This window comes from Haliotis asinina, chromosome 14 (genome assembly GCF_037392515.1).
Source record: "Haliotis asinina isolate JCU_RB_2024 chromosome 14, JCU_Hal_asi_v2, whole genome shotgun sequence".
In the NCBI taxonomy this organism is placed as follows: domain Eukaryota; kingdom Metazoa; phylum Mollusca; class Gastropoda; order Lepetellida; family Haliotidae; genus Haliotis; species Haliotis asinina.
The window spans coordinates 4,753,599-4,897,777 of record NC_090293.1 but is presented as its reverse complement, the minus strand read 5'-3'; the positions used below and the strand labels follow the sequence as shown (position 1 = coordinate 4,897,777).

The window sequence follows — 144,179 nt, the reverse complement described above, 5'->3', positions numbered from 1 at the left end:
AGCAATCGAATTGGTGTTTCCTGTCGAATGAAAGGAATTAAAAATTGTTTACAATATTTCCTCCGTTTCTTCTGTAATGTTCAAATGATTTTACAATATCAGTTCCTCCCCAGGCGCCGATACTTCTCGTATATTTATTCAATTCTTATATTCATTATTGTAAGTACAGTGTCTAGACGCGCTGCTACTAAAGCCAGTGTTGTGTTGACAACGCCACGTTTATGACTGTAGTATTGATTGTATTGATGAGGGAACCTTTAAGTTCCAGTCCGATGAATAAAAACAAGGTATATGGAATTATTCTAATATACAACTCACAAGCTACAGTTTTATGTATGCCAGTCTATGTCAGAGGCGTGACGAACAGCCTAATCTCAACATCAGTCATGCTTATCTGGTTAGTCTCGTATGACGCAATTCAATGCGAACTAAATGACCTGCAATAACTGCTGTACGGGGTTTTCAAATATTAAATAAAAGTTCGATAAACCTCAATAAAAGCTTGAAATTGTTGTCATACCTTTTCCTAAATCGTCATTTTAGAATCATTTTTCTTGTTTCATTGAAAAGCCGAACCCCATGCGGCCACGGGCGCGCGTGTCATATTAATACACCCTTCATCCTTCTGTGCCGTGCACTTGATTCGTGCAGTAAAACTTCTTGTAGGTTTCAAAGACACTTTTTACGAGGCAGCCAGCAAGACGCCTTGATAAATTATAGACTTATTAATAAATCGCTGTTCACACTGGCCACAATACAAGAGCGACTCGCAATGCAATTGTCAAAATTTGATGGCCTCAACTTGTATTGAGCATTTTGGCGAGGGCGGTAACCCAGCACTCTGTGGTATTGTCCCCATCGTACAATTGCTCGGGTTTTGGTTTTCAGCTATAGAATCCCAATCGAGTCTTTTCACTTCCGCTCTCCGTTGCTCTTCTATAATAGTTACTATTAAATCTTCATTAGTCTTGAAGATAAAGCGATTTGGCCTGTCTATATGTGGTTTGTGTTTGGCTATCATGAGTTAGCTACAAACACCTCGAGCCGGTACCATTAGCCACCTCTCCCTAGTGCATCAACACGGCAGGAGGTTGATAGTCAGGCTGTTCTTTTTAGGATCTCCATTGATGGGGCGACAGTGTTTCTGTGATGTCAAGTGGAACCTTTCGTGCGGTCAATGAATGGACACAGAGGATTCTTGACCACAGATATGACAATGAAAGGCCCACTTCGTCAGTCATCTATTAAAACCAGCGCGGACATATCATATCGCCATTATAATAAGAGGAAAACATACATTAATTATGTATCAATTAGAAGTCCCGTTTGAGCAAATCTTCAGACATCCAAGCATATTTTCTCAATTTCCTATTCCCCTACGCAGTTTTCTTCTCAATAAATCATGGAGACTGATTTATAACTAGATATTCTTGATGAATTCCAATTGTGAAAACCATTAAAAGACTAAAAGCAACGGCGCGTAATAATACGAAGTTTTATTCGCTTTCCCCTATTAGGATTCGAGGAAGTTTTTAAAGCGAGTGACTCACTGATTGTTCCAAGCCTCTGTCTGAAGAGGACTGGTAATCTTTAACCCCCCCACGTGTCATCTAAATCTTTCCATGTCTCTCTTGTCGCAGCCTATTCTATTGTTGGTTTATCTAAAACTGTTTCCAATGAACATTAAACCGACTTCCCTTGTAGACAATGTTACGTTACTTCCTGTGTAAAATACTTTAAATTACAGACATGACCGTTTCGGGCTTGCCATAAATCGCTATCCCAAATATTATGTTATTGTGGACTTACAAGGCATTGAAGATCTTAAAACGATTCAATTGCAACTCAATCTTCACAAATTAATCTACATATATTTATGCAAAGAGGGTTTCAATTCATTTACGAGCATTTGTGATAGCTTTAATGGTTTTGTACTGATAAAGTGAAAGGTTAATATTTCGATACTTGTCAGTGTTTCGAACGAATGAGGTAGAAATCCTTATGTAATTCCACTGTAGGTCACATGGTTTGATGAACTACATACGTGTAAATAAGTGTCTCCATCTTTTCAATTCACCTCTAAGTTACTCTATATGCTGTACCAAGTACAACCCATATACGGTGGGCATTAGTCGCATTGTCCTCTTGGCTCCAGACACTATACGTGGGGCACATCGGAACAGAGTCAGTCAGACCACATTTCTGTCGGTGTACGTCACAGATATTGACAATTCTAATAATCCTTCATACTTTCCACAATTGAATTCTCTTAAAAGTGTCAAAGCGTCTGGTATGTCAAGAACCACTGATTTGTCCTTCACGTAACAATGGCCGTCGATATCGGTTTCTTTCTGGATTCGTCACAAAGATGGCATCCGGCTGATATAACACCTCAGTGGCGTGACAGAATGTCTGTATGTAGAGAACTGACACGGAGATTGCTTCATCAAAACATCGTCATCATTGGACGGCCGTTCTAATCGGAGCTTATAACACCTCTGCTGCATCGTCTACGAATGCTATTGATCTGTCATCTGCTTCGTATCAAGGTCCAGACCAGCGTGATAATCGATGTCTGTGACATCTGTCGTGATCCGTTATACATAGACTTATTATGTACATACAAATATATCTATGTAAGTTGTCTCTCTCTCTCTTTCGCTAAGACGTGTTGTCATTTATCTGTGTCCCAAGGCAGTATTACTCGAACCGGAAGTACGTCATGTCTCAACACCTGCAAATGAAGTGCAATGACATGGGTGCCGGAAGTGAATTACACATGCACGTGTTCCTTAAAATTTATGTTTGAAATTATATCATAATTTGACATGGAAAGGTGCGAAAGGTGAAATACCTGGCTCTGAATTTGCATTTGCAAATAGAAATTTGACATTCATATATGGCTTCTTTCTCGTGTTTGTTGTGTCTAAACTTGTCGTACAAATCCTCGCTGGTAATAATATTCATATCAGCATTTGTGCTTCACGAAGATTATTCTTCTACTGACTTCAAATGTAGAGGTAGGGTTATTCAACTGTACTGCCTTCATTTGGGTAAATATTTTTTTGTTGTATTTGGTATGTCTGAAACGTCGCTTATATAATCATGCAGTAACGTTTTTGTTTTATTTTAGGTTTGTTTTATAATCGTTGTTCTTATTATAATTTTCACACAATTTTCTATTCAGTTTCGGGACCTAGCGATTTATAATATTTGGTTCGAATCTCAGATTTGCCGTGATGATATTGCGTTGTTAGCTATAAAGACATAGAGGTACATCACTCCAAGGTCACAGGGGCCGATCCAATAGGGGGTTGTCCCCACTCCTTTCTCGTCCGAAACAAATTCCTCGCGGAGCATTTTCCCATAACCTTTAGACTACATGATTTATGTAGACCTCTACTAACCCAATGGTACCAGCCTTTTCTCCAAATTCCTGAACCTGCCTATGGTTACTCCTACTTTATTCAGACAGGCCTGAAATACTGTTGAAAGCGGCGGTAAATGCATCTCACTAGATAGAGTCTAGTGTCATTGTTATTCGCAAAACTGCATTCTCTCTCCCTCTCTCTCTCTCTCTCTCTCTCTCTCTCTCAGTGGAGATATTCATTCTGTGTAATTTCTATTTTTGGTACAAAGCAATTGTCACCGTGGGTCATTTCCATTCTTTCCTATGTAAAGGAAATTTTATTTGCATAAATGTTCATGTAACAATATGGGTGCATCATATGACATATGTACCTCCACTTTAATGTGGGGAAACTTGTTGTATAACGCAGTCTTTTTCTTTGAATCTTATGTTAAGTAACAGTCCATTGTCAGTTATATGGCTATCATTGTTATGTAAAAGAAAGGTTCAGTAGTTTGATAATTACATATTTCATTTGATTTTTATTTTGTTTAAAGGTACAAAGACATATTTCTATTTCGTGTACTAATGTCTCAAACACCTTAAAGATCTAGTTGTATCGTTAAATGTCGATCAGTAAATAGAATCGCCGTGTTCACATTTACATGTTTTCAAACATTATTGTTTCGCCAGTTGTATCAACTATTTGTTATGAGCATCAAGTATTTTATGAGGACTCAAACATGGCTTCCAACATCTGTCCACGTACTTCTTTATTGTTACTTCCTCTAAATCCTCGAGAGTCGATAACAGTTTTAAGTGTGAGGAAGTGTTTAATCAAAATGGTTTAAATAAAGTTTTTGTGTTCTAAATGGTACTTGACCCTCCTTTCTGAGGTGCCGTTGAAGAATCACCGGACCATCAACTAGCCAATGGCCAGTCCTATTGTCGTCATAGATTGTTAACTATAGGGAGGGACAGGTACACCGCCAGGGGCACTCAAAACCAAAACATCAATTACTACGTAGTAGGGTTATGCATTTGGGGTACCTCAAGGGGGTTGTATTTGTCCAGTTGTTTTAGGTCTTTCTCCATTGTAAGAAGCCAACACAATGGTGACGGAATGCTCAGAACAATCAGGTATGGTCGACTTTTGGCAGCGTTCCTTCTGGACATTGACGTCGGCGCCAGTCTGGCGGGTAGAGGGCTTTTCCTGAGCTGTCGAGCCCATACAGGGAAAAGAGGATAAATAGATCACTTTTATTTCGATCAAAAACACTGAATAGCAGTACTAATCACACAATAGGCCCTTTCTACGCATAGTCCTTCTAAGATACATCGTAGAGTAACATTGGGACAACTAAACTATACTCAACATTAAGCCTATAGCGGTTTTGCGCCCAAGACAATGGAAGGATCTACGAAGAATGGATTTGGATTTACGTTCGATTAAGACGCTACTTGGCGCCCCCTCTGGCTTGCCACGCAATCCAGGCCCGGTAAAAACTTTCACACGAATCGTGTGAGGAGATCAGTACGACTGACCAGAACCTACAAACCACCGCTGTGGGTAATTACTCGTAATGATCATCAATTGATTGAGCAATTGTCTTGAGTCTTTATTTAGCGATGGGCTAATGAACTAACCGTTAGTCGGTGTTAGCAAACGGCCGTACATCACTATTGTCAGATCACATCAGTCTATCTCAAACATCGTGATGTGGTACTTCTTAATGAGACAACTTTCGCCTTCTGTGGATTCGATAGGATCTTGCTTGGCAATTTTTTATGCGTCATAATACAAGGCAATGATGCGTAGATGGACATTGTCAAATATCTGTCATTTTTCCTACGCCTTATTTGCAGGACGTAAACAAAGCCACCGCGATAAAAGGCTGTAATATTGGAAATGTAGAGTCGGGTAATGAGATAGAATAGGGAATAGATCATACCTTTTAACGTGTTTATTTCTTTAGTGACGGACACTGATCAAACGGTAGTCCAGCAATCACTCAAATTTCAGAGCACTGAAACACCTTCAGATTTTTATTTGTCATATAAAATGTGACATTATTCCACCACTGCGTTAACGATAAAAGACTAGACTTTCCTGGCGATTTTTTATTCAGTTTATGATGTGTCCAAATACGTTTCAAAGTAGATAAATGAACCAGAAACGTAAGTTTAATACTTTAATAGTCTCGGATAATCGAGACTGGTTATCCTTTGACGATGACGGGTGATATTCATTTGAACTCTCACATAAAAGCCTTTTTATCAAATAAGTACCACCAATGAATTATGCATTTGTATATTATTGAAAGAAATAAAAATGCAAAGCTTTCAGGCATTTAAAAATATGTTTTAAATTGCAGCTTGGGTGTTGATAAACTGAAAACGGTTTGGATAAAAAGTGTCAGTATTGAAACATTGAGTCAATACTACCATGGGTTTGAATACATTTCTAAGCTGTATAAGGTAACTTTACAATCTGTTTTATTTTGTTTTGTTATTTATCATGAAAGGTTCTCAATGGAAATTTCTATGATTATGGCATAGTTTTTGTTGAATTTATTACCATTTTATTCTATGTTAAAATTAAAATGTAATTGCAAAAGCCAACTATTTTATATATAAATATATAGAGAGGCCAGAGTTAGCGGTGCCAATACAAAACTGCTGCTTTCAGACCAAACGTTTCTAAATATTACGTTTGGCACTTCTCTTACATTCTCAAATAATTAACATTATTTAAATTAAATTCTAACCCTTTGTTTCTTTGTACTACGACTGTGACTTCTCCTTTGTGGTTTTGGTTCGGGATTTTATCCAATACTCTTTGCAAAAATAATCTGTATACTGTGAATCTTAAGTGACAATAGTATGATCAGATGAAATTATTTTCATTTAGTTCTGAGAACTGAAAGAAAATTAACGTTTCCTAAAACGTCTTTGGTTCTGTCCAAATGATCAGTTATTACCCTCATGATGTACATAGGAATTAAATGTAATTAGGATCTGACTGTACCCGATAATGGTAGGGTAGTCTCTATTGCGCCTTATTGACTAATGAGTTTCTGTCACCCATGTCACTCAAGCCAATCGCATGCATTTAGAGATCACATATTGAGAAGATCAATGCTCTACCTATCTGACATTGTAGAAAGGTCGTGTAATTATCTTCACTTCTTACAAAAGTGAAACGGTGTCTCTTTCCTTTCCCCTGACACGACGGGTCCGATCATCATCAATCATTCAGATTTTTCTTGTCATGTTCTTTGTTATCTAGCGTTTTTAAGAAAATATTGAAAAGCATGGCAGTGACAAAATTGTTTATTCGACCACAAGTCGTTTTATGCCATTAAAATATTCAAATCGATGCCTTCTACTAAAGACTGAATGTTAATCTCAACTCATCATAAAGCACTCAGCACCACAATGGCATTCACATGGCGGCGAGAGGAGTGTGAATGTATGTAAACTGCCATAGGAAGACTCTGTGATGTTCTGACAAATGCTGACACCGATATTGTCAAGAAGAACATGAAACAGGTGAATTAATGAGATTTCTTCTTTCCAGGTGTGTAGAGCATAACCTACGTTTGTTAGAACAGGGTGTCATATGGGGGATAAAAAAATCGCTTGAATGATTCCCCCCCTTCTCTCTTCCCAGTTGGGTATAGTTGAATGTGAGGGAATTGTGTGATAAAACTACGATATGGGTAAAAGGCTCGGTACAAATTAATGGTCCCAAACAAATGATTTGGTATTTTGAGAAAGAAGTGTCAGCGATCTCTCGCCTGTAACAAAGGCACACGGTGGGATCAAGAGATGACGGCTAGGAGGGTCTCTGTCCGTCCCCACGGGGTGCCGCTCTGGACCCGTACTCCTTACCGAGATGCTTCAAAGCGAATTTTACGACACGGTGACCCAGTACAATCCCAACCTTTCTAATGAATACGTTTTATGAAAAACACTTCAATTTTCCAACCCTGCGCCCGAAGATTTTCGGCAAAAATTGCCAATGGAAATCTGCTTTGGACAATAGAAATTGTCTAACAGAGCAGCGCAAGTTGTGAGAAGTTGCCGCGAACACTATGTTCGGTAGATAATCCATAAGGGCCAAACTATCATTAAGAAACTTCACAAGAACAGAAAGAAAGCTAGGATGGAGAAATTGGGGCTATTAATAAGGTGTAAATGGAGATAGGCAAATTAATTCCGAATTTGGATATCCTAACGTGTAATTTATAGATTAGATTAGATCGAAGGCCCACGATGCGCGGATGCCCGTGAATATTGAAGGAGTCATGTACATCGCTGCATAGCAACTCGCCGACAGTCGCTTAACAACCCAGCGGCAAAATTAGAAAGATTTCTGTGTTTTGTCGGTAAGTGGAATAACTCTTGAATGAATTAGTATTTAATCTTCCCAAACACACTTAAAATCAAGTTATTTGATTTGTTTATTCATTTAGATGTTCTTGTTTCAGGAAATAACATTTTGACATTTGTAACACAATGGTCAATTAAAACTGAAATATGAGTTTATGCATTACTGTTCGGTTCAAGCTGTAATGTGGTACAATTTCACATCGTGTTTGAATGCTTTACGATTTTCCCTTAATTGCCATTCGTGAATTGAATGCCAGATCGTACAGGAACCAATTGATTGCCATTTTACTGCAAGTAGGAGAAACATAAATAATTAAATATGTTTGCAAAGATCCATATTTGTGTTTTGAAACAGACAGCCCGTGAAGCTTTCTCTCAATGTATCAATGTTTTAGAGCTTCCTGTGAATATATAATCATATATTTTGTAATAATCACGACAATGTTTACCTTAGGTACATACTGTTTTACAAAACTACTACTTTCTTCTGAATTATAAACAGAAACAGTTTACATTTCCTTATTGTCTTAAGCACAAAAGTACCCCCAAATACCTTGTGTACAGTTAACAGACAGCATATCGTATAGTTCAAAAACACTTTAAGTTACTGAACAAACATGCTACATTTGCTGATAAAGAAAATCCGCAAGCAATTATCCCGATCCGGTTTGATGTTTTTCCCTTTTCTAAACAGAAATGTTATTTTCCTATCCTGTAATGCTTGTCTCAAGCACCACCAAGATCCTATTTTCTTAGCTCAGGTTACAAATTCAGTATTACACAACATTTACGATGTGTAGTCACTTGAGCGATTTCGTATTTTCTCCTTCAGTTGTTTCTTATTAGAGCCAGAAGGTAGTATTTTAGGTGCTTCCTTAACGCTTCTTCAAGGCTTGCCAACCTTTCAAGACAGATTAAGAAAACTTGCAAAGAGAGCAGCGGGGAGGACATGTCGTGGAGAGACTCAGCAAGATTCTGCTCTCGCCAAGCTCGGATTAAGCTAGAATTTCCACCGACTCTAAGAATGACCGAATCTTAATGAATACCTCCGTGTTTCACTTATGGACTGATACTAGAGTGATTAACCCCAATTAACTGCTCATTAAGAACTTGTTTGAAGTGTCCCACCAACCCGGGTCAGTTGGTTTTCTCCCGGCACGTGCCATTATAACACTACCGGTGAAGATTTCTTCTCCCAGTGTAGCAAGTTCTTGTCTACTTGCCCGTTCTAAGAAGTATCTCCTTGGCTCAGTCTCTTTTAATCCTGATATCAAAGTATTTTGATGAAAGAAAGCACGAAGTACTTGAGTGAGTTATACAAGATTATTGTGCGGATTTGTAAAGACTCCAAATTGTATGCCTTCCTTACATTATGAGATGTTACAGGTTACTCGTATTTTCAATATCATATGGTAATACATAACTGAAAGTTCAAACATCAGAGAGTTATTATATGTTAATTGATATGCATTATCCGACGCTTACATTCCGTTATATTCATACAAAACGTCAATTTTCCATCGAAACGTATTTATTTTTCATCTGTTTACATTATTTCATCAAATTATACATTATACAGTAATCGTAATAGAATATTATTGAACATTTATTACAAACAATAATGATTGCAAATTCAAATCACTGTAAATATCCAGAGAAGCCATTTGTGAACGTTAACGAATATGTATTTCTTATCAAATGTCTACTTAATGTCAAGCAACAGCTTATAATTTGTTTACAGTATTTATATTTTTTGTTAAATAGCATTTCTGACTTCCAGTATCTTTACAACGTTTATTGCATATTGAAACTAAATACTGAGCATCTTTACAATACACTCTAATGTTGAAAGAGAAACAATGTTTCGTAGTGCTAGGAGAAAAGACCAAGGTAACGTTTGTCCCTAAAATATGAATACAATATTCCCGTTAGTTGAACAAAGTTCAAAACTTTATTTATTTACACCGCTCTTTGAGTTTATACCTTGATAACCTAATGGTTACCATGGTGATAGTAGATATGTTTCAACAAAACGCATGGTCAGTACATCAAAACTGCTTCATATTTTTTCCACATTAGAGTAAAATGTACAGCACCCCAAGTGCCAGACTTCAGTATAGAGGGCTAGTCCTTTTCAAAATAAAAAAAAATGTTCTGGAAATCACCGAATGATTTGATCTTACTGACATCCAGTATCTTTAAATAATTTGAAGTTGGGCACTTAAAAAACAACATCAGGTACATCTGCATACGTTTAAAGTGAGAGATACGCTACAACGTTGCAACTATTTGAAAATGTCATCGTAGATTAAACACTTGCTTCAGGTTGGTTTTCCAGGATTTTGTCCATACATACATGCCATAATACAGTAGTTTATTTGTACATAACTTTTCTAAGGCATTTGTAAATCAAAGTGTTTGGAGAAATACATTAATTACCATGCATTTTCACAATGTTCCGTCATAATATCCATATTACGTTTGTTTCGCCGATTCGCAAAAAGTAGATGCACTTGACAGTTGCAAACATCTAAGTTTATTTCTGTGATAACAGTGAATATTTCAAATTATTATGTAAAGGGTCCTGTAGCTCCTATCATTATTATATCCCGTGCCCAAATGATCATATTAATATTTGTACCAACCAAAGTCGTTATATAAAAGCAGATATAATATCCCTAACCCGCTACATTGTCAAATGCCAGTACAATATCACCTGTATTGTTACACTAGGAACCAATTTTACCCAATGTAATTTGAACAAGTCGATAGCTTAGTATTGGTTATCTCACCCGTTTCTCACAAATACGAAACCAGCTATAGTCTTAAAGTGCTGAATGCCTTGGCATGTCCATTGATGGTCAAACGCTTAACATGTTCAGTGATATATACTAACACCGTCGGTTTGTAATACAAAATGTGTCCAATTCCAAGGTATAAGATTATTCTGATTCAAAGCACGTGCAATCATTCGAGTAAACTTGGTCTTTATGAAAACTCCAAATAGCCTTTATGGTGCCTTTTGGATATCTTTAAAACACTAGATGGATTTCTCAGGACGATAAATCAAGTTGGAATCGATGGGTAGGAACAGTTATTATGTTGTTCCTCCTTTTATCGGCAGAAATCTCAATTGTCACACAAATGTGTATGGATCCCTGGTCGCTAATACATGCAGCTCTTTGATTCCCCACACGAGCATCAGTGATCAGCCTCTAGCTTCTGACGGAATCCTAGGAAACATGGAGATATTCCTGTTGGCTGCATTCATGTAGCCACGTGTGCGAACACAGAGCAAATTGCTGCCCCGAACCGTCTGTGAGGACCGACCTTCAATCGTGACTTTATTTATGGTCGTTTCATCTAGGACTTCTATATAAGGTCGATTACTGCAAAAAATGACAAGCGTTACGGATTTTAAAAAACAAATTTTGTCGTTTTTCATTCTCATGCACGTAGATTGGAATTTTCATTTGAAAGTAGCATAATATGAAAGTGAGCCTTTTTATAACGCTTAGCGTGGTTATGAGGAAACGCTTTCTGGAGTGATAATACAGCACCGCGTTCAGATCTGAATGTTGAGATTACTTTTGTTTCTTCCCTGCATGATGTTTGATCATTGTAAATGTAGTCCAATTCAGGAACATGTAAAATTGAAGCAATAACAGCAAGACGGAATATTACGATTCCTGTCTTAAATTTGTTTCCATCCATATGATATCAATCTTGGAAGAAACGATTAAATGAAAAATCTATGCATTCACCTAGGGGTGATTACACAAACAATGCTTCACTTACAGTTACTCTGAATTTGTCGAAGTACGAATTCATTTGTCACACAACTGTTTGAAACCTTGTCAAGTTTCATTTACTTTTTTCGATAAAAGTAGAAATTAGAATTACCTGGCAAAACTCTACAAAAAATCTAAACACATAATCAAATTTACCTGTTGATATTAATTTGGTTGATAACTATTGTTAAGCAGAAAAAAGATGATCACGCTATAGTTCTATTGTTAGAGCACCAGACATAATTCAACTTGCGTATCCCTATTTTAGCCATTGGCTTTCTTTCCGAACTTAATTTGCGAACGTCCAATTAAACCTCCTCAGATATGTTTGACCACGTGCAGGTGTTTTTCACTCAATATTTGATTCAGGTGATGTTTTATCTTTCACAACCATTATGCAAATAAGCTTAAGAGTGGCAACTGCTGTCGAAATGGGAGTGGATTAACATATGTTTACGGTGCGTGAACAACCACTTGTGAAGGCATTGTCTTCCCATATAGGTACAGGGCTATCTATTTTAGAGAGCCACCAAGCACGATGAGATGTTCTGGGGTCATTAACTGATGGATAACGGGTCTTTGCACGTGAATAGAGTTCATAAACTGCCCATGGAAATCGGCCGTTCAGTCAAAACATCGAATCATACCCACAAATTGCGCCAAATGATATTATGACCTTAGCCGTCAAATAAAAGCAAGCCGGATGATGATGGCTTGAGACAACGGACTCTAAATTATTTGTTCTTAGAGGTGACCGAGCATGACTTAATATCTTCTCGGGTCGTGAAATGTCATTGACGGTTTTTCTGTTATATGTTTCTGATAGCGTGAATCCCATGCATTGAACGAAGTATGGTCGTAAAAACATTCCTGGGATGGTAGTTTTCCTGTAATAAAATACCTAACTGAGTGCTCTACGAAGGCCAAATACGTTAAGGGTCGGGGTCTAAATTGGTCTCCTTGCCGTACTCCAATGTCCAAAATTAAATTTTCGGCCGTCGTTTCTCCCCCCTCAGATAGGAGATCAAACACACTTAGAATGCGTTTTCATGTCGAAGAGAGTGATTAAACTGAAAATTGAATTTTGTCAAATTGCGGAAACTGGTCCGGTCGGGGGGAGCGTAGGGCCAAAATTTTCCGCACGGTAGAGACAATTTAATTCCAAGCCCGTCTCTAATAAGACGGAAAATTCTGCTCGTAATGAAAGAGATTGATATCCGCTGCCCCATGGTCTGCACGTACAGTGTACGCATGGGTGAGTTTGGCGAAGTTGCCCAAGCTTTGGCCGTCTTCAGTAATTATTCTCGGAACACTCTTGCACGTTATATGCCCGGAGTAAGCCATTCCTATTCTGCGTCTTTTTTCGGCACTGGCAATCTATCTTCGTTTTGAGCTTTTTTAATGTGACACAAGCGATAATAAAATAATCACCTCGGGCGCATAGCTCTCATTTCTTTTCGGCGAAATTTTTCATCGGGCCAGTCGTATGGAGGAAGTGTAATTGATAGCGGGTTTATGTGCTCGTTCCTCACCAGAGATGAGCAGTTGCTAGCCCCAGCTCCAACATCGCCAACCCCTGCGTCGTTTCTGTGAATGATTGCCCCTTCTGATCACCGAAAGAAATAAATTATTGGCCAATACGCGAAGCTTCCAGATCATCTTTAAGAGATTCCCCGCGTTAGGCTTCCCTTGATGGAAACCCGCGAAGGCCATCAGGACATAATGATGAATATACGCCCAGAATATGTATTCAATAATTGAAAACTGTTTTCTTTCAAAAATATTCATTAAATACCTCCAATTAATCAATCTGTTCCTGGATCTGATGTATTCAGTTGCGCCTTTGTTTAGTTTTGCAGTGTCCAAACCTTTGGCCAATAGGGCCATTTTTCTCTCCATGACCCTTGTTCATTGTTTGGGTCTGAGAAAACATCTTAGGAAACTATGGAGACTGATTTCTCTTCTAACATTGCTATAAAAAGAGTAATAACCTAAATGAACTGATGATACAGATACATGCCCTTTCACTAGAATATCAGTCGCTTTTCCTATGTACTCACTTATGTCAGTATAAGTTAAAAACGTTGGTATTTCCTGGATACGGTATTTGATGCTTTCATCAAACCTATTTATTACCTTTACGACTGATGCCAGTATTATGCAAAAGCTTTTACAAATCGAGAATCTAACAACATTAACCGAACTATTAATTCGCTAGTAAATATTAGTTATATTCTTGACAAAAGTTAAAACTAATGTGTGAGAAAACTAAATTAACTGAGTTTTCAAGTTAACATTATTAGTGAATAGATGCAGTTCATCAGTCCTGGATGTAGGCAATGTGTTCGGATGACACCTGTTTCATGTATATAACATTAAACTGGCTTTAAATGTTGTTTTAAACGGTCAGTTTCAGAGTACTTTCAGTACTTTTTATCCTGTTTCACGAATGGACATGTGACCCCAAGCCCTATATTTCCAGTTGTATAGCCCTATAAATCTTGATAATTTATACTATCCAATATGCTCACGCATCTATTGATATTCCGCTATCCCAAATTGTTGACTTATTGTTGAATATTTCTCCAGTTTGGCCACTTCAGAAATCATACCAGTCATATTAAAAATGATTGTTTAAAATTATGAAAGAGCAACAACAACGGTTCTTTGGCTCTAATAAATATTGAATAATGCCATAAATCCCGGCAATAAAACTAGCCGCAACAATATCATGCATTAAATATGCTGGACTGACATCAAGAGCCTGACATTTGGTAGTATTTCTGTGTTTGAGTGTCAAACAATGTATCATTTGGACCTTGCTTAATTAATGTCACGCACAGCTGTACAACGTAATGAACCCATATTGGATGCTATATGAAAGCATAACATGCTGGATGTTCCGTTATTTACTGGGATGAAGTACACTGCGAGGTAAGGTATTGATTATGATAATACGTTGTTGTTTAACATTTTGTTAACTATCATTGTCTGTGGTCGTACTCCAGCAAAGGAGGACCAATCTGCCCGCCTTGAAACAAAGGTAATGTGTTCATATCACCGGGATTTGTTCTTCAATGAGGGCATTTTGGTGTAAAATGTCCATCGATCCATTTCCTCTTGTGTATCAAGAAATACGAAACATACTTCAGTACACTAGTAACTTACTTATAAAATGGATGTATTTTCGATTGCACTTACAACTTGTTCGGTCCATATCGTACCTGCCCTACCTGTTTTCGAAAAAGTGGATACGAATTATATCTGCTGTCCATGGTATACCAATACTTTTGTCAAATTTATTTTCTTTCTTTCTGAATAAATGAAAGTATGAAAACCCGTTCCATATTTATATAGAATAAATGCTAAAAGTAGACTCCATTTTACTGTTCCGATATTATCGTGAAGAATTCTTGAAAGGCATTTAGAAGTTGGACGAACATGAATACATGACACGTCATCAGGTGACAAGAAGTAACGCTGAAACGTCATATAAAGAATACAAAAATGTTGTCCACAAGAATGGTTTTGACCCAACAGTGATGATATACAAGGCGTTCTTCACACACACACACACACACACACACACACACACACACACACACACACACACACACACACACACACACACACACACACACACACACACACACACACACACACACACACACACACACACACACACACACACACATCACATACACACACCACCCTCCCAGCGGTGCTTCCCGTCACAAATGAAAGCAAAAGCAAGCAAACTGTTAATTTGAATAAATATGGAACAATCTTGGTACAGAGGGATTTACATCGGACATATCTTTTGTAAATTTTGTAAAAGTAACGTCAAATTTGAATCCTCCACTTATATACTTTATATCTTTTGAAAGTAATACTGAGTTTTGAAATGTGTATATGACATCCTTAGGAATGGGTTTGCCCATGGCATATAAATAACATGAACAATCTGAACAAGAGGAAATGCATGGTGGTTACAAATGTTTAGCGTGCAAACTGCGTTACCGATCCAGCCTCACTATAGGTAGTGAAGAAGAAGCTGTGCAGAGTGTAAATGTTACCCTTACACCATTAATGATACTTCCACAGTATATAGCTTTGCAATTTGCTGTGTATAGCTTCCGACAAATTGTATTTCGATCACATGACTTTGAAAGTGGTAATTCCGACGTGATATCGCTGATTCAATCAGTGCTTAACTTTGTCTCAATTTTTAATAACCCGCTTCGTAAATCAATTCTCAACCCATAAAAAAAGCTTGAAATGAGCAAAGTTAATAGAAAGAAGTCTAAGAAGGGCCTAGGGCCTTTGAGAAAAAAGTAGGAAAGTTAACGGGGCAGAATCGGAGGATATGCAATCACTAGGGGAAATTCGATTTTCAGCGGCCCAAATATGATTAATGAGAGAAAAATCAAATCAAATAGATAAAAGTATTGAATAAATATTTTGTTATAATCTCATTAAATGACGGCCTAATGATCCTGCGCTGTTTTGATTACAAATTCAAATCTAATATAAATTAGCTCACCCAATCTTTGATATGAAACGACTAAAGAGGAATTTTTTCTGTAGAAAATATAGCTTTGAGATAATGAGTGGAAGCGGAGTCAATGCTTTACTTCATTTTGTTTCCATTCTTCCATAAAAGTGTATTAAATGTGTTCCCACTCGTTATTCAAGTTGTTTTCTAAGGCCAATATTAAACGATGTAGGTATTAGTCACGCTTCATTCATGATTACAATTCTTCAATTTTTAAGTTTATTTTTTGCACGCTGATTTTTCATATAGACTAGGATGAAAATCCCCATCAAAAGGATATAAATCTGCCGTTTTGATACACTGAAATAGAAGTTATCTGATTTCGTTCACCGTAGCTAAATGGCATGTCTTCAGTTTCAATTTAGAATTATTATACTCGTTGGTATCATGCACTCTGGTACGTCAGCTAAGCTACAAACGTCATTAAAGCACGTTTCATCTCAAATAAAACTTTCACTATCGCTAAACAAATCTTAATGATACCGAGATTATTAACCGAAAATGTATGCAACGATCGGAAGACATTTTACTTTCAGTACCATCATACCTGTAGATATTTAACTGAAAACTAAAGAGCAAAAGTATTTGTGTTTTGAAAACGATTAGGAATTGAGAACAACCTGAACTTACATAGTTCTTCCTGGATGCCTCAAATATGAGAGTTCATGGTAGACAAAAGATCGCATCTGTACTATCACCCTACGAGAACATCAAACATCTTGGCATTGTCATGGGGTACTCAACACAGCTCGGGGTTCCTATAAACCGCATCATAAACGTTGTAATACTTGTCACATCCTTTTTTCCTTTTAATCATGTCGGATCGCAGAGTTCGCGACTGAGGCTTCAGTTCATCCTTCTCTTGGTGTTTATTTAATGGGCCTGAAGAAAGGGGGTGTCCATAACAATGCCGTGGTATGATCTATTCTACTGTATCTTACTACACCGCCTCTTATGAGATCAACCCATTAACGTTACTATGGAGATATAAGATCATAAATATTTCCCAAGAGTACCTCAGATAAAATTAGATGTCTCAAGTGCTTTTGGAAGTTTTGTGTTATTTTGTAATACCTTTGAAAGGTGTTAAAGCATGCTTAGTCTACGTCCGATAAGCTGGCAAATGAAGAGAAACATTAAAGGCGGCATTTTGCGCACAGCAGGATTTTAAAATTGTTCACGTCATCTTTAGTCGTGAACTAAGTGCTGTAAACTTCGTCAAATACAAACTACACGCGAGAATCAGATTCCATTGTTCACGTGACAGTTCGAGTACTGAGGCGGTAGGGTAGAATGCATCTCTTGTTATACAGCAATGAAGCATTTTACCATCCTAGCACCAAGAACTTTAATTCGTTTTTATATTTCGCAAGTCTATTTGTATACAAATATATTTAATTATGTTTATGTTATCAAACACAGAACACAGCATCTTTGTTTGCGTCAAACACGAGAGACATTTAGTCTTGGTTTTGTTACCTGATCTGCAGTTTGGAAATATCAATTCTTAATCAAAGGGACAGAGGACTACTGTATGATACCAACTGTATCATAAGAATATGGTGAAGAATAATTATTAAATGATAATGGCACCAGGTGGGTGTTTCCTATCCCACCCCTACGCCTTGAAGTACTGGAACAAATACTGATGACACCAGGTATCCACAATTGTATACCCGAACCAGCATCATTTGTCAAAGACATACACGACTGAGGTGTGTCCTGCTACATTCCAGGTGTAGTTGTTCGGCGTATGTATTGATCACTGGATGTGTCATTCTACCCCTGATGAGACTGTAATACCTGTGTTTAGTGGACGATGATTCATGAAAACAGAATGAATACAGTGAATAGAACGGCGATGCACGTGACGTGTAAAAACCATTAGTTTCAATTAATTTTGATACGGTGTTAGTTTATTCAGTAAGGAACTGATGACATTTGAGTTTTTTTCCGATTTTTAATGATATGTCATATGTTATGCACTGTAATCAGATACGAATTTTAACTCCGTATGGATATGGTTCATAATTAACATGTAAGGTTTGTTCGAGACGACCAGTGGGTTATCAACTCGCTGACTTGGTTGATGACGTTGTCGTACAGCAACGGCGTAGACCGATGTCCACAATTACAGGATTCTCTGATTCAGATTCACTTTTAGCCATACCATATTGTTGGAGCATTGTTAGGCGTTAAAACCCATCAAACGCATAATTTCTAAATCTATAAATCTTCGTTCTCATAATGTCGACACCAACGCATATTGATTGGAATATTGTGGCTGGCACAAAGGTGTTTCTTTGATCTGATGTCAATACATATGACAAGAGCACGGCGTTAGTAGGTAAATATTTAATCACGGAATTGACCTAATATCGCATAGTCATTGATACCCTGGACAACACAGAGATGTCGAAATTAAATAATTGATATGATTTTGTATTATAGCTAGCTTTGTGAATTGTTGTTTTCGTATGCTATAGTTATACTGACATATGACTTTATCATAATCATGACTTAATCATGTTTAGTTTATTTATTTGCCTCACTTTAGAAACCATTCGTGTCTACGTTCGAAGTTCTTGCTGAGGTCGTAAGTACTTGTAGTGACCCCAAAATGACCAGTGCCACCGAGCCACGAATGTCACATATGGCTATGTTACGATGCTAGGATTCATTTAGCCATTCGCTTTTAAGACATCGTTTCGACTGTAAACAACCTCTACCAACCTTCTCACCAGTTTATCATTGGTTCTTGCAACAACCCCCACCCAACCTTCTCACCAGTTTATCATTGGTTTTTGCAACAACTCCTACCAACCTTCTCACCAGTTTATCATTGGTTCTTGCTCATAAGAATATTTTGATTTGGTAGCTATTTATCAGCGACGCACCGAGTTGGACTGGAAAAGTAATAGCCAATATTAGCCAACCAGGATATGTATGAACATGGAATGGGGATAAAATACTTTCTATATCTGAGTATATGTTACGATAATAGTTCTGATGCACTACGTATCGAGTCATGTATTATGTGATTTTGATATTATTTCTTATTTCTTTGACCGAAGTATGTCCGATCTTTGATTAACAAACACATTTATGGGGAAAATATTTTTACCTATTGTTTCAAACCATTATTTTATGTTTTTTGAAAGCTCGATATCATATAAAGTATAAAGTCATCGACTCCCGTTAATGTGAGAATTTATGTGTATGCCGACGTAATATTAGTGTATTATCACAAGTTGTCCTGTAGTTTGGTGTAAACGCCGATAGCCGTAATGGCGTTAGATTATATTAACATGGAGTCAGTTCACACCATATCCATGGAGGATCCCAGAGTGTGTGTGCGTGTGCGTGCGTGTGCGCGTGTGCGTGCGCGTGTGTGGGTGTGAACGCCGTGGGAATGGGGAATCGGTCAGGACATGCGACTCGATACTCATTCAGTCTGCGACTGGTTTACCATGTCCAGAGTCATATATTTACATTACTGGTTGCGGCTGTTGTATCATGTTACATCATGATATTGATAAAGGCGGAGTAAAATATCATTCATTCACACTTGAAAATCAGTGTATCCTGTCGCAGCGTTGCTACCAGTCACAAACACACGCACAGGCTAGTCAGCCGTTTGCCCAAAAAGTCACGCATATATATGGTAAATTCAAATTAGGTAATTGCTTCGGACAACTTGTCAACTTGTCACTGATGCGCCAAACGTTGAAATATCCTCCATGTGTCTACAAGGTTATTTTTTGTGAGAATTTGAATATGTTCCTGTTTAACTGCCTTGTGTTCGAGTCTACGTTCTCACCACGGTCAGACTGTGCCTGTCGGTTTTACCAAGGTCACACTGTTACTAGTCCTCATGCTGAACGTAACAGATTTCACTGGCCAGTAGTTAATTTGTGTGAAAGAAGTGTCTGGTGTCCTTCGCTCTACTGTCAGCAATGATGCTGAGATGCCACAAAGCGTCACAAACCCACCCATTCAATAACTCCGATGTTCCAATGTTTACACTGGCAGGTCTGGCAAAGTCGTTATTATTCGGTAGTGTGTGATAGAAACAAGGAGTATGATGTTTAATTTACAAAATTACCTCCGAAATTAACTGGTTTTTTTCAGTTCCTCCTTCATACACAACTTCAACGTTTTGTGTAGACTGCCCTGCTGTATATATCGACTTACATACTTACTCCACAGTACTGTGTATGTAACAGTATTGAAGTGTGGCCAGTTACTTCATTAATCTGTGTACGATTCTGTCGAAGGATAAGCGGCTATGGTTTCTGTTAAGTACCTGTTGTCGGTTCCATTTGAAGGTAAGCCGCTTATCTCTCTTATGAGGAGATTTACAACACACTTAACGATTAAACACTAAATTGACCTTCAGTAATGCTGTAGTACTTGTCTGAAATGTAACAGACAATTAAGGTGCCTTTCCAGTCACTAGTGGCTTCCCACCTCCATCGCCACTCGACGGTGACAATGAAAGGGGAGATAACTCAGCAGTTATTGTTTAAGACTATCGGGGTGCACTTGATACTGACAATACCTACAAATGGAAGGTTCAACTACCTCAACTTGAGATAGTTATTGATCTTGAAGAGATTAACACGCCGCTCACACACCTGGACATTAGACCTGATTTAAGCGTACATCCTACTTAACGCCGCTGAATTAGGTTAGCACAACGTTATTGCAGATGATTATGTTTTGTGGTCAAACAACGACAGAGCCTCTCTTTCATCCTATAACAGAATCTGCCAAAGGAATGTGATATGATCCAACATTATCACTGCAATCATCTGTTTTCATATATAGAACTGAATGTTTATATTTTAGTACTAGTTTGTGAATAAAAACGACAAAACCCTGCCATAATCCTTTGTAGGAATTCGGCAATATCACGAAAGTGTGTTGTGCTTATGAATTAGTATAAAGCAGTGAGGGCACCAGGTGTTGGCAAGTTTTGTAATTTGTATATTTATCACAACACGAGCGTGGACTTATACAATACATACAAATAATATAAATGAAAAGTTGTGGCGATCACATACATACGTGACGAAAATACTGTTAAGAAAAGACGATTTATATCTTTACTTTTGGTGTAACAGTTTACACTAGCTGGAACTATTTTATTCCAGATTTGAAGCCATCGGCCTGATATCTTAGGCAAAGCATCGGGTGGACTGTTGGGGGTAAGCGTGATTGTAAACAAATGGTGTCATTTCTAATTTTAAGTGTTCCGTTCATATTATTATGATCGATTCACTTTTCAACCCGTATGGAATCTATTCGGGAGGATGATTGAGATTGGATTTATATTTACACTCGTGACATTCATTCCCCGTCTATCCGTTTGCTGAATGCTATGTAACACGTCCACTTGTACTCCTTTGTATTTTCATCTTGCAGTGGCACCATAACCAAATCTGCCAATTGCCAATGCCCTTTGAGTGTAGATATGGTATTGTACACATACCAAAGTAATGACATATTTATATGGAGGTGTTCCACGGTACATTCCTTGGCCGTGACTATACTATGTATGGGAGACTGGGATATTCACATATGGTTTCTTGGTGCCATCATTGTGCCATCATCGTAGACGGTGTTCCAACCCATAATTCTACCCGTGTCAAATGCCATCAATAAAACTCCCCTTGACTATCTGTGTACTTGACATGGTGTTAATATCAGAACTTGTTCAGAAATAAATACAATGGGACATAAAGATTTATTACCTAAACCCGTGCCTGATTCGAATTCGTATCATCTGGGTTTGGTCACAGAATTCTGTATTGCTATACTTTGATCCCCGAAGAGGCCAAATTCCGGATCTTGTTTTTCAGCTCCAAACAACCAAATTGCCCACGACTCTTTTTCAAAGTTTGAAAGCATCTGTCGTCTGTCGCTGACGTTCAATGAGCAGACGACAGGGTCCAGACTCGAGTCAGACGTTCTATTGTGCTGCCATAGAGCCTTCCCACTACCAACACCATTGGTATTGAAGATGAAACGGTCGCCTGACGCCAGTCTAGATGTTTTCAAGTCCCGTTTTAAAAGGAAGGTACTCATAGCGCAGACGAAGTATAGAAATCTCAATGTTAGCGTATAGAACCGAGAGTGCTCCCTTCACACTACGAGTCAAGTTAGGGCAAATCTCTGCCTTTCTTCTGTGGTCGTGAACCAGCCAGAGGTTGCTCGGGAGCACCACAATCAGATCGTCCACATCCCTAAGGGACCTCAACACCTCTCCTTCTCGCGGAAAGAAAAACTTTCTTTCTCCTGCACAAAGCCACAACGGACCCCAGTGTGAAGAGGGACTGACTAATGCAAACCCTCTCAGGACAAATGTTAGGAAAAGTGCCACATTTCAAAGCTCAGCTGTGAAAAAAACCAAACCGACTCATAAAATAACAATTAAGCGGATTTGTTGCTTATCAAAAGCTGGGGGAAGAGATAGCGACGCCAGGTCTCTCTTTCTGTGAGGTAGGATACTCCTAACGAGAGGGAGAGATAGGGCTCAGTAAGGGGTAGGAAGGAGCAGAAGCTGAGAATAGGGGAAGATGGTTTCCTCTACCTTCGGGCGAACACTCTGGAGGTCCTGCTGGGGTGAGCGGCGACATTAAAGGAACCATCCTGAATTCATTATTTGCGTATTAAGACCACTAATTAGAAGTTTAGATTAGGATACGAAACATGAGCCTATAACGCTGCCTTTGCCTCCAAAGCTGTGATTCTAGGTTAGAGTCTTCTTCTCTTTTCCCATGAACCACCAGTTATTTGTCCTTTGCATTCCTCGGGAGGCTACTTGCCCATTAGTGCGCCCCCCTCTCAATCGTATCCTCCCTCTCCCCCTCCCTGCAGGGATGAGGCAATGATTAGACATGGAGGGGTGTCAGTATTCACTAATGGTGCATCGCTGGGCGGGCGACTACCGCGGAGTATGGTAGTCACACTTCTATTACTTGCTTGTGAAAAAACGGTTCAGGAAATCGGATACATTGTTAGAAGTCTGATCGAGTTCGGCAAATGTACGATATCGTTCTCGACAAAGGTCAAGGGTTAAACTCCAAATTTCCCAGTCGCAATTGGCAATAGGACAAACTCATTATCAAATCGGATATCTTCAAGAGAGCTTTGACCAAAATCACTGATTGTAGCTGGATATTATAAGCGTTGTTTTCTGCCTTTATATTGTCAATTTCAACAGCTTTTGTTAGGAGCTGAGTGTATAATGTTATCGGTTAATGTTTTTATTTATGCCCCCGCAGCCTATGGTTAACATGCCGATCCATGGGCAGACAATTCCAGTTCCCTCTCGTATCTGTATACTTGTGTAACAGATATGTTGCGAGATGGAGGCTTCCGGATAATCCTCTTCAAAGCGAATGACAGTAGATATTAACGGTGCATTGTTCTCTCGAACCTTTCTCAACACTTGCCCTTCTGTTCAAATACATTCCACACATATATGACAAATAATAAGTATTAACCAAAAATTTTCGGGGGCAATTTTGAATTTTGATGAAGTGGAATATTTAGTGAGTGAATAATGACGTAAAGATTTACATTTGAAAACAATTCCCGAGACAACGTAATGGAACAAAAAATGGTTTATTGATTAACGGGTAAATAATGGTTGTGAATAGTCGCGTAGGTATATGTGTTCATGTGTTCGTGTAAATATTCATTGTAAGTAAAAATGTGTTTAAGACCGGATACTATTCATAAACAATCAGTATCGAATATCAGTATTGAGATGCCTATTGTCAAAGATCTATGGAATACTATAACACCAATACACGCGCAGAAATGCATATAATCTGTCTCGTTTGGTTCCGCGCAAGGATATTGTTAAAAGGGCGTCCGAAGGTCTACATAAAATATTCTCTAAGCATACAGAAAGGTGGCGGTGTTTACAAAGAAAGACCTACGCAATACAAAAGAAATAAATTTTGAAGCATTTGGAAGATTTTGCCCGCCGAAAATTTGAGAAGAGAATGTTTTGTCCAGAGCTATAGTATATTAATATGATGTGGACGAGTTAATCTATGGACAAATCAGCATGTCCCTTCTACTTGAATGACATCTTGTTTGGTAATAGTGGTATTAACACCAGCTCACAAATACACCAGACCTCATGAAGTGGGATTGTAAGCCGGTCCTCTTACACTTATTTCATATACAGTTTTGTTATCCGAGCGACTTTGAGTGTCAGACTGGAATGTGAAGAACCCTTAACCTCCACGCAGCGACAATAGCTTGACACTTACATTCTACTTAAAGGGCTATCGAGCAGCGCAGAGTTTGTACAATGTAGCCAAGTATATTGCTGTACAAGAGCTGTACTCGACTTTGTAGCTTTCCTACTACCAACTAGTGAGCTTCACAATGAGCAACCGGTCGCGTGAATGTGGAAAAGGGTATAAAGAGGACATTTTGTGTTTGCCAAGGGACTGGCGAGCTAAACAAGACAGTATACAATGTTTGCACACGTGGCGTTAAAGCGCTAAGGAACTGCAAAGGCGGGGAAGCTGCAGAACCTTAGCTGTCTTCAATAGCGGGAATGTTTGCCAACCTATGGGTTTCATTATTAAGTGATTGGCTTAGAGGTTTAGCAAACTAATTACAGATCAGCGGATACGTTAGATAGAAATAAAATAAACCAGGCAACAACGGAGACACTTGATCTTAAAGTAAGCAGATTTTTGAGCCTGTAAGACCAAAGGAACTCGCAGTCGGGTGTCCAGCCTCCCTAGCCACTCCATAACCATTTTAAGACGGTACTAAGCGCACTTAAGCCGTGCGTAATCCATTGGTAATACGGCAGCCATCTTATCTTTGATGAAAATGTAGATTTTTTGCGATATTTCTGGTACCATGTAACGTGTACTTCCGTCAGAGTGCCGTCTAGGATTGGGCCCGCAGAGATACGGTGGCAGCCGTTATTTCGTTCTAGATCCTTTCTTAATTATTTTGACGGCGTTTAAACTCTTTTAAGTCAGCGAGTGCATTGTTTTTTATCAATTAACAGTTGTGCTTATGCTGAATACCGATTAATGCAATTAAACCCGTGGGTTGATCATATGTTACCATTTTGTTTAAAAGGAACCCTTTCACAACAGCACTGTAACATCGTTTATGCTTCTGACAGAATATAAGTAGAAATCAATAGCGAAAACTTTCTGATAAGTCACTGTGGCATAAAATATATACAGAATATGTGTACATGGATTCTTATAGAAAATAACGGTTCTCAGGCTGGTCGATAGGAACAGGACCTCATAATTTAATTATGACAGGAAATCAATCTCGACGGCGCAAAGCAACAAACACAGTTACAAGCACAGCAAACAACAATGGGAATTATTCATTATTTGAAAACGAAATGTAAAACTTTAAAATGGAAAATTCGTTCAAAAGAATGTATGGATCCGTACAAAATATTTAAAATAACATCAAAGAAGCCAGTTAATGAGTAATTTTCAACACGGAATAAGTCAGTCAAACATGCAAAAGTTAATATATTTCATTTATTTAAACAAGTACACAATCGAATTTCATTGTAATTAACAGTGCGGGAACGTGAGAAGTATTTTGCACGTATTCATTTGTAGATGAATAAAATGAAATCAGCGCTCCACCTGTAAATATTTTGTCTACACTTGTCTACACTAAGGCTTCTGTTTTTGGAATATTACAGTTTGGGTTGTTATATTATCTTAGCCTATACATGAATGTAGGAGGCAATTCGGAATACACAAAATTTACATATTTGCCGAAAAAGATAATATGTTCTCCAGCACTCGTGAGAATATTTATCATAATTTGTGTTGTGTTGTTGTTGTTCATTATGTAGATTACTGACCCTATTGTTCAAAGTGGTTTTGTTTGGTTAACAAACAACCATGTTGTGTTAAAATATTTTGTTAATTAAAGGTAAATAACGGCGTTCGTGGACAAAGTTAAGCAATTATCGATAATTACTTGTCATCAGTATTACAAAATATTGTATTTTAATATTGGCCATCCTGTGTGTCAAACGCTTCATGGCCCTTCCTCGCAATACGGTATAACAGACACACAGAACTCGAGCTTGTTTTATTGTTCCTTTGATTGGCTAATTGTATCTCGAACCTCGAATGAAAATACATCCGACTTGATGGCTTATTGTTCATTCACAAATTTTACTTAATGTTCTAGCTGGCAATTTTAAGCATACAATGTAATCATATCTGTACATTGTCCGCCATTATGGTTAACCACGAAAAACAGTAAATGGAATAAAAGAAGAATTGAGTATGTAAGGTTGATACTTTTGCGACGTGTAGAAAACATACAAAGTAGGCACAATTTAAGGATAGCTTCGTCTTTACTGGCATTACTAAGGCCGTTGTACTCATTACATGTGACTCCTCTCGTTTTCGAGGAAGCGTCTTCAATGTAGAAAAATCCCTTAAAATAAAAAGTTCCAAAATGCAAAACGGCTTTTCGCCAACTACTGTAAACTTAAACTGCTGACAACAAATCGTCACATAGGGGTCTACTTATATAATACACCACCGCTGTCGATTTTCAAGTGGAAAATGGAATCAAGTAAAAAAGATGTTTTCAAATATTGTTCATAAGTAGTGTGCATATGGAGGCCTGTATGTAAGCGCACATGGTGTGAAAATCTCGATGAAACATGTCGCACTAAGAACAAGTAGCAATCCCATATCTCTACAATGAGTTTGAACACTGGATACACCAGGGTAAGTCACAAATTTGCATCCTCATATAATTTACTTTACAAATATTTTTAATGACGTAGTAGAATATGAACTCATCCGGAGCCATTGGATATCAGTGGGGTTCATGTTATCATCATTTCTATAACTGAACAATTCATTAGCGAGCAATTTTTATGATATTCAGTATTATTACTGAAACGAAATATTATTAATATTAATAATATTTTCTGAAAAGGATGGAAAAATAGACTAAAGTGGTTTCCTTTCCTTTCTTTCATTTATTATATTAATAGTTCTGTAATGTGTAAAACTGAAAATGATATTTTATTTTCTCCACTTTGAATCGACTTTCAGTATGTATTGATGATTTCTTTATAGATCCTTTTGCCTTTACAAAACACATTATTTGATGTTATTGCAAGTTACAATTATGTGTCTCCTTAAAAAAAATAATGAATGTCGTGAAAAAATATATCTACATGCATCTATACCCTCTACCCAAATAACCATTGCTGCAAAGTCCGCATTTCGTACTGATTAAGCTGTCATGTACCTAGCTACCTTTGTAGTGAACTTTAGAACAACTTTTTTGCTAACCTACACGGTTAAGTCAGATTTCTTTGATGACTGACATCAAGCATCATACGGCCATCAGGAAAATATGCATATAAATTCAGCGAGGCTGGCTGATGTTATTGTGCAGGGCCCATACTGCGTAAAACGCGATATTTCCAACTCATTTTGTAGCCGCGTTTCTGCACAATAGCGATGGTGGCCACACCGTCCAGGCACTGATTACACATTACCGTATATGGCGTCGTAGTGGGCGTACATGGAGTAAGGATTCAACAGGAGGTGGAGTTATTATAATTACATCATCTTCATTAATTATTACGATCATGACTGACACATGTCATTTCTATTGATTGAGGACTGCAGGCAGCATATCGATTCGTGGTTGAGCAATGCCAGCCGAAGAAAGCGCTGTGACAGAGGGCTAGCAATATAACACATATGATAATCTGAAATTGCATTTTAATGTATTATTTAAGCTTTTGCAAAACATAAACACAGTTTATAGCCAGTGGTAAAAGATTACGTTAGATGTAAGTTGCTTCACATATCGCATTTGGTATACGTTTCCTTCATGCGTTGATTGACGAGGGTGTGTTTGGGGATATACTATCTGCTGGCCGTGAGTTACGTGTATATCTACGATAACATATATTAGTCAATTTCCAATTTAACGTTAGGCTAAAAATGTTTAAAGATCATACATGAGAGAAATTATTCAGATAAGTCAATGTACATATATTACTTAAAGAACATCTTTATGTTAGAAAAAAGTCAACTGTAAAATCCTTGTAATTGCATTTACGTTGTTGTCTGTCATATTTTTCTATTAAAATAACATTTTGTTATTGTAATTATTTATTATTTTGTTATTTTATTTAAGTTACATAGAGCAATGGTGTGTTGAAATTTTCGTGATAGTGTAGACAATGTGTGACTTATTATTTTGATCACTGATGTTATTATGTGAAAACAGAACATCGCATCGTATGTGTTTATCATAAAGATTTCTGTTTACAGTTACATGTAATTTAATCGTTATTACTCATGTGTCTGAGGGGAGGTCTTTTACAGAATATCTATTAAATGTGTGTTTTAACTAGAAACTTGACCTCTAAGTTGACAAAAGTATTATACATATTGTATTTCTGTTTTACGGGACATTGGTGGAATAATAGCTAAAGGTTTTCCCACAGGTTTGAAAATGAAATCACGGATGAATTATTATTGATAGGTTATATTTCGTGGTTTAATATGTGATGCCTAAATGTGCAGGATTTAATAACTGTATACAACAGACAATTTTACACCAATATTCATTTTATATGCATAATTCAAAACAGAATACGACATATTCTGTGTACAGTCTGTGTTAAAACAAATTAAATTATGATCCTGTTTTGTGGCCTTCGGAACATAGTAAACATCGAACCATTGACCAGACCATTATGTTCTTCACAGTAGACTGCCACCAGAACATCTACATCGGCTTGTTGCTGCAACTAGTTCGACATATGGTGGCTATTGTACATTGACGGAGATAAAGTTAGGAATGTACGTCGCAGACAGATGTGCCACATTTTCTGTATTATTCTGTCATAAAATGCAAATTAAACATGAATACGCGATGTAGGTGTTTCAAACCGGGCGACTGTATCAACAATATGTTTCCTTGCTGCATAGGTGTCACTGAATCATTGCTAGGAGACGTCTTATCTTACATGTGACCAAATATGTTTATTCATGTCATTTTGCAATAGTTGTCAGGATATTTAGTCTCTTGCTAGCAGTTTGAACGTCTCCATTGCTTATTTGGGTATTTTAACAAGCAGTGCAATTATTCTTTATACTGTATATAATTATGTTTGTAAGTTTGTTTTAGACAACAATCTTATATATCAAACAATGATCATGCACCTTGCTTTCATCCAACTACCGATAACACCTTTCCCGATGGCCTTTTGTGACATTACCTTACGCAGACTGCGCGATGTCGAAACGTTCACTAGGTATCTGTTACTGCTCCTATGAATTTGTACATCTCAGTATTTATCATATAATGATATAAGATCACATACGTATATTTTAATGACATGTGAAATCATATACTTAATGATGTAAGCGTGAGCTGCGTGCTGTGTACCGTTCTTTCTTCTGGTCACATTTCCGCTGACATCGACTGGACATACTGAACATGAGGACGTGTGTGACTCGTGTGATAAAGGTAGCATTAACGTTCCTTCAAATTCACGTTACAATCTCCGTACCTTTATCACATCCAGTTTAACATTAACGAAGGTATATCACGATTACACGTAAGTCGAATAGCACGTACTGAGGATCATTCCCGTGACAATCTCACATTGAGGAAGCGTGACGTTGTTTATAAGTTCTGTTATGACTCTTCATTACTACAGCTTGGCATTATCGGTGAAATCATTCTTTTTATATGCAATGTGGTCATGGTTTATAGTTCTTCTTCGTTAGCAATAGATTACAATTACACCCAATTTACAAAGTGATAGTTTAATTGCCAGTAGGCTACTAATGTAACATTATTTTTGAGGTGCTGGAGTAGTGTTGTGTCTATCACATGCTTATCTTTCAGTCTTTCTGTAACCTAGGATCAGTAAGATCATTATGATTATGATCAGTATATTTGTGTAATCTGTATGAACTGTGTGGGTTTTTTGATAGTGCTGTAGTTTGTATTTTCTTCAAGAATCCTTTCATTTCAGTGGTATTAGGTTTGTGTGTGATGTATTGATACATATATTAGTTTTATGTAAATGTTGTACCTTATGACAACAGATGGCTATTCTTGAAACGTTGGTAAACATTAAATTTAAAACAGACATCAACTACATTAAGAACATTGGAATACTGTTCTTAGCGTTCACTTACATATATTTACATAATAGTTTTAAAGTCGGATAAATTAAGACCAGGACTTTTGAGAAAAATATTTTAATGCAAATGTAATGACAGCCATGTTCTGTATCCCGTCTTGATGGTCTTTACTGAAGCAAACGATTAAGGAAATCATTTAAATTCTACTAGGTATGTTAAAATTTCACGTGAACATAGGAACCTGAAATCAGTGGGTTTGTTCCCGTGGTTAAGACTGCATTTAATGATTGGGTTGGTGCTTGACACTAGTAATTACTGGCTTGACCAAAGTCCAGTTGGAAATCCAACTATCATTACCCAGCAAGCCTCCAAACATCTCAACCATGGTGCGGACATTTTAATAGCACGGTGGAGTGTCCTAAGCCTGGATATTTCCATACGATGGCAATATTGTGGGCATGGGATTACGTGACACCGCCGTGAAGCAGTCAAGCCTCTATCCACAAACCGTGGGTTCCAGCTCACGTCAGCTCCCGTCTCCGTACAAAGCATCTATTTTCTCATCCACGATTCTCTATCTCTCCCTTCAGGGCCTCAACAGCTCGGTGTAAGACAGCCATTGTACATGGACAAGAAGCGAGGGGGGTTTCTTTAGCTGCAATTTTTAAAGATAAACGCAGGCTATTCTTGCCGCTTGCTTCTCTTCAGTTACGCCTGTTTTGGTACCTATTGAACACGGCACAGATTCAGGGTAAACTGAGCCCTGGTTTAAAACAGGTCCTTGCTATTAGCGTTACTCCTCAATTAATGTTTATTGTAATGTTTACGACAATAGCATCGAATGATCAGATCATCGCCAGCATTTAGATCCTCCCATTATCTCCAGCTGTCACGTTGACAAGTGATTGACAGAGTGATCTGATTGCTCGAAACGAGATCTGTTCGCCGAGCCTTCTCACGAGTGGGCGGAGCCTTTCCGAATTGGCTTATCGCGATCCGCCTACATATGCTAATGAGCTCCGGGATCGCAGCGTGTTTCAGCTGACTCGTATATGGAGGTCTAGTGTCACAGAAGCCTTCGCCTCGGCATACTCATTAGATCAGTAGTCAATGATAGGCCACACCTCCAGCTACTGTGGCAGTCACTGCACGCGAAGATCTCAAAGCTCCGCCCCTTGCATGATTTTATTAAACATGTGTTTTAGAATTTAGTCGATGAAACGAAAGGCTATCCCCGGGTTTAGTGGAGCTTCTATAACCGATGGAGATGGCATTCGGATGGCATTAAGGCTTAACACTTGAATACGTTTCTGCATCACCTCATTCGAGTTTTTTCCTCACTTGTCAAATCAGTGGACAACTGTTTGACAGTGTATTAGTGCACATCGGACAAGGCATATACACAGCCTGTTGGTTACTAAGTCACCCAACACCGGGCGGATCTATTCCAGACGTAAAACTCACACGAACCTTTGGCAACATTCTGTCAAAATTGTGTTTTCTGGCAAATAAGTCAGCGATTTCACACTTGCAAGGGCCTTCTTAAGATTCGTGGACAAGTGTGCAGTGACCCTTGAAGGAAGACGTCGGTGTCCTTCTTGAGGTATGTACAATATTTGCTGCATAATTTCCCCTCCATAATGCAATAGTATGGCAATGTTCGCTACTCTGTCGCATATGTGGCCTGTCGTTTCTTCCACATAGACACACAGTGCAATCCTTGAGACAGGGTAAAATTCATTCACTTCAGCACCCGCCTAATCATTCGTGCTGTATAAAATATGTGTATATTAATTCCACTATCTCCTAACTATGCTTTCAGCCGTTGCCTTGTCACTTTAGCTAATGAAGGGTCTAAAGACATATCATCCTTGCGAAAGATCGGGAATCGGAGCGGAATACCGACTTTTGTCAAAAGTTGCATATAAATATTATGTTGTCACTATGACTGCTTTATCGTGAATAATGTTTGAGATTATTCGAACGGATTGCTATACTAGATGTTTCTTTGTAGTACATCTGCATGAATACGCGCCTAGAGGCATGTTGCTTATTCAGTCGGAGAATACGATGACACCGGAATAGAACTGTATCTTAGGAACTGCTGTAACATAACCTAATCGAGACTAAAAATAGTTCACTGCCAACACTTCAGACATTTTTCTGAATGTAAATTCATATTAATAACCATTCTTTCAATTTGACAGAGTTTTACTAAAATCCCTTTATCTATATTCATGTTTTATATCAAACACAAATACTCTGTACCAAACATTAACTACTACTGGCATTTAATGACCATTATTTTAAGATATATCAATACTTGGCTGATATGATGTTTGTTTGGTTTGTGTTGTGTACAAACGCTTAAACATTCCAAAGTTTGTAATTCCATTTGTCATGTAAACAAACTCCAGAACGATGTTGCTTAATCGCGCCTACCGATTAAGGTTTTCGACCCTAAAGACCCTATTAAGTGTCCGTTAAGTGTTTAAACCGCAACAATTAAGATGACTTAATCAAGACGCTCACAACTAACCCGACAAACACTCAATATCAAAAGCAAGTCCCTCGCTTGGAGCGGTTTCTTCCAAAAGCGAGGACGGGAAATACAGAACCGAGAAGACGGCTTGCACGTAGTTTTCCCGTCAGCAATATGATCTTTTTATCCCTGAAATTGACACAAATCAGTCATCGAGATGCATATCAAATTTTACCGTAATATTTATCAGAAACGATAAGGCATAGCCTTTAAAGACGTCTCTTAGTCGTTAGTATATGGCTACAAGCGGCGATAAATGACTGTAATCGCCATATCTAACCCTCTTCACCTTTTCGCCGCAGGAACAAGAACTTTTAACAACATGCTTGCACTTATCAGACTTCATAACAGAGCACCTGGCATCACCACTTTTTAGTTGAGAGTCATGAACACATACATATGATGTTGTGGCAATCATACAGGGATTGTGCTTTTAGCAGAAATTTCTCCTGATTGTGGAAATGGTTTTGTCGCTTTTATCAACACAAATCGGTATTATGATCTCATACCAAACACACACAAAGCAAATGTGTAATACTACTATTTACATTTAGAAATGTAGCTTGCGTTCACATGCGCCGTTATGAAAGCCCCAAAGAAACATAATCCATATGCATAATATGAAAGTGTAATGATGTATTGTCAGTATTTACATCTGTTTATGAAAAGCTCAGTCCTACAAATCCTCAATATGAAGATTTTGGTAAATCCTGGGAAATCTGCTTACACTGTCAGTACTATTACTACATAAAAGAATGCTTCTCGGCGATAAAGATACATTCACATTTCAAACCTTTGAAAAAAATATTTGAAAACGTAGCTCGTGTAAATATCGGTGTTTCTGTTTTAACGTTAATGAAGTGTGTTGTCAACGCTTCTTCAAAAGTTACTTAAAACCAACCCTGACAACGAAATTAAAATATATTATGGAATAACCCACATACATAGAAACCATTAACGTTGTATAAGTCAACACGCACAATGGAAACTATTTATAAAAAATACGCCACAATAAATTTGCAATTCAACAACACGCTCTTGTAACGATACCCTCGCCGTTACAACGAATACAAACGTCCTTAATCCTAATCCTAATAGACTAATCCAGTTAATAATTGCTTACAACGATGTCAACACTTATCAGGGTGTTACTGATAGAAAGCGAGGATGATAGAGACAGTGAATAAGATACACATCATCATGATTAATCTTGAAACAACAAAACAAAGAGAGTACTAGTTTAACTTGTTGGGACGCAATGATTCAGACCCCTAGGAGCTGAGTAAATCTCTGACACTTTTCCCTAAATTAGTGAGGAGTATGTGCCTAAGGCTCTTTTCCCCCTCTGTTGCCCTACGACGGTTCTGTCCCATCTGGCGAGCCTGTCAACGTCACAACTCGTGCTAAGCGTCTTCGTTACAAAAATAATACGGACGACTTTCAAACCAATAATTTCAGAGATTTTGCAATTTAACATAGAGGGACGAGCGGCATTTTATGGCTATCAAGTAATCAAGGACTGTTTTCAACATGTAATCTAAAACCGTGATTAGTGTAAATTTTCGTGTTTTATTTTCCAAACCATCCGCATAATCAAAACATGAAGATTCAAATTTGGTTAAGGATTTAAATGAATAATTTTTCAAGAGCACATAAAAGAATTTTGCAAGAATGCAAAATAATGAAGAAAACAGATCAAGACCATTTCAAAGCCAGTGTTTATATTCCGTTGAAAATTATACCGGTACATTATGTTTCAAATACTCTGAATACATCATGCAAATCAATGATAAAAGATAAATGTTAAGTGTCATATTTTAAACCGCAGTTTGACACTCTAACCGCTTTTTAATATGTTACATTCATTTTCAGCTAACACAAATACTCATCTGAAATAACACCTGCACGGTATTAAGAGATAGCCCAGTTCCACAATAATGTCGGATAATAATAGTCTCTTAATATATCATGTACCAATCAAGCATTAACTCAGGCGTCAAAACCAATTTGTCACAATCGCTAATGGTGTATATTCACTTGAAGGAATTAGATATGTATATTTGTATCTTTGTTAAAGTCTTTATTGGTTTAAACCTCGACTTCAGCTATAAGGTCAGTAAATGGCCGTGTTTGATTGGATCCCTAATCCTAATCCATCCTCGTATTTACTATTAATCCCAACGGATATGGCAAAATCGAACTGTAAATGTTAACATATCTTGTGACTTAACAATTACCATAGGGTGTCAAAAAAGATGAATCTTTATCTTAACAATATCATACTGTTATGATTTTCCAGTCCACATTGTGGCACATTTTTTCTAGTACGATGATTGATTACTATACATATACATCGAGAGGATGTGTTACGGCAATTGTCAGCGAAGTCGTTAAGTGTGTTTCAATACAGTGATGGTTGGTGTTGATCGAAGGGCTGCAAGGCACTAGTCAAAGCCAAAGCACCGAGTTAAATTGAGCTCTGTTTTCTTAAGCATCACCCATTCTAGTCTTCTTAACACAGACAAAAATAGTTTTTATGCTTACTTCGGTTCATTCATAGCACCTACTTTTGTCACACATATTATTATTGTATTACCTCAAAAATAAAAATAAGAAACAGAGGTCATCTATTTGAAGCTAATGTGACATTGAGATCAACCAAATCAGTATTCACGAAAAGCGACATATGAAGCATTCATGGTCTTTATGTGTTCGGCTGTGGCACCATACCAACACTCCTAGATGTCACTATGAGGAAACAATGTGCATGGCGGGATACTGCAGTAGATACACTGAACTGCACTCGGGAGCATTACTATGCAGATCCTTGCGAGTCATTGATTGACAGCGAGATCAATGTACCTTATCATTGATACACAGACACATCGCCAAGCACTACAAATCCCATTTACGTTTCCCACATCCAAACTTTGTATTCAGTCTATTTCTTCTTATTTTATTGGTATTTATGTGTATAGATTACAGGGCAACCAATGCTAGACTGATTGTACCCTTCTCAAGCGTGACCGTGTTAAAGATTTGGTTGTGAAGTCAGTCCCTGGTAGTCTCGGTGTATTGCGTGGACCCCATTTCCCAGAACGTTGTGTGCATTTGTTCTGAACATCACACGATACTGTCGTCACAAAAAGTGCCCCTGAATTCATATTTGTTGATATTCGGTGAGTTTGAAACGATATTCAATGGATGGCACAGATAATGGTCGACCTCAGTTGACTACGAACATATTCGTTTGTAGGGGAGCAGATGCCTTTTTGAAATAGTTATCATACGGTATGCACTTGTATGCAAATTTCATAAATGTCAAGAAAAGCCTCGTATGAAACAAGAAAATAAAACTTTCTTCCAGTGTCAAATGCATAAAAGAAACATGTTTCTGAATAGGGCCAAGGTGATGTTCATTTCAATCAATAACATTATTTGTGTCAGAACAATGCCGTGTTAGAGACTACATAAAGAACAAACACCGAGCCAGTTGTGGACATTACGCATAAATTGGTGATGTTCAGTGTTGCATATAACCCTATGCTTACACCAAGGGAGTAAAAAACCCTGAGAATCCAATTTCACGTAAAAATGCATTAGGATTCGGGAATCCATTTCATCGATTTCATTATGCGGTGGGGTAGTCATTCTTCCTCGTTTTATCGCAGTTTTTCTTCTTCTTTCGTGACCAAGGATATGTAGATATTGTCGTCTGCATTTCACGATAAGTTTGAACGCATTTGGGAGAGCTCGAACTAGTTCCATTGAGCTTAGAACGCCGAGCGTGAACGATTGGCCTGCATGGACTGCCGCTTTCATGAGAAGTCTAGTGATATTGTTCCCTGGCCAATCAGGTCCTTAGCTGACGAGGGGCAACCCACGATCTGAGGCACTATAGCACTATAGCATGGAGGTGATACTACTACTACTACATACACGGGTGTCCAGTATTGAACGGGATTCCTCCTACCCCTAGGGATATACTGTAGGATGGACACCCCCGCTAGCGAGGCCCTCTTTACCTAGGAAGTTGATGTCAAAACTGATACACTGTCTCGCCTGAATGTAAGTCAACCTCGGTCTATCTAGCTGTTGAAGTATGTGACAAGTCACACTTAGCTCTGTTTTCGTCACAGCGTGACACGACCACTGGACAGCCAGACTCAACACCTCTGGACAATATTCGGAGATGTACTTTTTTCTGTGACCTGTTCCCATAGTGTTGTGAAGCTTGTTGTAGCATTTCGGGTGGCTTCCCGGTGAATGAATGACATACTGATATCAGACTGTTATGTGTATATACAGGTATGGACATAAACACATGTGTTCACAATATACGTAATAATATCCAAATGCTGAACGTACCTTTCGTCCTAAATTGCACAACAAGCGCTTATGCCTTTGCGGGCTTATCAGCGGACAAATTGTTGATATAATCCGGTAATTATTAACATTCAGCTACTAACCCGAGGGTGGGTTTAGCGTGAGAGAGGAATTACCGTCTCCTGGGCATGAGTCGTTGCATAGCCACAGTGTAGAACAGAGGACATACGATACAGGCAGTTTGAAGCCCAATCTTTCTCAACTCCCTCCAGGCTGAAAACGGCATCTGATTTGGTCCGTGAGCGTTGACGATCTCCTCCTGTCGGCCATGTTTATTACAAGCGATTAGAACGACGGGATGTTGTATTTCAGACAGCGAGCACGACAATTCAGGTGTGACCTCATACAATATAATTTAGGTATTTTGCGAGTAAATCACTGGTTCTTTTACTCCCTCCAGACCCTTCTAGTGTGGCCAACCCCCGGAGACTGCATGGAAGCCCGGTAAAGCGCTACTGCACCACTTTGGATTTATCTTCTCGCGAACAAGTGTTTGTTGAAGCAGACGACAAAACTGACAAGCAAACTGGATAGCTCACAGTTTGAGGACGCCATGCCTGCGAAAGGTTTGTCACCATTTATTACATATACACAAACCACAGAATTAGCGTTACATGTTTTCGAGTCATTGTGCGTGTTATTTACAGAAATACCCTTACGCGATGTACACGGAACTTCCACAGACAAATGTAAACATCGGCCATTTTCAACCGTGAAACTGTAATCGAATATGATGTTTTTCTCACAATTTCATATTTCATTTTATTTCATTAATTTCAGTGCTATAGTCATTGTATCATGAGAGCAAACTAGAGGAATTTATAGGTCTGAATTAATTTCTGTTTTTCATGTATTCTGTAACTGACACTTCTCACATGCAATTAAAAGAAATTCAATACTGTAAGAATATTTTTGCAATTTGGTTACGCGTTACTGCCATCTGCCATTACCATGCAATCACGTGTCGCGTAAAGAATTACCCATTTACCCAATCAACGTTTGATATATGATTTCAATATAGTATGATTTACAATAATATTCGATATTCATATTTTTTTTACATTTGTGTAATTCATATATTCCTGCACACCTAAATTTCTTAAATAGTGTGTAAACTCGAGAAACGAGCTTTGGGGTATATTATTGTAATATTATTGGATTATTAAAATATGGATACGAAGGAAATCCGGTTTAGAGCAATGATAAATTTTTGTTATATTTTTTTGTATTGCTGACTCAGAATTGTTTCACAGAACACAGTATTTTATAAGACGTGTCCACAAGAACGTTTACAATGACTATTACGTCAAGTGTAAATTGTAATTTAGTGTAAATGGTTACATGACAAACACTCAGTGTGTAACATACATTGATGAAAGAGCTTACATTTCACAGTGTAAACATGAGTGTATTTTCTTGTTTTTCCAGTTCGATCTGCTAATGTTGTACATGTAACTGTTACGGTTGTACAGGTTACCCCTGCTTTCAATTTAAGGACGTCCACGGCCGATGTATTTTCCTAAACGGGTTAAAATCTTCTTAATGGGCATTTTTATGTAGGGTTCCACAATACAAAAATCTGAGATTAAGGTATAGACTTGAGTTATTTGCTATTATATGTATTGTCGGTGTAGCTATGTAGCTGCGCTATTCAGGGGGCTATTTTTTCTATATAGCGCAGCTTGTAGGAAGAAAACGATGATAAAATTCACATAGGAGCAATGAAAAGATTTTCCCAGCGTGAAGAGAAACTGGTAGAATCTGAGGTAATAGCATACGCCCAACTCAATGGGATGTCAGGAAAATGGCGACGAAACAACACCGCCATACGGAGTATTCAATCGTTAGAAGAAATTGTCCATTTCCGATAAAATCGGACTCTGTACGATCACGTTTTCAGACATGGAAACATTAAGTTGACCTGACGCGAAACACAGGATTGTCGTAGCAAATGGCTAAAAGAGACAAGTTAGGGGTTTTCTATGACTTGAACGATTTCAGTCGTTAGCCCTGTCCTCCTGATACCGATCTGTGTCAAGATTTGCAAGTGCCGTGTCCGAATTCCGTTAAGTCCTCCCATGTAGAAGTGTCGAAATTGTAATGAATACCAAATACTTGCCAATAGAAGGAACACCGTCTTAAAGATCTCTCGACATCAATAAATTAAGACGATAGAAATCAAGAGTCCAGAGTGACTAGCGATACTGGTGGTTAGGAGAACCCAGCCTAGGTTCTCCCTCGACTCATGTGAGACTTCAGTGCTAATTGACAAAAGGGCTTTCCCATATCCCAGCTCCCTGCTCATGCATTTTCAACATTTCGCTTGCTAAGTCGACTGTAATTATAACTAAATCCTTTGAATAATGATGCGCGCGATATTTTATCGTTTGCTACGACCAAAGGCCTTGCGCTGTCCAAAAGGATGCTACTATCTCGAAAGGGATTCTGATGGGGGATAAACGTTTTATATGGTAGCCTTAACAAAATGCAGACGCTCTCATTAGGTGACTATTAATTTTTCAGCGTCATTTCCTTCTTATCCTCTAAGATTAATTTGTGATTTCAATAAAAATCATTTCATATGCTGTCGACTGTATGAAAGTGATGTGTTTACACTATACAGTATAGGAATGGACCTTACTAGTATTCGATCTTGTTTTAAACAACGTTATTCTTATAGGTATTTTATGGTAATTCTGAAACTCTGATGCCAAGACAATGTATTATGTTTACATTAGAAACAAATGCCGGCGAATTCATCGGAAGGACAGTGTCTGTTATAACCACATGTGTTCTATGGTTTGGTTTTAAGCTTTGAGGTTCACAAAAAGTTACACTCCCTTGCCCACTGTATTTTTTTCTTGTCTTGTAACGTCAGACTACTTGCATGTTAAATACGATGTATGAGGCAATTAAATTATATAATGGTCATGTAGATGTACACACGTGTTAGGGCGACATGCTAATTTAATTGCTATCCTTTTTTAGAATGGACGTGTCACATTGTGAATCCCTAACATATAGGAACTACATGTTTTCAAGTCTCTGAGACTGGTAGCTTTGATTGATTATTTTATAACCAAATTCATAGAACTGTCACCAATGCCAGATCAGGTTTAAAACATCTCTTTGATCACGTGATCATCTAGTGAAAATGTAAACAAAGTACTCAGGCGACAATCAATCATTCTAATTGATCTTGACTATCATTTTCTCAATTAACATAACGTCACAAACAATTCCATTTTATCGGACACAATTTAACCTAGGTCTTCATTCAGCATAAAAACAAACCAGTATTGCCAATACAGCAATGAAACTGTCTTGTTTGAAAGTAAATTTCATAACAGAGATTGAACCAGGACGTTGCATGTATTTTGATGCGAAACGTGTTTGTCACATTATCTGACATCATTTATGAAGGTATGAGTGCGCTTGTATCATGGAACTTGATGTAGCTATTTAGGCACACGATTATTTAATTTTTGCTTTCTGAATAATTTCATGGTAGTAAACAATTCCCATGGTAATACTCAAGCGTGGCATAGACACAAATGCACATTAAGCTTGAAGAGAAAGATGTGACATGTCTGAGAGATTTAAGCAATCTATCACTTGTCTGGACTAACTTCAGATACATAGATGGAGATGAGACATGCATTCACGTTTACCTGTCCCGATTAATTACTTACAGGTAAGACTAAAGAGCGATCTCACTCCCGCGGTGGCAAAGAGCTGAGCGTTCTGCGTGTACAGTATGAAAAGCCTGAGGCAACAGTGTATCTCCTTGTCTTGGGCCTCTGTCCTGGCGTTTGGCAGAGACTGGCGACGGTCCTATCTATCATTGTTGCTATGTATTCGAAGAACAACGTGCTAATATGGCAGATATGAAGTGGCCTAGCTTCTCTGATTCTCATTTATGTGTTGTTGTGTTCTCCAGAGGAAGACACGAGCCCTAATAGCACCAACCACAGTGATGCTGGCAGCACCGGCAGTGGAAGCAATGCTAAGAAACATACCCGTAAACGAGGTAAGATATTCCTTATAATACAGTAGAATCTTAGATTTCTGTCCATAATGCATGATAATATCTGACAAGTTTCTTCTTTTCTAAATTCACTATACACCTGTGCACTGAATCTTGTATCACCTGTAATTTTCTAACAGGCATTTTCGAATCACTGGAAATATAGAAAAACCTTCATTGTGTTTATCTTTCCACAAAAAGTAGTCTGCAACCAAATTGTTACTTTCATCAAATAAGGACTAAAGTCTATATTAACAGCGAAGAAAACCCTGTAGTTATGTTTGAGATGGTTCTCATTTAACGTGTAAAAGGTTGATACGGGCAATTGATAGAAGCCTACCTTACATTGAAAATGATATTGGTGGGCAACTTGGCACCTGTGTTGTTTATGTGAGTATGTGCAGAGGGTAATATTCATCCATGTTGTGTTTTCTGAACAACAGTTTTCTTGCAATTTATTTTGTAATACATATTTCGAAGAGAAACGAACCAGAATGGGAATCTTGCGGTTTGGATAATGTTAGGGACTTTAGATCTGTGTTGGAAGCAAATTGACGTTATAGGCATTTATTATGTAAGCATACACGCACACGTGTCTGAACTGTTAGCTTCAACATTATATTTGGTTACTCTCCCGTGTTTGAGGCATTTAATAATTAATCATAAGTCATGCATCGGGAACTAACACCAACAGTAATATCTGATGCTTCTAGTGCTTAGACGATCAATGTTTTTGATAATTAATGATCATACATATATGACGAAATTTGTGTTGGGTGAACTGATACATGCCCGCACTGGGTTGGTCTTTGTAAACATGGCTACTGTTTTCCCTAGGAATGTAGATACATTGTATTATAGCGTAGCTAGAACATCTGGTTGTCTTCTTGTGGGTTTACCAAGAGAAATACACAGATCGACCCAGGACAAATCATGAATATATTCATTGGAGTAAACAAAGTTTAAACAAAAAAATGGATACACATTTCTGAATACAGATTTGCTACATTTGCCTGACTCTTATACAGCGTAAACATCGTTTACCAATATTTATGGATTTTTTTAAAAACAAAGTTTACATCTATTGTGAAAGATTAAGTTGTAAGTTTTGTCATGGAGTTTAATGAAGTTATCATTTTGGAAATTAGGTATATCAATGTTCATGTGCAATATCAACACTACAGAGAACCATATTTTGCGACAAATATTTCCACGTTATTTGTCAGGCACTCGCCACAATAAATGATTAGCAACAGTATTTAATCTTTAACCTCAACGATAATGTGAAAGATATCGACATTCATTTCATATTTCATAGCTGTCTGTCTACTAAACGAAATGTAAGATATGAGATAAGATACCTCCTAAAAACGGCTTTGATTTATGAATAGCAATTAATGCCAGTTTTAATTAGAAAAGTTCAGAATGCGAGTGGTATTATATTAAAGCAGCGTGGTGTTGTCATATTTCCTTCATTTTAAGTCTCATACCTGGCATATAGAATTCCAGAGAATTTTTTCCAAGCTCCGTGAAGAAAAATCGATATGTCACCTTAAAAAGATTGAATATTTTCGCTTTTCGCCACCGTCTATTGCCTCGCTTGCTCAGCAGAACTCGCGATACTGTCGACATCAAAAGCTCATGTCTTACAATCTGAGCTAAAACCGCTAGAACTTATGCGGAAATTAGCATATAAATAATTAGATCCCATCGCATTTACCTGGCTTGCTTATTTCACTAATTTAGGAATCAAGCCTTCTACTACTTGACAATCTTCTAAGGCCGGTTTTCTCTTTTCATTACATTCCATAAGCACTTTTGATCTTTCGTGCTGGTTAGGGGAAGAAGTTCTTTAATCACACTTTAATACTTTTCCGATGAAGTCCGTATTTTTACTAATTGGTCATGTCAGACCTTTAATCGAAGGATAGCTTGACGTGGTTTAATGTGTACCCAGTCGATGATGTTGTTCTCTGCTGGGTACATATGCGAAAAGGTCACGTTCCTCTCAACGTCATATCCTTAGTTACGGGGCCGAATATGTTATAGTTATTGCAAATTCAAACATAAAACTTCCATGTGTTGAAGCTCTAAACCAACAGTCAACACACTTCTATGCATGCTACATTTCAAAGCTATGTTATATATATCCAATGTTTGAGAAATTCGAGCATATTACAAAATATCCAGTTATTATACAGACTATTTTTGTTGTCCAAGTTCAAACTAATGAATTCGATTGTAGTCTTTACTTGACAACAAGTGTAATTATCATCATGAGAAGTGTTGAAATAACATTCTTCACTTCACAAGTCACAATTTGAATGTGCTGTGAAATATCTGTGAAGGTGTCTGTGCTTTGAGGTCCTCCCCCTTTGACCATCGCCATGTGATGTATTTACGCTGCTCCCCAAAATGTAAAGTGTGGGAAACAGCCCCCTCTTCACATTGATCTTACGCCGTATCTCTCCGCCTCAATCAGGTCTTTAATTATCGGCGTTAGGAGCCGTAATTTAACCCTGACAACGAGACAAATAAATATTCAATGTTCTTGTTTGATTTCGGGTTGTTTTGGTTGTAAGGACAACTGGACTTTTAATTGGTAATATCGCCGTGAACGTTTGCAATATATTCATCTGTCACTAGATGCATTTTCGAATGAAAAGTGTAATTACCGACTACAGAAGGACTGGAACATCTTTGATAATGCTTGAACGTTGTGATAAGATTGTTAGTATATTACACTACACAACCTTTCTAGTTTCCAACGTGTACATGAATATATTGATATAAGTCTTCAAGACTTAATTTGTCACGCTTAACTGGAGCTTATGCTTACATCAATAATTACGCAATAAATACAATTTATAAATACGTGGATGATACGAAACCTAAATTTTAAAACGAAAGTGAATTATGTTATGCAAAAACGTCTCATTAACTTTCAGTGGAACTCAGTGGCATTCGTTATAGGTACTGAAACTATTACAGACATTTGGCTTGACACGATTAATACACTTATCAAACGGCCTACCTTGGTCAGCATATGTTGGTATCGTATACAAATGAAGTCATAATTACACATGACATAAATGCAAGAAAATACACTAATTATTCAAGGGTGGAAGAATAATGTTTCCATTTGTTAAACTGAATGTTAGATCAGCTGCTTAGATTTCTAGCAGTAAGCATACGCTTTGTTTAAACGCTTTTCGTGATCACCTAACTGATTTTAAAAAGTTTACAGAATTGCATTCCTAAAAAGTTTCAAACCAATGGTATTGCCAATATTATGTGAATATATTTTTACTTTTAATTTCTGCATCCAAATTCAGTGCGATAGTGTTAGCGTAATACCTTAATTTCCTTATAATTTCTAAGTAATTGATATCTAAATGATTGGAATATGAACATGCATAAACCGCAACCAATTTGGTTCATATAACCGAAATAGAAGTCTGTGTTTGACAATGTTGGAAAATGAGGCCTCCGGATAAAGTTTTTCTTCCCTTCGTTATCATTCCCGTCTGTTTCAGCTTGATTTCCAATGTTTGGGTTTTGTATGTCTTGACTGCCGAGTTGTTAAACACTATTCAAACAAAACCCGAGACTACACTTAGCTGTGTAGCAAAACATGCTTAAAAGACGCTGAGGGCCCAAACCGTTGCCAGATGCATGCATTTCCCACTTCAAAGGCAGTGCGTATCTGAGCATGTGTTAGCACAACCATAGGCATCAGCAACATTGGCATAACATTCCGAAAAAATAACATCTAAAATCACAATATTTGAGAAAATTAATGAACAGATTCATCTAAGATGTCCTTTAGTGTATCAAAAACACAAGGAACGGAGTCGTTGTAACAACTTGCTGACGGTTCGTTTGTTTTTATTTAACAATTTGGGCACCGCAGATAAACTGCAGTTTGTTTATCTACAACAAATTGCATTCAGTGTACACGATGTTCGTTCGGTTTCAGCTTCTGGTTTATGGGATTCCAGTAGGATGAACTAGCTACCCTTTGAAAAATTGAAGCTTTGTTTAGATGATTTTCAAGACATATGGACACTCGCGGAGACATGGTTTCGGGGAAAAAACAGATAATTCTACGAGGGCGACAGAAAACGTTATTTTTTGTAACTTAACCAAAGTGTCAAGTCCCTTAGCATATTCCAAACATTTTTTATTTCGCATTTCAAGGTCGTGTAATTCCGGGGGTTTTTTTTGTCAGATATAGAGTCATTTTGTAATTGAAATAGTGAAAAGTATCCTACAAACTGACAGTCAAAAAGCTTTGGAAATATTATAATGGGAAAAATGCCGACTTACATGTCAAAAGGTGAATGCTTTCTGTGTATTATCCTGAGCACACCTTTGCCGTACTTGTAATGCCGTGTTTTCACATTTTCATGAGAACAATTTAATCAGGCATAAGATGGCGGAGCTCATGTGTTTACTCTTCAAACAGTTTTCACTTATCGCAATGTTGACATATGATATTATTCTGCCTTAAGCCGTTTGTGGTACTTCTTAAGTGTATATTCTTCCATCCTAAATGATCGCAGATACAGACAAAGCTATTTCACTTTAGTATTTGTCGTGCTTGAATTCATGATGATTTCAAACGCATGCATCATTTAATTTCGATATCTTTATTTAATGGGCCGTAGATGCACTGGTCAGAATTGCCCAAACATATTCCAGGAGCCGCGACGCCAAGGATATATGTGACATCATGTTTGTGTTGTGTATCCAAGTTTACACAATGACAGAGATGTAGGTGAAGTGAAACATCACATGTCTTCTAATTCACAGTGTGTATTTGTACACACAGACTGTGCAGCTCTCTGTACATCAGTTTGATAGTGCAATCATGAAGCACATTGAGTAATTTTTACGACTCTACTCGGAGTTCATTATAGTAATTAGTACTCTTTAATCATATGATGGTATAAAACAACACGACCGGCTTGCAGATCTGTTAATTGACAACATAGGGTGACCTTCCCTTTTAGGGTACATCTAACAAGGCGTGGTATTAGCTGAAAATTGGCGTTTTGGGAAAAGAATGTGTTGACTTGCCCATTAGGTTGCCTGACTGTCTGCAGACCATTGGACAGTCGAGGTCACTAGCAAGGCCAATTTAGTGACCGCTGCGGAGCTATGGTAATTAATGATGGGTTTATCAGCTGCGATGGACCCACTGGATGGTGTAGCCGTTGTAATATCCAACAGTGGTCATCCATTGTGGGCCGCATTTGTAACCATTAGTATTAATGGCGATTAGTGCGGCGATTGAGTCGTGTGTAGTGGTCACTAATTCACACTTGTGGCTGAGTAGTGAGTGCATTTAACGTTGGGAGACCACTTAGCATATGTTCTCAGATGAAGTATCTCCAATGATAGGGATGTGTTCATAACATACATTTAACTTCACTCTCCACTTTAACACAATACGCATACATGCACTCACACGGTCAAGATGTTTTTCTTGGGATGTTTCATCATCTTTTTTATGTACAGAACTGAAAAATGCAACCAGACACGTATGGCTTTTACAATATTTTTTCGCCGCATCTGAAACAAACGGTGGTATTGTGGTTCCTTGGAGGTTAAGCCCACGTGTAGCTATACTCTGAGGAGTGTTATACATACGAGTAAGTAGCAACTTTAAGTACATAATCTGTCCCACTGAGGCACTCAGGGATCCTATTACAAATAGTTTCGGTCCTAGTGTTAAATATTATGGAATGTGTCAGAAACCAGCAGGTGTGTGACGTTCACTGATCAAAAGAACTGATGATGTGTAAAAAATGACGTTTTTGTTGTTCTATGTCTTGCTGAACGTGGTATAGCTATATTTGAAATTTTGAGGTCTATGTGCTGCGTTTAAGGTATTTCAGGAGCTGTTTCTCACGACTCAACATACAGTTGACTTGGTGCTTCAAATGGGTGGACTTCGCCAACAGACCATCAGTTTACAATGATGAATTGTGGCGACTGGTCAACACGACCGCTAGTTTAGATGATGTATCATTGTCGAGTGGTGTGGGCCACCATACAATCTTGTTGAACATTGTAAACTATCTGTTTCATGACCGCTGCTTGTTGTTATTATGAGTGCCAATTTCGCCAATCGAAACTGGCGCTTGGCACAGAAGAACCACTGGGATAATCTTCCTTAATCAGTCGGAACAGCCAAGCCCAAGTCAATTACACTAGTTGGAAGAGGTGGAATCGGCTCGGAAATAGACAGCGAAGCAGCGTCACCGCAGAGACGCGTTTCCCATTCGAGGCTTACCAAGCTTCTTGGAAGTTGTTTAAATCACTCTGAAATGGAAGCGAAATTGAATTTTCTCTGAAATTTTCTCCCTGATATGGTCCTCTGATTCTGTTACTACGTTTTGCAAGTTGCGAAATATCTTCCTCACACGGGTTTTACGTTTGTCGACATAGTTTAGGAACCATTTGGTTTTCTGTATATGCAACTAACAAATATCACGGAAAGATGGGGAATCAAGTTAATTTTTATGTGTATTTTTGTTTTGCTTTATTTCTTTTGATATGTTCCATGTTTCACAAATGTTTTTTTTTCAAATAAAAGTATATTTCGTTTCATTAATTTGAAAGAGATATATACTTCCGAAAGTTTTTTTAAAGCATATCAAAATTCACGGACGTAAATAACTTGAATGGTTCCCCAACATCAAATCATTTGTGTGTATAGGGTGGGATGGCTTGTACTTGTATTTAACTATTACAATATCCTTCGGTTGAATCAGATCTAATTGTGCTGCCCATATTTGGTCCAAGGGATGCTTAAGCAGAAGTCTGTAGGATAGCAATGCCATTAGATTCATAATCCCACTTCTCTTCCACGCTTCCCTCAATTCTCGGAAGACTACGAGATTCCCGCGAGACATAACCGTGTTTTGAGCAGTACCATTGATTCATTTGTCCTTGTCAAGAGAAACCCGTTCTGCCAACATTTGGCAGTTGTCATTCAAAATGCATAATAAAATTGCCTAATATCTTAATTGCTGTGTTGTCCGATCGTACAGGGCTTTAAATCTCCTCATAAACTTTATTGGAACGAATAACATTTAGTTATTTACACTTAAAAGACTTGCTGTAGTCCTCTTGTGTCATCTGGCAAAATGGTTGAGGCTTGAACCGACAACAGTTCAAATAATATTAATATCATAAATCATCCCGTCTACACGGTATGCATTGCAATTGGTGTTTGTGCATGGAGCAGGATTAATGAAACATATAATGAATGCAATGATATATATTTCATTTTACTCATTTCACAACATCGAGATGTTAAATTGATTATTTAGACCGTTATTCTATATACCAGTGTGGCGGTGTTGCGCCTGAAAAGCCTATAGTTCCCAATCTGTGTAATATGTCTGAATTTTATTAAGGTAAAATATATCCCTTAAAATATATTTTATATTTGAAACCTGCCATTCTAACATGTTGATGAATGCAGTTTTTAGTTCTTGCCTCGCATTGTAGGTATTTGTAATGGAATGGTACCATATGGTTTGCAAAATTAAGTAGACTGTTCAATGAAAAACGGTCAACCTTTCGATAACCATTGAGGAGTCCAAATATATCATAACCTTATGAATCACTACGAAATGTTGACAAAACCAAGTGTTCGCGAATTCACACCAATTAAAAAATGGGAAAATAACCTTTTGTATAAACTTGGGACACATGTCCCGTTTTATTGGAAAACGTAAATTGGTTACAGCTCATGGTGTCGCTTTCATTTATACATAGTCAGGGGGACATCGGTCGTGTCATGCTGATGATATCTGAATCAAAAGTGGAGATCATTTTTCGCTAATAACGCTTTGTAGCACGGATGAATTGTAAATATGTAAAGTGCAACAGGTTTTGATAAATGATCAATTTGTAAATGTATGTTGATGTATGTTTGACGTGTTTCAAACAATAGCTATTATTTGACAAATATGTAAATGACAGATATAACTTATGTTGTGTACTGTATATTTACAAACACATTGTCAATGGGAATTAACAAAAACGTAAGTCGCTGTACATGTCGTTGGTTGTATGCATGTTATGTTTTTGTTTATTCAGATGCATTCAATCGCTCTCTTGAGGAATTCTTGAAAAACACATGTAACATCTCCAATAATGATTGTCTGATAGTAAATGTCAGCTCTACCTAAGGCGATGTTCTTGTCCCACTATCCTCTTAGGATTATATTTACGATTCCTAGGCAATGTGTGTCCACGTATATGTCAGAACGTGGTCATAAGGCGCTAATTTATGATGGACCTCTTGTAATGTCGAGGATTTGGGGCTCCTCGCTTGACAGTGTACTGCAAAACATGCGAGTCTGCGTGTGACACCTAGAATCTACGACACAGGAATGCGAGGGACTTTTTCCTACCTACGATGTGTAAAAACACGTACGTTACATATACACAACGTCTAACCATGTTTATATACCAACACAACATAACAGTTCATTAAGATAACGGAAACGTATGCATATACTCTCAAACACAACATGGATATTGCTTATATGATTGTGCGATCATATTTGTCAACTTGGAAAAAAATCTTTATGGGCGAGATTACCAGTATTATGTATGATCTGTATATCATTATTTGACAGGCCCGGACGGGCATAAGAGTAAGGTAACACAATATGATAAAGTGAATCATCACTTAACCTTCGATAGTATGGCAAACTTGTCTTGCATTCCCTCCTACGGGTTCCTGTCAAGGTAGCATTAGGCAGTAAAGGTATCTTAGATTACTACTGATATGTAATGAGAGTAAATATTACATCGATATAAAACTGTTGCTTTCTTTGTTTTAGGGCGCTACTAGATGAAACTCATGGTGTCAGTAGAGTCCTTTAATATCAAAGTTTAGAAGATCAGGGATTGAAACAATTTCAGCCTTGACAATCGCCATCTGGTACGAACATTCCCCAGTACACGTACATGTTAATCATACAATCCAGTTTTTGCTTTCATTTGTGTCTAAATAAGATATCATAATTGTCTTAGCAGTTACTCGAAGTATTGGACAGAAATGTGTTGTTATAAATCTACTTTTATTCAGTCTGCTATGAATTGCACCAGTACGTATCATTTCAGGAAGCATCAATATTCGTGTGCAATGAATGAAATGTGTGTTGGTTTCAACACGAGGTTCCTTTGAATACTCGGGCGACCGCATAGTGTCGACTGCAGTTCCTGTTTATCGGTGTTTTTTAATCAGTGCCTGAAACGGTTGGTGAATTTGTTTCGTATTCAACCCTTAGCTGAATGTGAATAATGCCCAAATGGGATGAAACTGTATTTCTTATCTCTCCGTATGCGGATCATCTTAGATTATCTTTTGAGTTATGGGAACTGTTAATTTAAGTTATATTTAGTGCCATTAAGAGAGGCTGACAGTATTCCTCGGGTAGCTGTGGTCAGCAATCCACGTGCGGCGCACGCGTATTACTCCTGTGGCGTTGTTTCCTCTGTTAAAAACACGGTCCTCAATACGAGTGAATAAAAGGAAATTATGTCTAATGTGAAATCGTCAGGAATAGGGTAGGGAGCCCAAGGAAGGCCGTTAACAGGGCCAGTTTCTCAAAACTGACGTCTTCCACTGACATAAACCGGAAGCCGTCTGCTCGTCGTACGAGCCCGAGGCGGAAGTCGACTGTTTCTGCTATCTGCTCTAGCCGAAGCCAGATTTCTCCGCGAGCTCCTGGATTGTGAAGATGTTCTACGAACGGATGCTCTTAATTTAGTTATTTTGTCCAAATGAAATTAAAGAAAATACCGCATTGTACGGTCAGTCTTTTGTGTTCTCGAAGTGATCTCCCCATTGTCTTGATAACTGACATTTGTTCTCTGTCCACAAAAGGTTGCAATTAATCCTTGACGAGAAACTCTTTATTGTATTGTGAGTGTGATTACTTGAAAGTGAGATTATATGCTGTCTAAGAGACGACACTAGTTTCGTTACCACGAAAGTGGAAATTATTACCTGAGGTATGGCACGGCCATCGTACCCTCCTTTGCAGTTAACGCCTCACGCCTAACAGATACCACGACGGTTAGGTTAGTGTTTTGTCTTCTCATTCACGCTGATGAAGTAGAATAGTTATCTTAGAGGTCGTGAAATATAGTTCTTACCATAAGTCCTTCCAACTCAAATGGAGATGTAGCTGTTTAAAATTTAATTGAAGATGTTGCGGTTTACGAAAAAATGACACATATAACTTCTCGGATGTTATAACTAGTTGTTTAGTTTACACAACAAAGTAAGCAACGATATAGTAATAGCATTTGACTACAGAAGAAACGTAGACAATTAAAAGAAACATGAGATGTAAGGTGTGAGTAGCTAAAGCAAATAGACAAGTGTGCTGCCGACAACGTCAGCCAATGACATCTAACCGACAGGGCGCTTTAATGTAGCATTAACGCTTGAGTAGGCATTAGCTATTGTCTTAAGTGTTTAAACAGAATACGTTATCAATCTGCCTCCGGTCATCTGTTCATGAAACCCAAAATATCCTGATGGTCATTGTTTCCAGGATAGAATTACCAAGATTAAATATGAACTTTTCATACATTTTAAGACAACATTGGCTTTTTTATTTAAAATGACAGATTATCAATAAATCATAACGGGAAATATGTACGTCTCCAAAGATACGGACATATCTCTCTTCATATACAGGATTCTCCTTTGTGCTATCAACATGGCATTTTGTTTAATTTTATATTCATAATACTGAGTTTTATTTCACCGTCAAAATACGGTATTATTTTCATAGCCAAGGCTTACTTCCTCACATTTCAAAGCAGAATATCAGATTTGCAATATAATCGTATGATGCTACACGATATTCTATTGATGATACGACGAAGTTGTGCGGATCATGAAGATATCATGTAGCGGGTTAAGACACCAGAACAATACATTCGCCTATCAGCTGAGACATTGCAGGAGGCAATAAATTTCCCTTGAAGCTAATTATCACTAATGTTGACAGTAGGACGTCATAGCTATCAAACGTGTATGTTTTTTTCTTCTCTTACTTCACGAAGATGTGTTTTGTGCTCTTATACTATAATACAGCAATGAATTAAGAACGCAGTTTTATGTCTGATGTGTTATTGTACTTTTGTTTTCATGAAATGGTTTAATACAGAAAAATCACAGACTTTATGTCTGTCTACAACCAAATCGTGTAACTTGATACGGGCAATATTTTTGTATCATTTGATATTGCAACCAGAACGTACCAAAAAAGACAGAAGAATACTAATGATAACGACACGCTCACATATAGATTGTATATGCGATAGCACGTTAGTGGAATATTTGAACGAAACAGTTTGATGGTTATGCACAATGCTTTGCTATAGGGGTAATTAATATTTGCATAAAAATAAATGCCAGTATAAAGGAAAGACTACCACTTTACATAAAAAATGATAATCAACATCTTTGATCAAAGAGCAATAATTGTGCACTTTCGTTTGTGTGTACAGTAATTTACTTTTCACCCAGAATATCATATTTCACATTTGAAAAGTTGCTCAACACAAGGTAACTGCACGAGTTGGCAACGTTCGTTTAACCGTAGGTGTCCTATACCTGCTTAATTCCATGGAAGTATATTAACAATTTGCAATACATAATGCAATGCAATTGATAAATTAATATATTTGTGCTTCACAATTGGTTTAGCTAACCGTATACAACAAGATACGGGAGACTGGGGGTTAATCTTCCGTAGAAATGAATCCGTTCAAGCATGACATGTTTCTGTTTAGGAAATTGTGCGTTGAAATAATAGTTATTTTTGGACTGTTGGGTGTCATAGTTGGGTTTGCATTTGGCCATACATCAATATGTTAATAAATGTCGCAGCTAGTATTATACTTGCCAGCATATGGAGTTTCATCTGATATTGACCTCGTGTTAGATCAAGTGATAAGAGTGTTGATGATGTATTGTGATTTCGCCTTTTTTCACTGAAATGTTTAGACCTTGTGTTCAATATATCTAAGTGGTTTATTCCAATATGTTTGGTGATTACTTGATGCAAAAGATGATTCAGTAAAAGAGATGTTGTGATGTAAAGGTTACCCCTTAAGTCGTGCTTGTATCTGTAGGTTCACACTTATCTATCTGCTTATATGCAACAGATCACATGTATATGACATAACTAAATAGCATGCACACTAATAATGAGTAATTGCAAACTGTTTATATCGAAGGTTAATATATGTCATACCTTCCCACTTGCTAACATTTCTTATTCATTCAAGTATGTTATTGTTGTAGGCCACAGTGGAGTGAACCAGTTGGGCGGAGTGTTTGTAAACGGTAGACCATTGCCAGACTCAACAAGACAGAGAATCGTCGAACTTGCCCATAGTGGCGCCAGGCCATGTGACATATCTAGAATTTTGCAAGTATCGAACGGTTGTGTGAGCAAAATTTTGGGCCGTTACTACGAGACCGGCTCCATCCGGCCAAGAGCCATTGGTGGCAGCAAACCAAGAGTGGCTACAAATGACGTTGTTTCAAAAATTGCGCAGTTTAAACGCGAGTGCCCGTCTATATTTGCTTGGGAAATCAGAGATCGGCTGCTGTCTGAGGCTGTATGCAATCAAGATAATATTCCAAGTGTGAGTATACATTTGTATATACTTCTATAATGCAAAACACCTTACACATTGGCGATATCGAAACAGAAATGGTAGGAGCTTTACATGAAGGATGAAGAAACAGACATTCTAGTAGGGAAATTGTGGTACTTTTATATAAAGGATGAAGAAACATACTCAAGTTGGCAGGGAAATAGTAGGAAGTATATTTTAAGGATGGAGAATAGACTACGTTAGCATGGAAATGGTAGGAGCTTTATATAAAGCTTGAAGAAATAGAGATGTTGGTAGGAGAAATGGTAATTGTTAGGAGGAGCTTTAAATAAAGGATGAAGAAGCATACTCATGTTGGTAGTAGCTTATGTACAGGATAAAGAAACTGACTTAAGTTACTAGGGAAATGGTAGGACCTTCATATAGAGGATGAAGAAGCTGATTTATGTCAGTAAGGAAATGGTAGGAACTTTATATAAAGCATGAAAACAACAACAACAAAAAGATCTATGTTTGTATGGAAATGGTAGGCTGGTATTATACGAAGGATTATGCTGATACTATTGTAGACACATTTAAAGATATATGAGCCTAAACATTTGTGTTAATCATTAAATCAAAGGGAATCTGTTCTACCAATGGCACGATCCAGCAATCTTGGACCAGATGGTGGCGTTCCCAATATCTGTAACTGTATTCTTTTGCCGCGCCTACTATTATGGGATGGTATTGTATTAACCATTAAGGAAAATTATATTCCATCACGGTGTACAGAAAAGGTTTCATCAATACCTCCATATCACAGTCACCGTATGTGAGGTATTTGAACGTAGCCTCACAGAATGTTCACAAACAATACTGTGGCTTAAAATCTCTATTATGAAAAACATTTTACAAGATATTAACTTAATGAAAATAGCTTTGAGATAGTGCATGCAACCGCTTTTCCTTGATTAACACCACGGCCTACACGTAGAATCAATATTTTCGTTTTAAGGTGCAATGCGACTGCCATGTCGCAAGCAATTTTGGAATTTTAAGGTTAAACTGTAATCTCCTCCCAGTCAGAACTTTCCTGATTCAGAGAGGGAAGATGGGAATGCTAGGTCACTTTGACAATCATCCAATCAAAGTAAATGTTAGGTCACGTGATAATTCAGAAATAACGTCACACAAATTTAGATATCTTCTATCGAACCTGTTAAAAATAGTGCGTTGTGGTCTTCTTTTGAATCCTCCAGAAACTCCTGAATTCTCGCTTATGTTTTTATTAGTAGCAGCCCGGCACATCTACATCATTGAGAACTTCAAATACAGGGTTTTATGTTGGCGGGTGTATTCTTTTGATCTGTGTTTTATTGCTGTGTATCGTTGCAGTGCTACTACAAAACACTTTTTTATTACCTTGTTTTATCGTTTTGTCCACTGGATACCGTTTAGCTCACGAACGAATACTCGTCGAGCGCTACGTAGGGAAGCGCTGTGTTGTGGCGATGGGAGAGGCATAATGTGTGTTTCATGTAAAGTAGGGTTTAAGTATGGGCAATGGATTAAACCTTTTGTTCACGTGTAGCGACTCGGAAACAGTTAGGAAGGGGAAAGTGCATTTATAGTATGTAAAAACTAAGTATGGAGGATATTTTACCAAGTTTATTTTAAAACCAAACGCATTCGTGTTTGATACATTGTGTACATTAGTACATTTGTATACAGAGATACATTGTGTACATTTGTATATAGAGATACATTGTGTTCATTAGTACATTTGTATACAGAGATACATTGTGTACAATAATACATTTGTATACAGAGATACATTGTGTACATTGGTACATTTGTATACAGAGATACATGGCGGCCTTCTTACTTCACTTTCATATTGATCCTTGACCTCGCTGAAAACTGCTTACATCTTAACTCTGACATGTTTGATTGTCAAGTCTTACTGACTTCGAGTAGTGTCAGTAAGAGTAGTACTGCTTTGGGATTATGAAAAGGTTACTGTTCGTAATGATGGGGGGTGAATTCTCACATATCTTCGTCTGTCATGACTTCTGCATACATCCCTTAACACCTGCAGAAAACATAAAATAGAATACATGATAATGCCAAAATAAACAAAAACAGCTTATGATAGTTTAACATCGTCGGTGGCGACAATCCTATATTGCATAGAGACCCTCAGAAACGTAAGAAGAGGTTTTCTGAACTGGCAAACAGAAACGCAGGCTAGAGTCTCTGTTTGGCCTTTGAAAACACACAGCACGACATCTTATGGGGAGTAAAAGAGCAGAGCGCCACCTATAGAGCGGGCATTCTGCTGGAAGCGAGATGACGGCCCCATCTGTTCTCATCAGTGCCCATTGTGGCTCAGCTTCAAAGATGCGCCACAATTGTCCTCAAATGTGTGGTGTTTGCTGGGTAAAGGATATTATATTTAACATGTTTTGTGAGGAAATTGCTGCCCGGATTGAAAGACCCCTTGCAGTGAGCGAAGCCTATACGTGAGGCGAAATTTGGGCTAGCAGGAAACATGCCTATACTCCGGCCCTCCACGCCCCGTAAATCTCACTGTTGGGTTCAGATAAATACTAAGAAGATAAAGGTTCTGTATGGCGTCAATAAAGTCTCACTACCCTCTACTGATAGTTAACGATTCAATAAAGAGCCCTGTTTATGATGGCAAGGGCATACTTATATCCCATCCATCGAGGGGTCCTCCTAGCAGGGTTTCCTGCAGACACAGGGTCAGTGTAAGAGTGACTGGGATTTCCGACCCTGTTTGGACCTTTTCTATCGACACCTATAAAAATTACATGGAATGTAGGCTGTGTATTTGGTCTGGAGTTAAGGTGGCAGGAGATGGCTAATGGCTTTTCTCCTATTATTACAAGGTCGATGATCAAAAGATATATATTCAGCACAAATCATAAACGATGTCGGACAGTCTAAACCTTTGTCGTTTGAAGACATGAAATCAAGGCTTTATATGAGCTTTGTGACATTCTTTTGACGCCAAATAAAAAAATTAAGTCGTTTATATGCAAGTGACGGTATAGGGAGTTGACGGCGGTGAGTTCATGCTTGAGTGCAACTGATCAAATATCAAAGGTGACAGTTGATGTTTCATTGAAGGGCAAATGTCTATTGTATCACATTTGGGTCACATTGTATAACGAGACTAAAGATGACATGTATTACACCTTACACTGCTATTATACGGGAAAATGCGTCATACTTTGATATGTCTTCCTATTAGTTCAGACCATCTTGGCTGTTTTGGGGAATGGGTTCGGTGGGACAAGGTAGCTACCAAGAACAAGTTTGAAGTAAGATGTCATAACTTGTAGCGTACTCCTTCAAAATGAAATCTTAATCAGTCAAACGATTTTCATATTTATATGTCATGCAATGACTCTTGAAAAAGAAATGTGTCTTCATGCGAAGTGGCAGTAGATTTATAAGTAACTAACTGAAGTGGCCATCTTCAATTGTTCGCTTAGCCGTGAAAGTTAATGAAATTGCAAAATTATTACAAATCCCCTCCGCATTCCCCCAAACCGGATTTTCTCTAAGAGACTGATGAGGATGTGCTCGAGGGACAACAAAGGCTGGGAGCACGACATAAGAAGATCTGTTCAGATTTTCCCAGGAATACCTGATAAATTTAATTATCTTAAAATTTGCACTTAATTTCTTTTCTGAATTGGACGTCCTTACCGTGCAGGTGCGAAGTAGTGTTCGATCATTACTCTGCAATGAAGATCAAATTGAGAGTGAGCTGATTAATTCTCTGATGATTCATAAGAAAGCTCCTGGCTATCCCTCTACATCTTGCAGTAGGAGTAAATTAACAAGAAAATCCCAAAGTATTGCCATTTGTTTGTAAGAATGGCTAGGTAATCCCCTTTGCCAGAACTAATCCAATATTTCTGTGGACTCTCGGTCTTTTTGCATCAGCTATTTAAACAAATACACGAGTAATGGAATCAAATACAGAGGACGTGCATTTTAAATGGTAAAATACACTCAGAATTACGTGAATCCTTCCCTTCTTCAAAGATTACATTGATAATGACATTAAGCCGTTTCGTAAGTGACACACACGTATTCATATAAGTATAAGCAAGCATAAACATTCTTCCCCTGAATACAGAACATCTTAAAAGCACCTTCGGTGTGTCAAATCATAATCCTTTACACCTAACAGAATCCTTTTTGATGATGTTCCAAGACAATATATATCGAGCCTTACTTCATTGTTTATTAACAAGTCATTTAGTAAAGTTGTGATTTATACCTTTGAGAACGAGGGAAGTGTGAAGACTCCTTTCTTGTCCAAATTAGTTAGCATGTAAGTAGCGATGAGTATTAAGCAAACTGATTTTGCCAAAATATACATTGTATAATTTATTATATGTTTTTCAAGATTTTCATCACTTTAGCTTCAGCATCGATTAGATTGGTGCTATTTTCACACCCGGGTTTATGTCTAATCCAAAGTCCTTCATAATAAATGATATTTTACACGTCAAACTGTCAAAGCCTCGACACAATTTTGCTCCTTTGAGAAATATGATGTAACAGTGATAAAATATTTAGAAGTACTTTCCCTCTCATAATTTTTCGCCGGTTTAAAGCTATTCATATCTCTTTAAATCTTTGAACATTCAAAAAGGTGAAAAAGAACCCCATAACTGTAACTGAATCAGGCAGTTTCATCAATTTCAAAATTGCCTTTGTAAAATGCAATCCTGTCTCCCAAATTGCGAATCCTCGATTTTTGTATTATAATTGAAAAAAACCCATTGAAATATGATTTTTGAAATTTGTATTTAATATAGATATCATGTTTTGCAAATAATACTTACATCTTGATGTTTACAAGGTCATGTCACTGTTAATATCTGTGTTTATTCTTCGTGTGACATGTGGTATTTAACGTGCTGTATGCCATGTCATACAATTTGATACCTGTATCTGGTGTAAGATGACCCATGGAATATTCATGTCAGCTCATGAAGGTGTCATATCATAAGATAATATGCCATAAGAATACTATTAGAGTACTTTAACAGAGTTTCGCCAAGGAGGGCTAAATCGTATTCTCAATAAGAGCGATGTTGAAGGCATTAGCCATTGTCTGTAAAAGAACATGTAAGGCGTAATCAGCTGAATCTCCTCCTGGTGGTCTGGGCCTTAAAGGTCAAAGTCATGGGCAACTCCAATCCGGGACCAAAGGTCATCGAATGTCCACACATCCAGATGTCTCCTTGTCATCAGCCATGTTCTCCTCGCCCGAGCACTGACTTGAGCCTAGACTCAAACTCCGACAAGGGGTCTCGCTTCTTTAATTATCTTGTAGTTGACAATTACTCCAAGTTGAGCGGGTGACGGAGTAGCCTGGGGCTTTTTCGTCAGCTTCTTCTAGGATGTGATCGGCGCGCACATGCTGGCCTAATGTTGGACCAATGCTTTCTCACCTAGGTTAAGATTTGTCTGAAGTTAGAGATGTGATATTACTGTCCATCCCGCCATTTTGACACCAATGGAAAGCGGGACATTTTCAGAGGGCGTCTGTGCTATGATTCAGATAGTAAACCGGTTCGTAAACTTGCCTTTCCTCACACACCTTTTGAAATATTAATTAAAACTTGACACATCTGGGATGATTTTTCTCAAAAAATCAAATCGCGTTCGCTTGACTGAACAATTTCCCGCCTGAGCGGCCATGGTGAGCTGGGTAGTCCCTCATTTGCATGTGGCTCTCTTTGTGCCACGCCGAAATCTAGGCCCTAATTCTCATTTATTTCTAGGCCCTTCGGCTCATCGCGATGATAATAAACGTCACCAATTTATTAAATCGTGAAAGCAGCCATTTTCTTGCGAGAGTAGCGCAGTTATCTGCGAAGAAAATTTCCGCTAGGTTGAACACATAACTATCTAAGACACCGTTAAGAAGTATAAAGTCCGGTGCCAAGTCTTCAACGCAAATTGGAACTTTTGCAGACTGCTTAAAAGCCCTCTACGGTCCCTATCGCCAAGCGACGCACTTGCGAATGTTTCTGTCAGTCCTCCTAATTTGCACCCACGAATGTTGATTTTCGATTTAATTACCTTTCTTAGAACTGAAGAAATTTATCAGTCCCCGATGTAGCTACTTAGGGTGTCCCTTCCTCACGGATGGACGCCCATACAGTCGCAAGCAAGGGTCACAGTGCGAACTAGCGGAGGTGACACATACCTCGTTAGAGTAATAAAAGGCCTGAAAGTAGATGGCTAGCTTCTTAAAGCTCTGTTAGATCGACACGGCAATTCATCAAGGCAACGGTGTTTCTGAGAACCAGAAATGAAAGTAATTTATATCTTGGCTGATGACAAGGCGATGGGAATTTCTCCCCTCGATGCAAGATGAAAACAAATTACTGCACGAGATTCACGTGTCTCCACCGCTCGTGCACATTCAAAGCTGCCGCTGCCCGTGCATCACGAGGCGAACCCTAACTCTCTGTGTTAGCGCCGCTATAGCAATGTCACGGTGCCGCAAAGCACGATCCATCATGCCAAGTTTGGGCTGAAAGTGCCTCTATTCTCCTTTGGGGCTTTCTTCTCAAGTCCATGACATGGCAGTCAGAGGTACATCGTCTTTACAAACAGTTTGCTGGCATGCTCGCCTCATGCACCCCCTGCCGTGGCTCTGCAATGAAATACGATGCTGCAATTGGCGACGTCATTGATACTGTTAATTTTCTCTCCATCTTCCATTCAATTTCCTCTTTATTCTCATGCAAATTCTCAGGAGTGTTTACGTACCACGCCCAATTAAATGCAGTTTGGTCCAAACAATGAATAACTGGAGCAAATATATGTGACTACCGTAATTTCAATTATTATGTATGTAACGGTTTGTATTCTAAATACAAACTGCTAGAAACATGTATGTCCCGAAATAAAAGGGGAAGATGTACTTTGTTCATTCCATTGTAACTACTGTTTGTTCCATTTCACATAGAGTACGTTTTCAGTATATCTTTGTAACCTGGCTAATTTGGTAACAGACAATTCAGTGCGAGGTCTCTCTTGGCTCATTGTCACAGCCTATGTCATATTTTGCACAACTTTTCTTGTAATTAATATTTTCAGTTCATGGAGCTCTCAACCCAAAGGTGACCAGAATGGAGACCTACGTGTTAAACACACGCCGTAATATCATATTCAAACAAATCAATACGTTTGTTTCTCAGTCCCATACGTATGTTATTTTTATAGTGTTTTTATATTTGCCCCATTACGTTGACGCGAAGAGGGCCCCTCTTGCACCATAAAACTCTACAGCAAGATTGCCTATGTACTCTGCCCCCTACTAAATCTACACAATTGATGACAGAAGGGGCATAATTGGCGACAAGATATCTTAAGTGAAATTCATTGGCGAGCTCCCTATGGGAGCAATAGAAGAGACAGAAGATTGAGCCCGTCTTGAAGGAAACAGACCAAATAGCTGGGAGACTCTAGCCCGCGTATCAATTTGTGGCGGCATCTCAATGATACGAATAGAAATCTTAATTATCATCGTCTTCCCGCAAGGTGCTCTCAGCCCGAGATACTTTATCATTCATGGAGGAAAATGCTCCCATTTCACCGCTTCTACGGTCCCTCTCAGTGCTCATCTTTGTTTGAGTAACCATGTCCTTTGCCTCATACTTTCTGAGTTTTAGTCTGGTGAAGGATCGTTCCATTGTAGCTTTATCTAACCACAATGTCAGTTCCCAGATTTCTTTAAGTAACCATGTCTCTTGTACCCCTCCCCTCTTGGGGTTTAGTTTCTTGAGGGGTCTTTTCAGTTACTCTGCATCCACACACTGTCTATCAGTACTCAGCTTTCTTTGTGTAATCACGTCCATTGTTTGGTACTGAGTTTGAATCCAATGAAGGATCTGTCCTGTTAGCCTGCCTCCAACAGACACAGTGTCTGTGTTTCTTAGAATAACCAAGCCCCTAACGTTCTGAGTTACACAATGATGAAAGGTATTTCTATTTTGTGTTACTCCAGCCAATAAGAATCCCGGGATTTTGTGCTGACATTTACACTGAAGCTGCAATTACCTTTATTCGTTCCTTCGTTGTGTCTGATGTGCCATTTGCACATGTAAAGATGAATATGTGTTAATGTCTTTCTGTAAACACATTTACAAATGACACAAACGACAGGTCTTTCAATATAATTTGCATTTTATCTGAGCAACATGATTATGTACACATGCCATATTTGTTGACACGTCTGTGTGTCTATAGCGTTCCACGTGAAATAAATTACTCAGTTGAAAAGAAATGTAGAGATATGTCTGTCTGTCTAACGTTTAAATATTTTAGACCTATACACAGAGTGGTAACTGAAACTAAATATAGAACGTGTTCCTCCCTTTGACAACCTGGAAGATGATTCTCGCATTGGTTGTGATTGTTTTATTGCATACGCACTGCTGAATACGTATTGGCACGTCATTGAACGTGCATGAATAAGTAATATAGAGATTAATTGAATCCGAACAAAGGAAATAGGTTAGGATTAATGTTTCTGAATACATGTACTTCGGTGAGGTGAAACATTATTGTTTATGTACACAGCACATATAGGAACTAGATTGTTGGCAACGTTGTCCGTGTTGTTTATATATACATATATATTGTAACTGACATTTGTGTTTGCATGTATTGTGGCTTGTACAAAAATGTAATGTACTCCCATGCTTTTATCTACTGCTCTACTCCAAAACAGAAACATTATTAGTATGATAATTATCCGAGTAATGACTATATTAAGACTCTTTACGTTAGATCATGTAGTATTTCCACACACACAAAGAAACTATCAAATGTGCCCTTTCCTAGATTTCTTGCAGATATTAAATACCTCTGGAAGCGTTTTATTACGAATAATATCTGACACAAAGTCGTTAAACAAAAGTCGCTGATTACTAAAACACATAACAAAATCGGTGTTATTATCTCGGATTAAAAATTCCAGTTCTGCAAAGTCCTGTAATCACCAAGGGGGTTGAATTAGTAAAATTTTATGACACTTTTAATTTGGGGAGTCCTCTGAGGCTGCTACAAAGGCCGTGATTGGCTCTTCTGAAAAATCGAGTCTCCTTTTCAAGAGAGTTCCTTGTTGTCATGGCCACACCGGGAAAACCTAGTCAACCGCAAAATTTGTAGAAAACATTAAAAAAGAAGGGGGGAGTTAGAAGCAGTAGAACTCGCACTAACGTGGTCTAGTCACGGACGGAAACAGCGACAAGACGGACCCTCTTATGTGATTTGAGACTGAGAGATGGCCCTGCAATCTTACCAATAAATCTCACTTTAAAATATTCGCCTGTTTTGACGTTAATTCATTTTCAATAGTATTTTCCATCAAAAGTCTCAGAATTTGAAATATTTCTTTTCAAGACGATTGGTTCAGGGTTGATTGTTTGCATTAGATAACAAATGTGCCTGTCTCCAATTTCAATTCCTATAAAGGGCGTGTTTCATCATTTTTATTGGAGTTTTGATCAGTCTTACTAAAGCCTTTATTCCATGTATATTTCAGTTTGTGTGAAACATAGAGTATTAAACCGACAGTTAAGAATCACGAAAGTAGTTTATGTAATCACAAAACTATAAATATATCAAATAACGTCAGGACATTAGCTTTTCAGTGTCTAGTGGTGTGCGATAATATAATTACTCCAAATATTCCCAAACATAAGCTAAACAAAATACCTAATTTTATGTTCGCTACGTACAATCGTATATCTACAATACGTATGCAGTATGGTACTTTCCTAAATTCCTTCATGTTTTCCTGGAATATCTCATTTTGTTAGATATATATTTGAAATTTAAACATATAACTGTTCTGTCATACGTCATACTTTAACGTTGCTTGGGACAACCATTGTCTCCTGAAAAAGTTGAATTGTTTCCATCTTCGTAATTACAAAGAAATACTATCTGAGATTTACTATAACTGGAGAGGACATGCACACAAACACGCGCTATATTTGTAAAAAAATAATATACCCTTTCATACTGTTTGTATGTAATATGTCAATTCACTAGTTTCGTGTCGTTCCTCACAAAAATGCTTACCTCAACACACATATTTTTCTTGATACATAATGAATTATACGCCAAGATGTCGTGGGCTTGCGACACACGAAGAGAAAACACTAACACCGTCTCCTGACAAAATAGTCTGAATGGATGGGTGTCGGGCGAGAAACAGCGGTCAGGAATTTCGCCATGCCATATGAGTATTTAGCTGCCACCAAGGGCTGTCAGAGGATACTGTTTGCATTAGGACATACGTTTCCTACTTATAAATCCATCACAGCCGCCATAACGGTAAACATAAACAAGGGCTAATGATATATTTAAGGCCAACCAACTGACGGACTGGATGTGTATCTTGTCACGAGGCTTGTCTGAAATGGATAACGAACTTTAACGCGGTTTTGTCATTTTGGGAATCTTCTTGACAGGCAGTTGTTATGCACCTAAGATCATGTATTCTGACTGTCGAGTTTTATGGATAATCCCGAAGGGTACCGTTGCTAGTATTGTTATTGCACTGGACATATTGGTATTTAATGTAAAATGAGATAAGATAAGAGCTATTTCTTATTACACTATATTCATCACTTATACCTCCGTATGTTTTATGAACGGATCATGCTGTATATAGTTGATGTGTACCTACGTATCTTTACCATCAAATACTGAATCAAAGTGTAATAATATTTGCTCTCTATGTATTCTGCAAATGTGAAACACATCGATAAGATTACTGTCATCTTAAAATTTCAATTTTCACTAAATGTGTGTCAGCAATCATCTAATACCAGAATGACTCAGATGCATGTAATTGATGGTGACGAATGTGAATTCAGTTTTTCTCATGCTAATATTACAGATTGTGGGTTGTATCAAGATGTACTTTTAACCTTAACCCAGTTAAGATTAGCAAATTGTGCTCCACGGTCATGTTGTATGTTACATTTCAGTTTTGTCAAGAAAAAACCCTTTCGCTGCTTTAGGTGAACCTGATTCCTGATAATAACATGGCGTTCATCATATGATGCCTTTGTTTGGAACCATGCGCGTGTACAACATTATACCTGCTTGGCAACCTTGGGAGAATATATGATTTTAATATACTATTAAATGAAATTTACTGTATTTGATCCTCAATCTGACACATGAATGTGAACAGATGCACGCTAAATAGTGCCATCTGAATCATCGGCAGAACATTGCATTCGACGCGTATCAATTTTGTGTGGTTTTTCATGTACTGATATCAGTTCGGTATATGATCTACAAGTCTATATGACACAGTGATTTCACCCAAACAAAAATGTTAATATCGTTTGAAATACAAAAACACCTAGGGGTTTCCATTTATGACTTCATTTTTCATTTCAACTGTTAAGTGATTTAATTAAATGTATTGAATTTCAATTCATGTTTTTCATATTGTAATTATTTAAGCATGAAATATTGCTTTGAAATAAGTCACAGAAGGAATTATCTTTGATAATAATGTTCATGATGGTCTAAACATCCATTCGTCTCTTCGGGTATTTACGTATTTATTTACGTGAATACGAAAGTAAAGTAACACAAATGTGAATTATGCCAATCATGGTGTCCTTTTTCTTGTTGTTAAGTGTGCTATTTTAATATTTCCACACAAAATACATAGCAGACCTTTCGATATTTTATTTAATAACTACATGATTTTATTTGGTAGTTATTAAGAAGTTGGTTTAGAAGTTGGTGTGGTATTACAGGACAAATCTTATGGATAATAACTTCTTTAATTTATTTCTCACGACGCTTCGGGGCTTGTTTTAGTATGGCTTACTGTTCAGTTCTACCTGATGATGGGGCTAGAACAAGTCGTGAGAAATAAATTGAAGAAGTTGTTATCCATAAGATTTCTCCTTTATTGCATGTCTCAGTTGTGACCGAGACAAGTAACAGGAGGGATATATGAAAAATGACTTTGTACTGTTCTTCACGAATAATACTTTCAAAACATAAGTTTAGTTTTGATTCTGTATTCACATTAGTGTATCCCTATATCCTCATGTTTTTCATGTTAAATGTAACACTAAAATTACTCCACGACATATTCACACGCTTCCATGAAAAAGAACCAGAATTTTAGATCGTATAAACAGGCTTTATCTTAAAAAATACTATTCACTGACAGGAACAGAAATACTTGAGTGAGGATATAGACTTCTAAACCTTTGCGTCTTGTCTTTCACTAGATGTAGTATTGGTGCTGGGCACTGTGGCACAGAAATTAACGTAGATCTGTACAATTCGTAAGTCAGCCACGAAAGCAATTACAGAACACATCAAAGTTTAGTTCAACATAATTCTGATTAATGTTCTGATTTCAGGTATCTTCAATCAATCGTGTCCTCCGGACACTGGCCAGTGAAAACCAGAAAGTTATGGGCCAGAGTTCTATGTATGATAAACTTGGTCTACTAAACGGGCAGGGCTGGCCTCGGCCAAACCCTTGGTATACACCCACAGTTTCCATGCACGGGGGCCTCGGCGCTCCTTCTGCCTACCCTCCTCCTCAAACAACTTCCCCAATGGCATCTGAGAAGAAAAATAAGTGTAAGTATGAACCTTTTTCTTTATGAAACTCTTGATTGGAGGAATTGCGGGGTTGTTTTATATGACAAAGTCATTGTGGTCTTAACAATTGTTTTAAATTAGCGCAGTCGGTTGATTGTGGGTTTGCGAAGGAAGTGTGATAGTTCGTCATATAAGGTTGAAATATGAATATGCATTCCACAAGTCATGACACAAAGTCGCATGGTCTGTTTGGAAGGTAATTTAAAGACAGGTAAACCAACCCGTATAACAGGGAAAAATATTGTGCCCAAGAGATGCAACATGGGTGTAAATGCTGTGTAGTGATTAAATATGAAAATACTGCATTTTCTAACAGTCAGGTAAGCTTTGTGTGTGATTATTATACTTCGTGCAGAACGAAATTCCGTGTGTACACCACAAGTGATGTTAACTGGAAGAAATTGCTACTTACCTGTAAATGGACAGTCTGTGTACACACCACAAGTGATGTTAATTGGACGAATTGTTACTTACCTGTGAATGGACAAGATGGGAAGCGAATACAGCAGATGTAACACACATCTGTATTTTCACTGTTATTTTTTCAACATAAAAATGTATCATTGATACACCTTTTTATACAGCGAAAATGTTGTACTTTGATACACCTCTTTATACAGCGAATATGTTGCACTTCTTGTGCAACGTATCTCTGTATGGCTTATAGAATTTTGCTCAAAAGAAACACAAAAATGTTAAAACTGTTACTTCACCTGCACTTCACTGTATTTTAATTTAATTAGCGGCGTGCACAGACGATTAGCCTGTTTCAATCATTTGAACATTTATTTTGTATTGTTTCTTCACTTAATCTGCTTATCTGATGTTTTTGTGATAAGAAAAGAAAGAATTTACCAATGCAAGTAAACATAAACTTTTTTTATAAAACTGAACAGGCACAGTTGAACATTTATGGCGGAATTCACAGGCGAGATTAACAGGGGTGCGTGCATTAATACATGAAAGGAACATATGAATGACGTGACATCTTTTAATCTGTATATCAATTCTATGTAACCTTTTCACAAACATGAAAGGTCGTCATAACTTCTATTCAGCCATGGCTAATGCCATCTTCTCCTAGAACGCTAAATGGTACTTTTAACCCCCATAATGTAGGTCCGCTCAACGGGGTAAGTTAGCCAATCAGTAGGTTTTGATGGATATTGCTTCTTAAATGCTTACAATGCATTCTTCATCCTGGTTGTATCCAACATAATGCAGTGTATTCGGCACAGAACACCCATCTATCACCCCTGCAACACTGTTGGTGTTGATCATGGAGGACAACTCTTTGTATAACATGTAATTTATTTTATGTCCGTCTGAAAAAATTGTTTGAAATTAATGGACGGCATGTATCGCTCTATTGGGGGCGATAAATACAACTCCCAACAAGTGTAAATTTTATTATGTCCGTCCCGCTTCTGGTACAGCATTGCGTTAATGTTGTAATGTACATATGTCGGAACAATGAGGTGCCAAACAATGGTTTCTTGTTCAGACATCAATGACAATCAAAGTGTCACTTTTACTACTGGTAGGAACTATAGACTTATCTAAACGTGTCTTAACGTGTGTGGTATTATTATGTGTGGGATGGGGAGGGGCGGGGAGCAATGTCACGAGGGACAGGACATACATAACCTGGGTACGGAACAGAGGCAGGGGGTAAGGGGTGTATTACATCCAGATTAACCCATCAATACGCGAATCAATGTCCAATAGCAGGCGATGACCGCTCTTGACAGTCTGGTCAGTTTCACGCAACATTTACGCCTGGCTACAAAAAAAGCCTCCCCAATTGGTTGTAATCCCCTCACAGACTCCCGTGGGGTCTTCTCTCAAATCCTTGTCCCCAGCACAGTTGAAAGAACTGTTACACCTACCCCCGTACTTCTTTGCGTAATAGCCACTACGCGCTATCACAGATTACAGCATTTCAATAATAGCCACAGGCTGAGTCGTGAGTTATTGTCTCCCCTTTCTATCACTTTATTCTCCTCATTTATGTACTTATGTAACTTTAATTGAGTTATATTAAGAGTTAATCGACCTTTTGGGAACGCATCTCAGTCCAATCATGGCCGATATCCGCTTAGCCGGGGGCCAGCCGTAAGACCGGAAGTAACCATCTGCGCATGTCAGACAGTACCCCTCACCACGTGTTTGTAGAAGGCGTAGCTTGGAGGAATTTGCTGTTAAAAATTGTAGAAATTAATCAAAAGCATGTAACAACACGTATTGATAAATGACCAGTCTCCGATAGCGAGTCCATAACGATTACGGCTAAGGGTCCGACATCGATGCATTCATCGACGCAACAATCGCGTATTTTTGTTATTGAAACCAATGACTTTTACCAGGGATGAAACCCTCTGGCCATTGTTCAATGTCGTCGACATGTCTGGCTCGCTATTCACACGTTCCTCTTAATCCCTGCGCAGGTAAATAAGAGGAGAATAGAAACGATTAAATCCCTTGGACTGAGAAGGCCTCCGCCATTCATTTCATCTCTTTGCTTTCCCTCGATAGGGGGACTTCTTTTGTTAGCGCGTATAAATATGTTTAGTACTTTTGAGCACTTAATCGTTCTGTGTGAATGCAGCAAGTCGCGGAGGGCCACAATACTAGCTATTTATCAAGAAATACATGCGCTGGCTGCACGTCTAATACGCTACAGTGTTGCGACTCAACGCCAACTAGTATCCGGAATCTTTGAGTCGGGGTTGAGAGTATGCGAGCCTCTGAGATGCCTTCTAAAGACCAGACGCAGGCTTGCTTAAATCGGGGAGACGGGCGGAGAGCTGTTTATATCACGACTTGGCCAACGCGCTACATGAGATATGTTGTGTCACCTAAACTAATGGTCTAGCAAGATCTGCAGAGCTGGCCAAATGAGCCATGAAAACGTGAAAACAGCCTTTCGGACCCCGACAGAAAGCTAACAGTTTCAATTTCTTTCTTTTCAATTAAGGAGTATCGGAAAATGACCTTAAGTAGTTTTAGTGTTCCATCACGTCCGCCGCTGCAAGGCGGTTAGTCGTGGTTATAGGTGAGGCTAGTCCGGGTTCTACACCTAAGTCCCTTGTGTCCGGATCGCAACACCTTCAGCCAAACTGGTGGGGGAAAATATACTTCAAGTGCATCAATCATTATCAAAAATACATGATTTGTTCCATTTTCGATCAGGCCAGCTATCGATAGCCACAAATCCTTCAGCGAGGACGCTGTTTGCTTGATTGATAATTCATTGTAAGATTAAGTATGTTTATGTACGGAAGGGTAAAGATATAGAAGCGAGAAATGAAATACGTTAATTTGTTTTATTCTCTTGCCAAATAACTTCTGTCTCGGAATCAATACTTGCCCCGTTGAATACCATCGCTTTTAAGGATTTATAGAAAGACCATTTCTCTAATCACTTGTAATGTGGATGCGAATAGTGAAAAATATATTCATGAACAGTTGAATAGATTTTATTTCATTTATTTCTCTCTTGAAATGACTGCATGTATATTTTGTACTAATGCAAGTCATCTACTGCTACATTAAAGATCAAAATAGGATACTTTCCAAAATACATGAACTATTCATATGCCATACATTCATTGGATTTTGTGATGCTTCCCCTACGCCGTCCTATGGAGCCCTTGATGTTCTGTAAAGAGACAGATCTAGTGATAATTCTTGTGTATTTCTCTGTGGGGCGCTGGTAGGAAACCGCGAAACTGTTATTTACTAAAACAATGATTGATAATTGCGCGATGCCGAGCAAAATGATTTGTAGATTTCACAAATGATATGGACACGAATGCTGCCAATCATTTGGCTTAATCCTCTTTATTTAGATTTTTCGTCGTTTTCTGTCATGATTGAAATTGGCCACGAGAACTAGCAATGTCCCGTCCACTTAATACAAATTAGAGTCAACTTTCCTCAGAAAACTCATTGAAATGCGCATTGATCCAAGTCAATCATTTCATTGTAAACACAACGAAGCCTACAGCTTGTGCCGGCGAGTATTATACAAACAGAAAGAGATGTATTGCTTGTGACTTGGTACTGGAAGTATGACGAATACGAGGCGCTCACAGATTATGACAAGTCTATAGAGTCTGAAAGTAGATTTGATTATGACAAAGACTGCAGTAATATCTCTGAGAAAAGTTGACTTTAGATCATTGTAATAGCACTTCCCTTCTCCCAGTCTGTCCTTTACGGCAACAATGTCAGAAAACTTTGACAAAGCTAATTGATTCGACAGTCCCTTTTAGCGCGTGATTGTGTTTGGTCGTGTAGCTCGTGCACTGTGTACCGCTACAAGATTACTGCCGACTGCGCATGATCAAAGCCTTGAGGAGACGAGGCTAAGGCCTGTTAGTTTGAAAGACTAATGCAACATAATGAAAGCAGTTATTATTTTAATAATTCTTTGACATGACCATGGTGTGTCAGAAAAGAACACTTCGCTGATCATATACAAATATAAAGACGACACTCTTTGCAGCGACCTGCAAGGAGGTCACGTGGTAAAGGTCTTTGATGACGTATTTCTTGCACGTGCTGGCATGCATTAGAGAAAATTATGTTGGCAGAACGCGCTACGACTGTCGCTTGCGTCCGGAGTGATATTGTCTTAGCGGTGTCGCTCATTCGTCGTCATCTCACTTACACATGCACTTCCATGACCTGTAGACAGGTCAGCACGAGCCACGTGAAACAGGAAGGGAGCGCTCATGCGCAGAAGTAACTAATCATTAGCTGTGGAAATTACGCCGTTTGTAGACGTTACGTCAATGATTACACGTCTTGACCTTTGATGCAGAGTGACCTTGAAAGCCATCCAGTGGCATCAATTATTTTGTGCATGCCATTGCAAAACTGAAGATTAATACCCGTCTCTGTGAAGTAGCTGAGCTCCCATGATTCCTTTGCTATGAAATATAGCGCTCCGTAAAGCCGTAGCCATGATCGCGAGGCAGATTTACGACACACAAGGTCAAAATGCACCCCTTTTCTTTGGAAAAATCGAAACGCGTCCCTTACGTTGTAATGCGATATGTTGAACGGTTTCCGCCAGAACTCCTACCATTTGGGTCCAGGAGAGCAAACCAGTGCTAAAGCTTAGGGTGCATTGTGTCATCCTTGCAATAGGGAGTTAGAGAGAAAAGTAAGAATTACAGCGTATTGAGACGCGTTGAGTGAAAGACTCACCCCTATCATTTTTCTCAGCAAGGATCAGTTGAAGATGCCGTTGTCACGTGAAACCCTGTATGTTTTCAGACGATAGCAGCGCTGGGTCCACGGGTAGTCCCAGTGATGGTCAGACTGGCGAAAATGATGAACAGATGCGGATGAGGTTGAAGAGAAAGCTACAGCGAAATAGAACTTCATTTACTGCTGCTCAGATTGAATCACTTGAGAAAGGTAATCCCATAAGATGACACACGTGACAATATTGATAATACACGTGTTGAATATACAATGCTAATACAGTAATAAACGTACAGAGCTGATGTTTAGTCCAGTGATACCACTGCACAATTTATGATCGTTACAAATGACCTAAATCAATTTCACTTTGTTTGTTAAATAAAAATGCTATTGGAATCCTTTTTTATCGAGGAAGCAGGAATGTATGCTATACTTGTGTATTTCACACCTCATACAAGTATGTATGATTATGTTCTGTTTATGTTCTTTCAAATCTCTGTTGATCTCAAAATGATAACACACGTATGTATTGTTCATTTCAAGGTCACACACTAGATGTATAAAGTCTCGCGTTATGTGACTTACATAATTGTACAAAACTTCCCGCCAACCATAAGGTTTAACGTGTAATTTTTATCCACTCAGATGGCGAGTTCAATAATTTCAGTATCACTAGGCACGTTTTACTTCGTTAGATCTGAGCAGTTTGAGAGTCCGTGGAAGCCAATATTTCACCAATACGGCCAACGTACAATCAATGATCATCGCAACTGCAGTACATTCCTGCTTACGTAATTGCTCATTTTTGCCTAACGGTAATTAATCTGAGTACAAATCTCATCGATTTCCAACTTGTAATTCGCTTTGATCTCACTAATCGCTTGAACACGTCTGTATGTCAAAACTTAGGGTCATCCCGTGTTTCTGATATTCGCTAAAAATCCATCTTATATCGGCCAAATCGAATTTTACCGGAGCACAATTATTTAGATTCGATTGATACTGAAGCAACAACGTGAATGCTAGAATTCAACTTGACAGTTTTCCATTTTTTCTGTCTTTGATTTTATTCTCACAAATCGTCATATTTCTCTCTCAGGCATTGTGGTGTTTGATATAAATGGGATATTTCGTATCATTCCCACAAACGTTCATCACTACCGCCTCTGTAGGTTCTGATTAAGAATACCATACTAGCATCTCGCCGGACCTATACGTTGCATACACAATATTAAACGAAACAAACGTATCTGACAAATCCTTCTTACAATATTTATATTTTATGAAATCGTATTGTTTCAGAATTTGAAAGAACGCATTATCCTGATGTGTTTGCACGAGAGCGTTTAGCACAGAAAATCGATCTCCCTGAAGCACGTATACAGGTTTGTGCGTCATGAGCCTTTATATATTTAGATACTTTCCTGTATGTGTATATATGCCAGGGTTAAAATCCCTTATACATTCTTAATTCTACACATATACAGATAAGAGAAGAGTTCGCTAATTCTGTTTTTATGGCCCTGTCCCTGTAACACGTTTTATGTTATATTAGTATATTATTCAAGTTTCTCTATCTAAACAGTTGTTTATTGACAAACATTTATTTAAATCACCATACCCCATCAACATTCAGATTCCATTGTACAATGTGGTTGTCCGTAGGTATTTTCAAACATGCATTTATAGCATGAAGCCATCTCTGACATGCAAATGTGTTTTTTAATTAGGTGTGGTTCTCAAATCGGCGGGCGAAATGGCGTCGCGAGGAGAAACTCCGTAACCAACGTCGCGAAGTCGCCAACGGCGCCACACGTCTCCCTATCAACAGTAGTTTCACCAACAGCATGTATCCCTCTATACACCAACCCATCGCCTCCATGACAGATAATTATAGGTAAGGCTTTTTCTGCTAATGGTTTAAAGACACACACCGACTGATTGATCCCTTCATGGACGTGATTTCCGTCAGATCGGACCTGTCTCCGGCGTCCCCGACAGCTATCACTGCAACTACCGCTGTCTCACAGCTGTTAGATAGTCTGAAAATCTTTTTAAAAAACACGTTTTTTATGACGCTTCCTTTTTTTTATCAAATAACAATGTCTGGTATGCGGTTCTCTGTGTTGGAATTGGGAGCGCGTTTAATTCTGCTTAACCCTTTCTTTGCAATCAGTGCATTTGTTTTTATGATTGCAATACCTGCAAGTGTCATAAAACACCACATCTATTTACATCGCCTTATAAACATCAAACAGTGTTCAATTTCACCGTCAGACTAATGTTGTCTTTCATCCCGCCGGACTTTTTCTCGTCGGTAATACATTTCCTTTGACTGGTGGCCATTCCCTTAAAAACTCCGAAATTAAAGTCGAACGACTTTGGCTCATAATTAGTGCCAGGTTCAGCAAGTGCAATTTGAAGGTTGTAAATTACGTCAGCCGCGCTCTTTTTGCGATGTACTTTTGTTTATTTCAATACATGGGTGATATATGCGACACAGGACTGTAACCGTAGCCAATACAGTGTCATTGGGGCAGCGTTAAATAATCTATTGTGACTGTATTGATCTCTGTTGGCACAATGAATGCATGTTACAAATGATTTATAGCATTCTCAATGGATATGCGCATGTTTTGGTCGATATTTTAAATCTGTAAACATACGGAGTGCATTCCAATTGACTGTAATTTATCTCGATACGGTGTGAATTGTATTTAAATATGCGGGTTTGATTTCTTCGTGTATTCAGAGTGTCAGTTAGCAGATGTTTAGGAAAAGGTTGACTCCGATTGATGATTTATTGATGAACTGGACTATGATGGTTTAAAACCCGACCAAATATCATAGTTAAAATAAATGATTTGTCATAGTGTTATTTATAAGTAGCAAACTTCATGTGTACATATACTTTGGGGCAGTTGGGTAGCCCATTGGTTGAAACATTCGCCCGTACATCGAGGTTCGATTCCCTACATTCGTACATTTTGTGAAGCTAATTTCGGATGTCCGTCGCCTTGATATAGCTGGAATTTAGCTAAAAGCGACCGAAATCCACACTGTCTCACTCACGTATCTACACGCGAATATCGATCTGTTCTTGTTCCGGCGAGGTTTCAAGCCTCAGTAAGATTTCACTGAGTCTGTTAGATGTAGGTGTCAAACAAGCCCAGGCCTGTTTGTAACTTCTATTTCGTGTCATCACTGGAATCACTGATGTGGTACCATTTGAACGGATAATTATATCATTGACATTAGCCACAGAACACATCCATACAATTCAGAGTACCTGATGACGGAAAGCCTCGTCAGATCCATTTAAGAAACACCAACTCCCAAAGTTGCGACATGGAACACACACTACGTACCTACGTATATCTCTAAAGTTACTCGCTAATAGCTACGCATATGTCCGTATCTGTGTCTGCCAATCACAGATATGTCTGATCTTATCGACAGGTATCGATGACAAAATGATATCTGCTGTCATTAATCAATCTAACAAGATGTGAAGCAGGTTGACAGAGGAAGTACAATTGGGGTTAGGAGTGAGCTATGGTGATTATACTAGGTGTGGGAAGTGTCACTCCGTTGTCATATCACGTGACGTAATTCACAAACGTCTATATTACCCAGTACATATTGTCTCCAACACGGGTGTGTATAACACGGTTGTCAATGGTAGTTTGTAACTGACACGCTATTGGTATAGAAACGTATACATGAAAACAAAACGGGAATCTATTTCTACAGTGGATTATTGTCTCAGGGAGTCAGTCACAGGTCAGATAGCCAGAGCATTTCTGCACGCATGCGTGTGATTAATTGTAAATGTTGGACGTATTTACTATAGGAGCACGCTTTGGAACTATTCCATTGATAAATTCTGGGTATGACCTGAATAGGCTACTCTCTCAAAAGGTACGTAATATATGTATGAACTACAGTTGCAGGTTTAGAACGCCGTTCATCACATAAAATATGAAAGGGACGTATGTTCGTTGTAATGTCCAGACCAGATACACCATGTTCGTCATGAAAATCGGTGTCGCAACAGGCACGGGTAATTTATTCATTAGTGTAGTTGAAGTTTCATCTTGAAATGATATCCACATTATGTGTGGGCCTTGAAGTAGGTTGTTCAGCTCAAGTTCATGATTTGTACTATAGGTGGTAGCACCAACAAGAGCCTCTGAAGTGTCCCTTCGAGACCCAGACCAACACTGGAGTACTGCAAGGTTGTCCGCTGGGTCGTGCTTTGTCTTTAAGTAATGGTATCCTTCACAGACAATGTCGCATTTTGTCTCAGCTGGACTTCCATAACTCTGCAGGCTTCGACTCGTTTGCTCCCTGGCCGCGCCACCTCCGAATCAATAGGGACATAAACAGAAAAAAGCTGAGCTTTTTAGCGAAAGGGCCGATCACATGTTAATGGCATCATCACCGGAGTGATTGTATGAGTGGAGTGTTTTTGTTAATGTCCTTAGTGATTGATATCGCTTGGACGTTTGTGTGATGGACACACGCTGTGTTGATTGACCATAGAGAAGGATGTCACGGTTGTTTCATGCAGACTTTAGTCTTTGGCTCTTAAGGGGGAAATTCATTAATGCAAATGGGAAATGTCTGGTCTCCATTGGAAAATCTGTTTATACAAGGGATAATTGAAAAATAAATTCCGTGGATCTCTTTCATATGCATATAGTGCGCCATTAATATGCACGTAAAAGCAACATAACTTGAAAATAAACTCGTGAGACAGCCTCTAATTTCAAAATGATTAGTTAGATTTCTTTGCGTTTTACTTCTGCTCACACATGTGTTAAAGCAACACATGATACTGCACAGATATTGTGACTTAAATCAACACTTGAGACATCCCTATGAGCAACACTTTGTAATTCCCGTTTATCGCTTGGGTTAGTTATTTTATGTCAAAACAATAGAAACAGGTTGAGAAGTAAACACTCTTAACCATTAATTTTTTCATGGTACAGTTTTTGATTACTGAGCAATTAAAAATATTCTAATGCCCGTTTGTCGTCATGAAGTTAAAATCAGTTGAAATCTTTGCGATGTTATTGACATTGCAAATGAACATAACCGATCCAATCAACAATATTAAGTAAATAACCGATTATGAAGCAGTCAATAAGTACGAGTATTATTATTATTAACGTAATTGTTTTCGGGGTGTACTATATTTTACAAAATTATTATTCAGACAATATATATTATTATCATTAGCATAGTTATTTGGGGGGGGGGGGTGTACTATACTTTAAATTTATTATTCAAACACTATGTATTACTGTCTTAGTTGTTTTGGGGTGTACTATATTTTATTGTGATGTTTATTATAATTGCAGTTCTATCCCCTCTGTGCCGAGTTATTCTCTGTCGAACAACCTCCCGACGAACCCAGCCTGTCTCCAGTCATCGAGCTCCTCCTCTTATTCATGCATGATACCAGGTTAGTTAAATCTCATCCCAGCTGCTGTGCTGTGTTGTAGTGTTGCATTGTTATACAAACTATGACACAGAATATACCATATATTGATTTGTCGTTATTATTAGGCCTCTATTGCTGTCCTTGCCACAGAGAAACGAATGCCCCAAACAACAACCATTCTGTTTGTTGGCATGATTTTCAACAAAGTCATATTTTCGTGTTTCACGTATACAATGTATTTAAAGTGAGCGCATTTGGACTAAGTATCACAGCTATGGATTTACCTTGAGGATATTTTTTTGTAAATTACTTGCATCGCAACTGGGGCCTCGCATTACACATTTCATGTAAGGTGTGGTAACTGCTTGCAAGTGCACTCAGTGGCCTTTCGTACTAACGTAAGGGTCATGCGTTAGGATCAATACATTACTTTTTTCATAAACCTGTGACAATTGATTTAAACTCCTCCATGAGAATGTCAGAAGCATCGATTGTACGTTAACATTGTCAAACATAATACATATATATTCACAGACTGTTTTATTACACTGTTTTCATTTTAATTCAATATGTAGTGTTTAGCCTTTTTAAAATTATCATGACATGCCAACTTACATAGGACACTTTGAGGTACAGAAACTGTTGTATTGAAGAAATAATAATAACTATGACAAGAAAGTATTGCTTATTCTATACATAAAAAATAATGTGGATGTATTCAAGGAAGACTGACGTTATAAGTATGTGATATATAAGTACATATCAGTTAGTGTTACGTGCTTTTAGCAATATAAATTTGTAGTTCTGAGAATATAACGGTAATATTATACGCGCTCATGTAATGTCAATACAGAATATCACCCAGTCCACCGAGGACAACTTATACGCATGAGTAATGATGATACGACCGTTGCTGCCATGTTTTTCTGAATGTGTATGTGTTTAAGGTGTTTCGTTGTTCATGTTTAGATTACACCCCCCGAAGTTACGATCCCCTAGCGTTAACCAACTACTCCCGCCAGACATGTAACCCAGGTTCCTCCATGCAGTCCCATATGAACCACAGCGCCCACAATGGCGCCTCAACAGGTACGAACTGGTCTTATTTCTTAAAATAACCTTCTTCTCATTCAGCCAATTCAAGCACTTGGCACTGAAACACATTCAACCATAATTAATGCATTTATGTGAGATTTTTATATTTTTCGTTTTTTTTCCTTACGGCTTTACAAGTTGAAGGAAAGCAAGCTTGTATGTCTATCTCATTTTTCTTCTTGTGTTATGGCAATAGGTCTGTGATTGTATTACTTTGTAAGCTTTCTTGTTCCATATAACCCTGCTGCTATCTGTTTTTCTGTTTAATGTCTATACGTTTTTATTGTTTTCAAATTACAAAAGCACATTATATTGTTACATGGTTTCGCTAAATTGAGCCAAATGTGTTAAAGAATTCAAATTCAACCTACAAAATAGAAATTTCGAAGACGAGGTTATAAAGATATGGGAAGTTATTTTAAAAATTCCCCATCTAACCACTAATGGCTGTGCTATTGATTTGCAGGTCTCATCTCGCCAGGAGTGTCAGTCCCTATCCAGGTTCCGGGAGGGAATCACCAAGACATGGGAGCGCATCACATGTCCTCAATGACGTCACAATACTGGCCAAGGATCCAATGACCAGCTTGACCTCAAACTGTTTCAAAATAACTTGATGTGATGCCACGTGAGGCGGTCACGTGCTCTTCCACTATTGCAAGCATCACATGAGCTCTGTCATGTGGTTAGCAGACTGAATACGAACGCATAATAATGGATTAAAATGCTTTGACCCAAGGTCAAGGACAGGTATCACTTCCGGATGATCCACGTGGAGCAGCTAAACCAAACGTGAACGGGAGGTATCGAACTCGTGAATTTCCCCATCACTTTCCGCCATAGCATTACCATTCTGCAAGAAATGGATTTAATAGCATAATACAGCCTCGGCTACTGCCAGTACTGCACATGCGCACGATGCTCAAAGACTGTCATGACAAAGGTCATGCATATGACAATATATTACATGTATTTGCATAATGTATGTTACAATCCCTACTACCAGTGCGTTATGAAGGACGGCCAAGAAAGGAACCATTGACGTGTCGGTAGTTCTATTTATAACTTCCGTATTGACTGTGAGTGTGTGATGATGTTTTACAACACACAGACATTGCCACATTGCCACATTGCCACACGGCCAGTTTCGTTGTGAAAGTGCTAACGCTTATATCGTGAGTGGTCGCTAAAGCAAAATATTTCTTATGTGTAAGAAAAAAGGTCTCAGGGCTTTTGACATTGATCAAAATGACTGTAGAATCTCACGTTTACGAATGAGATTAATCTAGTTTATCGTGTATCCGTGTGTCCACTGCGTTACCATAGAGACAGTGGAAATGTAGAATCTCATCCAGATGGGCAGGACATTGCTCAGAACAGAAGTCATGTGACATCGTAATTACGTCATTGAACTGATGGCGTCATACTTCCAACTAGTGTTGTATTGTGTTACAGACTGAGTGTGTACACACACGGAGAGTTTGTGTGAGATTTGTGTGGACTTACGAGCGTGTTCTCAAAACAGTGGCCCCGTAGCATATAGATTGATCCATTCCCCCTGTTAATACCTCACCCAGCATGTCCCACAATGGGCAGATATCTCAGTGGCGCTCAGCGCATGGTTATGTATTACCCACTCCCTTACGATGTCAATTCCAAATTAGTTCAAATGTATCCATATTTATATAACGCCGTTATGTCATAATGTGAATTTTTATTGTTTCCAGTTTTCATCTGTTATGATATGGTAAAAAGAAGTCAAAATATGTAAACAATCGGCCTAGCTAAACCAACTGGTGGCGCGTCCAGGTTGGACTATTTGTTGCGCCTTCACCTCACTCAGTGAGAAAAAACAAACTTTTGATACTGTCACTACCAATGAAAACGAATTTTGTTATGAATTGTGTTATATCTAAATTAATATACCGACTGATTAGGAACGAAAGGAAATTAATCGATATTAATTATTATCAACAATGGATATCTACTCAGAACTAACACTGAAGTAAAGCATTAACCTGAATGTTCCCCAAACCTTTCAGTAGTCCCAGTTTAGAGAAATATAAATTTGATTGAAGTTTAAATAACAAGTCAGACAATTCTTAAGTCGTTATTTGCAAAGACAATGATCAGTATCAAGTGCTACAGTATTTGAGATCCAAAAAATGTGATTTACATTCTTTAGTAGCACCCAATTTGTGCAATACTGGAGATGTTCATCAAATTAGTCATTTAGTTACGTGACCATTTTCGAAGAATCTTTTCCAAATACTCATTCATCCTATCGACGGTCACTCCAAACATATTTTCGTTGCATTGACAAAAGTTCTAAGAAGATTTATTTATTCCTCAAATATGTAGTTTGATTTTGTGCGACAATTACACAGGTACAATCAAAATGATCAAACAATGAAGACATGTAACAAATCACAATGTACGATGTGAATGTGCACCGAACGGTCTGTACGTGCAATGAAGTAGACCTTTAATTATTGTTATGTAACAAATATTTGTTTGACATACCACGTAGTATTATCGTTACTCACGATAGTTTTCCAGGCCGGATAAGATATTTCATATAATCAACACATCCTTTAATTTCATAAATATTTCTCACCCTATGCACTAAGGTATTGTAAATTTAAATGAAAAGAAACTTTACATACATCGGCCGGTCATTAGAAACATGAAACTGGTTCTCGTATTCATATATAAATCAGTTTGTCCCATCCTTCCTCTCTACATTCTATTAAGTGGATATAGCATCGAAAGATAACGGATGTTGTGTGGTATGCATCGTTCTTCTTTCATACCTATAGGACACAATCATTTAGAATCTCACCGAAGAACCCAAATTAATGTAAGATATCGAAGCTCAACACAAATATTAGGTATCGATTTTAGGCCGATGTATGCGCTAGGTCTGATTTTTTATCGACTAGTATAGTCTCACTCGACCCCTTGTGTAGCAAAGAAACTCGGTGTAATTGTCTCCCCTGTTTTTTCTATATTTTTAACATTGACTGTACGAAGCATGTACCCTACCAGTAATAATACCATGACTTACGTGTGGCTGTCCAACAGCTGCTGCGATCATTTTTTCTCGAATAAAATGATTTAATGTGTAACAATGTGTTGATTTTTGTATATGAATACACATTGTAGCTACTTTGCAGCTTCCAAGGTCCAGATAAATATCACCTGTGAACATCAAAGTATCAGGGAATGTAATCAGGTGGAACGTTACATGATCTGTAGAACTGTCAGAGCCATAAAACTCTGCCTATACATTTTGGCAAACAATGACATATCGCGTGGGTACATACGATATTGTCCCTGTAGGATGTACATAATGTAACAGCAGTTTGAGTTTGTATTGAAAGGTTTGCTGCACTCCCTATAGAAAGCTTCATTGTCCTTGGATACGATGAATTGCTTCCATCAGCATACGTGCATTTTGTGTGTCTCGAAAGATCAGTTGTATAGCGGTTTGATCTATGTACATAAAAGTAAATATTTGACATTCAATGTGAAGATGTTGCACTGCTTTACTGCTGTCTGAAAATGGCCCTTGAAACATAACGTAGGTATTTTCTGACTTTAGACGACATATGGTTACAGACTGATGTCACTGAAAGAATCAACCGAATCAATACATTCAAGGGTAACAGCAGTTTTCTGTTCCGATACAGCAAACGTTTTGCATATAAAACTATTACAAGAAGACATTTGATCATTGCCGGAATTACACGTATTGTGCGGTGTACATCACACTCATAGGATTCTACAGGAACATCTTCACAATATGTTTTCAACGTCCCTCGGGGTGTCGATAATCTGTAACCAAGGTGTCGTTTTTAACGATCACGGACAATGGAAACCTATGTACATCAATAAATAGATTTTAACGTCCTTGACATCGGCATAATTTTAAATTTGTTACATGAAATGATTCGAAACAGGGATACTTAAAATGTGCCATTGTCACAGTGTTCGTTGTGATGAACGTCAAGAATAGTTAACCTTAGATAGAATTGATCTTAGTGAGTGAAGGTACATTTCGGTACCTAACGTTTCTGTTAAGGAAGCGCACTGGCATCTGTGCACAAATTATTCAGTTTTAAAATTTTGAGGATGCATTATTTTATGCAATTTTCGCCTCACCTTTGACTTTTATATTTGTTTTGTTATAGAATACTATCCAATTTTTGTGTTTACAATTTATCAAGCAACGACATATATACCCATAAGGAAACCTGCTAAAATTTCTTAAACAGTATTAAAGTAACACTGCGTCTGTACATGTAGAGGATACAGAAAACAATTAGGGAAGGAAATTGTAAAAAGTACCATTATGGAATTCTGAACATGGGTGAACTCGTAATATCATCTATAAAGCTGTATCGGAATTCCACAAAACGCATCATTCGACACGATCTTTTGCCTCGAGTTAAGGGCACCGTAACATGGTCTCTCTCGTTGTCAGGCCCAGCACAGACTGTCTGATATTATTGTCCTGGAAATAGTTTTTCCCACATACATATCTTACTTACTTCCGGGCTGAAATTAATGTGTTAATTATCTGGCTTTGGTAAAGTATGTGGAAATCATTGTATGGAACATGTGAACATGAATGTGCTGGTGTATGAAAAGAATGAACTAAATATAATTACATGATATGTGTCAGTACACCAGTGTGTTCACGTTTGTTTGTATGTCAAAAAATGAACCTTACTATTACCCTATGTACCAAGGATGGTCAAAAACAACCAGGCTATTCCCGGAAAATGCTAGTTCAAGTTTGTTAGATAACGTGAATATGAGCAACACAAGCAAAACAACAGCATGTTTTCAAAACCTCATGAGCATAACTATGTATATCCACCGACAAGACATCGATACGCAGCAGCTGCTTAATCACCCAGGTCTTCTTGTCTCTGAACCTCTCAATCTCTCAATTTGGAATATGTTTTAGATAGTTTAGCAAAACATAACTGTGGAATTTATTTCTAAAAAATGAAACTTTGGCGTCCTCAATAATGTGTTTGTTGTTTTTGAGACTACTAATGTGAATACTAGTGGTACGTTTCAAGACATGCACAACGTTGTGAGACATATGGCGTTTCTCGGAAATGATATGCCATATTTATACAACAGATGAGATTTATATGCTTTCGTTATAACTGTAACCGCCAGGTTTGAAGTAAGGAAAAAAAATAATCGAAGTTTATTCTATGAAAGGGACGTGGCTTTTCTGAGGTAGAAATCTAGCAGTCGTATGATCCTTGAATTGGACATATGCTGCAGGCATTCAGCAGGTTTGCGGCATCCGCGTGCTGTCCAATGCTACTGATTGAATGCAGCTATTGTCTTCTAAGGGTAATCAGTTGAGTCCTGGTAGTCAATGAAGAGAGGTGTTACGTTGAGTGTTACCATGGTATATGGAAGGAGGAAATGAAAAAAATGTGGAAATCATATACAAAGGAAAGTCCAAGGCTGCCCCAACGAAAGAATGTAGAGGTTCTTTAGCGCTAACTGTAGTCAAGGTCTCTTTCCCCAAAGTGATGGTAACGCTTACTACTTAGACTTAAATGCAGTGAATGTAGTCGGTTAACCCCTCGGAAAGGGGTACAGTCGAGTAATGGGGAAGAGTGTTACATAGCAGAGCAGCAGATTGTTCAAAAACACAAAGCTAGAATTTATCTTCTGAACGAAAGTTTCTAGAAGGTTGATACATTGAGTTTGAGTGAGAGTGTGAGTGAGTATGCATTTACGCCGCTTCTAACACTATTCCAGCTATACCATTGTGGGGGATATCAGAAATGTATGAGACTGCGGATACAACATTTTTGTTAACTGTGAGGGGTAGAAAGTACTGTTACTTCAGTTTTATCTGGTTTAAGTTTCACCGTGTTGTCTGTCATCCAAGACTTGACACAAACAATACTAATATGATTCTTTGTGATGTTATGAGCTAAGATGTGTCTCTTCTTGACTTCCTATGTCCATAGCATATCCTTTCACCACCTGGAAATTGTCTGCATAGAAGTGATGGTCAATCCTGTGATTAGTGAGTAAGTGTTCCAGTGGCTTAGCGTAAAGGGTAAAGATTAGAGGTCCTAGGAAGGAACCCCGAGGGACGCCTCATATGTGATCCTGTAGTTATTATTCCTGACCGAGAAATCAATAGTCTCCTGAAAGAGACATTATATATCTGTAGTTGAATATCAAGATGAAAGAGACAAACTATTCCTGTGGTAGGAGTCCTGTGGGAGAACCGTAATATTCCTGTGGAGGAAGGCAACAGTTCCGTCCTATGGTAGAGTCATGGTATTCATTCAACAGGGCGCCAGTAGTCCTGTAGAAGACACACGTTATTCCTGTTTAGGACGTAAATATATAGGTGGAAGAGGGATAATTGTCTAGAGGCTGGACGCCAGTAGCCCTCCTCAAGAGTGTCTCAGCATATGTCATCCTGTTTCCTGTAGTCTTTATTCCTGTGTAGAAGGGCAAAGGTCATGTGACAGCCACGTAATATTAGGACGCAAACAAAAAGGTGGAAGACACTTAATTATCCTGTAGTAGGACGCCTCAAGAGGTTTTTCAATATATCTGAACCTGTGGTCTGCGGTCATTATTCCTGTGTAGGAAATCAATAGTCACGTGGTAGAGACCTCATTTTCCTGTAGTAGGACGTCAATAATACTGTGGAAGAGACATTCTTGGTCTGCAGTACGACTTTGAAAGTCATGTTGTGGAGAGGTCAGGAATGTGGTAGGAAGTTAGTGGTCATCAGGTAGAAAGACGTATGACACGAAGATTGATGTGAGTCGACATGCAGCAGAAGTTGTACAGAATTCTGTCGACACAATAACTTGCAGTAGATTCTGTTTCATTCGCTCGTGTAATAATTTGAGAATGACCTTGCATCTTGCATGTTTAGATCGACGTTGTCATTATCTAGTGCCTGTTTCCTAGCTCTTGACATCTTTACTGTAGCACGTACAAAAGAGAAGATGACATGGGCGATCAAACCAAAAGCCATAGATCAATCACTTGATCATACAAATATATTCGTTTCACATGTAAGTATCGGTAGATAAGGCAATTCTGGTACGAAAGTTCAAGCAATGATTAATCACTTTTGACTTTCAGCTGAAACAGATGCCACTGGGTGTACACGGCATAACAGTGGCGAACATCACATGAATGAATCACTGAAAATCTGTGACGATATCAGGGATTCGCGAAGTGACATCCACTTAAATATAAAACAATGTTTGTATATTGTTACAAATACCTACTTATATGGACCTGTGTGTTCTACCGGAATTATGTTCATAGAAAGCAAAATTGAATTCACATAACAAAGACTTCCATGTTAAAGCGCACATCAGCAGCCTGAAACAGCACTTTAAATGATATTGAAAAGCCGAGGACTTTTTAGGGGAATCATAACATCAAGACCCAATTCATGTTAAACTTTATTTGAAACTGCACTCTGGTCTTATATAATTATTGGCACAGAAGGCTCAAATAATCTGTCACGCTAAAGACTTAAATAAATCATTTGGATCTTTTTCTACAATATTGTCCGAGACGGTTCAACGCCTTTCTACATTGCTTCGAACCCGTGTGCATCTAATATTGCCTTTTCGCCGGGAAAATCTTTTAAACTATTTGCTGCTTTTTCTACAATCCAAATATATCTGTGCTTTAAGTAAACACATCAGTAACACGTGGGTGACATAGACAAGCAGACCTTCCCAACAACACAGCTTGCTTCCGTCGGATAGATTGCACTGGACCAATATGGGCGATCAGCCTCATTAAACACGTCATAATTGAAAGACCATTGCAAAATGACTTCCTTTCTTAATTACAAAATGAAATTGTGTCCGTTTGCGTCCTATTGTGCTGGAAAGATCCATGTCCCGTGATGCATTAAATTCAATCTACACAAAAGCTAAGAGTAGTATTTTTACACTTCTCGTTCTGTTCCCGAGAAAGAGGTGTGGCCAAACGGGAGCCTTTCATCTTTAGAAATGTGTCCAGTGATAGAAAACGAAAATTAAGAGGTGTTGATAATACATTTATAACAATTAGCCAAAGATTGCAAAAGGGATTTTTAGTACATCATGTCTTTCTCTCTACTGATTAGTGATAAAATTATATTAAAGCTTCTGTCAAAACAAACTTTTGTCAGGATCGAAAGGAGCACATATGCTGCAATAACTTTCAGGGGGATTATGTTGGCTACAGCGACAAAGATCAGAAGACTACACGGATCATTAAGTAGTGGGCTGGACTTCTAGAATGCTAACCACAACTCGTGTATTTATGTTGACTGTTCTGAAGTCTTTTAAACTTTTCATTTGATATCTGTACATACTGAATAGATGGATGGTGCACATCAGACTAATGCGGCATTAGAGTATCGTTATGGATTCATATTTCTCTATGGTGTTGTACATATGAAATGGAGCAGAGTTTTCTTCAAAGAGAGCAGTAATCGTTAACGACACTGAAAAGCAAAATAGGGTCGACGATATTAAGTGCGGCAAATGATAATCCCACTCTTTTCCTGCTGTGTTCTACACATATAACGTTTTAAAGTTACTGTAAAGTTCACAGATTAGGTAGAGAGATCATTGCCGTATATAATGAGGCTTTGTGTAGGATGTGTCACCCAAGGTTTCAAACACAGTGAAGCATACGCGAATATTACCAACGTATATTCTGGCTTTAGAATAAAAGTGCACTTCGTATAAGCTTTAAGTTTTAAAAAAGTGGTCCCTTCCCCTCTTCCCAGGTTATCGCGATATTCAACACGTTTTCATTTTCTTGTCCAGTTCTTGATTCTAGTAGTGATAAGGCGATTTTGCATACATCAGTTGAAAATGTTCGAAGTCAGGTTCTGAATCGCCCATTTCTACTGTTTTCATACCTTAGAAGAAAAATCAATGAATTGGTGGTAAATTCTGCATAAGTGACATATGTTGTACTGAAACGGCAACTAAAATGAAAAGCACTTAAAACAATAATATTATTCCATGGTAATAGCCTAATCCGTATGGAACTGAACGTAATCTTAAACAATGAAACAAAAAGTTCAAATCGAATGTTGTCCTCATTGACATTTTCATCTGAGAAAATATACATGCGGAAACACATTCTCGATCTGTGACCATTTATTTTAGACTTTAAAAGGGTTGAGCGCCTGCGTCCTGCAGCCGTCACTGTTAAGGTTGACTAAATACTACTTTCTACACCACCAGTTAATCCAGAATGCATCCAGTTAGCTGTCTATATAACACCTCCTCTCCACGACGGCATAACATTAAATCAAACACAATCAGGGATCCGGTTTTCTTTGAACTTTTGTTGACTTGCAAATTGAATTCATAATCTCGTCACGTATAGGAAGCAATGGGCCCTATCTCAATTTAATCCTTTAAAGTTACCCTATTATTTACAGCAGCAGTGCCGTACAATTTCAGAGTTTCAATGTATCGAAAATAAGCTTTGACATTTGACCTGCTTCTTGATAAAACGAGAAAATTGAAGAGGAAGGAACTCTCAAATGTGTACAGAGCAAAGAGCTGCCAAACGTTGTAATAAATTTGAACGCTTTTCCATTACAATCCCGAAATGCTTTTATGGACCATCAGTAAGGAATATCTATCTGCTAAAAGCCACATAAAACACTAGTGTGGATTCCATACCTTACTCAGGCGACAATGTGTGAACTAAGCTATCTTCTGATTCAACTTCTTCTATGCCCAGATCACCAGGGGGCCCGTTTTTGCCGAGCTACCTGCCTTTGATATTCGGCGTATAATGTATAGAGAGACATTGTTCGACTTGTGTTCACCTGGGTAGAGACCTAGACTACGTTATCATAAAGCAATTTGAGGCTTCAAAGATACCTTGCTGGTAAGTCATAGTTATTGTCGTAAAATATGAAATTCCCGGGTCGCTTTTTATCCGATCCTGATTTTATGTTCCAAATGGTACACATGACCAAAACCAAAAGTTATAATGTGATATTTTGAAACTGTTTTCAAGAGGACGGCTTGTCTAGCAACAACAGAGGACGTTACTACTGAGTGACCACGTTTCTGCAGATTCACGATCCTGCTTTCTCCCTCAGTGCGTATTGTTACACAGAAATCAGTTCATCGTTCGACCAATAGACTTGGATTGTCTGTTGTAACAACTCCTTCTGTATCCTCCGTCACAGAGATGAGCAACAGGAATACAGGAGGATGGATTTCCTTGATGTACACGCGGTGGATGGAAATTGACTGAAACGTCGTTGAGTTGACTGTCGTAACGAGGATGAACTAACAGAACCAACGTAGGTCTCTGTGAAGTCAAGGTCACCATCATGACTGGGCCGTTTTCAGAATGGCTCTGAGGATATAATTTCCAGTAATGATGTCACACTGAAATAGTTTCTGTGTGGAGAAACATTATGAGGGGACATCTTTACACACTGAACCATGACATATAAAGTGCCATTGACATTCCAGCAATTTGTGTGACGGTGTATGTCTTGTAAGTTTTCATGAAATAAGTAAGATCGCCTTACCTATGTGCCAGTGAAACATTTTGTAACATTTTGTCTTGTTTATTCAAGCTTGGAAAACTGAAATTGATTTTTTATGGATTAAATCTGTACATTATTACAAAGAGATATGTTTTGCGTATTTACAGTACAGAAACATTCGACTAGCATCAAAACAGATGCCAGGGTGGCAAAAATGTTAAATAATCCACACATGTACACCATAAAAACCGGTCAAATGTAATTATGAAATTTGTTCACCAGGATACTATGGATCATATATAACCTAAATGGATGGTAATTTGTTTCATATTTAACGTATGCCCACACGTGTTGAATATTCACAAGGAAACAATAAGAGGTCTTCATTCGTGAAAGCTGTTGCATAACCATTCACTGAAAGCATCCACGCGTGACATTCACAATCTGAATAACAGTGCTGCAGAGTTCACATGTGTAATATGCTCATGACATAGCATTTTGTATGGTGCAGCTACTCTCCAGTGGATGTTTACGATATCGAAAGCATCACATTAGTAAAAGAATGGTTCACAATTCTTTTGAGGCAATCGACAAGATACCTACTTCGCCCGAGTTCCGCTATTATTATGTCATTTATCAGTCGTGTAATGAATATTAATTTTCTCCAGGTAATAACTGGGAAACGTGTTGATGCTGAAAGATGTAAAGAAAGTGGGAAGGATTAAACTAGCAGACACGTGAAATGGACTGATTACGACAGTTAAGCATTGCAATCTGTTGCCTCCAAACATGATGTTAAACATGTTATTTATTGACTGTCACATGTAATCAACGGAGACATTTGGTTTTGTTGTTGTTGTTGTTGTTGTAGTTGTTTTATTTTACCCAGTTTTAAAACCACTGCTCACGTTGGTCAATTACTACAAACACAAGAGGATTATGAAATAGCATGTATGGTCCGATTCCTATACATAGGTTTGCTTTTGTTCCATAAAAGAGGTTAGTCATTTCATAAAAGTATTGAGTATTGAGTATATTTGTCTAACCTGCGCACGTGTTTGTATAATATTCTAATTGGTATATACTAATAAAATAAGTCTATTAAATAAGTAAGCACATCAGTGACACGTGGGTGACATAGACAAGCAGACCTTCCCAACTACCTTTCATTGTAATAAACAGTTGTATCAGTAATTGATACAATCCCTTTATATGTCAGCAAGGTAACAACTGTGCTTATCAAATGCATGTCTTTGATTTATTCGGAATCATACAAGGGCTCTGTTTTGAGTAGATATGTTTCATTATTGAAGGAAAACCAAATTCTATGGATAGTCAACTTCTTTATTGCCATAAAGAAATAAAGACTACCCTTAGAACTTGCTTTTTCCTTCACCTATACAGCATCTAAAATAACTCTCAAAGAAATGTTTCTTTGTTGTGGAAATTTTAATGTCGATTTTATTCTCATACATCGTGTAATTTTTTCTTGGGTTTTAAGACTGTCCAATGCAAACAAAACACATGACACGTGATCATGTCTCCCTGCAACCCTGCCTTGACAATCACAAGGCTTGGACCGGATGTGGCATTTATAGCTGACATGCACATGCGCACAGAGCACCTCCTCTGCATTCGTTAAAACAGCGGTAGTCCTCATCACCTGCAAGTACTGTCGTGCTTGCAAATTCAGACATTTGCCCTTGGTCTTTCAGATCAAACAAAATGTTTTGATCATATTGAATAAAGGTGAATACCAATGCAACAACTATCAAGTAGACATGTGTGATTGACATCAATCTTCTTGTGCTTCATCCCTTATAAATAATGGTCATGGCCATTAATTCGGCAACATACAAGTAGGCATGCGCAATCGACACCACCCCTTTCCCTAATCCACCTTGTGAAATAATAGCTGCGGCCATCAAGTGTGTTACAGACAAGCGAGGCATTCTTAGTTTAGTTTTAAATCCTCTAGTGGCGAACAGACTACAATGGTGGGCACTTCTCTCAACATGCGATCAGCGTCGCTGTGTGATTAAGAGATCTAGCCTTCGGTTTGTCAATAGTTGAAGAGAGATCAGATGGCTGGGGGCGTATGTACGTATAATACACTTCCCCTTGCGGAACTAAAGTGGTATGTGTGTATGTAAAAGGGAGGTCTTAGGAACAGCGCACCGTGTGCCCCGTTGGAGGGATGTGTCAGAATGGGGGAGCTGGGCGGCACATACAAGCCAATCAAATTACACAACCTAGCATATTCTGTCATAAATCTTTCTATACTTTCAGCTTGAATAAACTCATTTCTTCTCGGGTATTGTGTACTTGTGTCCGTCCCTACGCTCATGCTCCTTGTAATCAATCAAAGAATGGATGTGAGGTCACCGTTCAATTTTCCTATTTCAACTTTCCAAAACATCAAAAGTTCCCATTAAAATACGAAAGAATATCATAATTTGTCATACATGAAATATTCAAAGTGATGTAAGCGCATGCGCAAATGTTTTTCTTGCGACTTCAAAACGTTGGTTAACGATTCAAGCATTGAAGACCTTGTTTGGGCAGCAGCGACACGGGGGGTCAGCGATATCATCACCAAAGGTGCTTGAAAACTTTAATATTGTCATAAATCTGCCACTCTACGAAGAATTAATAGGATGGAAATTACTGTCTGATGTATATTCAGAATGCGCAGGTTTGTTCATTGCAAAACTAACCGTTGGCTATTTTTAGATAACTCAGTTTGTTTTGTTAACAATTACTGAAATATGTTGGCAGTAATAGAATGTGTCAGAACATATTTTTAAAACAACTTACGCTCCCCTTAAATCTATTTTTGTATCTATTTTACTCCAACAGAACAATTTTAAAAACTACCGGTAAGTTTAATCGGGTAAGTATTATTTAACGAGAATATGCGACAAAGGTTTGTAATTTGTATATATCCTCCAAGTTGTTCAATATTCATATATGATAAATACATTATATCGACGTGTGTAAAATGTATCATTTTATGAATACGTGTTCACGTGACAGTGGGGTCATTAGATATTCTGGACACGTCCCATGAACAAGCAGGTGTTATCAAGAGTAAACCAATGACAGCAGTATGAGTTAATCCAACATAAATTATAATTCATACCACAAAAACTAATGTGTCGATGCGTTATCTTCTTTCACACTCACACAAATTCCCATAGACACATACACACTTTCTTTCTCTCTCTAAAACATACTCACTCACTCACTCACTCACACACACACACACACACAGGCACATTCACAGACACACACGACACACACGACACACACATCCTCAGAACGATTCCGATTCTAAATACTTCCTGTTTACTGTCTTAAGGTTTGCTTTGAGGTATCGTGTTCAAAGTGTGACGTCACTTTTGCAGAACATTAAACGGTGCACGTTTGATAGATAATTATGTAAAATGTATCCAATTTATGTAAATACGATTAAATGAAAATAATGACACGACAGTGACTGCCAAAGTGAACATATGTACACTGAAGTGTCGATAACAACGTCTATTAAAAGCCGCCCCGTGTAGTGCAGGAAGCCCAGGAAAACATTTAGTTAGTTTTACTATTCAGCTCATTTATTGAGAATGCATTTGGATTGTCGTCTATTTTTTAACGTTCGGGAATGTATTTGTTCGTTGAATAATACAAAATTAAAATCGGAAATGCGGATCAATTCAAATTCTTATTCGTGTTCACCTGCATGTCTTATACTTTACTCAAGATAGTTTTCAAACTGTACGATTTTACGATAAAATATAGAAAAACATTCATTACTAAAATCGTTTTCTCTGAAGCGAAATCTTTATTAGCATATGCATGTTTCGTTTAATGTTCCGACAAATTGTTGTATTAACCAAAATATATAAACAACATTATCCGGGGTACATTCACTTTGAACCTGATAATATTGGTTTAATTATATACTTCAACAGAAATACGATATGAAAAGAATTAATTTTGTTTTTTTCCTAAGTGTCTGTATCAATTATTCCATTGAAACGTGAGAGACAATACGTGTTGCATATAGACAAGAGAACTATAATATTTTTCTCAATGTGCATATTATCGTGATCCAAAAACAGTAAATATCATACGCGTTTATAGAACAGAACAGAATATATATATACAAGCAATATGTATTTTCATTTCCATATTCGTGTATTTTATCACAATCATACATTATTTCGTAGATATATTAATTGATGTCAAATCATCACAATAATCGTGTTTACTATTCCACCAGTTAATGCATTTGTTCGCATTGACAAATAGGGATCAACCTGAATTAAATTTGAAATCCACAATGAACTTTGAATACAAATTGTTGACATTGTTGGGTTCAATTTTGTTCCCATTGTTATAGTTATCTTAGCAATTTTCTTCGGATCTGAAAACCCTTCATTGATTAAAACTGTGCTCATCAAGAAGGCATTAAATAGAACTGTTCTTGAGTGCATGGGGATAATACATCTGGTTAGAACCCACGTCAATAAAACAGCAGGTTCAACATTGTGAACATGAAACTCTATTAATGATTAATGAAAATAAAATTAAACATCCAGGTAACACTCAACCGCTGTCCGCACATGAAAAGTGTGTGTAGGTATGTCTTGAACGTGGTTTTATATATTCCGTTTCATCATTTGAAACATACTTAAAGCACAACAAACTTGCAACTTCAGGTTAAGGATAAATATGTGATCAAACTAAAACAGAAATAGGGGGTGGAAACTTTAACGTTGCGTTCAAATGATAACTTTTTTGTGTATAGGAAATGAGGAGACACTTGTCCCTGATACGTTATGTTAGCCATCATACAAACTACATGGGTGATCACATACTTTTTGATAGTTTTAAGAGTGTTTAATTTGGAAATACAAACACATGTTAAAGATTTTAAAAATAATCGTATTATTTTTCGTAGAGGAAACAAAAATACCATAAAAATAAAAAATACGTTTATACAGAATATGTTCAGTTCTTAAATTTTATCTCTGATAGACGACAGAAATCTGCTTTTGTAAACAGTTTTTCGAATATTAGAATATATATTCAAAAGGCAATAAATCATAGCAAATGCTATTGTAATGCTATACTTAAACTATTCGATTGATTACCGATAGCTGAATTAAACAAAAGCAACCAAACCTTTTTCATGGAAATATTCGAGGTAAATGTTAAATGTATTTCCAACTTGGACAAAGCGACAAAGGAAGAAATCACTTACAGTAACAGTAGTACTACTTGGGATGGACAACAAAGGTGTAAATTGTTTGATTATATTTTAAGCAAACTGAAAACGTTTCCCAATTGAACGTTATATGTCAAACACGCATTAATTGCAATTGTTTTACATGTACTAATATGTAATTAGTAATAATTCAACAGGCTCACGTTAACAGATCGTGCATGAAACGTGTGGAAATGGCATGCATTAACTTCATAGTCTCATTTTGCAACAGTTTAACAGTATCTTAAGAAGTGACAGAGAAATATTTAATTGTAAATGCAGGCTTTAAACTATAACATAACTACAGTTACCTATAGCTATATATTCAGAAACGAGTAAATACAAAAGTATTCACTGAACTATACACAGTTATAAGTGGACTATTTTTTCTCTCGTATCCCTGGATGGTACCATTTTACTCGATGAAAATTGTTAGTATAGATATTTGATGATGACCATATTTTGTAGAGACAAAGAGGGAAGGCGCAGAAGTTAAATTCTAAACATGAGCCTCGTCAGATTCCTACCTACATCATACATAGTAAGCATATGAAGGAAACCATTGCATATATATTTGACAAAGACATTGTGGGATTTAAGAGAAACACACAAAATCGCATTGTATCAATAATATGATAACAAGTAATACTTTATATGACGCAAAACACGTTCAACAGTATGTCAACATTCTTATATGTAACAACGTATTGTCTTCGTGTTCAGGGTGTGTATTTGTGATCTGATTTGTTTTAATAATCTCTCCCTGGAGGTTTTCTGTGAGACTGAATACACAAAGGTTTGCTTTTGTTCCATAATCGAGGTTAGTCATTTCATAAAAGTATTGAGTATATCTGTCTAACCTGTACATCTGTTTGTATGATATTCTACCTGGAATATATCTAATTAAATAAGTCCATTAAATACAGTCTACTACCTTTCATTCTAATAGACAGTTGTATCAATAATTGATACAATCCCTTGATATGTCAGCAAGGTAACAATTACGCTTCACACATGCAATCGTTATATTTCAGTGTGACGCAATATTAAACAGTTGGGAGATAACTGGGGTATATCTGAGATAAAGTTTTAAACAGTTTGGAAATAAATGGGTTATATCTGAGATAAAGTTTTAAACAATTGGGAGATAACTGTGTTATATGTGAGATAAAGTTTGAAACATATGTACATGTGTTTCTTTAACACAACATAAAGACAGTAAGTAAGTGTTATTTGATAGGAAAGCCTTTGTGTTTTTGAAGGGACAATGTTCAATATTCTGTTTGATTCTGGTTTTGAGGAAAACTGCCGCACAAGTTCTGTAATGGTTTCGCTTCGCGGCAAACTTTCATTCTTCATTTAACATATATTTCGAACAAAATACCAAAATGTAAGCAACCAGGTTAGTACGTTTGTAGAATAAACTGGTCACCATTAAGTTAATTGTGGAAATGTGAACCCCAAGGAATAGCCGACACGCCATCACTTTATAGTCTGAGTGAATGTTATCTAGACATTACAAACCATAACTGAGATAGTTCATTAGCATTTTTGTAGTGAAGTAATCGGCAATAAAGAGCCAGAATCGACACGACCCAAGTCACGCTGACCCGTGTCAGTATACCCAGCATTCCATGCAAGCAAAATAAGAGTACTGATATTACAAACATGTAAGCCACACTGCTCACCTGCTACCTAGTTGGCCCTTTAACCATTAAATCTTCTCCGTCCAACAAAACACGACCACGGCAACTGTGAAAGTGACTATATACACAAGTGACAGCGTTTCACTTGTTTTGCCTAATTGCACCACAAGCGTGCATCACATATGTAAATAGAGAATTAAGACACACGACACGGGATAGCGTCATCCTTCTGAAGATTTATAAACAATGTCGATGCTACCAAACACGTTTGTTTATTCGACTCGCATTAACCTGCACACGTACGTGTATATATCGCCTATTTACGTGCAGGTAGCAGGAAGGCAGAAACTGATGGTTTGAGGTTTACCATAATTTGTGGGACGGTGGGCTTGGCGTCTGATGAAGTCACGAATGTAAATTCCCACCATGGTACAATATATGAAGCTCGTCAGGCGTCCAAAGACTCGACACAGCTGTATTTATTCTAAAGGCGGCGTAAAACAATACTCAATATTTTTACTTACTTATAGGAAGGTTCGTTAACATCAAAGTTGTCGGGTATTTTTCCTTGTTTAGTACACCTTCCCCACCCCTTTCAACTCGAGAGCGTTAAGCCTCCGAACTTTTCAAGTCATTTTTACAATAAGTTTAAGTAATCCAGATTAGGCATTAGTTACCGTCACATCTCCCCCTGTCAGTAATCCCTTAACGGACTGTATTGTTTCCTAACATGGGTAAAGTTTCAGGGACGTGGAATGAACAAGCTTCATGTTTCTGATGACGATATCTCAATGTGTCTTTGCATGTCATCGAGGAGGAGGTTAAGTATATCAGCCGTCTATGACAAAACTACTCTGTTCAGACCTACTATTGCTATGAATGCTTGACATCGCCGAGTCTAGGTTCGAATCCCAAATGCATCATAATGATACGTCTAGGTTTGTGAGCACCTTGTCTTGGGTTTCTCAAACATGGTAAATTTCTTGGGTCTGAATACATGCTATTTGTTTATGGAAACACCTAATTCATCTTTATATTCTGTACATGACGTGTCATTGGTAATTCTTGCCCCCTCATCATGGGTCTACGTGTCCTTATGTTTTTTCATCCATCCCAGCGAGATACAAGAAAACAAGGCTCTTCCAGCCAAACAGCCGCTCACCCAATCAAAGTCGGTGATAAAGATCATGCGGTTGTTCGATTAATAACCACTGATCAATTATAGTATTTAAGAGGACATACAAATGCGGACCCTCTGGTATTAATCAATGAGTATCCTTTTCACCAACATACCACTCCTAAAGCAGCGGTAACTCTAATCCCGTTCATCAAGGTAGTAGCATTGTCTGTTTACAACGGATCCGCTGTTTACGATGCACATTGATTCTGGTCTAACTTTATATTTTTTTATTTTAAGTAGAAGCTTGAGAGTATGTTGATCACGTTCTGTCTTGCGATATCCATTCTGTCTTTGGTATGCCAGACGGGTTTGGTGAATTTAGTTACTGTTAACACAACTGAAGTACGAAAATCTTCAAATGCCAGTTATGTGATTAAAAAAAATCTTCAGACTGAAAATCTTCAAATGCCAGTTATGTGATTAAAAAAAATCTTCAGACTGATGTGTTGTGTAACGAGGTACATCACAATGGAATTTTTATGAAGGATTTGTCAGTCCTATTTTGATTTGTGATAAACTTTATACCTGCACACCCAGCATACCTGGTTTCTTTAATGTTTGCATGAACCACAAACCAGTACAGTGGCCATTTTGATTGACTGATTGCTACAAGCTGTTTGTATATCATAAGTTTGTTCATATTTTCAATAAGTTACCCAATTAATAAACTACCCATTTTCGGCTGGTTTCTTACGTACCTCCGCATCTTACAATATTCCAGCTTGATAATAGCTTCAATAATAATGTATCATAAAATAGTACTGATTAGTGCTATGACGGTTACATATCCAATCAGTTGTCTGTAGCGCTGGTTGCCGTGAGCGAGTTCGGACCCGGATTCTCGACTGCTGAGAGTCCAGTTTTTTTTTCTAGATCCTTATCGGCAATAAGGTCGCAGCTGTTCCGCTAACTTTGCATGGCATTTTGTATCCCGACTGAGTGGGTCATAATATCAGTCACTGGATTGTCTGATCCACAGTTCGTCGTCAGATGGCTAGCATATTGCTCAATGTGGCTCTATGCAAGAGCACCTCAGGCCCATGTACAGCCACAGGATACTGACAAGGGGGACTTCAGGTATAAAGGATATCTTCCTCGTCTTGTCAGCATGTAAGAAATACGTCATATCACTGAAAGCCGTAGAATACCGCTTGTTGACATATCAGTGGTGACCTAGGCGTCCAGACGTGACAGGTCCTACCGGTCTGTCAGGTCACACTCTATCCTCTCACGAACACCTGGTGTTACTGGCATAACAGTAATTCGTAAGTACTGGTATTTAGTTATCTTGTCACTCGATTCTTTACAAGTGGCAGAGACGCATGAGCTTTTCTATTTTACATGAGCGAATTTTAGGGCTTGTTCCGCTTTTAACACGTTTAACTCACATCCAGCTTATACCCATGTATTTTCAAACAGTTAAAATAAATGTGTATTTTCTGAAATTCCAAACAGACTATTGTACTAAATGTTCTAAATCTACCAGTGCTATCCCGATTGGTCTGCGAAACCTTAAACGTTGGCCACTGTCAAGAAATAAGGGGCGATACACAAAGTAGTGTTAGCTGTTTTGTTGCAAGTTTTTAGGGAACTGTTATGTGTGTTTTAACGGGAAAGGGTGAAGATTGATAGCAGCATGCTGTCAATATGTTGTCATCATGTTAAGAATGACAAGAGGTTAAGAGTAATGTAATCTGCCAAAGAACGTGTAAGTAAGTATCATTAAATTCGCTTTCAAACAGTGAATTGAATTTAGAGCTTCAGCCCGAGCTCCATTAAATGCTTTAGTTACGCTTTGGCGCCCAGTTGAAGGCATCACGCGCCACCTGGTGTCACCTGACTTTCATTTTCTTTTGTTCTACTAGATATTAGATTTTACGATTAGACTATACACCACGATAGTCAGATACTGATGCTAATAGGGACCTTGCCATTCATATGGAAAAGTATATTGCGAGTCAAATGGAAAATTTTCATTTTACAGTGTGACAGCAGTTTATCAGGAGGACATCGAGCAGAACATTCAATGAACTTTGTGATGATCGCGGTATCAGATAGTAGATTGTGTTATCATTTTTTGTAATAAAATAGCTTGAATAAAAACATCTCCTATCCACTTGTACCATTGGTTTACTGCGTGTTGTTCTTGCACTGATATGTGTCAGGGTATAAATATACATATTTTCATATAAATCGCTGCCTTCCTCTCTTTAATGTCAGTTTTCAACAGCGTTGATCTGACGGCAATGGAAAACCACTTCCATCGATGTTTCCTACCTCAACAAGCGTGATTTCCATTTTTTACTTTGGGTTGTGTGGTTCACCAGCACAAATCTGTGAACGCAATGAGCGAAATGAATGTTTGGATGCAACTCACCTGTCTTCGTTGAGAGTGATGGGAGGTTTAATTATGAGACTTATCACACGTAACTAGTTTAGTGTTGTACATAGAATGCACATGCTTACAGGTGTGTAGGCCTAAGTGATACGTTTTGAGAAAATATTTAGCTAACGTAATGAAAATGTCTAATGAATGTATAACATGAAGGACGCAAATGTAGAGAATATGTATTATGTATAGAATGTTAAAGCACATCTACCACAAATATTTTGCAACCAGTTTACATCCAACGCATGTATATACCAACTGTGCAACATTTTGTAGCAAATGCAAATAGAAGCGACGAAATACTTTCCGCATCCATAAAAAGTCCACTGTACAAAATATTGTCATGAGCATAGACCTGTCTCAGCAGTATCTCGGTTGAGTTTGTCGAAAAATCGAGTGTGGACCGGACAATCCACTGATTGTCACCATGCGACAAAGCATGTGTTTATGATGATACCAGGTGTTCGCAAGTTGTAGCAAATGTAGCAAGGAATCATAGGTAAAAGTCTTGTAAATGAAGATATACAGCACTGTATCGGAAATGTATAGTCAAATCACAGAACTTGTTAACAAGTGTACAACTATGTATAGTAATGTACGGGTAATGTATTCAATATACAACACGTGTGGCCATGTGGTATATTTCTTGCCCAGTCAATGCTCAGACAGGTTCTACATAGCAATACATTTTGTTTTCGTATTCTTAAATTGTTTGTCCGTCGTTTTGTTTGCATGGAACGCACACAATTCGAAGACCGTTTCCTTCAGCGTGTTCCTGGGCTGTTATGAACTTTGACCAAGTACTATAAGAATGTAGATAGACGATTCTCCATGTGAACAATACGTGCCACGCATGCACCTGTCCTAATTCCCTCTCGCATCATCTGCTTAAGTATACGCTCACAGGTAGATGCTAATTATCAATTTCACACAGATCTGACCAACATTCACACGTTGTGAATTACTTTCTTAAATAGACAGGGGGAGAGTTCACAACCCTGCCTCACCCCTATGTCTGTGCGTCTGTTATCGCACATGACTTGTTTCAGACACGTGTCCTGTTGTGGTCCTATTCCTGGTGTCTACTATTTAGGGATGATCTCAAAAGTATATTGATTTTCAGCATTTTTATGAGAGAGGCTCATTATAAAGACATTTGATTGAATCTCATTGTTTCTCGACAACACTGGAAAATGTACGTTTTCTTTAGTCCCCTGTAAAATCGATGTTCAAGTTAGAAGTAATTGTACAATTATAAAAAACCTAATTCTATCTATGAGACGGCCCAATACAGAAATATAAAAACAGATTTTACGCTTGATTGATGCACGTATGTCATTAGCGACATAGGATGTATATCATGGAAGGAGATCACGTGTTGTGCGATCTAACGTTAAAAAAAGCTCTCCCTGTGGGCTTGTTTAACGGCCACATGCGCCAGTCAGCTGCTGGGTAGATCATCAGAACCGAACCCACGACTTATGGGTCCTAACGAACAGATCAACTGACATTATCTTAAAGAAGATTTCGGTTGTGAAAGGATTAAATTATTGAGCAGGGAACAATATTTGCTGCTAATGTACTTGCTGATATCAACATTGGAGAAGAGGGAAGAACATCGGCGTCTCCCAATTCATATTTAAACAAAAGAAATAGGAAAGTTACTACATGTTTGTAAGATAAATGAATGATTGCAATTTTAGATTCAAAATCCAAAAGTCTGATGCTCATTTGGAATTAGTGATAAGAGTAAAATATTTCCCCATTTGTATACAAAACGTAACTCGATAAGATGATCAGGTTCTCGCCGATGTTGGGGAGAAACCAATTTGTTCCTGCAGATAAATCAGTCAATACACAAAAACAAAACACAATGATGGAAACAATTTCGCCTGTTTTGAATTATGACTAATAAGCGACGGCGACATCGTCGTTGATGTCCTGATATCGCAAGCTCCGATGTTGTATAACTACGTTGTATTGTTACATTTTTCACATTTTTATATTTTAATAACCGAACAATAAATCATTGACGATGCCAGTGACTCATTGAATATTCTATATGTATTTCACATGTTGAGTTTATTTGTACACCCTGCATTGCAATATTTTCCATTGTAATATCTGGCTTTTCTAAGCATTTTGTCGACGATGGCTTTTGTACGTCCATCCGCGCACAACAATCGTCAAAACAGCAAAATATCAGAATGTTTCCGTATCATGTTGCATACACAATAGTTGGGGTTTAATTATGCAAGGTGAGTAAAGTGCTGTGTTAAAATATATGCAACACATGGTGCCATTGTTAATCACCGACAGTTGCCAATAGAAGATATCATACAAAGTCATGCCTGCCTTTTTCAGCGCCTTCATCGTTGATAACATTTTATACCGTTACAGGACTAGGTATAATCCGGAACAGTAATAATGCTACTGAAAATATAATCATGTGAAACTTTTACTTCCGCTCTCATGTCAATTAAATGATGTGCTTGGTTTATAGACAGTGTTACATCGTATGGCATTCTGATCTGCACCTTTTAAAGAAAGAAAATTAATTTGCAAGAGGTGCTTCTTTGTTTGTATTTTCACTGATGTAATGATGCTTTATTGCGCAACATCTGAGTTTCACAACATGGCTGTATTGACGTGTCGTATGACGGATGTTCGTGCTGATGGCAGGTCAGTCTTCTTGTTTCCTTAATTATCTTTTTCCTACAGACATGTATGGTAGTTAGTATGTTAGACTGCAGGATGTAACTAGCCCAGTCTGTAACGAAAAAGAACGTTTTTCTGTACTTGGGTACAATGACAAGCAATCTCGCAATCCAGCAATTGGAATTGGTGCCAAAGGTTTAACATGAAGTGAGACGTCATGGATTGTTTGGTCAGGTCCGTGACGTGTTTGAGGATCGCTTCTCTTAATATGCATTTGTACATCATCCGGTTCAGTCTTAAATATTTACAGACTGCCGTCAAATATCTGGCCTATTGGTGAGTACGCCGGTTACACAAAACAAGCGTTGACCTGTTGATGACAGAGTACAGATTAGTTGTTTGAAGTCTGGCTTGATTATAACATTTGCTTCATCTGTATCAAGTTGATCTTTAACTGGACCCCGAAAGCGCTAATGCAGCCTGATGACCTATAGGGTACGAATGCACTGTCCGAGCAGGCATGGAATGTGGTTGGTCCACCCACGGTAAGGTATTCAAACATATAATCGACAAGACCTAAGCTATAACCATAAGACTGCTGTACTAAAACGTCATCTATATGGTGTCGATTCTGCCATAGGCAAGTGTTTCGTGATGATATCATGTGTTCGCGAAGAGATTAGTGTATGCTGCCCCGGTACATGTCAAATACATGCACAGGCAAGGTAGTTGTTCAACTGAAGACACCAATATGACTACCCTTTGCCCGGTTTGTTTCAAAGTTATGGCTACAAATTGTGCTGACACCAATGTGACCATCCAGTGCCTAGTTTCTTACAAACGTATGGCTACAATGTGTAGTTAAACCAATATGGCCATCCAATGCTCAGTTTGTTACAAACGTATGGATGGCTACAATGTGTGGTTAAACCAATATGGCCATCCAATGCCTGATCGGTTCCCAAGTTATGGCTACACATCGGTGGAAATACGTGTTCTGTCCTGGATCTTCAAATACTTTCAAATGATAACACGTCAACGTATGTAAATAGCCAGTCTCGATAATGGTACAAGTTATTTTACTTTGTGTTATCAGCAAAACAGTGCTGATAGGTTTGTTCTGTTTTTTTAATGAAGCACTTAATATCAGTAATGACGTGAGTGGTTCCATTTTCAACATCTTCCAAAATGGCTGAGATATGTCTTTAAGTTATTTTGCAATGAAATAGATTCAAAAACATATTTGAAATAAAAAAACACTAACACTTTAGTAGTTCGTATTCTTTAACTCATCAATGTGCAGCTTGAGACAAACGACGTAGCAATATATCATTTTATGAATATACAAAACAAACCTGCTCAAATTGTTTGCGTTGGACTAAAGATTTGTCCGAATACGCATGAGTATGACTGAAACATTGAACATACCACAAATGGCATTAGGACACTTAAGATGGTTTAACCGCGTGTTTTATTGACCCTCTGCCCTTACACACGCACTGCGATACTTTGTTTAACAATACATGAGGGTATTACACCCACGTTCATTTCATTCATAATGCAAAGACATTGTCATATTTTGACACATTCCGTTCCCTGTGAGTTTTCTATGCATTCTCAGGTCGGTTTATTCATTTCCGTAAACGGACGGTGTTAATATGCCGAACTGCTGAATGCGGGCACGTTTCTCCATTGAGTGTGGCCGAGTTCGTCCAGTGCAGCGTTGGTCTTGCTCACGTTGACCACACGGTACCCACTGTGTCTATTGCAAGCATATGCTACTGTCTGAACTGACCGTTCAGATCATACAGGGGTCATCAATAAAATATTAAAATAACAATGTGTGCTAAAAGTTAATCCTTGCACTCTTGTAGTCGGAAACTCCGTATATTCCTATTTGATGTGGGTAATTAATGATAATGATGGTGGTTGACCCTCTGGTCTTCTGACATTGGATGTTCTATGTACATACGGGTGTCATGTGGTTGGATTGTCACTGTGGGGATGATGATGCAGACAGTCGTCGCTGATGATGACAGCTGTTTCTTTTGGTTAGGCTCTTCCGTGCATATTCAAAGGTAAATCACAATACCAAATGCGATCGATGGCCCATACAGCATGACTGCTGTGGCTGTTTTCGCAATAAGGGTTACACGCCATTGTTTTCTACTGTCCAACCGTAATCTACAATTTGGAAACGTTTCTCAACCACTTAAACAGAGTTTTGTTCAAAATCCTGTGGACCAAATGATTCTTCACCAACCTCTCCCTATGATTACATAATACCATTTAGAATCTCTTTATTTTTGAAAGTAGTCCAAAGATTCCATGATTCCAGAGGCTGAAGAACGCGTATGCGATTCCCAACACGGGTACAATTTCTGAAGGCCTAACTCAGTGCCCCACATCGTGTTAAATAGATATCAATTTTCACGTTCACAAGAAATCTCTAATGAATGCGCCATTGCAATATTCCTACTATATCATGGTCATGTTTTTTGTGTTATTCCACATCTTAATCTCAAACCTCAAAGGTTTGTAAAGAGTTTGATGGAGGCATTAAAACAAATGCGTTTAAAAGCATTAAAATGGTTACACCAAGGTCCTCGATTTTGTTATTGGTCGCAAAATACTGAAATAATAATGAAATTATAGTTCATCTTTACGACGTCTCAGCTCGATTCGTTCATTGTTTTTCTCCGTACACCTCATCATGCATCCTACATCTCACCTCATCACCCAGTGGCGTCTGACATTGACCATCCACCACGTGACTTCATCCAGCTTGGCGTGTCAATCATTCGATCATCGGCCTGTCGTATATCAATCGGAAACTGTGAATCGCTCGCCGGCCCACAACTCTTCACAGCTTTGAAAGGTCTGTCTGAGGCGGCCTGTTTGATCCGCAGGATTGGAACATGGCCGATATATTCGACATTGGAGCTTGTAGTACCAGCGGAAATCAATCTCATTCAAATGAGCTCGCGCATGTCTCGTGCGAATGGGAGATCAAAGAAATTCCGATCTCAGGACGAAACCCGTGTTCGTTCAGTTTGAAATCTTACTTTCCGTCTGTTTTGTCCCTTACCGAGATAGTCTGCCATGCCTCAGAACACGAGGACCAGCGAGTCTCTATGGGCAGGAGAAGGTTGTTACCTTGCATTGTGTAGAACCCACGGCATAAGAGCAGACAAAATTATGTTAAGCTTTGACAGAGAGATCGGCAATAGACGAATGCCACAAAATACGATGTGTCATGTTGTTCGCATTACGTTTTGCGATAATAAACTAATCTGCTTTCAACATAATAAAATCTGGTTATTATTCGCCTGACACTATTCTTTGGCTAACATACCACTGTGTAACTAACAATTATTTCTGGGGCAATAGGACGTGTATTTTACCATTTCTTCTATATCACTTTGGTAATACGGAGCACATACGAAACCCAATTATCCGGACTCTTTGATGTATAAATGACTCAGCACAATCCGGGTAACGGCTTTCGGTCCTAGGACTGCTTGTTGTCTCCCTTGTAAAGGAACTCTTTGTTGAAGAAGATAATCTCTTGTCATAACCATGACAACAAAATATGATATGGAAAGCCGTTCGGATTTTTTAGCAATCCATTTTGTGAACTAAGAGATGCGGTGAGCAACCACTCGCTTCATAGTTGGAGGACAAGCAAAAAGCTTTCTGCATAGCGCCCCAGAAGACAGGAATTAGAATGGGAAACTCATTTGACTTTTAATCCTGCACCAACCGGACCGTACACTATTTTTTCAAAAATGTCTTGCAAAATCCCATCCCTGACAAAGGAAGGCGGTATTATCCCAAGTCATTATTCTGCTTCAAGGATCCCTATGAAATAGCCACAACAATCTCTTGTATTTTCCACTGTAGGTTTTTCTTTCAACCATGTTTTCAATCGTGGTTTTCTTCTTTTCTCCAGCTTGGCTTTTAAGATGTGTGCCAACTGTTAATGATCTTGTAGAAGCAATAATGTTTGCCATTTCATTAACCTAAATATATACAAGTAATACAAACTCCCACTTGCCGGTTTGACACATTCAAACCGTATTTCTCCTTCTATTTGATTTATATTCATCTAAAATAACGTGTTTGATTCTGTGATTATAGAAGTAGATGTTTATATGTATTTAATTTAATTCTATGTATGTTCTTGTGTACTAACATGTGGAATGGGCGACTTCAAGACCTACCAAATGCCTGATTCCAGAAAAATATGAAACAAGCTGCCGTGGGTTAATGACGACAGCAATCTTGATGACCTTGATTTTCCGAATGAATAATAAAGATGATCACGTGATCTACATTTCACACGTATCATAGTCTATGCAATGTAAACTGGCTGTGAAGCGAAAGTATCATTCTCAACCGACCACCCGTACACAAAGGTCAGAGTCATTACAAGCTATTCATGTTTATCATCATAGATACTTCAGACACAGGAGCGTCCGTCCGTTTTTCCATAATCGTGCTGTAAAAGCAACGACACACAACACAAAGTAGAAATTCAACTGTGCGAGTCCGACTATTGTGAGCTTATCCTGTCCCAGCGATGGCACCGTCAAAAACACATGCAAAGGGAAGTCTAGTCTTCCCTGAAACAGAAACGAAAAGATATGGTGCAATTCGAAACAGAGAATTATATAAGACGTTATTACAAATTAACTGTCATACGTCACATTTAGACATATCTTCCACACATTTGTCACAAAACTTCTGTTAGCTGTGCAAAACTTCGGTGTTGAAATCCTGTTGAAACAACTTTTGAGCGAGTCTAGTATGGCGGTGCCAGAAGTCTTCTCTGAAAGAGCTTGCCTGACTGTGCATCAAAAGATACGAAATGATGTTGTCGCCAATGACCAGTGCGGCTAGAATATTGCCCGACATAAAGCAAAAGTAACTATTAAAACGCCGAGGAGTTATAACGAAGTCTCAGATAAACTAGACGCAAACAAACAAGCCTCAAATAAGCAAACCAAGAAAAACGGCTCCCAAATAATAGTCCCAATCAAAGCCCAAAAGTAACAAGAATTGCTTGCTTTGCAGCACGGCCATGTATACACGAACAACATGGATCCTTGTCGTAAGTATTGACAATATGTAATTGGCCACAGACGAGTGCATTCGCTGTGTTAACACTGGGTGCAATGCTGCTTATGTTTTGCGTCAAGTCTTCACTGTATTGGCTAAAACGATTTTATGTCCGCGTCTGCTGACAAGCGCCTCACCATCTGTAGCTGTGTGCAGATACACATGGAGTGGGGTTCACGATACCCCTGCATCTCTGCCCCCGGGGGCACGGCACACGGATAACCCATGGCAGATTCCTCACAGACTCGGTAAATTAAGAGTACAGTTTTTGACGTACATCCTACATTGACGTATGTCTGAAAGCATTACTTTCAACAACTGACACTCATCATATCTGTTCCTCGCGGATGTGTGTTTCCTGCTTTCAGAATTAGAGAATGTTGAATGACCATGTGTATTTGACTTTTCAGAAGAAGGTTTTCTTAGGTTTTATTAATTCTGTACCTACAATTTTACATATTTTCTACTTCAGATTAAAGTACGTGTTGTGTGTGTTTGTGAGTGCTTGGTTGATATTATATACGACTCTATAGACACGTGCATTTACATTTGGTTACATACATCTTGATCAGTGGTGTCATGTTGTCTCCTTGACTTATCACCTCTCTACTTAGTAAACATGTCAATGTTACTTTTTAAGCTTGCGTGAATTGCATGTATGTCGTATGACTGAATGGTTGCATTTTGTGCGTACGATGTTATTCGTATGTATGTTCGGGGTCTATTATCCAGTACGTGGCGAGTGCGCGTACGCCAGTGTGTGATATGTATAATGGTCTACAGCGGCGTCTGGATATATGTTGTTGTTCGATTTCTACTGACTACATATGAAAAGAGTTGCACACACTTACAAAATATCGGTGGTGTTTATGCTTACTCTATATCTCTTATTTGTTTCAATTCGCATTTTTCTTTGCATGTTATTTTACAGGTGTATATTACCTGACACTATGGAGAGAAAACACGAATTCCGATTACAACATAGTCCAAATTCCTTGTCTCTACTGGAAACGTTGAAGATGCAGGTGTTTACCTCCGAGTCATGATAAAACATTATCTTATCAATTTAATATCAAACGAGAAGAATACTCAAACGCGTGCAAGTTTGAGATATATTTTATTTATGTTCTTGTTTGTCTATGTGTAATGACCGGTTTAAACCGAACCGCCATAGACTCCTTGTTGACAGAATATGGTCGAAAGCAAAGTTGAAGTTTTCAAAAATGTTGTCATGACGCAGGAAAATAATGGAACGTGTGTACTGAAATGCATGTATTCGTATGACGCGAAACTGTCACTTTCATGGACTGCACATGGACTATGACTCACATATGGTTTTTTAGTTCGGACAAACGTTTACCATGTCATAAACATAACTACTTTCAGACCATGAAAACAATCGAATTTGTAAGGCATAAGACAGACCTAATATTATTTTTCTGTATTCATGAAAGAAAAAGATGATCCTTTGGCATACGGCAATCTTTCTGTTTGACTGCCTCTCAGTAATTACGTATTTGGTATTTCATTACTGGTTTTTCAGTAAACAAATGCGTTATAAATCACCAGTATGTATAATTCTAGTCAAAAAGTAATTGACATTTAATTTTCATAAAAACATTTTAGAAACTATTTTGAAATGTGTTTTAAAGCCCAAAATGACGCTTCGTCCTGTGTGTTCCATATATAGCTACATAAGGCCGGTTACACGCGATATCCTAAGCTGGGTGTCAGGGGTCAATTGCACGTGCCAGACGAAGGGAAGACATCGATAGGCAATTTGATACGCAGATAAATGTCATCCGTTTATGTCTTAAACAAGAGAGTACGGGTTTAAATGCATATCAACATTTCGTAACTATTACAAAATCTATCGTAACTCAGCCGCTGTAATCACAACAATCCCTGCCTCCTTTTCTATCCAAGAAATTTACGACTTCGGTGGAGAATCGCCTCTGATTTAAGAGAGGTTTCTCACGCTAGGCAAGGCTCTGTGTACAGGCTACCTGAAATCCACACGCATGGACAAGCGATGCAATCTAATGCCGTGTTCAAAAACAAGGGGTGTTGTTTTTCAAATCACCGAACGTTGTTGTAAACAGTTAGGTGTGGTCCCTTGTTACACACACCTGGTCACAAACAATAAATTTAAGGTTATGGTTGTGGTAGCAAAGGGTGAACTCCCCCTGACTGGACTTCAGAATGTGACCTGGGATTGTTGTAGAGCAGCTGAACTTGTCATATTGTGGTGTGGTAACATGACTGAACGATCAACGAGTACCATTGCTTGTACTAGATATTGACTTCTTGTTTCATTGATTATACCTGTAAACTGGACGTAACACTTTGTAGAAACATTCTGGAAGTAATAAAAGTGATTTCGCTTACGTTATTTTTGGTACGTGATAATTCACCGTTGTTGATTATTTCATAGATATTTAAAAATTAAATCAATGGTTATCATCAGACTATTATTATCTTTTATCTAAAATATAACGTTAGTTTACACATGTGATAAAAATACCCTCAATCGCATAAAAGTAGAAAAAAACATCCTAAACAGGGTATCGCTTAACTAATACTACCCTTCCTTATGGTGACGTTGCTCCTGTCCGGATAATATCTGTGTTTCATATTAATGTTAAATTTTATCATATTTATGTTAAACGTAATAAGTACTGTAAAACGCGGCTCTCCAGTCACATTGTCATTGACGTTATAAGTCCCAATCTGACCATTCAAATAAACAAATACGATTTTAATGTGTGTAAACTTGTATTCATCAATCTAAATGTTTTGTGTGATCACATAAGTTGTGTCCCTTCCTCTCTTTAACTTTCATATCGCTTCTATATATTTTTTCCCAAGATGCATATAATTGAAAATATATATATGTTGGATAACTTGTACCCAATCCCTTTCATATTTGTTAATAAAATGTGTTTGAATCAAATCATCACTGAGTTTCAAACTAAGTGTAATGAGTTCCCATAGCGATTCTGTTCATAAACACTGCTAGGTCAATATGTGTTTAACATTTTAGATATTACATGAATATGCTCATATGCATATTCTATTTTTTTCGTATGTCATGATATTGCGTTGTAGGTATACATCATAAAAAAACATGCAGAATACATTGTCATGTAAGTATTTGTTTCGTTATGTACAATGGTAAATACTTAACTTTGTATATGTATTTTTGTATTGTTTAATATTGATTGTTATTTTTATTACATTTTTAAGTCTTTGAATGGCATTTAGTGATACACATAAATGTGAAAAATTATGAATGTCAACGTGAATAATATGAGGACCACAACGTTTCATCACCTGGTAAAAGAGTAAGAATACACTCCGAAACGGCGTATTCCTCCGATTACAGATTCAATAAATTTCCACCGTTATTACATAGTTGCTAGTAGTTCATGCATCATTACATCAATGTTCAAACATTTACAGTCGCGCTTTCGTCACTACAGCTGTGTGCGATATGGTTGTTCTTTATCCCTCTGTCTTTCTAACAATTTAAGCATATGATACTAAGTGACACCAGCTTCAGCTTCTGGTTCGACAACAAAGAAGTTTTTGTCGAATATATCTTTTTTTGGATTTTATTGTTTTCACTTAAGGCATGTTTTTAACCTTTTCTTCCCTCTCTAGTCAGCACTGGCCAAGTCGGAGAGTTAGACACCGTATAAGGAAATATATCACATTGATCACAATTTACATTTCTTTTCCATTTATCAATCATTGCATAATACAGATCAATAGATTGGCGACAAAAATGACATATTCACCGGTTCACTATAGATGTTTATGTTTGGTTGTCATGACAACCACGGAGTTTAAATATGTCGTAAAACGCCCGAATTCTTCTCGAGAATACTTAGGTACGCCCACTTTGCGACAACTGTTTGATACTTTCTGTTTGACTTGCATAGGCAAATAATAGGAATTCGTGCGTATTGTTGATAAATGTCTGCAGTGGAGTTAATAGGCTCGGTCGCATAACCCACATGTTGGTTCAAACATTTGAGCATTATGAAATTTTATCACCTCTTCTATTTCATGTTGTTGTTTTTTTCTTTCTTTATTTAGAGAAGGAAATGCAGGTTGAACCCAGTGAATAATGGGCAATATTTCAAATGGCGCAGCAGTCTAGTAGTAGTTAAATCACTGTCGCGCAAATTATTATTAACATCAAACTTCTTAGAGAATCGGAATAAACTTCAGACATCAGTCCGTGATTCAGCAGCGCAATCGTTTTTTCTAGCAGAATATTTGTAACACGGTTTCGAAATAAAAGCAAATATGAGTTGTTTGATAAGTTCATTGTCTAGCGTTCCAAGTTAATGAAATAAGAAAATGTAAAAGCGAAAGATAAGAATGTGACATTCATTTCACTCTTAGAACTAACAACTGTAATGATAGCTAAGAAACATATGGCTCCAATGAACCAAAACTGACGTTAATGTAATTTGATGAGTAAAATGTCACACATAAAATATTACTTTACAAATATTACGTTTTCTATAAATATTTATGTAATGGATGGATGGATCCTCTTATAGGATGAAGTGTTTCGGAACAATACATGTTAGTGATTAGTTTTATCTGTATCATGTTGAAATAAAACGCAGTACATCTATATCATGAAACTAGACTTTACAAACACCGAGTAACCATTTTACTGAACATCTGACAGACAAACAAACTGAAATACATCGTTGCATATACATTCAACGAGCAGCGCGATAGAAGACAAGAAAACAACAACCTAATCAATTACAGGAAATACATCAACTACCGGCACCGGCACTAATATCGAGAAAGTAAACAAGAAACCGCAACGCATTCTCCTGACATGATGGAATCATACTTACAACGACAAAGTCTAAATGATTGGCCCGATTCAATTTCATTTACCAAGTTAATCACACCAAGATTCGATAGGCAACAAAGGGCAGATAACTCTGGATCATGAAGTTAATGGCGCCTGCAATTCTTAACACGTTCCTCCAAGCAATATTTTGCCTCGTCTCCACCAGGCCACCAAATTGCTCATTATCAAATTTTGAGCGTATAATATTCACCCACCATCGGTAGGACAAATTTGTTAAAGAGAATCGCCCAAAGGGCCTCTCTGGCCCCTTCTCCATCTCCCGTGGGACATGCGGATTTCTACCGGAGAAGCTGGTATATCATCCTGCTCAGTCTAATGTGAAAGGGATAATTTTTCGCCTCGATGAAACAGCCATCGCATTACCAGTCTATTCCAAGAGCGGTTGAAAGCTGAACAGGTTATTAAAGGATTGGGAGATGATTAGCGGGTATACAAGGAGAGAACAGGGACATATATGCTATGGAGAGGGGTAGATTTCACCGCCGGCTGAGAGAAGCCCTACTATTTACGATGGGAGATTACCACTGCGCGGAGTTCACGTGGTGCTTTGCTTTGCCCTGCCACCCGCTACTCACTCAGAGTCGTTCAGTACATGCTCGAGCTGAGCTCTCAACAGGGTCGGTACAGCTGGATACAGATGAAACGGCAGTGATATAGTCATTAACCCTTTAACATTCAACAGAGCGTTCGTTAATGTGTAGGTATGGTGGCTGAAAAGAGCATGGTGTTTAAAGGGATTCAGTGAGCCGACTGAGACCTTTATTGCGGACGATAAAGCTGGTGGGTACCAAGGAAGGTCACGTGACACGAAAGATGGCCCGTCACCCAGTACTCATAGCCTCATTTCTGGACTGGCACGATACCCGTTTGTAAAAGGGAGGAAAGTTCACTGAGCAGAGTCGCGTCCCTTGGATATACCTTGATCTGGTGAATGTTGCTTTGAATCCCAGATTGACTGAAGATGAGACCTTTGGAAGGTGCTGATTATTTGAAATCAGAACTTTTGCCGGTAATAGCTGACTTCTCTTCAATCCCTCCAACATCAACCCATCATGGTGTGATGCAATCTCTTCAAATCAACGTTCTGTCACAATGTAACCCCAGAGTACTACTCTCTTGAATATCGAACTGAGTTCACAAAGGTCTGTAACATCTCGGTATTGTAATATCAACTGAATTAAATGTTTCATGTACATTACAACCGTAATAAATAACTTAACTTATGTTATCTCTTTGAGGCCTTGAGAGAATAATTAACACAGACCCGCCTTACAATGATTCGCCTGTACGTGTTGATGACACGCAGCGAAACCCAATATACAGATGGGCGGGTGGGTTTATTTTCCGCACCTAAGCAGCCGTGCGCATACAGGAAGCGTGTCATCGATGTAACGCTAGATGGCCGTATACGCGCCCAGGTGAAGACTGTAGTACTACATTTCACTCCTGCCTCACATAATATTCACCACCCCCTCCTGTGCCCTCCGTCAGTCGTGCCCTTGCCGCCATTGAGTGTAGGTTGTAGTGTGACACGCACTGGTTTGATCACACCTTATACACTGGCGGGCTCGCACCTTGGCAGCTGGTGTTTTGGCGCAGTTACCTGGAACCTCGAGAGTCACGTTCAATGAGGGATATACCGCCATCTTTATGTGTGTGTGTGTGTGTGTATAATGTACACGTGTATGTGCACACATACTTACAGCTAGATATGTATTCATTCTGCACACGTGTATATACACAAACTGTACAGCGAGATATGCATACACGTGTATGTATACACATGTTGTGCAGAGTTATGTTTACATACTAACACGCGTATAAGCTGACATACTGTACAGCGAGAAATACATACTGTTCCCGGAGAAATGAATACATACAGTACACGTGTATATGCACACATACTGTAGAGCGAGACGTATACATACTGCATATGTGTATACACACATACTGAACAGTGAGTTAATGTGTATGTACTAACACGTATAAATGCACACATATTGTTCAGCAAGATATGTGTACATGCTATACACGTATATGTACACATACTGTATAGTGACATGTACATATTGAACGTGTGTATACACATATACTGCACAGCGAGATATCTGTGGACGTGTATATGCACACATACTGTATAGTGACATGTACATATTGAACGTGTGTATACACATATACTGCACAGCGAGATATCTGTGGACGTGTATATGTACACATACTGTATAGTGACATGTACATATTGAACGTGTGTATACACATATACTGCACAGCGAGATATCTGTGGACGTGTATATATACACATACTGTATAGTGACATGTACATATTGAACGTGTGTATACACATATACTGCACAGCGAGATATCTGTGGACGTGTATATATACACATACTGTATAGTGACATGTACATATTGAACGTGTGTATACACATATACCGCACAGCGAGATATCTGTGGACGTGTATATATACACATACTGTATAGTGACATGTACATATTGAACGTGTATATACACATATACTGCACAGCGAGATATCTGTGGACGTGTATATATACACATACTGTATAGTGACATGTACATATTGAACGTGTATATACACATATACTGCACAGCGAGATATCTGTGGACGTGTATATATACACATACTGTATAGTGACATGTACATATTAAACGTGTGTATACACATATACCGCACAGCGAGATATCTGTGGACATGTATATATACACATACTGTATAGTGACATGTACATATTGAACGTGTGTATACACATATACTGCACAGCGAGATATCTGTGGACATGTATATATACACATACTGTATAGTGACATGTACATATTGAACGTGTGTATACACATATACTGCACAGCGAGATATCTGTGGACGTGTATATGTACACATACTGTACACAGCTAGATATGTATACATACTGTACAGCGTAACATATCTATACTCTACATGTGTTACTTCTTTGATTCCACTGTGTTTCTACCTACCTACTTAATCCTGTACACCATCTGTGTTATGAAGCTCTTCTATTGTATAAACAATTCGTTTTCATCTCATCCCTCATCTATTGTCCAAACATCTTCTGTGTGTGTGTGTGTGTGTGTATACGCAATATAACACACTATATAACATCACTTATGTGTATCACATGTGTATATGAACACACACTGTACAGCGAGAAATGTATGCATACTGTACAGCGAGACGCTTATATGTACACATACTATACAGTGAGTCATATGTAACTGCACATGTGCATATGTATACATACTGTACAGAGAGACATGCACATAAGTGTATATGTACACAAACTATACAGCGAGACATGCACATACGTGTATATGTACACATATTATACAGCGAGACATGTATATGATAGTGAGATTGTGAAATCACTCATGTTATGACTAGCGGGCTCAGCCACTTCGCGTCAGTTTGTGTAACAACAATCAATATACTTGAGTCATTTCATGAAATTTCATTTCATCTATATATATGTGGCGGACAGCGGTTTTGTGGGGTGTGGCTGCTGTGGACACAGCAAATTTCAAACAAACAGGTGTAAATGCTTCAAAGCCAAGCTGAACGGTCGCTGCCACAATAGTTTTAACTGTTAGTGACAAAAAGTGAAATTGAATGTACACTAAGATATTAAGTGAAATTACATGGAATGACAGAAGTATATTGATTGTTACACATAATGACACAAAATGCCTGACCCTCTTACTGACTTCACGAAATGATTGATTTCACAATCTGACTGTTACATGTACATGTATAAGCACATATAGTGTAAAGCGAGACATATATACATACTATATTCACGTGTAAATGTACACAAAATGTACAGCGAGACGTGTATGTTTAAAGGGATTCACTGAGCCGACTGAGCCCTTTATTGCGGATGATAAAGTTGGTGGGTACCGAGAAAGGTCACGTGACACGAAAGATGGCCTGTCACCCAGTACTCTTTGCCTGAGTTCACACGACAGTAACGTGCGCGTGTTAATTCCCTGACATGTCGCAGACTACCAAACATTGTCAAATAGCACACATGGTTCCATGGCACGAGAGATATCTCTGCTTTAATTGTGTATCATTGTAAAAGTTTTTATTATCCTGTGACATGAATACAAAGTACACAATGTTCAAACATAGCTGCACAATACTGCATAAAACCACATCACACCATTCTACAATATCACAACAGACTCCATGTACATCCGACTATGACACACCACAACACACAAAACAACACAACGCTACACTGGACCAAGATACGACACAATATAACGCAACCAAACTACATCAAACCGCACCACGACACACCATATCACAACATAACACAACACTACACATCATATCACAACATAACACAACACTACACACCATATCACAACATAACACAACACTACACACCATATCACAACATAACACAACACACCATATCACAACATAACACAACACTACACACCATATCACAGCATAACACAACACTACACCACACCTAAAGACGATACACAACACAACACACCATATCACAACATAACACAACACTACACCACACCTAAAGATGATACACAACACCCATACAACACAACACACCATATCACAACATAACACAACACTACATCACCCCCCCAAAGACATAACACAACATCCACACAACACAATTCAGCAAACTACTTCACACTGACCTCATTACACCATGACACAGCACTACACACCAAACTACAATACAGCATAACACAACACAAAATGCATACCACAACACTAGACCACAATAAGATACACAACACCAGAAAGCAACTTATAACACAGCACAACACCACACTATAAACAACAGCACACCTGAAAGCTAAACCTACCAAGTTGTTTTCCAGTTATCAAACCGTCACGCACATAAGAGTTGACCAGCTTTGCATTCTACTTTGTGCCAGTATTAGCTATCAGATAAAGGAAAACCGTTTTGGGGATGAATATTCAAGCTAAAACTCAGTTGAAACAGAAATATTTGCATCCAATGTCCCAAATGGGACCAATTCATACTGAAACAACTAAATACTAAAACAGGATACGACTGAAGCTTCTGATTTTAACAGCGTTGTGTTAATCGCAAAGGGTTTGGCGTGTTAGCTTTTCCTGTCCGACAAATCTAATCTGACCTCATGGCGATTGTTATGAAGAAGTTGTGGGCGAGGCCTCGGGACTCCGATATGAGGGTATATATCCGACCTCAGTCCCAGATTAAATCAGTGACTAATACGACCTTGGCCTTTGGGTATTTTCATAAATGGGCCAAGCAACACGAACTCATACCCATGTCTGTGCAGTAATATCCTACACACAATACTACTTTAAAACACTTGTGGCATCGAGTGTAAATATACCGTTATCTTGTATTTGGTGCATTACCCTAACCCGTGACGAACAGAGTGGTTAGCTGATTTGAAGATAAGGAGGACATCTGTGTCGTCTTGCATCCCATTTAAGCCTCATGCTGTCAGCAGGTGACACATCCTCGCGGTGAACAGGACTATGTTTCCCCTCAATGTTTAAAAAAATGATTGAGTCTCAGAAAAAAAACACATTAAATTCCTCCTTTGCCTTATTTACAAAACAATTTAGTCTACATGAAAGCTGATTGAACCTATGAAATTTATATAAACGATGAGCGAGTAATCAAATAATTTACTTCAAAGGATATTAGAGCAGCTAAGGTCACCCTATTCTGCCATAGCTGTCATTTGGAAGGTATTTTCCTGTGATGAAATCCACGCTGAAGTTCACTGTCTGATACTGGCCTCACAAAGAAATGCATTTGTGTGAAATGAAACAGTCATTTAGAAATATTGTAGAATCGCCTTAAGTCATTACACAAGTTTGTCAGCCATGGGTAATTCTACATACACCGAGCTATCCTGTCCAGTCTTTGACTTATACCAATTATATGTATTTAGTTTGGACATTCTCCAGTAAGAAGGTGAGTATCTAGGTTAAAAGATGGCCAATTTTACTCGAGACGGCCACATACAAAACGATGAAAATTGGCTCGATTATAGAAGATGAAAAACAGCAAAGCAGATCCGTGCCTTCAGTCAGTGATCAATAATTATCTGATCAAAAGTTGATCTGGGGGACCTGTCTTTTGATTTGAGCTATTTTCTACATGACTGCTTCTAATCTACGGCTGCAGGGTTCGTCATATTTTAGAAAAGACGCTGGAAAAATGAGATCATGATAGGTAACCTTGTCAATATGTACAGTATTTTTAGGAAACAAAAAAAAATTACATTGCGCATGCAACATTTGAGGATCGCGTGGAAACAATATTCAAAATAGGAAAATGCACATGTAATCTTTTTCAAATATTCTTAAGACAGTGAAACAATAAATATGATGTTGAACGATTGTAATGTTTTCCATGTGACTTATGTCAATAAGGGAGTTTTTTACCAGATGCATTATTGGAAATTGCAACAATACCCAGTCTGCCACTGTATTGAAATAGAGGTTATTCACTGCATATTAGACCGTTGTGTTTGTTGTTTTTCTCCTTATTCAGAAGTATTTCAGCTAAAATAACATCATTCTATAAATCAAATATGGACCAGATATTCCAGTGACTGATATCATGAACATCGCTGTATGCAGTTAGGATATGCTGATATGAATGGCTTTTTCTTCGAGCACGTGTTGCTAAAGAAAGGTCTGTACTTGCGTGGATCGTCATGGCATTTATAGAATTAACCTTCTGAACATCTGAACAAATACAGGAACTTAATCAATAACTGTAATGAATGCACGTATACATATGACATATAACGGGAAATGGTAAAATATGTTCTAATGGTAAATATGATTCGAACTAATCTAAATGTGCATAGTATTGAAAGGGGATGTGTTTCTACAGTATGATCCAGTGTTTGTTTCAGTTAAAATTAGTGCAAGGTGCAACAAGAAGAATACTGAACCCCTTTCAACTTTAAACAGATGTTGCGTTGTGTTTGTAAATGTCAACGTCCACGTTGCCGGCCCTCAACACTCGGGTCCCGATGTGAAGGAACAGAATGGTTATGAATCGTAGCAACAACCATAAAAAGATGTTTTGATTGGGCATGCGCACAATACGGACCTTTAGGTCATTCTCATCATCATTGGCTTAGAGATGTACTATTTCCCTGCCGACATTTATTACTTCTTGGGAATGTAAAAGTCCCGGATTAGACTTGCACAATTATTCCGTGGTCGTGATGACTATGTTTATGAACGCGTTTAGTATTATTGGTACAATTTGAGAGTGACAGTCCGGTCACCTTGCAGACTGTAAAATAACAGTAAACCTGAAAACAAGTTTGTTTACTGTTCTTTTATTCATTCTTTGTTAACTGGATGAACAATTCCATTTCCTCTATTAACCTTGATATCACGAAGAAGCATCGTGTTGGTTTTTTATTGTAAGTATTGTAAGCATTGTTTGGTAATACTGGTCACAGTGATAACAACTACATTAGTACTATATATCACAGGAGCATTTAACTTACAACTTTGACAAAAACAAAAACTTCAGCCAAACTATTCATCATTATTAAAATGACTTTTAGTACGAATATTTATGCATGTTTCTTCGATGTTCAAAAATATAAAAGTAACATTATCATTACAACAAACGTTTACATAACACTTTGAAATCCAAATGAATGGCACGTAGTGCGTAAGAGTTTCAAATTTAGTCGATTGCGTGGATTCAAGTCAGTAGAAAAACGTTCAAAATGTCTGAATGCCCCCACGGGACTTCCTGACATGATAGCACATATTTAGACAGTTTGTAAAACAACACTTTGTAATCCTATCATATATCGTCATAGACAATCATCTTTCAATTCATCCTTATCGAATACCTCATAGAATTCGACTTAATTGCATCAGACATTATTCCCTATAATTCCACATTATTTCAAATTTCTTCGTTACTTATTAATGGGATATACAAAATGTGGTAGTACTGCGTACCTTTACCTTCTATAATTTGATATACTTGTCAAATAATTTCCTGTTTAATTAGTCGATGTTGGATATCTACAGCAGAACAATAAAACAGTATGACACACTATCGGTGTAATATAATTTCACTCATTACTCGTTAATTCGCAAAACATGACAGTTATCGCATCAACCTGGCGGAGGGCTACACGAATGCTAAACCCAATAGTTTCTGATGTAATGTTATATGACGATGCAGTGCAGGGTGATATCGATGTGGCCATGAAAGTCAGTGTATGGTATGTAAGGATCGGTGTTACCAAAAGCTGTGTGCTACAAAGCTGTCTTCAGAATGCATACATGCCATACATACCAAAGATTGCCCATATAATATTTTATTGTGAATGCATGATCCGTTGTCCTACATTTGGTCATTTACTTACATGCATATTCACCTACACGCTAAACCGACGGACAACAGAAAATACACCGAGACAGTTTGAAATGTAATTGAAAGAAATGAAATTGTTGCTAAATTTGAATACGTCTCTTTTACCATCACTCATTCTAACAACGGTTTGTGAAAGGTATTCTCTAGCTAGACATTACTTCCATAAAATACTTTGGTTTAATGAATATAAGGATAGGAAATGAATTGAACAATAACCCCTGCCACGTTTGAAATGTAATTCTTTTGGGGGAAAAGTAAATTTATTCATTCTCCAAATCCTGATGTCGAAGCTACCCATCAGTAGTTTAATACCATGCGAACATTTTTTTCGTATTATTAACGGTTTGAACTCGATATATCTATTTTGATCGGTATTCCGCTACATGTTGAGTAATACTTTGTATCTCCAAATCAAACCCATTTTAGATTAAGCAGTTCGGAGCAGTATTTCAAGTACGTGGTGACGTGTCGCCAGAAAACCTAGAGCTGACGTCTAGTGTATTATCAACTATGACGCCGTTTGGGCTGGTTTCTGTTTAACGCCGCGCTGCAGCTATATGGCGGCGGTTTGTAAATAAAAACGGCGAGACAATCCAGTGATCAACAGCCTGAGCATCGATCTACACAAGTGGGAACCGATGACATGACAACCCGCAAGTCACCATTGGCGATAAGCATGGATTGCTGACCAATTCTAAGACAGATTTTCAAAGGTCCATGGATACTTACAAACCTATAAACAACATTCGTGAAATCCACATTCAGAGCTCTATTCAAACAGTGAGCAAGAGGGACCGTAGTCACCCAATACCCTACACCCGACTATACGAAGCCGCGGTAGAAATATGTTCCAGGGCTCAGATTTTCGAAACTCTCTTAGCCTCAGATAGATAGTCGCAAGTGCCTTGCTTCAACATTAACTTACGATTATCTTAACGCTAAGAGAGCTTCGAAAATCTAGGCCCAACTTGACAGGTTTATGAATAACAGGTTGTCATTCAATACACGTACATTCTATCTTCTTTCTTGCAAATTCAAATTCATTATCAGATTTGCAACGGGATTAACTCTTTTTATATTGTGCCTCACTGAGTGTTGAACAGTTCCGTGGTCAACATTGTGAGCATCAATCCACGCCGGAGGGTCACGATGACACCTTGACAACCAAGTCGGGGAGCCTGACCAAAATAACCATTTGGTCGCTCTTTATGATTCACATGCAAACCAGAAACCTTTAGGAACTAAATGAGATTCTTTAGTTTGTTTTGAACAACAGTGGCCTAGTGGTTAAAGTGTTGGGTCGAAGACCTGGGTTCGATCCCCACATGTGTATAATGTGTGAAACCCATTATGGTGTGACATTACTGGAATCTTGTTAAAAGCGGCGAAAACTCATACTCATTCCTCACCTGTCGACAGGCTAGCAGTTGGTATTCCGGAGTCAGCCATGGATCGGATAGGCTAGGTTTGGTTGTATGTATTTCATTGTGTATCATGGTCTGTCTTTGGTACACCAGTTTGATACCTATTTCGTTTGTATATGATATCGTCTTATTGATCAGGACTTGATCAACTACAGTGATTAACCATCTCTTCAAAATAATAAACCTGGGTGTCCTTTCACAAAGCAACCTTCACTAAGGTTATCCTTAACTCCCATTCTTTAACACTGCACGAAGGTTACCTTAGTGACTTACGATCACCTGAATGCTTTGTGAAAGGAGGCCCTGAACTGTTTCAGCAGGTACCATTTGATGAACAAGTTTTGTACTTTGGAACGCAGTACAACAAGCAAACCCCTGGAGGTTACACAATAGCAAATGTTTTCACAAAGTAACCAATAGTAACCTTAGATTTTTTCAAACATTATCCGGGCTATCGACAGCCATTCCATACACACAAGTCTGGTCTTTAAACTACAATAAAACACAGTTTCTGGCCAACTTGTCTGGCTGACTTTCCGAGAACAGGAAGCGGAACTCATCAGTTCCAGTTCCGCACCAAATGTCACCTTCTTGAAAATATCTATACACTCATAACAACAAGTCATGGCGAACAAAATACGACAGCGCTAAATACTTAAATTTGTGGTCAGTTTTAATTACTTGATGGATATGCTTATGAAAAACAAACATCTGACACTATTTCATTCAACCACATTTCATCCTAATGTCTGGCTCTTCAGTTCAAATCATTGAAGAGTATTTAGAATAGGAATGCATATGAAATGCAAGATTTATGAATGTCAGATTCTTTATTGCGAATAATGCACAATATTATTATTTACAAAAAGCTTATATCCATAAATTTTGCTTTTCATATGTCATCCAATCACAGTTGTCAGGCGTCTGTCTCTTCAGTTACTTACATACGGGTACTCGCTCAGGGAGCATGTGATTCTGATTTAGTGTCGTGTAACCTGGAAAGGGCATATCTTCCTATATCTGCATGTGTCGTTAGATTCAACTCGAGTGTCTGGATGCAGTTCGGTTCTGACAGTTGCTATGGACTCGGGGATATGTAGTTGTCCGAGACTACAAGACCAGACAGGTACACTCGACAGATGGCATTGTGTTAGTCTGACGCCTAATCATGGTCACCACAGTATTCAGTAAAGTTCAGTAGTGACAGCCTAAATTCAATATTTAATTGAGCAAATAAAAGCCAGTTAACCTGTTAATCAATATTTACGTGCGACATAAAGACACAACAGTTTACCTTTAAGCTAACACTTCAAGTTGTTCCTTCCTGTAATGCCCCATTCAAACAGATTATGGTCCACGAGAGTGTTTGTACGTGTGGTTAAACCATTAGTACAGCGGGATTACCGTTAACAGTGTAGACCCCTTCTACTCGATTAAATAGTTCATTAATTCCTTAGCGAGATTTTGAACACTTCTGACAGTTTGTTTATTCAAATGTCTATTGTCGCTATAAGTTATATTTAAGCAAATTCTTCACACACTTCCAATATACATGTATATGTGTATATAGGTATGTTTACCATCTATGACAAAATATTTTTAGATCAACGATTTGAATTATATTCTGATCTTGAAAGGGAATCAGTTTGTACATAAATATTAATGTCATATCTTCCACACCTCATCATGTGATGATAACAACAGGTAAATGAGAACTTTGTTCAGTGAATTCGATATTTATTGCATAGTCCGCTATAAATAGCTACGGGTGGGAATGAAATGTAATATATAAGAATTAATGTGCAAGCAAGCCTGTGTAAATATAGAAAAAAAACAAAGAAGACAGGCGGGAACTGAATTAAAAAGGTGATGTCAAATGCACGCTCTATCTTTGTAACGGCATCTTCAGACACATGGACGCGATACATTGCTCAGAGTGATACGAGCATTTCAGTTTACATGTACACCTGGATACATAAATGTAATGTTGGGAATTATAACATGTTTGTTCTATTGTTACTCGAAGAATCTTGCAGGGACTGTGCATGTGGAAAATATTAATGTACCGGCATGTATTAGTCTTTATAATTACCAACCCCATTCACTGACACTTTGTGAGATCCTCTTAGTCTTGTTATTGAAGCAGATTTCGGCTATTACCTCTCTTTGATGTGCCGACATAGTCTTTACGGATTACGGTTTAAACTCACGGGCCAAAGTTCACGATCAGTGTGCAAGGATACAGTTTTTAAGTTAGGGTACATTGGTTATTCGAGACAATGATGTAAAGTAAAATATTTTCTCTGTTAGAACGTTACCACTGAGAACACTGTCGTAGGTGATGACCGTGTCCACCCTCATGACACTGTATTCTCAGTATGTGTATTTCTGTTCGGCTCCACCGCAACAAGAATTGCCCCGTCTCTATTTATTCGTCAGTTCTGACAATTTGTTAAAAGTCACAGAAGAGAAACTAGCAAGCTATCGAAACGTGTTCATCATTGTCCCTTCTCTTGCAGAGAAGAAGACCCTTTGAATTCCCCATGAAGGACAAGATCCTTGAGGGAAACAGCGTCTACGGTGACAGCTGTGGGGATGGCCATTGGGTGGAGTAAGACGTTTAACAAACAAACAAAAAATACACAGCGTTGTGGCTGAGGTCGGATGTTAAACAACAAGCAAACACAACACCATCTACCTCAGAAACGTGTGTTTGTGCTAGCCACAGATGGTTAGCCCGGTTTCTTGGAATACACCAAGCACTGACGTCATTTCCACACTATGAAACACTAGTTACTTCAAAGTTTCAATTAAGACTTTTCCGCTACTTGAGGAAGCAATGATAACTGGAATTATCGCTTTTAGATCGTTTACCCTGTATTTTTTCTGCAGGAATTATATGTCAGAGTCCTATAACACAGCACAGCGTGACGTCACGTCATAGGCTCTCCACTAGGCAAATATTGTTCACAAATGTCATGCACCTTATACACTTCCATTTAGAACGATAATTGTTTTTTATTCGCTACACTTTATCTGCCCTAAAAAAAGAAAGCCAGCTGACATTAAGTATCATCGTTTATCAGTCGACTGTTGTTGTACGGACGTGTAATGATATACTTAATTACCACAGCTAGTCGTGGCTTTTAACTTTTTCACACAATCGTCTCCGAATAAATGTCTCAAACTTTCACAGCAGCTCAAATAATAAAGATCTCGTTTTGTCATGGAAGTTGAAATGTTACACCCTGACTTTTCAGCTGACTTGGCTTTCATAACTAATGACGTGAACTATGATCCGTTATGGCAATACTTTGATATGAAAGACAAACCATGTTAATATCAAGTAAACATAATTCCGTCTATGGATTTTAATCACCACTAAAACGGTTAAATATAGCGTCGATGAATTATATATATCGTATAACAAAGTGTTCCGTTCTCGGTTAGGAAACTATATTTACAAAGCAGAATTAGAGCCACTCATGGGCCTCCACGTGTTATCGCCTTTATTCACGGATACAAATTTAACATAATATTACAAACATTTAACTATTGAATTCAGTACCAAACGTGTGAGTAACATAAATGGATATGAGAAGTCCAACAAGATCCATACCCTATTAAATGACACCAGTAGTAATGAATGGTTTCCTCTGAATGTTGCCAAGGTGTTTCTTTTGTATCTCATGCTGTCCTTAACCAGGTAGAGAACTAACTGAGAGTTAAATACCTGTAACACAAAATTATGTCGTCTACGCGTTCTACTAACTCCCATAACACCAGTGTCACTGTGTGAAGCACAGTCTCAGTGTAGGTGTCCACAGGTAGATTCCCATAACACCAGTGTCATTGTGTGAAGCACAGTCTCAGTGTAGGTGTCCACAGGTAGATTCCCATAACACCAGTGTCATTGTGTGAAGCACAGTCTCAGTGTAGGTGTCCACAGGTAGATTCCCATAACACCAGTGTCATTGTGTGAAGCACAGTCTCAGTGTAGGTGTCCACAGGTAGATTCCCATAACACCAGTGTCACTGTGTGAAGCACAGTCTCAGTGTAGGTGTCCACAGGTAGATTCCCATAACACCAGTGTCACTGTGTGAAGCACAGTCTCAGTGTAGGTGTCCACAGGTAGATTCCCATAACACCAGTGTCACTGTGTGAAGCACAGTCTCAGTGTAGGTGTCCACAGGTAGATTCCCATAACACCAGTGTCATTGTGTGAAGCACAGTCTCAGTGTAGGTGTCCACAGGTAGATTCCCATAACACCAGTGTCATTGTGTGAAGCACAGTCTCAGTGTAGGTGTCCACAGGTAGATTCCCATAACACCAGTGTCACTGTGTGAAGCACAGTCTCAGTGTAGGTGTCCACAGGTAGATTCCCATAACACCAGTGTCATTGTGTGAAGCACAGTCTCAGTGTAGGTGTCCACAGGTAGATTCCCATAACACCAGTGTCATTGTGTGAAGCACAGTCTCAGTGTAGGTGTCCACAGGTAGATTCCCATAACACCAGTGTCATTGTGTGAAGCACAGTCTCAGTGTAGGTGTCCACAGGTAGATTCCCATAACACCAGTGTCATTGTGTGAAGCACAGTCTCAGTGTAGGTGTCCACAGGTAGATTCCCATAACAGTCGTGTCCACAGGTAGATTCCCATAACACCAGTGTCATTGTGTGAAGCACAGTCTCAGTATAGGTGTCCACAGGTAGATTCCCATAACACCAGTGTCACTGTGTGAAGCACAGTCTCAGTGTAGGTGTCCACAGGTAGATTCCCATAACACCAGTGTCATTGTGTGAAGCACAGTCTCAGTGTAGGTGTCCACAGGTAGATTCCCATAACACCAGTGTCATTGTGTGAAGCACAGTCTCAGTGTAGGTGTCCACAGGTAGATTCCCATAACACCAGTGTCATTGTGTGAAGCACAGTCTCAGTGTAGGTGTCCACAGGTAGATTCCCATAACACCAGTGTCACTGTGTGAAGCACAGTCTCAGTTTAGGTGCCCACGGTTAGATTCTCACAGCAACAGTGTCACAATTCCCTCTTTAATTGTCTGCCAGTCTTGCGACATTTTCAAAATAGACACCTAACGTGTACAAATCTATGCATTCCAAACGTATCCAATTCAAGTCGTTAAGCCATCAACCAAAGTGTTCATCAGTCTTTCAAGATTAACGTAATTAATCTCAGTAGGAACCCCTCATGAAAATAAATCACATTTTGCAGAACGTAGTTCCGTTAACCGGAAAGCCATTGTGGCAACTTTTATCTGTTCGTATTGCACATGTCATCGATAAGCATTGAGGTGATGGGGTTCTAACGTCGGGTTCGGAACCAACCTGTACCCTCATCATAAGTATGAACTTTAAATGTCTCTTTGTGTGAAGTAGCCACTGGCAGCCATTAAAACGGGCATTTCGCTTTGGCTTACATTACATTAAAATGAAAAAGAAGTTTAATGGCAGGTACAAAAACTGCGCGAAAAGAAACACCTGTGAGAACCGAAGCGTGTGTATTAGTCATAGGTACATGCATGGTTAGATACACATATGACGTGCATATATACATAGAAACAACAGGGGGTCAATTGTGCTATTGTTTGGCAACTTAATTTATTCAAATAACTACATCACGCGTGAGTTATCGGGTAATTTACTATGACGAACACCATGTAAGCCTATGAATGTTTCACCGATAGTTGGACGTGCACTTTAGTTAGTTTATTTCGAATTACCTGACTGTCTACAAATCTTTGCGAAAATATGTTACCTGGTACAATATAACATACGCACTCAACAATGTTACATGTTCATATGTCCTTCTTCAAACCTCGTTTCACCCCTTTTCAACCGCCATGACGTTAAAGCCTTTCCCCATTTGATTTGAGTTTAATAATCTCAAAATATATATGACGCAGAGGTGAAACGAAATGTAAGTTCATGATGTCCTAAGGAATTCCCTATTTTGAGTATTGCAACATATTTCTGTGTTATGGTGGAGTTTGGGGATGCTTGGATCCTTAGCCCTTAAATGACTCGCCTCTGCATGTGTTTGTTACCGGCTTGGTGGGATACGCTCACATTTTCGTGACCGCTCTATATATTTAATATTGTTTACAAATACATGCTGGTGATAAATTCTGAATGATACAAAGGACTCTGCTTTCGGAAGATATTGCTACTGATCATGTAAATGATCTTATCTTTTGGAAAGTAAAGTGTATCGCTTTATAAATTAACGCCGAACTAGCAAGCTATATAAACCACTCTGCCACATGATCTCTTCCTACAGCTGCTGTTTTTATAATATAGTGTCTGTTTGATGCTAGACACGCGTATTTCCAACATGTTTTTCATGTTTGATTTTGGATGCAGTTAGCCGAGATATCAGAATGTCAGAGGACATGGGGATGATGCGCGACTCTACAACGTATATATTCCGAGGACGAGTTCTGGTGCTCAAGACGATCTACGCGCACTGACTACGGGTGAAGCGCCACTTTCTGTTGGAAAACAAAACACATCATGTCAGAACTAAACCCTTAAATCTGTCGGGTTATATTACCTATTATTTATTTATTAATAAAAATACATACAATGAATTCATACCATTATTACATCTTTTTCACAAATTGTAAATGTTATGCTCTGGATGCTAAATACATTAATGGATATTTTGTACTTTCCTAGATTTAATACAATAGTTCCAGCTGCGTTGGGTCTCACAGGTGTAATTGAATTGTCTGGATAATGCAGGCTTTTGATAAGTATAAAACATGAACTTGATGCGTTCTCAGTGATCGTCACGGACTTGGTTGCTGTATGTGATGTAATTACTCCACTAGACGGTTCATATAAGTTATCGTACAGCTCTCTCGAATGTCAATATATGCTTTCTACACATCTTTCATCTTAATGCAGGGGGCACTAAGGTTTAGTACTTCCGCACTTCTGTTTTCAGTTGAAATACATTATTCCACTGCGTAAACGCAGAGGTTTGTAGGCTGCAAAAAGACAAGCAAGCTTTCCAATGTTAGACAATTTGAGAAAGTCGGTGATCTCAGGACCTCTTATTTATTGATGCAATTAATGAATATTCATTGAAGTGATATTCAACAACTGTCCTTGCAAATGTTTATAGCCAAATCTTATTTTTAAAATTCCGTGCCATAGAACAGACCTTTAGTTTTCATTATAAAATCTTGGCCTTGATGTGTTATGCAAATTATTACCTAAAGCTCGGGGGTAGCTAAACAACCTCATCCTACTGTGGTTGCGGATAGCCTAATGGTTAAAGCATTCTTCGTCAAACACAGGATCCAGGTCCGATTCCCCATAAGGGTACAATGTGTGAAAACAATTTCTGGTGTCCCTGCCGTGATGTCGCTGGACTGTTGCTAGCAGCAGCGCCAAGCTAAACTCACTCACTAACCCATTCTACTGCAGGGATGGAAAGACCATCGTTCAGCCGGCAATATATACTACACAGGATATACATACATTTACATAGTCTGTATACACACACTGCACAATAACAGATAAGATAAGATAAAATAAGATAAGACAAGATAGGGGTTGCTGCCATGACGCCGATGTCATAGAGTTAGAATATACACAATACTGCAGTACTTGTACAGTAAATTAGAATTATCTACGATTTTGTTATGTGATGCTTATCTGTGATTGTGCCTCGAAGGTCATATGACCGGATGGTATACTTTTTAACTGTTTCTTCTTTGTAACACGTTTTAGTTATGTATATCATGTGACACTTAAATAAAATACTATCTTACCTGATCTATGTCGTGTATACATATGACGTATGCATGTATAAACTTAGTAGATACATATATACATGTATACACACAGACAAAACATATATTCACATGACGGGACCAAATGTACAGATACTGCATGCATTATTGTGCATACGTACACAGTGCACAGAGCTTGGACTTCTTTTCTAGAATATAGCAGTCAATCGTATCGAGTGATATGTACACTAATTTACAGTGAGAAGAAACCAGACTTTCTATATTATATGTATGTATCTGCGTGTGGTTCATGAGTTCTAATTTGAAAATTGTTGTGCCACTGATGGAAATTGCAAACAGTTTTGCCATGAAGTGATATTTCATTTCAGTGAAACATCTTTCTCATGTTTGGAAATAAATATGGTACATTCATTACTTCATTATAGAATACATGGTAATTTTCGTGCATATAGATAAATATATACATATTCAGTTATATGTACATGTTGCCGAAAGTTGCTTTACATATTCGATGGTGATATACATATACGACTGTATAGTGGGTTTTCTTCACACATTTTACCATGTTGGGCATTGAACCCGGGTCTTCGGTGTTGAATGTAACGCTATACAACATGGCTTCCTTTATGTTCGTAAACAATGTTTACCGGTCTCTACTAACTGTCATTTTCAACGTTCATGATAAAAACTGATCAACTTCCAGTACATTTTATTGTAATGCATTAATTATAACAGTAAAACCTGGCATAACACGGCAGCACTACAACCTCAACTAACATGTTTCAATTTTTTCTGCTTGATAAAACTCGAGCAGTGTAACTTCATCCGCCATCAGCTGTTGCCAGACCATGGTTTAACAGTTCTTGACATCTCATATTAGCAGTTCTAAGCAAACGTGTTGCCCGAAAGGTCTAGCTGGATATAATTATGAAAGCGATGATTTTTTCAACAAATTTATAGGTAATTTTATATTAATATTTATGATAATCGTTATAATTTTATCTAGCATTAACACAACTGCAATGTGTCGTGTTGCACACAATTACGAATTCAGCGATGTTACAGATAAATAAATACTTACTCATCAGTGAAGGGATATTTGCTGCGCTTAATCATCCATGTAATGCAACACGTCAACCGTTGTCAAACACATATCCCATAACGTACTTGCTTATGGCCAGTAAATACTGGGTTTAAATTTAATACACGAAATACAATATATGTAAAATTCATTATGGTATGAGTTGAAAACATCGGCAATGAACATGTAGGCACATCAGGGAATCATGTCTGGACAACCGTACTGATACATATAACGACTAGCTCGTTGTGCCAACTAAGTGGATTTGTATATGTTACAAGTTTAGTTAGCGGACGATGACATCTACGATGCTATCTGACCAAATTATCAAATCAGTCAAATAATCACCAGAAAGGAAAACAGTATTGACACGCGATGGACGTCCTGCTTCTACTGGTAGATGATGGCGCTACGCCTACATCGTGTGATGGAATATACACGAGACCCCCATCAATCCGGTATTTCCTTCATCTCCCGCAGCAATAGGCGGTTGGACCTAAAGCGTAAAGACATAAAGGCTATGCTAACACAGCAGGGATGTGACGAAGGACAGTACTGACTATTGACAAAACAATGTGTTAAAACATATGATTTTTTGATTAGCGTGACTAAAAATATCAGAGTTCATATCAGTAGTTAAAAATCGGATGTGCACTTCATCAAATATCACATTAGCCCTCATCTACTGTTTACGTAATAGACAGGACATTGTTGACGCCATTCGAAAGCCACTGTGACGAAAGTTCAGCATGACGTCATAGCTGAGGATTGTGGGCGTGTTAGATATATATGTGTCCGTGTGTGTGTGTGTGTGTGTGTGTGTGTGTGTGTGTGTGTGTGTGTGTGTGTGTGAGAGAGAGAGAGAGAGAGAGAGAGAGACAGAGAGAATTATTATATAGTTTATATAGTTGTCTGGGACATCTGATTGTATTTTCAAAATGATTTAGCAATAAACATTTACCAATAATATTTTATTGATACTTCTCCTCAATAGTTGATAAATATTAATCAAGGTTCTGGTAAACAAGGATCGGCTTTAGAAAGATGTATATATAATTGTCCTGCAATTCAGCGAAGGCTTATAGCAGGCAAATACGTCCTTTATTTGAAATAATCATCAAAGAATTTACATACATGCCACGACTGCCTAGTTTGAATGCTTTTTTGTATTCAACACCAGTAAGTTCTGAGCTACGTGTTTTGACGATCAGATCACGTGGTGTATTCTTCGTTTGAAACGACGCAATAGTTTACGAACAATTCATTCCGTCACAAATAAGTAATGAAAACTAAAAGCATCTATATTAACAAAACTAATTTTGCCTAGGTTGGGTATCCTAGTGGTTCGATTCTCCATTGGAGTATCATCCACTTTGATGGACTAGTGCTAAATATTGCCGGCTGATATTATACTGTATGCTATAGAGACGTGTTTTTTCGAAGTCAGAGGGTTCACACCATATCCGAATTTGAGACTTTCGAATTTGCGAATGAAACAAAACACTTCAAATAGATATAATGAATAATTAAATAATTATGAAAATATAGATATATACTGTCTGATTTTCCCTGATCATCACCTTTCGTTGACATTTACACACTGAAATGTAATGAAACTTTTTACTCTACATTAGGATGTGATTGGGTCGGGTTAACAGGCACTTTGAAACATATTACAGCTATACTACGGTACATAAGACACAGTGCTGCAAGATGTTTAGGCTAAATAAATAAGTGAAAGGTTTATCAGGCATTGGCGCGTCACTTTTATTTGTGCGCGTAACAATGTTTATTGCCATTTACAAAAGAACAATTTTTGACTTGGCCACTTCCCGATCATCCATTTGTCCACTTTATGAATGATTGTAAAAACGAGTGTGACTGAATGACTCATTAACACTTGCTAAACTTTCCAAACTGTATTTCTGAGAGAAAGAAATAAAATGTGTTGCTCGTTTCCATAATTATGAAACAAAGTCCGTCGTCACTTTTTAAAAAACTGTCCCGAAGAAACATTGAATTGTTTTTATGCAGCGTTACGACTCTGGTGAAAGTCACGAGTAGTGGCATGCTGCTGGCGAATCTACACACATGATGGAAGAGATTCGGGATCGAAACTCACAACAAAAGGTTTGATGTGTCAAGGTACAGCGAACTGACTTCGACACAGACCAAGGCAACCCGTGGAACCTGCGTCATTGACAGGATGACGTCATCTTCAACAGGCTCGGGGATCTTCAGCTCTCATGCACGACGTACACAACGACCACGTGTCATGCTTTATGAAGAAAACATTTGATGATGAATAATATCTATAGGTCTAACCTCAATCACCCGTCCGTCCGTCCATCGATACTTTCACCCATCCATGCACGCATCTACATATATGGCATTGATTTGGTTTTATCAAATGCTCAAGATAAGACCCATATATAGACCGGGTTATGTATGTACGTCTTGACACAAAGATACAGAGGTAAGAATTGATTTAACTGTTGCCAGGAGGACATTACTAGCCGTGCTACAAGTCACCCTGTTCCTATAGTAGTATTTGTTTAGCATGGACGCAGATGGTTATTTATCACCAATATGGTGAAACATAACAAGTTTCATATATGCCATATGTGCAGATGTGCACATATCACTCTTGCCTGGCAACTACTTAGTCAATGTTTCGTCGTATGTGACGTCATCAAACAACAGAAGGTGGCGTCAATGAAGTAGTTCGTCACTTGCTTACAGTGTTTTACGGAACGAATGCACATGGATAGAAACGAAATTATTACACTCGAGCAAGTCTGTCATACGACTTATACGAAACTCGAGCAAAGTTTCGTATTGCCCTCGCGCTCGCTCACACCCGTTTCGTAAAAGTCGTGTACACTTGCTCGTGTACTAATCTCTGTTAGACTTTCTGTGATCCATGCCATATTTTCACCTCTTTCTGGACTTGCCCCTAATGCTATCTGATTCGCTCGCTCACACCCGTTTCGTAAAAGTCGTGTACACTTGCTCGTGTACTAATCTCTGTTAGACTTTCTGTGATCCATGCCATATTTTCACCTCTTTCTGGACTTGCCCCTAATGCTATCTGATTCGTCGGATAATCAACACTGCTTAGTGCTCTGTCGTGTTTTATCTTCCTATGTTCTTATGTTTCAACTCAAATTGTTCATGTGTATTTCATCGAAAAATGTGTCTAAAAGTTAATTACTTATATTGTGCTGAAATGGTATCTGAAGAAGCAATTAAACTCAAAATAACTTTCTGATCTCACATAGTTTACATAATATATTCAAACATAAATGACCATGGGAGTTTTCAGCTGAAAAGCTATCCTGCTTATTATCATCAAAGAGTTTACACATTCAACTGACGCATGGTTTCAAAGTTCTCATGAGAACTGAAAGTGACAAAATCAAAGACGTCGTTAGACACAATAAACCTTCGTCAAAGTCACTCTCTCCGCGTATCAATAGATCGTGATAAGACTATTGTAACTGATGTCAAGTCTTGAATACACTCATTTCACTTTGTATCCCTTTTATGGAGTTGCCTTCACCACATGCAACACGACTATGGTTCTCATCACATGACAAGTAGTCCACTGAGCCGGAAGTTGTGTGCATGATGGGACTACTGCCCTGCTTCATGTCGACAGCACTGATTTGAAACCCGTGCGCCCATTCCGCCCGACTATTACAAAATGCTGGCAAACTTAGTTACGGCAATAGATTTAGCCACAGATTAAGTTAAAACTGTCAAGACATCAACCTGCACGTGCCTGCCACGCCGCTGTCGACAAGAGCAGGTCGACATTCATTTATCATCAGGTTGAGAGGGTATTTAAGACACACATGAATATGGCGACATCTAGCGGTGATAGATGGAAGCTGGAGTAGTCACGTTAACGTATTAAGACTATTATCTACAATCTGGTCATGTGATTGTTATAACGAACGCGATAATAGCGTTTGACCCATTTTGACGTGTAAAATAAAACGTGTGAAATACACGTCTATCCATCTGCGCCTATGTATATGTGTCTCCCTGCCCTGCCCACCTCTCCCGGCTCAACTGCCTATACATATATATACGTCTCCATTCCATATCTCTATGCACCTCCCGGTACGCACATACACGCATACGCACAAACACACACACACACACACACATACATACACACACACACACACCTTTATATTGAATCATATTCTATACCCCTCACCAACCCTGTATACACCTAACTCATTATACACACACGTCACTATAGGCATAGGCCTTCGATGTCTGCATACAGACGTTCTCGCCATCGATCTCCCTATACAGATGTCCTCGCCATCGATCTCCCTATCTTCTCACCGATCCTTGCATACAGATGTGTCGCTATCGGTCACTGTATACAGACACGTCTTCAACACAGATCCATGTATCCAGGCACGTCTTAACGACCCCCTATTGTATACAGACACGTCTTCACCTTCACACTTTTGAATACTGACACTTCTTCACTATCGATCTCTGTATGCAGACACGTCTTCACGACCCATTGATGAATACAGGCACCGTTGATTTCTGTTTAAGGACATTTCTTCACCACCAATGTCTGTATACAAAGATGTCTTCACATCATTCTCTGTATGCAAACACATCTTCACCACCGATCTCTGTAGAGACACGTCTTCACCATCGATCGTTCTATCGTCTCCCCGACCTTGTCTTAAATACCCAAAATTTGCATAGGCACATCTAGCATCATATGTACTTGTATATACATGAAATAGAATATGTACCTTTTACCCTGTAATTGTTGAAAGCATGTGTCGTCACTAGTTTGTCATATAACAAAGGCGTGTTAACATATAACTTACATTTAGTGTGATTCATCCGATAGCCACAAGAAACCTACAAAAATCGTGTTAGCAAGATCGAAAGTTCGTCACAAAACAACACAAAGCAAGGATTTACGTTGGCATGAAATATTTACAGATTAAATGAAAACAATCAGTTTCGTGACAAACAGTTTTCTACATTGTTCAATTTACAGAGTCAACGTGACAAATGTCCATTTTACAATTTAATATTGAGTACACACAATATAACACTGAATTAAACATTACAAAAATATATATCACGTGCACAAAAAATAACATGAATATATATATATATATATATATATATATATATATATATATATATATATATATATATATATATATATATATATATATATATTCATTTGAATGAATTATTAACACTAATACTTATCTCTCAGATCGATATTCCTGGAGGCAAATATGTAATAATTACTCTTGACTTTTTAAAAAAAATCAAAAATGAAATCACATATTCCCATGATTGATATATCATAATAAATACATACGAATGATCCCTTTGAAATGAAAATCCAATAGATGAATTGATACCCTGTGATCACTATCTCTGAGTACATGCATATTAGCATTCCACGGAATCAACGCACAAGTCATCGACATAACACTGAATATCCAAACCCTTTGCGGCATCTTGCACGCATCCTTATACTGCAATCTCTATAATTTGGGCTAAAGTGGTTCTACTATTTGAACAAACGCGCTCATTGTTTTCATGGTTTTTTGCGCACAAAAGGGTCGATTAACGTTCACGATTTCAGAAATATGTTTCTTCTTGAATTTTCTTCTATTTTGTATTTAAAAGAAAAAAATCGGGATTCGTCTTACAAGTTTAAGTACATGTAATTTTCCTTTGAATTACGACTCCCCTTATAAACTTAATGCAAGCACATCATAAAATACTTTTAGAGATCCGTAAGAGGATCTTCAAAAGATAAAAACATGCCATCAACCTTTGAGCCACGATTTTTATTCCTTGGCAATAAAACGTGTCTAGTGGTGTCTCGCGCGCAATGTACGCCATTGTGGAGATGCCGTCGCCTCTTGTATGGCCCCGACCAAAGACGAGGTGACCAAGAGACCTTGTCTTCGGTCGCTGCTCATCGTCCTCGAGTTCCATGACCATGTATTATTTCTCCGAATTCATGTTAACTAATGTCAGAACGTCACTCAAACTTTTTCAATTTCCATCAGTTTCTCGGCGGAGTCAACCATGCGAACGCTTGCATTGACATGTCTAACGGATAGAGCCATTGAAACTCGCAATAAAACGTCATTTCATCAATTTTACACCCGAGCGGCAATTGCCGAGAAGATTTCATAAATTTCATGTATCAGTCTATTTGGAGCGCACGAACCTTGATTTATTGAAAGGGAGAACGTTCGTTGCTCTTGCTCAAGCGACAGTTGTCGCCACGCGCACGCTTATTCTTATTAAATTGACTGTAGCTTTGATGTGTTGGGTAAAGACAATGTGGAGCTGGGCCTTATACACACACTGTAGCCAGTTATTCCTAACCCTTCCTTCTCTTCCTCTCTCCCCATAGCCACGGTAAAGTGCTTTAATTTCCCTCGTCTTTCCCTGGACGACTTTAATTGAATTAGCCCCTCTCTCGACCCGACCCGTCCAACCCGCCAAGGCTCTTATCAGATTAGCCACTTCAAGAACATCCACTGGGGTCCACAGGGGCCGCACTCCCCAATTTGGGTCTAGTATCGCACACATTCATTTAATTTTGTTGAAGACTTTTTTCTCCAATGAGCATTGCACCTTAATGTTATTTTGGCTCAAGTTATTTCAAAGATTTGACGGAAGAGTGAATCAGGTTTATGGTTTTTACTAGCAGATTTGAAGAGATACTGGTTTATCTGCTGTTAGGTCGATGGTGTGTTGCTCTGGCAGTCGTCATGTTTAAACTAACTCGTAATGGTTCTATGTCGATCTTTTTTCAGGCCGGGAAGTTGGGGTGGTTGTTGTAAGACGTTTATGGGATGAGGGTACCGGGTGGACAACTTTGTATTACGTGTCGGGAGTTTATGAGAGACTGTGGATGACAGACGTGTGCATTTGTGACGGTGTGTGAGTATGGTTGTTGAAATGGGGGTGTATTAGATAGGTTGCTCTTATCATTCTTGGGCCAAAATAAGGCAGATCTGTATCGATATTATGGTGGACATTTGGTGGGCATCGCTGTATGCATATCGCAAAGCTGTAGTGTCTTCCCGGAGATCATGATCGTGTATGGATAGTTGGCAGGTTTGAAAGCTGATAGATGTGAATTTACAGTGATATAATGAATGTCAGATGAAATAGCTGATGTAAATGATAGTTCATCTATATAATGGTAGATGAGATAGTTCATAGATATGATGGTTCAGTGATGTAATGGTAGATAGGATAGCTGGTAGACATGATAGTTCAGTGATGTAATGGTAGATATGATTGTTGATAGATATGTCTCCCGGATGCAGTGGCAGATAGGATAGTCGATAGGCGTGATGGATCATGGGTATAATGATAGATACGATAGTTGAGAAATATGATGGTTCATTGATGTAATGGTAGATAAGATAGTCAATAGACCTGACAGATCAAGGATATAATGATAGATGCGATAGTTGAGAAATATGATGGTTCATTGATGTATTGGTAGATAAGATAGTCAATAGACCTGACAGATCAAGGATATAATGATAGATGCGATAGTTGACATATATGATGGTTCATTGGTGTAATGTTTGATAGGTAACAGCTGATAGACATGGAGGTTGATTGCTAGAAAGGTTGGTAGATGATACGACTGATGGATGTGGTGGTCAGTGGATAAGATGATTGATATATGTGATTGATCACGGATCCAATACGACTGATGGATATGATCGTTCACAGATGAAATCACTGGGAACACCGATGCTCTGATGATGGTTTGGGATACAGCCGTTAGTGAATATCAAAGTTGCTGGATATCATGGCTCATTGATACTGGTATTAAGATGACTGCTCTTGTTTCTCCTTTCACAAATAATATGTGAATACTTTAACTGGATATTCCATTTTTGCTGTCTATTCATATCTGTGTCACGATGTCTGATTCGTTTTCCTGTTTTCCCCAAATGGGTTGCCTGTGCACGTGTTTGTGGCGTCATTTTGGCGACTTCCAGGTATGACTATCCGACAGTAAATATAACAGTATCTTAAGGTACAGTTGGAATCACACAAAGATATCTGCTTTAACCGAAAGCTCTTTGTCGCTTCTATTTACGTGTAATATTCAGAGAATACTGCCTACTCACAAGATGGACGTATGGATATGTCTTGAATAATTCTGTAATTCCCGTGACTGTGGAAGGGTTATTGGTCTCAAGTGAGGACATTGGCTCATTAGCCATTTTGTAGGAACGACGTCACATAAAATCAGTTATGACATCATGTGCGTTTTATTTACTTCATGCAAACATGCAATTTATGCTTCTCACCATCATCCAGATTCTCAGTCAGTGCCAAAGTCTTCGTCAATATTTCATGACGAAACATGCAAATAACATATAAATAACTGCTTCATGCGTCCATCGATCACCTTAAAGAAAATTACACTGAAATACACAGCAAGGTATTAGGGAAAAGTAATTATTGTGTCGGACCTGTTAAGCACGAGAGTCCTGACAGAACAAACTCAGTTACGCCGAGGAACGAGTAAAATTAATGCTTACACCAATACCAGAGAAGGGACAAGCTTCGGAGATTATCAGAAAATTATCCCAGTATGCCAACCCAGGCGAGCGGGACGTGGCATGTTTTGCCAAACTTGTCTGGTTCATACTGATTGTACGTCAATAGAAATGGACACGCGTTTGTGTGAAAAAGCCAGTTTGAGGAAAAGCTGACGTTTTTTCTTCCTTGGCCTCATTAATGTCATGTTTGATATGGGCAAACCTCTCTTCTCGCCGACACACTGCCTGATGAAGCTAGTGATGCGGAACAATTAAAAAAATTCTTGGTTGTTTGACATGGACACTAGTGCCTTTTTTCGGGCCAATTTAGGATAACTAACAACTTGATCAAGATTAGCGTCACTCTTGCATCTGGAAGGTTATTGCAAGTGTCAGTTTGCAATTTGGCCACATTTTGCCCCGGATTTCATCGTATATACATTTTACTTTGGTAATATTGTATTGGAGGTTTATTTGAAATCGAATTCGATTTTATCAGTCTCATAATCATTCGATTTGTTTTCTCTCACCGAAAATAACGCAAAGAGGTAATAACTTTAATACTATTTTAATATTTCAGTGACATCAGTTGATAGTTAAATTTATATCTGAATGAAATAGGGTCATACACAAGTGTAAATGCTAAATGTTTAATTGAGACATTACAAAATGACTGCCTTTTAATGGTCACCTTTAACATCAGGGGAGGGACAATAACGAGAAATCCAGGCGTGATAATCACGGGTTATCTCCCCTTTCTTGTCAGCCATGACATGTTGGTAACGCCCCCTAGCGGACACGATTACAATAAACGACCACCCTTTAAGGGGTTGTACTGGACACTATTACAATAAATGACCGCTATCTCCTGTCCGAAAACGCCCCTTCGATTCTCACGTGCTCAGCAAGGTGGATGGATGCGGGAGAGCGGATTAGAGATGTTTTTATCTTCCCAAGGTTGACAGGCACAGTACCTGTTCGTGGAATTGTGAAAAGGTTTTGTGACACGAGATCTCTGGCATGAATTTTATTCAATACGCTGACGTTGAATTGACGATCACCGGGAAACGCTCCTTACTATAAGGTCCTTAAGGGGAGGCAATGAGGTCGCGGAAACCTGGTAACAGATAACATGCAATTATATCAAACTTTAACCATAGCATGTGTCGCTAATGCGCAGAAATCCTGCAAGCCATTGTCAAAACACGCCATCATGGTGGAGTCTTCACATCAACCCTAGTACAGATTTCCGATGACGTTTCCAATTTGTTCTGTAGGTGGGTGGGTATCAAGAATCGAAAGTGGCTTTAATCTTGGTTGGGTGGGTCTGACGATAGTTCAACGTATATGAAGGGGTTATTTTTCTTAGGTTCAATCGACGAAAGACTTCAGGAAACACATGAGCATATTCTTAGTGTTTTCTTAATCATTAACTCAATCATTAACTTGCTGTTTGAAATACGATTATTTTTGTAACATAGATAGATAGATAGATAGATAGATAGATAGATAGATAGATAGATAGATAGATAGATAGTGCACATATCCACGCACTAGTGCGGGAACTACAGTTCAAGTCGACACCAGTTCCTTATTTATGTCAGATTTTAGTAGTCTTACGATTGTTTGTGTGCAATAGGAATGACGAAGTAGTCAGAGCCCAAATAACGTACATATAGCGATGTAAGGATATGTTCTGATATGGGTGAATTCTGGGCTTGATAGTGGACAGTGGTAAACAGGCTGACCCAGCCCGTCTCAAGATCGTTGCGCATGGAATAGTTTGCGTGGTCATCTGAACTCCGTAACAGGTCGTATGATAACAGAACGTAAACAAATAAACACAACTGTGCCTTTGAGGATCCTGGCAATGATACGTAGGCCTGTATTGTAATCATGAACAGAATCAGTACCATGATCACACCACCTTTTATTCACCTTAAATACAGTTATACACTTTCTAATGTGACACGAGAGGAGATTTCTGTCTCATGGAACATTAGACAGAAATGTTCCGTTTTTACGACATGTATGTTTGTTGTAGTTTTCTGGCACGGAAAAGAGTATTATTCTCCTTATAAGTGTCCTTTCTGTTCACCTGATGGTTCGTCTTCCTCATTGCAAAGGCACATTGATCATATTCTGTGTAGATAGGATTGGTGAAGACGTTTCCGGGAATCAGAATTTTGTATTCACACTAGATAGTAATGAGACATGTATTTTTAGTTTTGACATTATTAACATCGCTGTGACGTTGGGACACATGTCACTGCAAGGCCTGATGATGTCGCCAATGCAGCTATGCACGGAAGTGCTTTCAGAGTAACATGAAGATTAGGTGCCTTGTACTAGGACCAGGTGATCAGGTACACATAACCCATACCTGGCATCAGATTAATACCGGCTATTTGTAATGCGTCTTTTATCTTGTGTACGCTTCGGGCCATCAGATATGCTCTGTGCTTCAATTACAGGGAGGAAGGGGCAGATTGCTCAATGTCTTTGTGTAGGTTTTTTCTCTGCCACTCAGCTTAGCACAAGAAACATGTCACGTTTCCAGGGAGGTATTATTATCTGAAATTAACGCAGCTTCACGAGTTGGTTTCTGTCATGTCTGTCTCATTATGTCAATAACTGCTCCCTTCTGTTCGAGCAAATGTTGTATACGTATCTACCTATTGGGCTAATTTGGCTGTCACCCTCGATATAACACGCTCAGGTGAACACAATGAAAAAAATGCTGTTCTAAACTAGGAACTAGTCAAACCTCGGGTGCGAAAACACAAAATATAAAACAGCAATTAATTGTCAAATTAAATGCGCACCCGGGTGACGGTACGCTGGGATGTCGAATCCAGTCTGTTTTATACCGGCAAAATACTACCCCGTTGAGATGTGTAACTGACACCGCGCCTCCGTTAGAGCCTCGGGCAGAGAGCTGAGAACGGGTTTCTTATCTAATTTCTTGCTGGCTATATCTTCTCGCCCGGCTTCACAAGGGAGCCCCGAGGGGGCGAAAATTGTTCACTTCCAACCGTGTTATTTTCTTTCACAGCGTGGGACATGGAATTCTCAGTGCACGAGGAGGCAAATATCACAGTTTGCCGCATAGAAAAAATGTGTAGACTACTATTTTCAGGCAGGGATTTTGGAGCATGTTGACAAGTGTCAACGAAATACTTACACCACTCGCGATGACAACAAGGAGTCACTGTTTGCATATGCCGTTTGGTGGAATCATCTGGCTAACACTAGCAGTCCCATTTCATGGCCCAGTAACCCTAGCCATATTCACAAGATACAGGGCGATTAGATTTGGGGAGTAATGGCGTGGAGCTAATTGCTGAAAAGGTTGGAGAGATACCAAAGGCAGCAAGAAGGAAAGCACACCTTTTGTACCATACTCCCGTCATTCACATACATCTAATTCACACCTGCTATTTCAAAAGATATGTTTTTCTTTAAAGGCGACTAAATATCTCAAATTTCAAAACCCCTGTTTGTATCCCGTGATTTGTAGTAGGGTTTATCATTCAAAGCATCTATCAGTTTTATGAGAACTTTGACAAATTAGTCTTGGAGATTTCTAAAAACGGTTTGAGGGTATACTTTCCAAACCTCGTTCGTGATATTATAATTTAATTAATGTAATAGCCGTTTTTGAATAGTTGTGTATATGTGAGGCATTCGGGTTTGTGATAGTAGGTTAATACCACGAAACGTAGGTTTCGAATTCATAACATGTTATCCATCCATAATTCCTTGAAGACGAATGCCCGAATATTACACAGAATACCAAAGGCATGCGCAGTCGTTAAAGTAACAGTTTACTGACACCGGGGAAGAAGTGATAAGCAAAAAATTTTCCTTTGAGCTTTGGAAGTAAGTAGAAATCGAAAAGAAATATGTCCGACAAAGAGCGACTATAATATGGGATATATGATGGTTTGCAACATAGAAATTCTTTCCTTTTCAGGAACAACCTGTGTCATGTACACCAGCTGAAATAACCATCAATAAACCCATAAATGGGATATTCTATGGTTATAAACTCTCTCTGTGTTGTTTAATGTCAACGTAGAGAAACATGACCACAACGCACACTTAATCCCCTCCACATAATGCTATATAGCTTTTACGACCATCCAACCATTCTAGTTGTGGGAACACGTGGCAAATCCTGCTTAAGGCTTGTGTTGAAATATTGCTTTTATAATCCATGACATCTTGTATCTCAGGCACATTGCAATAGTCAATTTGTACAAGAACAACTCTCTTTGATGAGTTGAATGTTTTACAAAGCCAAACAACCTTGGTTCATGTTATTGAAGTTCACTTTATAAATCGCAAATATTACCGTTCTTGCGCCGACTGTAAAAACATTTTAATCGCGTCTTGTCGTGTAATCCCTTGTTTCCTTGCACGGTAATGAGTGTTTTAAAGTTTCTTTTCCAGTGGTTCAACCTGCCGCAACAGATGAGGATACTTTGGAGACATTTTTCTCATAAAAGGTACACCATGTAACAAAGCATGGACAATTATTGTAATCAAGCCACAGTTTCTGTTGACATACTCCAACATTAGGTGAAAGAAGTGGAGCCCATGTAAAAATCGTTAAATGGAAAGAGAAATTTATTCAAATGTTTTACCGTAAAAGAAACGAGCTCACAAGACATTCTTCTCACCTCTCTTCACGCTGTGTGAAGGAGTGGGCTTATTCTGCATATCAATCACTTACAACGACTCTTACGATTTCCTTCAA

General features: G+C 38.3%; 1 protein-coding gene across 1 annotated transcript; it reads left to right on the top strand.

Annotated features, from left to right (window-relative positions):
- The first annotated feature begins 31,481 nt into the window (after positions 1-31,481).
- On the top strand, positions 31,482-81,500 carry LOC137261804 (paired box protein Pax-6-like). The gene is made up of 11 exons (XM_067799588.1): positions 31,482-31,867; positions 37,593-37,758; positions 41,133-41,222; positions 53,578-53,924; positions 66,359-66,584; positions 71,892-72,035; positions 73,125-73,207; positions 73,553-73,719; positions 77,192-77,295; positions 78,244-78,363; positions 78,836-81,500. The coding sequence occupies exons 2-11, from the start codon at positions 37,746-37,748 to the stop codon at positions 78,949-78,951; spliced, it is 1,410 nt and encodes a 469-aa protein (XP_067655689.1). The 5' UTR covers positions 31,482-31,867; positions 37,593-37,745; the 3' UTR covers positions 78,952-81,500.
- Positions 81,501-144,179: the final 62,679 nt, after the last annotated feature.

Bases quoted from the DNA above. Each gene is read 5' to 3' on its own strand.
- LOC137261804 (XM_067799588.1), top strand. The intron at 41,223-53,577 runs GTAAGATATTCC...TTATTGTTGTAG, and splicing joins GAAACATACCCGTAAACGAG to GCCACAGTGGAGTGAACCAG. The intron at 72,036-73,124 runs GTAATCCCATAA...GTATTGTTTCAG, and splicing joins GATTGAATCACTTGAGAAAG to AATTTGAAAGAACGCATTAT.